At 36.8% G+C, this 137,887-nt stretch overlaps 1 protein-coding gene across 3 annotated transcripts; it reads left to right on the top strand.

The window, feature by feature from the left end:
• The first annotated feature begins 16,402 nt into the window (after window positions 1-16,402).
• On the top strand, window positions 16,403-105,185 carry CD163L1 (CD163 molecule like 1). Of its 3 annotated transcripts, none has more exons than XM_023232478.2 (21): window positions 16,404-16,524; window positions 19,389-19,481; window positions 24,555-24,616; window positions 24,695-24,875; window positions 25,537-25,857; window positions 44,902-45,222; window positions 47,815-48,135; window positions 53,340-53,660; window positions 55,556-55,876; window positions 80,529-80,849; window positions 83,806-84,120; window positions 84,224-84,538; window positions 84,897-84,989; window positions 85,064-85,378; window positions 86,169-86,489; window positions 90,149-90,457; window positions 90,849-90,881; window positions 91,625-91,735; window positions 92,494-92,589; window positions 102,638-102,744; window positions 105,015-105,185. In XM_023232478.2, exons 1-20 carry the CDS (start codon window positions 16,494-16,496, stop codon window positions 102,718-102,720), a joined length of 4,284 nt encoding a protein of 1,427 aa, XP_023088246.1. In that variant the 5' UTR covers window positions 16,404-16,493; the 3' UTR covers window positions 102,721-102,744; window positions 105,015-105,185. The 3 variants fall into 3 exon arrangements, with proteins under 3 accessions (XP_023088245.1, XP_023088246.1, XP_023088247.1); XM_023232479.1 differs by having other exon boundaries at window positions 16,406-16,524; window positions 24,748-24,875; XM_023232477.1 differs by having other exon boundaries at window positions 16,403-16,524; window positions 24,555-24,875.
• The last annotated feature ends 32,702 nt before the right edge of the window (window positions 105,186-137,887 follow it).

Here is a 137,887-nt window from a genome sequence, read left to right as displayed (position 1 = left end):
AAAAAAAAAAAAGATGGTGTTGGGATAACTGGCTAATCATATGCAGAAGATTGAAACTAGATTCCTTCCTTACACCATTTACAAAAATTAACACAAGGTGGATTAAAGACTTAAATGCAAAACCCAAAACTATAAAAACCCTGGAAGACAACCTAGGCAATACAATTCAGGACAAGGGCAGGGCAAAGATTTCATGATGAAGATGCCAGAAGCAATTACAACAAAAAAAATAGACAAATTGAATCTAATTGAAGAGCTTCTGCACGGCAAAATAAACTATCAAGAGAGTAAACAGACAACTCACAGAATGGGAGAAAAATTTTGCAAACTATGCATCCAACAAAGGTCTAATATCCAGCATCTATAAGGAACTTAAATTTACAAGAAGAAAACAACCCCATGCAAAAGCGGACAAAGGACATAAACAGAGACTTCTTAATAGAAGACATACATGCAGCCAAAAGGCATATGAAAAAAACTTGATATCACTGATCATTAGAGAAATGCAAATTAAAACCACAATGAGATACCATCTCACACCAGTCAGAACAGCTATTATTAAAAAGTCAAAAAATAATGGATGCTGACAATGTTGTGGAGAGAAAAGAATGCTGTTAGTGGGAGTGTAAATTAGGTTAGCCATTATGCAAGACAATGTGGCGATTCCTCAAAGACCTTAAAGACAGAAATACCATTTGACTCAGCAATGCCATTACTGCGTATATACCCAAGGAATACAAGTCATTCTGTTATAAAGAGACATTCACGTGTATGTTCGTTGCAACACTATTCACAATGGCAAAGACACAGAATCAACCTAAATGCTCATCAATGGAAGACTGGATAAAGAAAATGTGATACATATACACCAAGGAATTCTATGCAGTGAGACGGTCCTTTGCAGGGACATTATCCTTAGCAAACTACGTCAAGAAGAGAAAACCAAATGACACGTGTTCTCACTTATAAGTAGGAGCTAAATGATGAGAACACATGAACACTTATAGGGGAACAACACACACTGGGTTTTTTGGAAGGTGGAAGGTGGGAGGAGGGAGAGGATCAGGAAAAATAACTAACAGGTACTAGGCTTAATACCTGGGTGATGAAATAATCTGTACAACAAGCCCCCATGACACAGGTTTATCTATGTAACAAACCTGCACATGAACCCCTGAACTTAAACAAAAAAAGAGAATTCAAATGGGATTGTTACCTAAGCCTGTGGTCATGGCAGCCTCTGAGCACTAGAGGGCACCCTAAGCCTCAGGATGCTACAATTTTTGCAGACTCAGATACACAGCCTTGGTGGACTTGGGAAAGATAAAAGAGAATTCCCTCGGTTCCCAGATGGATTCTGGGCTGCCTGGAGTTGTGGAAGGTATGATTGAGGCACTCTCATGGCCACCACAGTGGCACCACACTGAGTCACACCTGAGGCCAATGGCCTCCCAGACCAACACAGTACTTGGGCTCACCCAAAGTCTGAGGACACTACTACCTGGCTACCACTGATGTTTATTTAAGATCCACCGCTACCTGTAGTCAGCAGGTGAGGAATTCTGCTAGGGTTGGGTCTGTCCCACCAGAACAGTGGATTCCCTTTTGTCCTGGGGTGGGCCTAGAAATGCTATTCAGGAGGAAAGCCTTGGAACTGAGGTCTTCAAGAATCTGCCTGGTGTTTTATTTTACTGTGGCTCAACAGGTACCCGAGTTGCCAAAGTCCTCCATATTCCTCCATCTTCTTCCCCGAAGTGGAAGGAGTCTCTCCACATACTGCACTGTCTGGAGTTGAGGGAGAGGTGATGCAGGCACTCCCATGACCACCACAGCTGGTGTCACACTGGGTCATATTCCAAGCCCACTGCCTCCAAGACCAGTACAGCACCAAGGTTTACCCAAAGACTGCAGTCACTGTGGCCTGACTGCCACTTGAATTTATTAGGGTTCCCAGGCCATTGTAGTCAGCCAGTGGTGAAGCTGGCTGGGACTCAGTTTTCTTCCATTGGGATTGAGGATTCCCCTCTGGCCCAGTGCTGGTGTAAGTGGGCACTGGTAGAATGCTGCCTGGTGTTGAGTTCCACTGTGAGAGGGTGGCACTGAGCTCCAATGCAAAGTCTGACACTCACTTCACTCTTCTTCCCCTAAGCACACAGACCAGACCCTCTCTCCATGCTGTGTTGCCTGCGGCTTGGGGTGGGTAGTGTAGACAATGCAAGACTGTCCTTCCTACCTTCTTCAGTGTCTCTTTCCTTATTATTATGTTAAAACCAGGTACCATGATCTCTCACCTGTTTGTTCTGTTTTGTTTGTGCTTATGGTTGTGCTTTCTTGCTTGGATATTTGTTCAATTTAGTGTTAGTCTCTTGTGGTCCTTAGTATTTATGGGACATCAGTTGTAATGTCTCCTTTTTCATACCTGATTTTATTTATTTGAGCGCTCTCTCTTTTCTTCTTAGTCTAGGTCAATGTTTGTCAAATTTGTTTATCTTTTTAAAAACTAACTCTTAGTTTTTTCAATCTTCTGTTTGCTTTTCTAGTCTGTTTGGTTTACTTCTGCTCCGTCATTTATTCTTTCCTTTTTGTACTTAGCTTTAGGGTTAGTTTGTTTTTCTTTTTCTAGTTCCTTGAGTTATAGCATTAGGTTGCTTATTGGAGATTTTTTTTATGTAGATGTTTAATGCTGTAAACTTCCCTTGTAGAACTACATTTGTTGCATCCTATAAGCTTTGATATGCTATTTCCATTTTCATTTGTCTCTAAATACTTTTTGATTTACCTTTTAATTTCTTCTTTGACCCATTTGTTGTTCAGAAGCATTCGATTAATTTCCATATATTTGTGAATTTTTTCAATGTTTTTGTTACTGATTTCTATTTAATAGTATTAAGTTTGGAAAAGAGACTTGATGTAATTCTAGTCTTCCTAAATTTGTTTAGACTTGTTTTGTGACCTAACATGATCAATACTGGAGAATGTTCCATGTGTGCTTAATAAAAATATTTATTCTGCTGCTGATAGAATGCTTTGTATATGTCTATTAAGTGTAGTTTAATCTGATGTTCCCTTATTGATTTTCTGTTTGAATAATTTGATAATTGCTGAAAGTTGAGTATGTAAGTCCCTTACTGTTTACTGCATTAAATTCTATCTCTCCCTTTGGATCTATTAATATTTACCTTATATGTTTAGGTTCTCCTATGTTGGATGTGTGTAGATTTACAACTGTTATATCCTCTTGATTAATTGACCCCTTTAGCATTATATAATGACCTTTTTTTTTTTCCTTTTAAAGTTTCTTTTTTCTTTTTCTTTTCTTTTCTTTTCTTTTTTTTTTTTTTTTTTTTTGAGACAGAGTCTGGCTCTGTCGCCCAGGCTGGAGTGCAGTGGCAGGATCTCCACTCACTGCAACTTCCACCTGCTGGGTTCAAGCTATTCTCCTGCCTCAGCCTCCCGAGTAGCTGGGATTACAAATGCCCACCTCTGTACCCAGCTAATTTTTGTATTTTTAGTAGAGATGGACTTTCGCCATGTTGGCCAGGCTGGTCTCAAACTCCTGACCTCAGGTGATCCACCCGCCTCGGCCTCCCAAAGTGCTAGGATTACGGGGGTAATCCACCGTGCCTGGACCTTTTACAGTTTTTAATTTAAAGTTTATTTTGTCTGATATAAGTATAGCTACCTTTGCTCTGTGTTAGTTTCCATTTGCATGGATTAACTTTTCCCAGCATTTCATTCCCATTCTGTGTATGCCCTTAATATTAAAGTGAGTCGCTTGTGGTCAGTGTATTGCTGAGTCCTGTTTTTTAATCTATTCAGCCTGTCTGTCTTTTGATTAGAGAATTTAATCCATTTACATTCAAAGTAATTATTTATAAGTAAGGTCTTACTACTGCCATTTTGTTAATGATTTGCTGGTTATTTTGTAGATGTTTTGTTACTTTCTTGCTTGCTGTCTTCATTTGTCATTAGATGATTGTCTCTAGCAGTATGCTTTGATTTCTTACTCTTTTTAAAAATAGCGATGGGGGTCTCTGTTGCCCAGGCTGGAGTGCAGTAGCATTCACAGGTGTGATTATAGTACACTATAGCCTCAAGCTCCTAGACTCAAGAGACCCTCCTGCCTTGGCTCCCAAGTAACTGGAACTACAGTCATGTACCACTGCATTGGTTCTGATTTGTTACTTTTTATTTTTGGGGTATCTACTATGGGGTTTTGCTTTGTAATTACCTTGAGGCTTATATAAAATACCTAATAGTTATAATAGGCTATTTTTAAGCTGACAACAATGTAACTTTGATTGCATAAAAAATAAGACTTTCACTTTGCTGCTCAATACATTTTATGTTTTTGATGTCATAGTTTACATCTTTTTATATTGTGTACCTCTTAACAAATTATTGGAGCTATTATTACTTTATTCATTTTGTCTTTCAACTATCATACTAAAGATATAAAAAATTTACATGCTAAAGACATAAAAGATATAAAAATTTCATCATTGTTACAATATTAGAGTATTCTGAATTTAACTACCTACTTCCTTTTATTAGTAAGTCTTACACTTTCATGTCTTGATGTTGCTAATCAGCTACCTTTTTTTTTCAGCTTGAAGAACTTCTGTTAGTATTTTTTTTAAGACAAGCATAGTGTTGATGAACTCCCTTAGCTTTTCATTTTCTGAAAAAGTCTACCTCTTTTTCATTTTTAAAAGACAGATTTTCTGGGTAAAATATTCTTGTTTGTTTTTTTCCTTTGGCACTTTGAATATATCATCTCACACAGTTCTGGCTTGTACATTTTCTTCTGAGAAGTCCACTGCTCTTCTTTTTGGATCTCCCTTGCATTTGATATGCATCTTTTCTCTTGCTGCCTTTAGGATTCTCTCTTTGTCTTTGACTTTTGACAGTGTGATTATAATTATATATCTTGGAGTCTTGTTTGCATTAAATCTGATGGGAGACCTTTGTCTTCCCTATACCTCGATATTTATTTTCTAAAATATGTTTTCTGGCCTTTTGTCTCTTTCTTCTCCTTTTTAAAATCATATAATTTGGATATTTACTCATTTGATGCTGTTTCATAAATTTTTGTCATTTCTTTTTATTTCTTTTTCTCCTCTGACTGGTTTTGAGTTCACATATATTATACTTTCTTCTGCTTGATCAGTTCTGTGGTAGAGGCTCTCTATTGCATTTTTATTTCTTCATTGTATTTATTAGGTCCAGAATTTTTATTAAATTTTTTTCTTTTTTAGAATTATAACCTTTCTGTTAATTTTTAAATGTATTTTGGTAATTGTTTTCTGAATTATATTGAATTGCTTCTCTGTATCATCTTGTTCACCAATCTCCTTTAAAACAATTATTTAGAATTCATTGTTAGACAGTTCATATATTCATTTCTTTAGAGTTGGTGTCTCAGTCTGTTTTGTGTTGCTATAGAGACATACCTGAGACTGAGTAATTTATAATGAAAAACATTTGTCTGGCTCACAATTCTCATGTCTGGAGAATCCAAGACTGAGCATCTTATAAGAGCCTCAGGTTGCTTTTACTCATGGCAGAAAGAGAAGGGGTGCCAATGTGTGCCAAGAAAACTTAGCAAGAGGGAAAGCAAGAGATAGGGTCGAGGCATCAGTTTCTTTTTAACAACTAGCTCTCACAGGAACTCATAGAGTAAGAACTTACTTAACCTTTACCCCAGGTAGCGCATGCATCTGTTCAAGAGGGATCTGCTGCCGTGACCCAAACACTTCCTATTAGGTGGCACCCCTAACACTGGGGATCAAATGCCAACATGAGACTTGGTGGAGACAAACAACCATATCCAAACTGTATCAATTTTTTACTGGCGCTTTATGTTGTTTCTTGGCGATGCCCTGTTTGCCTGATCCTCGTGGCTGTGTTCTTGATCCTCGTGGCTATGTTGGTGTCTGTGCATTTAAAGAGGCAGGGACTTATTACAGTCTTTGGAGACTTGCTTTGTATGGGAAAGCCCTCTATCACTCAGCCCATCCAGAAGTTATGGACAGGTCATTTGGCATGGTTCGCAGAAAAGCATGCTACTGAAGTCCTCATGCAGGTAGGCCTGGGGCCTTGGCCAGAAGGTGGGTGAGCCTGGTGTCAAGATCCATGGGGTTGGGCCTGGAGCTTGGATCTACTTGAGTTTACCTTCTGATTGGGTCTGTGGGAGTAAGCATAGATCCTGGAGCCACAGGCATTGGCTTGATGCTAGATGGGCCTCAATCCTGTAACTGTAGGTGTCAGTCTGGAGACTTGGTTCATGGATGCTAGCTTGATGTCTAGGGCTGCAGGAAAAGGCTGGGAGTCTGAGTCTTTGGGGAACGGCCTGGCCCTGAGGTGTATCTGAAGCCCAGGACTGCTGGGGCCAGCCTGGTACTAAGGCAGTCTGCAGCCTGAGGCTACTGGAGTAGGTCTGGTGGTATGGCAGGACCCAAGACTGAGTCCAACAAGCATGGTTGGAGCCTAGGGCTGTAGGATCTGGCCTGATACCAGCGTGGGCCTGGAACCCAGTCTATGGCTGCGACCCTGGAGTCTGGGGCCTTGGACCCGCCCAGTGTTGGGTTTTGCTAGGGCAGGCTTAGTGTTGAAGTTCTAGGCAAAGTCTGATGCTTACTTCCCTTTCCAGGGAGGGTATCTGTCTCCACATCATGCTTTCTGGGTTTGGGGCAGAGGTGATGTTGACCATGTAAAACTGTCCTTCCTCCCCAGTGCATCTTTTCTTATTGCTGTGCTACACATATGTTCTATAGTCTGTCACCTGGTTTTCTTAGCTTTTGTGAGGGTATTTTTGTGCATGAATAGTGTTCAAATGTTTCTGTAGGGAGCGAGTGTTGGAAAACTCTGTTGTGCCATCTTGCCGAGATCCAGGTGAAAGGTGAAAATTGATTTTTAATCCTTTCTTAGTATCCAGGTGTTACAAACACCCCTTTCTGATATTTAAGTCTCCAAAGCAACCCTCTTGTGGAAACATGCCATTTGGCACACTTTCTGTATTTTTGCACTTCTTGTCAATTTCAAATATATATTTGACATAAATTAACTAAATTATTTAGTCATTTATTCAACAAAACTTTTTGAGCACCTACTATGTGTCAGGTATTATGTATTAAATACCCAATTATATTCCATATACTATGTATCCAATCATATACCAGGTACTATATATATGTGTGTGTGTAAATATGAACACATGTATATATCTTTTTAGGGTATATATACTGAGGAACTCTGTGTATATGCTAATTAACATAAATCTTTATGTACATGTTTCAAAGTAATATTTAATATAGAGTCTTTACCTATATTTTAGATTTATTTTTATCAATATTATGTATCAGACATTAATTGTTAAAATATTTCCTGTTAATACATTCCTGGATGGTTAAAAAACATTGTTGTGGTGCTTTCAGACTTTCCATCATTGTTTGACAGAATATTAGTAGTAATGTTCTCTCCCCTTCTTTTATTGCTCAGTATTTCCTCTTCATGGTGAAATCTCCACTCCATATAATAAGAGTTAACATTTACATGGTGCTCACTATGTGCTAGGGACTGTCTCAATGCTTTATATGAATTAAAAACTTAATACTCGCAATAACTTTAAGAGGTACATACTTTTTTATACCCATTTTAGATTTGGGAAAGCTAAAATACAGAGAGGGTAAATGACTTGTTTAAAAGCATGCAGCTAGTAATGACAGAGCTGAAATTTGAACCCAGGTGCTCTGGATCAAGTGGCCACATTCCTCACCATCATGTTATATTGCTTTTCAAAACAAGATACAGTTTATATGGAGTCAAAACATTTCCAGTTTTCATTGTCTTATACCCACTTAAGCGTAAATTTGTGAAACTGTTACTCTTTGTAGGTAACCTGTTTACTTTGATGAAACAAAGGCAAACCTAGAATAACGGCCACCTCCATACAGATAAGAAACAAATTTATATTAGCAAAATTGTCCTCTCAAGGTTTGCTTTTGTCTCTGTCTAGTCTCAATTTTTTCTTATCTTTAATGTCTATATCACTTGGCCACTTCAATCACCTAGTTAAACAAATCATGTTCTTTGGAAAATGATGTACTTTAGAAATAAAAATGTTTATCTTTGCCACCTTAATAATTATTAGATTACTTTTTTTAATGACTCCTTTACAGAATTATCTCCTTCTGTTGTCCACCCAATACAATTCATTCATTATTAATAATCTCTCTCTCTCTCTATTGTATGTTATAATATAACAGTCCTAACACTTCTTGTTTAATTGGCTCCTAAGTAAGTTTGTGCATTTGTTGTCATTATAAATGTGTCTTTTTTCTTCCAATTTTTGACTGGATTATTGCTAATATAATACAGATTTCTGTTTCTCTTGAAAATCAGGAGGTCTGAAAACATTGGGCCATCATTTCAACATGACAACCGTGACTTGGAGGTGAGTAACCTCTTCTTCCTTCCAACAGGACATGCACCTGCCATTGTACCACATTCTGATCTCAACTCACCTCATGCATTTACATTAGTTGCCTTGTCACTATGGGCAAATGCATTTATTTAGGATTGGGTGAGTCATAGATACAGATGTTGGCATTACTTTGATGAAACAGTATCATGTCTTCTGCTTGGTGCTGCTGTTGACTCTGTGATCTCACCAGCTCAATCTGTAAACATAAGCCCTCCTTCTTGGCCTGTGGGGATTTCTGGGTTCTTATAGAACTGCAGTCTATTTTCTGTAACCTGCCACTGTCCTTTCAGACCACAAACAAATGCTATGTCCTCCTACCTAGTCATATCCTCCAATGTCTTGCCCTACCTGCCTAGCATGAGCTCATGGTTATCTGACAAATAGGTAGCCCTAGAATGGTTGTAAATAATTTTTTTGTCATCTAAAATCTTGTTTGCATATGTGTTCTAGTTTTCTCTAAAGGTTTTCTAGTTAGAAAGAAAATTTTAAAGCCAAAATTAAAAAAAATATTTCTGGCCCTAGAATTCCTCACTTCTTCCTTACCATATTGTTGCTTACCCCAAATTTCTGCTATAGAATCTATAAGGAGACCACATAATCTGTAGGGAAGGAAAAAGGAATTTGTCGCTCACCACTGCAATTTATTATTTTTGGAATCACAGTGGACTATAAAAACTCCTAATAAATATATCCAAAGAAAGACTACATTATAATTTAAGAAACTTATATTATATACATATATATAAATCTATAGCTGTGATTTATATAACATCATAAATTATACAAATAGGTTATGTTTGCGTTTGAAAATGTAGGGTAGCTTGCTCATTTTCCTTCTTTCAGCATATTTCCTCAAATGTTTTATAAACATACTTTTAAAAGATACACTTCTCACTTCCCTTTTAAATAAACTGTTTATATCAGAATAATTTAGATGTACAGAAAAGTTGCAAAGATAATAAAGAGAGTTTCCATTTACTGCTCATCCATTTTCAATTTCCCCTAATCTAATAATTATCATCTAATATCATCATGGAACATTTGTCAAAACTTTGAAACCAGCATTGGTACATTATTGTGGTGGACTGAATTGTGTCCCCACAGAAGATATGTTCAGGTCCTAATCCCTTGTGTCTATGAATGTGGCCTCAATTGGAAATAGGGTCTTTGCAAATGTAATCAGTTAAAATGAGGCTATACTGGATTAGAGTAAGCCCTAATCCAATGATGTGTCCTTACAAGAGGAGGAAAATGTGGACTTAGAAACCCATGGGAAGTATGCTGTGTGGTGGTGGAGGCAGAGGCTGGAGTGATGAATCTTCAAACCAAGGAATGCTTATGATTGCCAGAAACAAGCAAAAGCCAGGAAGAGGCAAGGAAGGCTCCTTCCTTAGAGCTTTTGTAGGGACATGGCCTGCTGACACCCTGATTTCATTCCTGTCATTTCCAGAACTGTAAAAAATATATATTACTATTGTTTTAAGCCATCCAGTTAGTGGTACTGTGCTATGGTAGCCCTGGAAAACAAATCCAATTACTATTAAATAAACTCCAGATTTTTTTAAATGTCAGCAGGTTTTTAAAAAATTAATGCCTCTTCTCTGTTTCAGGATCCAATTCAAGATATTACATTGTATTTAGCTGTCCTGTCTTTGTAGTGTCCTCTGGTCTATGCCATGTTCTCAGTCTTTTCTTATTTCTTATGACCTTGACAGTTTTGAAGAGTACTGGTCAGGTGTTTTTTAGCATGTCCCTCACTTGGGGTTTGTCTCATGTTTTACTTGTGAATAAATTGGAGTAATGGGGTTTGGGAAAGAACACCACAGAGGTGAAGTGCCCTACTCATCACAAAATATCAGGGCATACATGATATATACATGTTATCACTGGGGATGTGATCACTGATCATTTGTTTGAAGTGGTATTTGCTAGATTTCTCCACTGTAAATTTATTTACCATCTTCTATACTCCATGCTTTGGAAGTAAATCACTAAGCCTAATATAGGTCTGCTGGTAATGACGTCTCTCAAGCTTTGTTTAAGCGTTTTAAAATTTCTCCTTTGGTTTTTAAATATACGTTCACTATGCAGAGTATTCTTAATTGACAGGTTCTTTTCTTTGTTTTAGCACTTAGTAGATATCATCTTCATTGTCCTCATTCATGCACAATTTTGACAAGAGGTCATCTGTAATTTTTTTTCTCTCTATATATACATAATGTGCTTTTCTTCCTCTGGCTGCATCTCTCTCTTTCTGTATCTCTCTCTCTCTCTCTCATGCCTGTGCAGATTTAAATATGTTATACCTAGGTAGAGTGTGTGTGTTATTCTTTTTTTACTTGGTGTCCTTTCAGTACATTGTACTGTGGTTTGCTGTCTGTCATTATTCTTAACCATTATTTCTTTGAGTCTTTCTTCTGCCCCATTCTGTCATCATTTTTCTCCCAGCATTCCAATTATAAGTCTGCTGCATATTGTCCTATAGCTTTTGGTTTCTCTGGTCTATTTTTTGTTCACTTTTTGTTGTAGATTTCTTCCAAAATTGTTCCAAATTATAGCTGCCTTCACATATTCGTGTTCAGTGTAATCTGCTCCCCTTGTGTGTGGGCCGGATCTAGTAACTTGCTTCTAATGAATAGAATATGGCAAAAGTGCTGAGATATCAATTTCAAGATTAGGTTAGAAAGCACTGTGACTCCATATTTCTCTCTCTTTCTCTCTCTCTCTCTCTGCAAGATTTTACACTCTTTCTGTTCTATGGGGATGTCCTCCTGGTAAGAAACTCAGGGCAGCCTCAGTCCAATTTGGCAAGAAACTGAGCCCCTCAGTACCACATTCTGCCAGCAACCATATTAGGGACTGTATTAGTCTCCTCTGGCTGTCATAACAAAATACTACAGACTGGGTGACTTAAGCTACAGAAATTTATTCTCTCACAGTTCTGGAGGCTAGAAGTCCATGTTCAAGGTGCCAGCAAATTTGGTTTCTGGTGAGGGCTCTCTTCCTGGCTTGCAGACAGCCACCTTCTCTCTGTGTCCTCACATGGCCTTTCCTCTTGGCATGTGTGAAGAGAGCTCTCTGATGTGTCTTGTTTTGTTCTTATAAGGATAGTAATCCTGGATTAGGACTTTACTCTTATAACTTTATGTAACATTAATTACTTCCCTAAAGGCCCTGTCTTCAAATATAGTCACATTAGGGCTTCAACCTGTGGATTTTGTGGGGGACAAAATTCATTCCATAACATTCCACCCTCCACTCCCAAATTCATGTTATTCTCACATGATAAATATGTTCATCCCATTCCAACAACACATAAAGTCTTAACCCTTTCCAGCATCAGTTCTAAAGTCTAAAGTGCAAAGTCTCATTTAAATCAGGTATGGGTGAGACTCAAGTTATGATTCATCCTGAGACAAAATTCCTTTCCAGTTATGAACCTGTGAAGCCAGACAAGTTATGTGCATCCAAAAAACAGTAGTGGGACAGGCATAAAACAGACATTCTCATTCCAAAAAAGGAGAAGTGGCAAATTCCATTAGCTCTTAAGGTTCAATAATTATTATCTTTGGCTGAGTCCTCTGCCCTTCAGGCCCACTGGGGTGGCATTGTCACCACTACAGCTGTAAGTAGCAGCCTGTTAAAACTTTTTGTGGATGCTCCACTCCTCAGGTACTGGATGGAGGCAGCTGGTCTATTGAAACTGAGGAGATGGTCTCATCCTCTGAAACTGAAGACAAAACAGCCTTTCCCCTGGGCCTTCAGTGGGAGTGACAGCACTGATGACCTCTGAATCACCTTCAAGGTCATTTATCCCTTTCCTCGAAGGATAAAGCATATTCACAGATGAATAGCTGTGTTATTTCATCCTACAGAATCTCAGAAGTCAGAAAGCCTTCTGTGATTTATTTCAATCCATCTCTATTCTCTTTGGTCCAAACTGGCAGGGTCTCTGCTGCTATAATCCCATCTCTATTCATGGCTCCTGCTAAGGTGATGAAAAAAGTCATGGTTAATTTCTCTATGGAGTGATTGAGGAGCCACACCATTGATGTTCTCTCCAGAACACACGTTATCATTTTTTTACTATATAAATAGGCCGAGAATTTTCCAAATCTTCAATTTCTGGGTTGCTTTGGTTTTTGTTTTTTTTGCCTAACGATGCTGTCAATTTATCTTTCCCCTCTAGCCTTTTACCAAGAGCAATTAGGAAAACGAGGCTGTGCTTTCAACACTTTGCTCACAAATCTTCCCTTTTAAAAATCCAGAGTTGTAATTCACAAGTTCTATACTTTACAAAACACTAAGCCACAATTCAGACAAGTTATTTGCCACTTTAAAACAAAAATCATCTTTTCTGCAGTTTCCGATAACATGTTCCTCACTTCGATGGAAGACTTCATCAGAATTGCTTTTAGCATTCATATTTTTATTGACAGCCCCTTCAAGGCAATTTAGGCTTTTTCAGGCATGCACCTGAAAACTTTCTAGCCTCTATTCACTGCCCAGTTCCAAAGGCACTTCCACATTTTTAGGTTATCTGTTATAGAAGCATCCCACTTCTCAATACCAAAATCTGCATTTGTCTGCTTGGATCAACATAACAGAGTACTGTAGACTGAGTCACTTAAAAATGACAGAAATTAATTTTTTCACAGTTCTGGAGGCTAGAAGTTTATTATCAAGGTACTGGGAAATTTTGTTTCTTGTGAGGGCTCTCTTACTGGCTTTTAGACATCCACTTTTTGTCTGTGTCCTCATATGGCCTTTCTTCTGCACATATGTGGAAAGAAAGAGAACAAGCTCTGGTGTCCCTTCTTATAAGGACATCAATCCTATTGGATTAGGGCCTCACCCTTATAATCTCATGTAACTTTAATTACCTCATTAAAGGCCCTATCTTGAAAGATAGTCACACTGGGGGGTTAGGGCTTTAATCTATAAATTTTGGGGCAACACAATTCAATACATGGAATAACAGTGGCCATGGGAGCAGATCCTTCCTCAGTCAAGCTTCCAGGTGAGACCACAGCCCCAATTTACAATGTGATTATAGCCTTGCGTGAGATCTTTAAGCAGAATATCCAGCTATTTCCCCAAAGAGATAGTTATTACATCCCTTATGCCTTTTTATCATAAAGGCAAGAAAGGGACTCATTTAGATTAAAATCTGCTACCAAATATTTGGAGTGAGAGAACTTGTGAGTCTAGAAATGGGAGAAGCTCAAAACAGTAGCAAAGATATTGTGGAGGCATATGTTCTATCAAAGAATAGCAATAATCAGGTTTTCATTGTTTTCTGTTTTCAGTTCCCACTTCTGTGAGATCATTTTACCAGCAGTTAGTTTGCTGTGGATTCTGTTAGCATGAAAGAGTTTCCGGTCATACTGTATTTTAAAAATTTCAGGCAATTTTTCTCAGCATGGTTGAGAAATAATATAGTAGAACAAGTTTCAGCATCCTCTTTTTGTGTCTTCCATTCTTCCATCATGTGACCTATCCTAGTTAGTAAATTACATTTTCCCAAAGACATTTCATCTCAAGCTTTCCCAGAAAATATTCTCCCTGTTTTCTTTCTGATTTCTTCTGACTTTGGGCATCTACCTCAGTTCTGAGAAGTAAGAAAGTAACTACATTTTGAGAAAGGCACTTTATCATTTCAGAGGCACATCTCGCTAATATCAAGCAAGCTCTGATGTTTAATTGACTTCAAAATACACGGCATTAATTGTGGCAGAATTTTATTTAGCCTCTGTTATATAAAGGTTTGTCCATATCCTTTGCCCACTTTTTGATGGGGTTGTTTTTTTCTTATAAATTTGATTGAGTTCTTTGTAGGTTCTGGACATTAGCCCTTTGTCAGATAAGTAGATTGCAAAAATTTTCTCCCATTCTGTAGGTTGCCTATTCACTCTGGAGGTAGTTTCTTTTGCTGTGCAGAGGCTCTTTAGTTTAATTAGATCCCATTTGTCAATTTTGGCTTTTGTTGCCATTGCTTTTGGTGTTTTAGACATGAAGTCCTTGCCTATGCCTATGTCCTGAATGATATTACCTAAGTTTTTTTCTAGGGTTTTTATGGTTTTAGGTCTAACATTTAAGCCTCTAATCCATCTTGAATTAATTTTCATATAAGGAGTAAGGAAAGGATCCAGTTTCAGCTTTCTACTTATGGCTAGCCAATTTTCCCAGCACCATTTATTAAGTAGGGAATCCTTTCCCCATTTTTTGTTTTTGCCAGGTTTGTCAAATATCAGATTTTTGTAGATGTGTGGTATTATTTCTGAGGCCTCTGTTCTGTTCCATTGGTCTATATCTCTGTTTTGGTACCAGTACCATGCTGTTTTGGTTACTGTAGGCTTGTAGAATAGTTTGAAGTCAGGTAGTGTGATGCCTCCAGCTTTGTTCTTTTGGCTTAGGATTGTCTTGGCAATGTGGGGTCTTTTTTGGTTCCATATGAACTTTAAAGCAGTGTTTTCCAATTCTGTGAAGAAAGTCATTGGTAGCTTAATGGGGATGGCATTGAATCTATAAATTACCGTGGGCAGTATGGCCATTTTCACAATATTGATTCTTCCAATCCATGAGCATGGTATGTTCTTCCTTTTGTTTGTGTCCTCTTTTATTTCACTGAGCAGTGGTTTGTAGTTCTCCTTGAAGAGGTCCTTTACATCCCTTGCAGAAAACCAAATACCGCATGTTCTCACTCATAGGTGGGAATTGAGCAGTGAGATCACTTGGACACAGGAAGGGGAACATCACACACCGGGTCCTATTGTGTGGGGGGGGAGGGATAGCATTAGGAGATATACCTAATGTAAATGACGAGTTAATGGGTGCAACACACCAACATGGCACATGTATACATATGTAACAAACCCGCACGTTGTGCACATGTACCCTAGAACTTAAAGTATATAAAAAAAAGAAGGTTTGTCATGTATCTAAGTTGAAAAGGGACAAGAATAAACAAAGTTCTTGAATTCATCGATGGAGATTTATAAGGACTTATTTATCTAAAGTATTTAGATATTGTATATCTCATTTTAATTTCTGTATATATTAGCTTCTTTTTCACTAATAGGCCTACTCGACATCGAAGTGTGGTACAAAAAATCCTGGCAAACCCTCTGATGGGCTCACTTGGATCATTGACTTTTCCTTGAACTTGTCACTGTAATCGGGGAGACATGGACCTGTGAAAAGATGTAATCTACCACTCTTAGATATAATCTACCATTCTTAACATATCAAGGAATGGAAAAAGCAATTTTCCCAAAGAAGCAGGGCAGGACGTACAGGCCCATCCAAACACAGAACAATTGCTATGAGCTCAGAAGCCACTCATGGTTTTCTGCCTAATGGTTGAAATCATTTAAACGAATATTTACCAAACTCATTTGATGACCTAGCTTTATTTTCTTTTACATAATCATTAACAATAAAAAACCACTTTTAAAGGACTCCATTTTTGTTAAACATTTTTATAGACATGAACTTTTTCAAATATGTTTATCTGTGCTCATGTTTCATCAGCAAAACTTTCATAGACTAGCCAGATTTCTGCAATGTAACCTCTTCTGATCCTTTCAGCATAACTGGTTGAAATATGTATGCTAAAGCAAACAAATTTGATGATATATTTTATCTTTTAAATATCTATAAAACTATGCTTACAAGATTACATTTTTAGAGCAAAAATTTTTAAATGTGAAACATGAGTCTTTTTAAAATGTAGAGTGGAAATTTACAGTTCTCTTTATTCTGTGAGACTTTCCAGGCATATTATTTAACTTCCTTTGTTTTCCATATCCTAACGTGCTAAGGAAGTGGCAAAGAAAAAACAACCTCAGCTTTAAAATGACTTCCCCTTTGGAGAACTATGAACTCAATTTTACAGTATTGTCACTTCCAAATAGCAGATCTGTTTTCACCTCATGAGTACACTTCTGAGATTATATATAACAGGACCCAGGAGTTAAATCAGGACTCAGGAAGAGATAGTCCCATAATGATGCTGCCTCAAAACTCTTGGCATATTGGTAAGGGTTTACTTATATTTTGCTCTGCCATTTGGGAGATGGTGGGTATAGTAAGAATACGTGTAACAACAGACAGATATAAATATTATGTAGTAAGGTAAAAAGAAAACAGGACATGAGAAATGTAAAAAAATTGGAAGTTTTGTGGAACTTAGAGTAGCAGCAATATTGGAGGCAAAATTGAAATCCAAGAAAGGAGGAAATCATTAATAAAGTAAACAGAAAATGTATTCTAAAGACTGGAGATTAGAAGTCACACAAGGATATAAAGTTGTGGAAATGGAAAGAAGGGATAAATTAGAAACATTGTTCTCAAGTACCAGGTACTACAGTAAATGCTTTAGATCATTTCAATTTAATTCCCGCATGTAACCTATTTTACAGATATTATTGTCTCCATTGGTAGATGGAACATGAAGATTTATAAGGACTAACTGATTTATGTAAGGTCATATAGTAGAATCTAAAGTATAATTTAAATTCAGGACCAGCTAAGTCTGAGCCCTTGATCTTTCTGCTATAAATTTTAATAAAACAAACAAATAAAAAGACATTATGATAAAAAACAAAGAATAAGTCTTTGATGGACCCTAAAGAGTAAGGACTAAGAAAGGAATATATGGCTAAGAAGTATTTCAGAGCACATCTGAAATTAGTAGTATCCTTTCAACTTGCACTTCAAAGACATTTAGTGGAAATAAAGAATCACTAAGGGAGGTTTTTGCTGTATTCAGGACTTATAACTCCTAAATAGGATTGAGGCTTTTGAAAATGCGGTGCTCCTTCTGTTGGCACTGTGTCTCTGTGCCATTCCTCAGTGCAATTACTACAAACAACTTAATATTTTGTAACTATTTTGCTTATGACTAAAGACCAGCATATTTCTGGAAAACCAGCAGAAATTCTGATATTTTTCAAAGCCTTCTTTTTGAAAAAGGCTTTCTACAGTTTGAGAAGCTTGGCTGCCTTATCTGGCAAGACTCATCTTAATGAATTACAGTTTTTCATAATTCATGTGTGTTACTTAGAAGATAATATTATTTAACTTTCAACATGCTGTCTGCCATGTATTTACTTAGAAAAGGAATGGGAAAGATGAAGGTCTTGAATTGGTGAGATGGTATTAGATATATAGAGGGTCACAAGTTCTGGCAATTATACTTTAATAGTTCCCCTTCTCAAGACTTTCCTACTGCACTGTTTGTTCACATTCATCAGATCTTGATTGTGTTGGTGTCACAGCTTACTATCCTTTTCTTCTTTATAGTTCATCTTTAGCTCTAACCATTCTTACAAATGGGCACTCAGAGTTTCTTGGAAGGATTTAGGCAGATGAAATGACCTCCTAGGATAATCATACACATGAGGTTTGATGGAACTAAATATTCTTATCATTAGGAACAAAAGAAATAAGAGAAAAAAGAAGACCAACTTATTAAGTGTTTTGGACAAGATGGAAAAGAAGGAAATTGGGACACTAATTGCCCAATCCACACTTATTTCTCCCTGTTTGGTTCTATAGGGAGGATTTTCTCTTGATTTGGGTACATTTTCCAAGAATGATGGATGTGACTGATGATAGTTGTAATAATAATGTCTCCTCTATGGTTATTGCTGACTGTTGCCAAACTCACTTGGGATTGCTTCTTCTTAGAGAAGTGCCCAGGATCCATTTTAGTTTCAAAGCATCACTTGAAAAACTAAAGATGTCCACCAAAGCAGCTCGCACCTTCTGTCTTTGCTTTTGCATGGCCCAAGCAGCATGGACCTTTCCATGTTGGGTACTGTTCCTTCTGTCCTCTTAGGGTTGTTGTTTTTTGTTGTCTGGGATTATACATGCTCAGTTTAACTCTGACTTCATCTTTTCCATAAGATACTAATGAAAATACTATTTAAGATAGTTCTGTAGCAGTTACAGCTGTTACATACTCCTCAAGTAAACAGGATGATAAATATTATTTTTAAGTATTTCTTATATATTTATTTATCCCTATGAATTAATCGTCCCATCTTCCTTTAAAATAATCTTTCTATAATGTAAATTTTATTTATTACACCCTGATTAAATTCTTTAAAGTCTCCAAATAACTCTCAGAATAAATTCTCAACTCCTTTGCTTGTGTATTGCTCCTGCCTATCTCAATTCATTCTTTCTGCACATGTGTAGCATAAACTTTATTAGATGCAGAACTGAGCATGACTGAAAAGACAGGGAGAAGTGAGGAAGTGGCAAGATTCTGTAGGAATAATAACATAGTGACCCTGAAGAAAAGTAGATAGCTTTGGTAAATAATCATGAGCTCAATCAGCAGTTATTATAGTGACCTCCAAATGTTGATTTGCTTGTACATTCCAGTCACAAGCCACTGAGCGGAATGCAGACAAGAACTCTTATTCATTCCTCTGTTCCCATAATGAAGCACAAGATCTGGTACATATGTCATACTCAAAAAAGGAGCAAATGAATGAACAAAGTAGGGTGATAACATTAGGAGGAAAAACACATTAGTAAAACTGAGGAGAGGGTCAAAGGGTTGAGAAGTAAAAATAACTCAGTAACCCAAAATGCTAATCAATTACCCCAAACAGCCACAAAATATATTTGGACATAGAATGCAATTTTTCAATGAATCATGTGCTAAAATATCTGCCCTGTTACAAACCATTTGGTGCCTTTCCATCACAAACAGGAGCTAATCCTGTGGCTTTTCCTGGGAAAAGGACTTTCTTTTGTGGTATCCTTGACAGGTGGAAGAATAATTCATCTTACTCCTTCTATTTTATTTTGGATTTAAGTCATTGAGGTCATCTGACATTTCTTAGAAATACATGAAATTCTACCCTGCTATATTTTGTTTCTCCAGATTTTGGAAGATGCTGCTGTCATCAGAACCTTTTCTCTGCTATGGTAACTTGCATCCTGCTCCTGAATTCCTGCTTTCTCATCAGCAGTTTTAGTGAGTTCTGATGGATGATGACTTTTGGGCTTACAATCCTCTATCCTACCTTTCCCCTACTCACTACCCTAAATGCATATTTTGAGGGAAATAGAACATGTAAAAATAATGTTGGACCTTCAATAGCTATATCCTGTAAATAAAGGTGTCTAAATTATTTTTACGCATTTCATATTAAATTTTTTGTTGACATTTTTCTCCTTCAGATAAAGATAATTTCCAAGTTCGGCTGGGCACAGTGGCTCAGGCCTGTAATCTCAGCACTTTGGGAGGCCAAGGCGGGGAGATCACCTGAGGTCAGGAGTTCGAGACCAGCCTGGCCAACATAGTGAAACCACGTCTCTATTAAAAATACAAAAATTAGCTGGTTGTGGTAGTTGCGCCTATAACCCCAGCTAACTGGGGGGCTGAGGCGGGAGAATTGCTTGAACCCAGGAGGCGGAGGTTACAGTGAGCCTAGATCATGCCACTACACTCTAGCCTGGGCGACAGAGCAAGACTCCATCTCAAAAAAAAAAAAAAAGATAAAGATAGTTTCCAAATGTAAAATATCTCATTGAAAAAATATGGATATTGTATTTTTGCAAATAGAAAAATAGGTTAATAAAAACTTACAAGATATAGAAATCAAGGAATTAAACAAAATTTAAAACATATGTGTTATACACCATGGAATACTATGCAGCCATAAAAAAGGATGAACTCATGTCCTTTGTAGGGACTTGGATGAAGCTGGAAACCATCATTCTGAGCAAACTATCTCAAGGACAGAACACCAAGCACTGCATGTTCTCACTCATAAGGTGGGAACTAAACAGTGAGAACACTTGGACACAGGGTGGAGAACATCACACACAATGGGGCTTGTCACAGGGTGGGAGGATGGGGGAGGGACAGCATTAGGAGAAATACCTAATGTAAATGACGAGTTAACGGGTGCAGCACACCAACACGGCACATGTATACATATGTAACAAACCTGCACATTGTGCACATGTACCCTAGAACTTAAAGTATAATAAAAATATATATATATGTGTGTTAATATATTAACAGCCAGAGAAAAGCACTGTTGTTAAAAATACCAATTTGTGGCATTTTTTATAGTTTTATATAAAATGTTTTAAGAAAATTTTGCATTATATTTTATCTATTGGTTATTACCTGTATAGTTCTTTAACATTTTTATTTTATCACATATCACTTATGATACCTTGTTTTATTGGCTGTGTAGTTTTCCATCATTTGGATATACCCAAATAGATTTTAATAAGACTTTATGAGTGATTATTGAAGTTATTTAATTGCTTGGTATTTCAACAATTTTTCAAATATATTACATTTCATAGATCTGACACAGAAATTGTTATTTTAAGGTTTTTCATTATTTTCTATATTTTTCATTAGTGCCAAATTTGTAGTTTAAATAAAATTTTATTGTTGTTAAAGTAGATTCTTTTTTTTAAAGAGACAGAGCTTCACTCTGTCACCCAGGCTGGAGTGCAGCTATAGATGTGTGCCACTATACTCAGCTAATTAAAAAATTTTTTTGTATAAATAGAGTCTCACTATGTTGTCCAGGCTGATCTGGAACTCCTGGCCTCAAGCAATCCTCCCACCTCTGCCTTTCTAAGTGCTGAAATTACAGACATGAGTCATGGCATCTGGGCTAAATTAACATTTTAAATGCTGTTGAGATTTAATCATGGTATTCAAATGATTATTTTAATTGAATGCTTACTTTATTTGTGCAATTTTCTTCTTTCTGTTTAATCTTAGATAATATTACTATACTTTGTATACTCCAAAATAGTATTGGTTCTTGCCCAGTTACAAATATTTTTGATTAATGTATTTGTTTTTGTTTTTGTTTTTTGAGATGGAGTCTCGCTCAGTCACCCAGGCTGGAGTGCAGTGGCGCGATCTCGGCCCACTGCAAGCTCCACCTCCCGGGTTCACGCCATTCTACTGCCTCAGCCTCCTGAGTAGCTGGGACTACAGGCGCCCGCCACCACGCCCGGCTAATTTTTTGCATTTTTAGTGGAGACGGGGTTTCACTGTGTTAACCAGGATGGTCTCAATCTCCTGACCTCGTGATCCGCCCGCCTTGGCCTCCCGAAGTGCTGGGATTACAGGCGTGAGCCACTGCGCCTGGCCAATGTATTTGCTTTTAAAATGCTTTACATTTCTTGCTGTTTAATATTATATTTTATTAGACAAAAATGGCCATTTTACAACACATACACAAATTATTAAGCTAATGTAATGTCACACATAAATCCATTCCTCAAACAGGTAACTGGATTTTTATCAACCACTTTTTTCTAAGTATGTTTTCTTCTTCTCTCCCACCTACCTTCCAACCCCACCGGAGATAATGTCTATCATGAATTGTGCATTTCTCACTACCTTACTTTTTAATAATAAAATACTTTCTAATAATATGATAGATACAGATGCAGAAATAATGTATTGTTTAGTTTTGCTTATTTTAAGTTTTATAATATATCAAACTGCATTTAGTGTTCTGGGACTTGCTTTTGTCTTTCAATATTTCTAAGCTTCATCTCTGCTGTTACAATGGCTATAATTAATTCAGTTTTCATTAAGCAAAATATATTATCTTGTATAAATAAATATTCCCAATGAATTCATCTATTATCCTGTCAATAGTTATTTGGATTTTTCATTACTATGGTCAAATATACTGCTATAAATATGTCTCTGGTGCAGATCTGTGGGAGTTTACTAGGGTCTATAGGTAGAAGTAGAATTACCAGGTTCTGGGATGTGCATGTTTTCAACTTTACCAAATAGGATGAATTCTGCCAACAATGTATATGTATTTTCAGTGACCCATATCCTCACTAATATTTTAAATATTCAGAGTTCTAAAGTTTTGCCAATCAAGAGAGTATAAAGCTGTATCTTTTCATCTTATCTTTCAATTTCCTTAAGACTAACAAGTTTAGGCATTTCTCCATGTATTTAATGGTCATGCCTTTTGTTTTCTTCTGTGAAATATCTGTTCAAGTCATTTGCCCATTTTGCTTATTTTTCTAAATATATACATTTAAAAAATATAATCTGGAGACTTTTCCATAGTCATAATATGTGTTGCTAATATATTCTTCACATTTGTGACTTTTCACTTTTTATATGGTGTATTTTGAAGAATAGAAGTTCTTAATTTATCAAGTTTTCTTCAATAATTTTTATCACACCTTGGTAGAAATTTGGTATGTCTAAAAAATTAGTAGAAATCCTAATGTACACATTGAAAAAATACCTTAATCAATATATTGAAAAAATAGAAATGGCAAATATCAATCATATTAGAATATATATCTCTGTGTATGTGTGTGTGCGTGTGTACCAACTACTTTTTTTTTTTTTTTTTTTTTTTGAGACGGAGTCTCGCTCTGTCTCCCAGGCTGGAGTGCAGTGGCCAGATCTCAGCTCACTGCAAGCTCTGCCTCCCCGGTTTATGCCATTCACCTGCCTCAGCCTCCCGAGTAGCTGGGACTACAGGCGCCCGCCACCTCGCCCGTCTAGTTTTTTGTATTTTTTAGTAGAGACGGGGTTTCACCGTGTTAGCCAGGATGGTCTTGATCTCCTGACCTTGTGATCCGCCCGTCTTGGCCTCCCAAAGTGCTGGGATTACAGGCTTGAGCCACCTCGCCCAGCCACGAACTACATTTTTAAGAGCTTTCATTAGACTTATGAGTTATATGATATGGGCACAGGCATTAGAATGCCCCTCACACACATTTCAACTAAAAAGAAAAATGTACATATAGAAAGAAATAGGAAACAGTAGCAGCACTAGGAACTCAGAAAGAGAAATATAAGGAAACCAAAATTTCTGGTTATTCTCATGAGTATAGTATAGGCAAAACCACACTGAATGAAGACTTATGGTTAACTCACAATCCACTTTCAGAAAGAATATTGTTATCTCTTGTGAAAAATATATTCTCACTGAGCCATTGTGGACTGACACTCAGAAATGGGAAGCCTTTTCTATTGTATTCTCTCGCCCTGTTTCTCTCTCTCTCTCTCTCTGTCTCTTCCTCTCTCCTTCTCTTTCGTTCTCTTTTTCCCTCTTTTTCTTCCTCCTTATTACTTCTCTCTGTCCCTTTGGCTCACTTGCTCTTCTTACTAACATACCCTCTCATCGTCATCATATGCACAGAATTCACCATAAAGTTTCACGTTGAAAAGTCATGGTTGCTTTAAAGTTTTCTCCCTTCACATTGGCTTCTCAATTAAATTTTTATTGTCTGTTCCTCAAAATTTTGGCTTACAAGTAGATTTGGGTTAATATTAATTTCACTTGTTTTAAGTGGATTTTTTTCATCTAGGATTTTTAAAAATCCATTTTACTTATTTCAAATTTTTAAGACGGGATTACGAGTAGTCAGTGGTCATCTGAAGGCCTGACCTTTTCTGAAGTGGTTGTCTACCTGTGATCCACAGAGCTGATGATTAGGGAAGGTGGAGTAACATACTACAATCATGGATGACTAGGTCTCCTCCAGCAAAGCCTATTACCGAATGTATTTAAAACATTTGAGGATATAAATACTCAAAAGTATTTAATGCTGTAGATTTTATTGAGTAGAAAATTGTTATGTCAACCTTACAGGATGTTTTCAATTGTGAAGTATATAAAACATCTCCTTCAAAAATGTGAGGTGGAATCCTCAGATACAGATTATTTTGAAACTGACTAGCCAAGGGACTTTCTTTCATTCTGCCTGCAAAACAGCCAACCTTACCTTTTCTGTGGTTTATATTGGTGGGAATTGCACAGAAAGGAAAAATTTCTTTCCCTTCTTTTTATTTTCACATTACAATGCAAAGCAAAACTATGCTGCAATGTGGTCTCTAGTTCCCTTTCATGAAAAATGAAAGCTTCTCACCTCAAATTTTCTCATTTTTCTTTTCTCTCTACTATAAGTTCTAATAACAACATTTAAGCTAAATGATCATCATCCATCTCACCTACTTATATTATTTCTGCCTTCTAATCTTTGCCATCTCTAGTGTATGTTTCTGTCTTTCTTGTAGATGGAACAGATTTGGAGTTGAGGCTGGTCGATGGAGATGGTCCCTGCTCTGGCAGAGTGGAGGTGAAATTCCAGGGACAGTGGGGAACTGTGTGTGATGATGGGTGGAACCCTGCTGCCTCAATTGTCGTGTGCAAACAGCTTGGATGTCCATTTTCTTTCGCCATGTTTCATTTTGGACAACCCGTGACTAGATATGGAAAAATTTGGCTTGATGATGTTTCCTGTTATGGAAATGAGTCAGCTCTCTGGGAATGTCAACACCGGGAATGGGGAAGTCATGATTGTAATCATGGAGAAGATGTTGGTGTGAACTGTTATGGTAAGAGTCTAACTAGAGTAGGAAGGCAAGGTAAGACCTACCCTCAGGAATCATCCGCTGGAAGGTAGGGGTTTCTATTTTGACTTTAATAGTATCCCTCTGGGAGGTGTAGAAAATATTTTATATATTCTCCCCTTCCCTTACTTCCAAAGTAATGTTTAATTGCTTTTCTTTTTATAACTATAACTGAGTTTGGAAAGAAATGGAGAGAGAGAGACAGACAGACAGACAGAGAGAGAGAGAGAGACTATATTATAGTTACCAATGTAATATCTTTATCATAACTGTAATTGAGTTTAGAAAGTAATTAAGAAGGTTGGGAGCAGGGATAGTTTTGATTTCAGTGCCCTTTTTCATGTACCAGATACACTAACAGAACAAATATTTTCTGAAAAATGAGGTATAAAATTGAAGCAAAATGATAAAGAATATCATGCTAATGATTGATTTTTTCACCTAGGATTTTTTTTTGTTTGTTTGTGTATTTGTGTTTAGAAAACAGTCTCACCTACCCCTCCTATAAGTATTTTCAGTTAGGTTTTTTTTTTTTTATTTTTGGTAACTTCATTCATAACAGGGCTATCTTCTAAGAATCCTTTTGATTTTATTTCAGATTCAAAGTTGAATCAATTTTTCATATGTCTGCTTGTCTTTCTCATAGGTGAAGCCAATCTGGGTTTGAGGCTAGTGGATGGAAACAGCTCCTGTTCAGGGAGAGTGGAAGTGAAATTCCGAGAAAGGTGGGGGACTATATGTGATGATGGGTGGAACTTGAATACTGCTGCCGTGGTATGCAGGCAACTAGGATGTCCATCTTCTTTTATTTCTTCTGGAGTTGTTGATAGCCCTGCTGTATTGCGCCCCATTTGGCTGGATGACATTATATGCCAGGGGAATGAGTTGGCAATCTGGAATTGCAGACATCGTGGATGGGGAAATCATGACTGCAGTCACTATGAGGATGTCACATTAACTTGTTATGGTAAGAGCCCAAGACATGTAGAAGAAAGGAACAATTTGTTTAGAAATAGTATGTATGGAAAGAAAAAGGTCAATCATTCTCTGGAGAAGAGTTTTCTCTGGTTATAACAAATTTTTGTTACCCCTGAAATTGCTCCATTCTGGAGTTTTCCTAAACACTCTTCCTAAAACTGCTCTTCCTAACAAATGTAAAGCACATTTTGAGTTTTAATATTTCTGATTACTCAGCAGTATTCCATAGGCTGATCAAATCTTTTTTCTAAAAACCTTTTTCAAATAGCTTCCTGACATAATATCATATTTTCCCCTTCTTTCTCTGAGGTCATTCATTCTTAGTCTAGTTTCCCCACTTTACTAATTCTTTCCAGCTACCAAAACTTAGATTTCATCAGGACTAAGTCCCTAATCTCGCACTACACTCTTTCCCTTGGCAATTTACTTTCTTAGCTTAACAAAAATTCCACACCAGACACTTCCTAAGAGCTCTAGATACATATATCCGTGTGCCTACGAAGGGTCCAAAATGTACTTGAACCTTAACATTTCCAAAAGTAAGCTTATTATCCTTGTTTACTCATCATCAAATCTTCCTAAGCTCAGTAAATAGTATTACTTCCCACTTGATTGTTCAAGTCAGAAATCTAAGGGATCTTAGATCTTTTTTTTTTTTTTATACTTTAAGTTCTAGGGTACATGTGTTTGTTACATAGGTATACATGTGCCATATTGGTTTGCTGCACCCATCAACTCGTTATATGCATTAGGTATTTCTCCTAATGCTATCCTTCCCCCAGCCCCTCACTCCCCACACAGGCCCCGGTGTGTGATGTTCCCCGCCCTGTGTCTATGTGTTCTTGTTGTTCAACTAGGGGATCACTTTTAAGTCCTTCATTTCTCTGTTAGCACACTATATTCATTACATGACCAGATGGAAATGATTATACTATTTAAATATTTTAAAATGTGGCTTCTTTTTGGGGGGGGACAGAGTCTCATTCTGTTGCCCAGGCTGTTGCCCAGGCTAGAGTGCAGTGGCACGATCTCTGCTCACTGCAACCTCTGCCTCCTGGGTTCCAGCTATTCTCCTGTCTCAGCCTCCTGAGTATCTGGGACTACAGGCACCTGCCACCATGCCCAGCTAAAGTATTTTTAGCAGAGGTGGTGTTTCACCATGTTGGCCAGGCTGGTCTTGATCTCCTGACCTTGTGATCTGCCCGCCTCAGCCTCCCAAAGTGCTAGGATTACAACCATGAGCCACCACACCCAGCTGAAGAATGTGGCTTCTTTTCACCATTTTCATTGCTATCAATATAAACCAAGCAACAATCACTCACCACCTCTAAGAAGTCACTATGGAAAGCAACGACCTCTCCCCAGTGGCCTCTCTGCAGTCATTACAAACACCTTCAAATCCATTCTCCACACTGCAGCGGAAGTGATGTTTTTTGAAGCACATTTATTTGACCTTAAAGTAATATAGGAAATTTCTTATTATCTGCAAGATGTTGCTACTCTCTCCTCTTTTCTGCTTGATCTCTGCTGCATTCTTTCATGTACATGATATTTTCCGTCCCACCTCAGAACATTGAGACATTCTTTTCCTCTAGGTAGAAAAAAACTCTTCCTCCTTCATTTCTCTTAGCTAAATTTGGTTATCCATTAACGTCATCTTAAAGAACATTTCCTCAGGGAAGACTTTCTCAAATATAAACATATCCTATTCATATGCTGTGATGGCACTCTGTCCTGATTCTTCTTGTGTTGATAACATTTTAGTTATTTAATTTCTTGCCTTCTCTCAAATATGCTAATACCAGAGGGATGGGAATTATTTTAAACTTATTTATTCCTAACAATTAGCATAGTTTTCAGCAATTTTTTGTGATCTATACATGTTTATGTTTTAACTGGTTAATTTATTAGAAACTCGGGAAGGTGGAAGAGGCATAGAAAATATGATGCCTTTGTTCCTATTCTTAAAATCCAGCTCCTCCCTATCTTTTGTTTATGTTTGGAATTTTAGGAAGATACAATATTCTTTAATTTCTAAGTGATCTATCTCCTACTGGCTGACAGAGTTCTTACAAAAAGTGAATAATAATCTGAAAGAACTTAAAGTCTTGGAGTAGTTCAAAGTCAGGAAGAGTACTTAGAACCTTCTGTAAAATCTTCTAATTTCTTCTATTTTTTCTTCTATGAACATCTACAGGTTTGTAAACTCCAATAAATGTTTTGAAATAAAGATACAAATTAGTATCAGATTATTTAATAGGATGACTTACTTAATGTAAGTCTTTAGAATTGGGTTACTGAAATCTGAGGTCTTAAAAGCAGTTTTTCAGCAAACAGTATTTCAAAGGGACAAACCCAATTCTCCTGAAGTAAGAAAGGACTTGGTGGCCTCCATGGGTAGAGAAAACACTGGAGTAGCTGTAACTTAATGAGGAAGGTTGCGTGATAGTTGATGAAGCTGAGGGCTTGTACTCAGAGACTGGGGAGCTATGGCAAGAGTTTTAGACTTTATTTTAATAGCCAAGGGTATTCTTTGAAGGGTTTTATGCAAATAATTACCATGATAAAATTTGATTATTATAATATCATGTGGACTAACTGAATGAACAATAGCTTTTGAGAGCCAAGCTGGGATGCAGAGACACGAGTTAAGAAGACCCTGAAGGAGGTCAGGTAAGACATGATAGTGGTTTGACTACGGCTAAAATAGTTAAGATAGAGATAAGTGGATGGATTAGAGTTATAATTACATAGCAGCTTTGATAGTACCAAGAGAAGTGAAAAAAGAGGTGAGAAAGAAAGAAGGGTAAGAATTTTTCCCAAATTTCTTATGTGTACAGACTTGTAGCTAGTAGTACCATTTAAAAGCAAGATGCTAAGAGTGTTAGAACATTTTTGAGGTACTTGGAAAATATGTATGTGGATATTCCCACTGGAAATTCTCAGAAGAAATGTCTGAATTAGAGATATAAATTTAATATCAGCATATCAGCAGTACTTGAGGACTTTGCAATTGATAAAATCTTGGGAGATTTTAGAGGAATTAAGACAGATATGATTTTGTGGTTTACAAATTTACTATAAAGATAAATCCAAGGAAATTCTTAAAACATTTTTGATAATTTGCAGTAATGCCTACTGAAGTGGACATTTTATTTTGATTTATAAATGTCATAATAGCCCCTAAGAATTCTATTATTTAACCTAAAATGTGTTTTAATTGTTACATGGTTTGAAAACATTTCTCCTCATGACAAAATGGGGAAGATAAAAGTATCCAGTTACAATTTCAAATTTGAGATAATACTCTTTATTTTACATAGTTTTTTCTTGTTTATTAAACTTTGCTACACATATCTTCTGATTATGTTTAACAATTTTGGCACGTAACACAATATTGTATATATAATTATATTTTTAAGTCGGTTTTTGTAGAAGAAACTCGGATTAAATAATTTGTTATTTATATTTTTACTTTGGTATTGACACCTATAGACTAGTTTGATTGGATTACTTGAGTCTGCAAACATAATTTATCTACTTCTTCCAGCTACCTGAATGTGAAAGGAACATCAGCAGCAGAATTAGCAAAAGTTAGTTTTATATTTTCACTGCGTTTAAGTGACCACAAATGTCCCCCAAAGTGCAAAATAGAGTATCAAATTCTCGCCAAAATTACAGCTATTGAAAGCAAGTAGTAATGATGAGGGTGGTATATAGGCATAGAAACAAAAGAGAACAAAGGGAAATCAAGTCTAGGTTTGATACAGTACAACTGAATGGGAGAATGAAGAAGTGAGGAAGGGGGCTTTAGTCCAGAAGCTGGTAAATCATATGAAAATACTGGCTTACAATGCGAGAATACTACTCTGAGTGGAGAAAGGAACTACAGAGATAAGTGATAAGTGACAAAGAGATGATTTTTCTAGGGCTTTTTCTTGTTGTGTACTAGACACAATGACTGATTCTGTGAAAAATAAGAAAAAGGTATGTGTTACATATTTTTTCCTCAAGGAACTAATAATCTTCTGGGCAAACAATATGAATACATGCCATCTAAAGAACATTGAAAGTGAACGTATATTTCACACTAAATAGATTCCATTGACTTAAAAAAATTTTTTTTATCAGTACAATTGTCTATGTTATGTAGCTAAATACAATTCTCTAATTTTACTCCTTATTTTAGTTTCTGGATGATAATAGTTTAAACCATAAAGGGGATATCTTGGCAATCAAAATAGTCTTGGATTTTACAGTTTTATTTAAAGGTGTTTGGCTTCAGTTACAGATTTTTCAGTTACAGAAACCCAGTTTTGCCAAGGGCAACCAGACATTATCTGATTCAGCAGAATTTATCTGTTACTAAATTTATAATACAATGACATATAAACAAAGCTTCAAATTATTGTTTTGCAATTAGCAATATAACTATCAAGTAGGCCAGAATGTTTTTGAAAATTGGTTAGAATATACACTCTTCATAGGAAATTTATTATATAATTGTATAATAAGTTTGATGAGACTTAACTAAGAACAAAAGAAGCAAGGGAAGTAAGTTATAATTAATCATTGACCAGCACCATTAAATACAGAGTCTGAAACCTCTATAACTTGGAAGGATGCCTGCATGAGGGGAATGGATTGTCATGTTCACTGAACAAGAATCACATTCGCAAGTATGACATTGTCAAATTCTTGCTATCTGGCCTGCCTTTATCGTTTTATTAAAGCCCTTAATGAGTTTGTTTGACATGTGAAAAGCTGTACGTATTTAATATACACAACTTGATGAGTTTAAGAAAAACTGTAAGCCCATGAAACCATCACCACCATCAAGGCCATAAGAATATGCATCACTTCCCAAAGTTTCTTCCCACCCCTTTTATTATTAATTTTTGGATGGTAAGAACATTTAACATAATATCTACCTTCATAGCTGCTTTTAAGCATGCAGTACAGTATCTGTAGGTCTTTTGAGGTAGAATGAACATTTTAACAATATTAATTCTTTTAATCCGTAAACATGGGATATCTTTCCATGATTTTTATCAATGACTTCTGGTTTTCGGAATACAGATATTTCACCTCCTTAGTTAAATTTACTCCCAGGTATTGTATTCTTTGTGATGCCCTTATAAATGGAATTATTTTCTCAATTTTTTTTCCAGGCAGTTCATTGTCAGTATATAGAAATGCAACTTTTTAGGCCCGGCACTATTGCTCACGCGTGTAATCCCAATACTTTGGGAGGCCGAGGTGGGCAGATCACTTGAGATCAGGAGTTCCAGAGCAGCCTGACCAACATGGTGAAACCCCATCTCTACTGAAAATACAAAAATTAGCCAGGCCTGGTGGCACGTGCCTGTAATTCCAGCTACTTGGGAGGCTGAGGCAGGAGAATTGCTTGAACCTGGGAGGCAGTGAGCCAAGATCATGCCATTGCACTCCAGCCTGGGCGACAGAACAAGACTCTGTCTCAAAAAAAAGAAAGAAAGAAAAAGAAATGCAGCTGCTTTAAAAAATATTTTCTGTATCCTACAAATTTACTGAATTTATTTTTTAGTTCAAGCATTTTTTTTTAAAGTCTCTACAGTTTACTGTATATAAGGTCAAGTCATCTGAAAACATAGACAACCTTCTTTCTTCTTTTGCAATTTGAATGCCTTTTATTTATTTCTCTTGCCTGATTGGTCTGGTGAGGACTTTCAGTACTATATTGAATGGAAGTAGTGACAGTGAGTATCCTTGTCTTGTTACTAATCTTAGAGGAAAACTTTTTAGCTTTCACCACTGAATATAATGTTAGCAGTGGGTTTGCTCTATCTGGTATCTATTACTTTGAAGTACGTTTCTTTTGTACCTAATTTGTTGAGAGAGTTTAGTTTGTTTGTTTGCTTGTTGGAGACGGAGTCTCACTCTGTTGCCCAGGGAGAATTTTTATCATGAAAGAGTGTTGAATTTGTTTTCAACATTCTTTGAAAATGTTTTCAATTTCTTTTTTCCACATCAATTGAGATGATAATATGATTTTTATCTTTCATTCTATTAATATGATGTATTCTATTTATTATTTTCTATATGTTGAACTGTTGTTGCATCTCAGGGATAAATCCCACTTAAGTATGGCTAGTGATCCTATTAATATGTGGTTGAATTTCGTTTGCCAGTTGCTAGTATTTTTTGAAGATTTTTGCAGCCGTTTTTATAAAAGATATTTGTAGTTTCCTTTTCTTATAGTGTCCTTGTCTGACTTTGGTCTCAGGGTAATGATGGCCTCTTCAAATGAGTTTGTAAGTCTTTCCTCCTCTTTGATTTTTTGGAAGACTTTAAGAACTATTGGCATTGATTCTTCTTTAAATGTTCGATTGAATTCACTTGTAACATTATCAGGTCCTGGGCTTTTTCTTATGTGGAGATTGTTGATTACTGATTCAATCTCCTTGTTTATTATTGATCTTCTCAGATTTTCTGTTTATTTTTGAATCAGTCTTTGTAGATTGTATGTTTCTAGGAATGTAACTATTTCTTCTAGATTATACAATTCATTTTTAATAATTGTTTTAGTAATATTTTATGATTGTGTTTCTGTGGTGTCAGTTGTAATGTTTTCTCTTTCATTTATTATTTCATTTATTTGACTTTCCTCTTTTTTTCACAGTCTAGCTAAGTCTGTCAATTTTGTTTTTTTTTTTAAAAAAGCTCTTAGTTTTGTTAACATTTTTGTTTTTATAGCCTCATAGATTTATTCTCTAACATACATTATTTCTTTTCTTCTGTTGACTTCAAGCATAACTTGTTCTTCTTTTTCTTGTTCCTTGAGTTGTAAAGTTTGGTTGTTTGAGATCATTCTTTTTTTCTTAACATAGGTGTTTATCACTGAACTTCCCTCTTAGAATTGCTTTTGCTTCATTTCATAAGTTCTGGCATGTTTTGTTTCTATTTTTGTTTGTCTTAAGATGCTTTTTGATTTCTCTTTTAATTACTTCTTTGACCTATTGATTGTACAAGAGTATGATATTTAATTTCCACATATCTGTGAATTTCTCAACTCTCCTCTGTTACTATTTCCAGTTTCAAACCATTGTAGCCATACGTGATACTTGACATTATTGTTAAATTTGTTTAGACTTGTTTTGTGGCCTAAAATATGATCTGTCCTGGAGCATGATATGTGCACCCTTTAAAAGAAGCTATATTCTGCTACTTTAGATGGAATGTTACTTATGTGTCTGTTAGGTTCCTTTAGTCTATAGTGTTGTTCAAGTCCACTATTTCCTTATTGATTTTCTGTTTGAATTATCTGTCCATTTTTGAAAATGGAGTATTAAAATCCCTACTATTATGTATTACTGTCTATTTCTCCCTTTCGGTCTCTTAATATTTGCTTTATATGTTTAGGTGCTTTGACAGGGGCTCATATATATTTTTTCTTGTTATATCCTCTTGATGAATTAACCCCTTTATCATTATATAATGGACTCCTTTGTCTCTTTTTACAATTTTGGACTTAAATCTATTTTGTCAGATATAAGCATAGATGCTCTGGCTTACCTTTGGTTGCAATTTACATGAAATATGTTTTTTCATCTCTATTTTCAGCCTATGTGTGTCCTAAAACTAAAGAAGTGAGTCCTTTGTAAGCAGCATATATTTGGACCATGATTTTTCTTAATCCATTCAACCACTCTGTCTTTTTATTTATTTATTTTTTGTTTACTTTAAGTTCTGGTACACATGTACAGAACATGCAGGTTTGTTACATGGGTATACATGTGCCATGGCAGTTTGCTGCACCTATCAACCTGATTTTGGGGGAACAGGTGGTGTTTGGTTACATGAATAAGTTCTTTAGTAGTGATTTCTCAGATTTTGATGCACCCATCACCTAAGCAGTATACACTGTATCCACTGTGTAGTTTTATCCTTTACCCACCTCCCACCCTTTCCCCTAAGTCCCCAAAGTCCTATTTATTTATTTATTTATTTTTACTTTAAGTTCTGGGATATGTGTGGGGAACATGCAGGTTTGTTACATAGATATACATGTGCCATGGTGGTTGGCTGACCTATCAACCTGTCATCTAGGTTTTAAGCCCCATATGCTTTCGGTATTTGTCCTAATGCTCTCCCTCCCCTTGCCCCCCATTCCCAGACATGCCCAAGTATCTGATGTTCCCCTCCATGTGTTTATCTGTTCTCATTGTTCAACTCCCACTTACGAGTGAGAACATGTGGTGTTTGGTTTTCTGTTCTTGTGTTAATTTGGTGAGAATGATGGTTTCCAGCTTCATCCATGTCCCTGCAAAGAACATGAACTCATTCTTTTTTATGGCTGCATAGTAATCCATGGTGTATATGTGCCACATTTCCTTTATCCAGTGTATTATTGATGGGCATTTGGGTTGGTTCCAAGTCTTTGCTTTTGTAAATAGTACTGCAATAAACATGTGTGAGCATATGTTTTTATAGTAGAATGATTTATAATCTTTGGGTATTTACCAAGTAATGGGGTTGCTGGGTCAAATGGTATTTCTAGTTCTAGACCCTTGAGGAATTGCCACAGTCTTCCACAATTGTTGAACTAATGTACATCTCCACATCCTCGCCAGCATCTGTTGTTTCCAGAGTTTTTAATGATCGCCATTCTAACTGGTGTGAGATGTATCTCACTGTGGTTTTGGTTTGCATTTCTCTGATGACCAGTGATGATGAGCTTTTTTTCATATGCTTGTTGGTTGCATAAACGTCTTCTTTTGAGAAGTGTCTGTTCGTATCCTTCGCCCACTTTTTGATGAGGTTGTTTGTTTTTTTCTTGTAAACTTGTTTAAGTTCCTTGTAGATTCTGGATATTAGCCCTTTGTCAGATGGACAGATTGCAAAAATTTTCTCCTATTCTGTAGGTTGCCTGTTCACTCTGATGATAGTTTCTTTTGCAGAGCAGAACCTCTGTAGTTTAATTAGATCCTATTTGTCAATTTTGGCTTTTGTTGCCATTGCTTTTGCGTTTGAGTCATAAAGCCTTTGCACATGCCTATATCCTGAATGGTATTGCCTAGGTTTTCTTCTAGGATTGTTTGTGATTTTAGGTCTTACATTTAAGTCTTTAATCCATCTTGAGTTAATTTTTGTATAAAGTGTAAGGAAGGGTTCCAGTTTCAGTTTTTCCGCATATGGCTAGCCAGTTTTCCCAGCATCATTTATTAAACAGGGAATCCTTTACCCATTGCTTGTTTTTGTCATGTTTGTCAAGGATTAGATGGTTATAAATGTGTGGTGTTATTTCTGAGGCCTCTGTTCTGTTCCATTGGTCTATATTTCTGTTTTGGTACCAGTACCATGCTGGTTTGGTTATTGCCTTGTAGTGTAGTTTTGAAGTTAGGTAGCATGATGCCCTCAGCTTTGTTCTTTTTCCTTAGAATTGTCTTGGCTATACAGGCTCTTTTTTGGTTCCATATGCAATTTAAAGTAGTTTTTTTCTACTTCTGTAAAGAAAGTCAATGGTAGCTTGATGGGAATAGCATTGAATCTATAAATTACTTTGGGCAGTATGGCCATTTTCACAGTATTGAATCTTTTTATCCATGAGCATTGAATGTTTTTCCATTTGTTTGTATCCTCTCTGCTTTCTTTGAGCAGCAGTTTGTAGTTCTCCTTGAAGAGGTCCTTCATGTCACTTGTAAGTTGTATTCCTAGGTATTTTATTATTTTTGTAGCAATTGTGAATGGGAGTTCACTCATGATTTGGCTCTCCGCTTGTCTATTATTGTTGTATAGGTATACTTGTGATTTTTACACATCGATTTTGTATCCTGAGACTTTGCTGACATTGCTTATCAGTTTAAGGAGATTTTGGGCTGAGACATGGGGTTTTCTAAATATACATCATGTCATCTGCAAACAAAGACCATTTGACTTCCTCTCTTCCTATTTGAATACGCTTTATTTCTTTCTCTTGCCTGATTGCCCTGGCCAGAACTTTCAGTACTATGTTGAATAGGAGTGGTGAGAGAGGGCATCCTTGTCTTGTGCTGGTTTCCAAAGGGGATGCTTTCAGCTTTTGCCCATTCAGTATATTGGCTATAGGTTTATCATAAATAGCTCTTATTATTTTGAGCTGTCTTCCATCAATACCTAGTTTATTGAGAGTTTTTTTTTTTGTTGTTGTTGTTTTTTGTTTACCATGAAGGGGTGTTGAATTGTATCAAAGACCTTTTCTGCATCTTTTGAGGTACTCATGTGGTTTCTGTCATTGGTTCTGTTTATGTAATGGATTACATTTATTGATTTGTGTATGTTGAACCAGCCTGGAATCCCAGGGATGAAGCCAATTTGATCGTGGTGAATACACTTTTTTGTGTGCTGCTGGATTCAGTTTGCCAGTATTTTATTGAGGATTTTTGCGTTGATGTTCATCAGGGATATTGACCTGAAATTTACTTTTTTTTGTTGTGTCTCTCCCAGGTTTTGGAATCAGGATAATGCTGGCCTCATAAAATTGAGTTAGGGAGGAGAATCTCTTTTTCTATTGTTTGGAATTGTTTCAGAAGGAATGGTACCAAATCCTCTTTGTACCTCTTGCAGAGTTCGGCTGTGAATCCTCTGGTCCTGGGCTTTTTTGGGTTGGTAAGCTATTAATTAGGGTCTCTTTTTCAGAATTTGTTATCGGTCTATTCAGGGATTCAACTTCTTTCTGGTTTAGTCTTGGGAGGATGTATGTGTTCAGGAGTTTATCCATTTCTTCTAGATTTTCTAGCTTATTTGTGTAGAGGTGGATATAGTGTTCTCTGATGGTAGTTTGTACTTCTGTGGGATCAGTGGCGATATCCCCTTTATCATTTTTATTGTGTCTATTTGATTCTTCTCTCTTTTCTTATTAGTCTGGCTAGCAGTTTATCTATTTTGTTAATCTTTTCAAAAAACCAGCTCCTGGGTTGATTGTTTTTTGAAGGTTTTTTTTTGTGTCTCTATCTCTTTCAGTTTTGCTCTTATCTTAGTTATTTCTTCTCTTTTGCTAGCTTCTAAATGTGTTTGCTCTCCTTCTCTAGTTCTTTTAATTGTGATGTTGGAGTGTCAATTTTAGATCATTCCTGCTTTCTGATGGCGTTTAATGCTATAAAGTTCCCTCTTAACACTGTGTTAGCTGTGTCCCAGAGATTCTGCTACATTGTCTCTTTGTTCTCATTGGTTTCAATGATCTGTATTATTTCTGCCTTAATGTTGTTATTTACTTAGTAGTCATTCAGAAGCAGGTTGTTCAGCTTCCATGTAGTTGTGTGGTTTTGAGTGTGTTTCCTAATTCTGAGTTCTAATTTGATTGCACTGTGGCCTGAGAGACTGTTTGTTATTATTTCCATTCTTTTGCATTTGCTGAGGAATGTTTTACTTCCAATTATGAGATTGATTTTAGAATAAGTGCTATGTGGTGCTGAGAAAAATGTATATTCTGTTGATTTGCTGTGGAGAGTTTTGTAGATATCTATTAGGTTTCCTTGGCCCAGACCTGAGTTGAACTCTTGAATGTCCTTGTTAATTTTCTGTCTCGTTGATCTTTCTAATGTTGAAAGTGGGGTGTTAAAGTCTCCCACTATTATTGCGTTGAAGTCTAAGTCTCTTTGTAGGTCTCTAAGAACTGGTTTTATGAATCTGGTGCTCCTGTATTGGGTGCACCTGTATATATATACACACACACACATATATATGTATATATAAATATATATACATGTATATATGTACACATGAATATATATGTATATACATAGACATACATGCACATGCATATATATGTATATATACATATATGTATTATACACATGTATATGTATACACATATACATATATACACATATACATATCCATACATGTATGTATATATACACATATATATACATACATGCGTATATATGCATATATGTTTACATATATGTATTACACACGTATATATGCATACACATATACGTATATCTATGTATGCATGTATTATACATGTACACGTGTATTATACATGTGTATAATACATATATATGCATGTCCATAACATATATGTATACACATATGGATATACATACATGTATATGGATATACATGTCTATACATATGTATATAGATATACATATATGTATGAATATATGTATATGCATGTATGTATATAGCATATTTTGTTTCTAATTCAGCTTATTTGGATCTTATATATACATGTGTATGTGTATATATACATGTGTATATATTTATATTTTTTATATATTCATATATATATGATAGCTCTACTTATTGCATTATTCCCTTTACCATTATGTAATGCCTTTCTTTGTCTGTTTTGATCTTTGTTGGTTTAAAGTCTTTCTATCAGAGACTAGGATTGCAACCCCTGCTTTTTTTTTTTGCTTTCCATTTGCTTGGTAAATATTTCTCCATCCCTTTATTTTGAGCTGATGTATGTCTTTGCACATGAGATTTGTCTCTTGAATATAGCACACCAATGGGTCTTGACTCTTTATCCAATTTGCCAGCCTGTGTCTGTTAATTGGGGCATTTAGCCTATTTACATTTAAGGTTAATATTGTTATGTGTGAATTTGATCCTGTCATCATGATGCTAGCTGGTTATTTTGCACATTAGTTGATGCAGTTTCTTTGTAGTGTCATTGGTCTTTATATTTTTGCGTGTTTTTGCAGTGGCTGGTACTGGGTTTTCCTTTCCATATTTAGTGCTTCCTTCAGGAGCTCTTGTAAGGCAGGTCTGGTGCTTGTCTGTAAAGGATTTTGTTTCTCTTTCATCTATGAAACTTAGTTTTGCTGAATATGAAATTCTGCAATGAAAATTCTTTTCTTTAAGAATGTTGAATATTGGCACCCAATCTCTTTGGGCTTGTAGGGTTTCTGCAGAGAGATCTGCTGTTAGTCTGATGGGCTTCCCTTTTTGGGTAACCCGACCTTTCTCTCTGGCTGCCCTTAACAGTTTTTCATTAGTTTCAACCTTTGGAATCTGACGATTATGTGTCTTGGGGTTGCTTTTCTTAAGGTGTATCTTTGTGGTGTTCTCTGTATTTTCTGAATTTGAATTTCAGCCTGTCTTGCTAGGTTGGGGACATTCTCCTGGATAATATCCCAAAGAGTGTTTTCCAACTTGGTTCCTTTCTCCTCATCACTTTCAGGTACACTAATCAATCATAGGTTTGGTCTTTTCACATAGTCCCACATTTCTTTGAGGCTTTGTTCGTTCCTTTTCAATATTTTTTCTCTAATCTTGTCTTCACGCTTTATTTCATTAAGCTGATCTTCAATCTCTGATATCCTCTCTTCTGCTTGATCGAGTTGGCTATTGATACTTGTGTTTGCTTCACGAAGTTCTTGTGCTGTATTTTTCAGCTCCATCAGGTCATTTATGTTCTTCTCTAAACTGATTATTCTAGTTAATAGTTCTTTAACCTTTTTTCAAGGTTCTTAGCTTCCTTGAATTAGGTTAGAACACGCTCCTTTAGCTCAGAGGAGTTTATTACCCACCTTCTGAAGCCTCCTTCTGTCAGTTCATCAAACTTATTCTATGTATGTATATACATACATATATATGTATATAGTTTATATACATGTGTGTATAATACATATATACAAACTCATTTATGCCCTTGCTGGAGAGGAGTTGCAATCATTTGGAGAAGAGGTATTCTGGTTTTGGGAATTTTCAGCATTTATGCACTGTTTTTTCCTCATCTTCATGGGTTAATCTACCTTAGATCTTTGTGGCTGAAGACTTTTGGATGGGGTTTCTGTGTGGACGTTCTTTAGTTGATGTTGATGTTATTGCTTTTTGTTTGTTAGTTTTTTCTTCTATCAGTCATGCCCCTTTTCTCCAGGTCTGCTGCAGTTTGCTTGGGCTCTACTCCAGACCCTATTTGCCTGGTTATCACCAACAGAGGGTGCAGGACAGCAAATATTGCTGCCTGCTCTTTCCTGTAGAAGCTTTGTCCCAGAGGGCACCGGCCTGATGCCAGCCTGAGCTCTCTTGTATGAGGGGTCTGTCAACCCCTGTTGGGAGTTCTCTCCCAGTCAGAAGTCATGGAGTTCAGGGACCCCCTAGAGGAGGCAGTTTTTCCCTTAGCAGAGCTCAAGCGCTGTGGTGGTTGAATCCTCCTTGTCAGGATCTGCTGCTCTATTCTCCATTATATCATTCCTATACCTTTGCATCTTCATAGCTTAGTTCCCACTTATGAGTGAGAACATACAATGTTTGGTTTTCCATTCCTGAGTTACTTCACTTAGAATAATGGTCTGCAATTCCATCCAGGTTGCTGTGAATGCCATTATTTCATTCCATTTTTATGGCTGAGTAGTATTCCATGGTGTATACATAGATATAGATATAGATATAAATTGTGATATATATATCACAATTTCTTTACCCACTCATTGATTGATGGGCATTTGGGTTGTTGCCATGTTTGTACAATTGCAAATTGTGCTGCTATAAACATGCATGTGCAAATACCTTTTTCAGATAATGACTTCTTTTCCTCTGGGTAGAAACCCATCAGTGACAGACTGGATTAAGAAAATGTGGCACATATACACCATGGAATACTATGCAGCCATAAAAAAGGATGAGTTCGTGTCCTTTATAGGGACATGGATGCAGCTGCAAACCATCATTCTCAGCAAACTATCGCAAGAACAGAAAACCAAACACCGTGTGTTCTCACTCATAGGTGGGAATTGAACAATGAGATCACTTGGACACAGGAAGGGGAACATCACATACCAGGGCCTATTGTGGGGAGGGCGGAGCGGGGAGGGATAGCATTAGGAGATATACCTAATGTAAATGATGAGTTAATGGGTGCAGCACACCAACATGGCACATGTATACATATGTAACAAACCTGCACATTGTGCACATGTACCCTAGAACTTAAAGTATAATAATAATAATTTAAAAATATCTATTTATGCTCTTTCAGACTTTCTGATGTAGGCATTTAAGGCTATGAACTTTCCTCTTAGCACCACCTTTGTTTTATTCCAGAGGTTTTGATAGGTTGTGTGACTATTACCATTCAGTTCAAAGAATTTTTAAATTTCCATCTTGATTTCATTGTTGACCCAGTGCTCATTCAGGAGCAGATTATGTAATTTCCATGTATTCGCATTGTTTTGAGGATTTCTTTTGGGGCTGATTTCCAATTTTCTTCCACTGTGGTATGAGAGTGTACTTGATATAATTTTGATTTTCTTAAATGTGTGGAGACTTGTTTTGTGGCCTATCATATGATCTATTTTACAGAATATTCCATGTGCTGATGAATAGAATGCATATTCTGCAGCTGTTGGGTAAAATTTTCTGTAGAAATATGTTAAGTCCATTTGTTCTGCCGCTTGTTTGCCATTTTTTAACCTCTCCACTCTGTTTTTTCATTAGAGAATTTAATCAATTTACATTTAAAGCAATTATTGATAGGTAAGAACCTGTTGATGCCATTTTGTTAATTATTTTACACTGTTTTGAGATACAATAACAACAACAAAAAACTGCAGGCCAATATCCCTGATGAATATTGATGTGAAAATCCTCAATAAAATACTGGCAAACCGAATCCAGCAGCACATCAAAAAGCTTATCCACCATGATCAAGTCGTCTTCATCTCTGGGATGCAAGGTTGATTCAATATATGCAAATCAGTAAATGTAATCCTTCACATAAACAGAACCAATGACAAAAACCACATGATTATCTCAATAGATGCAGAAAAGGCCTTCAATAAAATTCAACACCCCATCATGGTAAAAACTCTCAATAAGCTAGGTATTGATGGAATGTATCTCAAAATAATAAGAGATATTTATGACAAACCCATAGCCAATATCATACTGAATGGGCAAAAGCTGGAAGCATCCCCTTTGAAAACCAGCACAAGGCAAAGATGCCCTCTCTCACCACTCCTATTCAACGTAGTATTAGAAGTTCTGGCCAGGGCAATCAGGCAAGAGAAAGAAATAAAGGGTATTGAAATAGAAGGAGAGGAAGTCAAATAGTCTCTGTTTGCAGATGACATGATTGTATATTTAGAAAACCCCATCGTCTCAGCTCAAAATCTCCTTAAGCTCATGAGCAAATTCGGCAGAGTCTCAGGATATGAAATCAATGTGCAAAAATCACAAGCATTCCTATACACCAATAATAGACAGAGAGCCAAATCATGAGTGAACTCCCATTCACAATTGCTACTAAGAGAATAAAATACCTAGAAATACAACTTACAAGGGATGTGAAGGACCTCTTCAAGGAAAACTACAAACCACTGCTCAAGGAAATAAGAGAGGACACAAACATAGAAAAACATTCCATGCTCATAAATAGGATCAATATCATGAAAATTACTTTGGGCCATACTGCCTAAAGTAATTTATAGATTCAATGCTATCCCCATCAAGCTATCATTGATTTTCTTCACAGTACTAGAAAAAAATATGTTAAATTGCATATGGAACCAAAAAAGAGCCTGTTTGGCCAAGACAATCCTAAACAAAAACAACAAAGCTGGAGACATCATGCTATCTGACTTCAAACTGTACCTCAAGGCTACAGTAACCAAAGCAGCATGTTACTGATACCAAAACAGATACATAGACCAATGGAACAGAACAGAGGCCTCAGAAATAATGCCACACACCTACAACCATCTGATCCTTGACAAACCTGACAAAAACAAGCAATGGGGAAAGGATTCCTTATTTAATAAATGGTATCAGGAAACTGGATAGCCATATGCAGAAAACTGAAACTGGAACCCTTCCTTACACCTTATACAAAAATTAACTCAAGATAGATTAAACACTTAAATGTAAGACCTAAAACCATAAAAACCCTAGAAGAAAACCTATTCTAGGTTTTCTAGGTATTTCTAGGCAATACCATTCAGGACAAAGGCATGGGCAAAGACTTCATAACTAAAACACCAAAAGCAATGGCAACAAAAGCCAAAATTGACAAATGGGATCTAATTAAACTAAGGAGCTTCTGCACAGCAAAAGAAACTATTGTCAGAGTGAACAGTCAACCTACAAAATGAGAGAAAATGTTTGCAATCTGTCCATCTGACAAAGGGCTAATATCCAGAATCTACAAGGAACTTTAAGCAAATCTACAGGAAAAAACAAACCAGCCCATCAAAATAACAAAAGCAGAGGCACTGTTTTGACTCAAAGAGCTGGCATGCCCAATTGTGAATCACTTTGAGTATGCCTAGATCCAAGGTTCCACATTATTTCTGGGAATTTATTTCCTTAATCAATAATTAGATTAAGAAAAAAACATCTAAATAGTTAGAAGAGAAGATTTGGAGTGTTCTCACCACGAATAAAAGACAAAATTTTGAGGTGACAGATATCCAAATTACTCTAATTTGAATATTTCATACTTTATATAGGTATCAGAATATCACATGTATCCCCAAAATACATACAACTGATATATATCAACAAAAACTAAAAAATAGAAATAGTTTAAAAATATTGCTAATATAACGTTCTGTTTCTTGAACCTAGCAATATATTAAAATAATAATACACTGTGACTAACTGTCTTTCAATGAATGAATGGGGTAACAAAGTTCTATATTCTCACTGTGGTAATAGTTACACAAATTAATGCCTATATTACAACTCAGAGAACTCTACGCACACAAGTGTACACAAGACCAATTTTACTGTATGTTAATTTATTAAATAAAGATAAATAATCTGTAAAAAAGACTCATTCATTTAACTGACAGATATGGGGACAAAACAAGCAATTGGAGAGAGAGGGAGACAGACAGACAGACAATGTATTCTTGGATTCTTGGAAGACCTAGGCAAATATAATATATAATATAAAATATTATATATAATATTTTATATATATAGTGGTCAGTTTTGCTAAGTGTAAAAATATATATGTACACACACAGTTGGCCTTTAGAATCTGTGGGTTTCACATCCATGGAGTCAATCAACCGCTGATGGAAACTTTGCATTTAGTTGGATCTGTGGGTGTGAAACCAGCAGACACGGAAGGCCAACTAAGGAACTTGAATATCTGCAGATTTTAGTATCCATAGGAGTCCTGGAACCACACCCCCTGTGGATATGGTGAGACGATTGTGTGTATGTGTGTGTGTGTGTGTGTGTGTGTGTGTATATATGTCCAAATTCTCAGTCTTTCCTTATTTCCTTATATCACCTAGCAAAATTGATCACTATATATATACATACATATATAAAATATCCAAATTCTCAGTCTTTCCTTATTTCCTTTTTTCTTTATATCACTTAGTAAAATTGACCACTACGCATGATATATATATGTGTAGCGGTCAATTTTGCTAAGTGATATAAAGAAATAAGGTAATAAGGAAAGGCTGATAATTTGAATTAAATCAACAGAGTATTTTAATAATATGACAAGTCCATAATTTATGGCTGGCCACACTTGCTTTCACCTTTGGAAGTTTTATTTTTCATTTGTTTCATTTGTTCCATTTCATTCAAGAGTAAATTCCAGTAAGATGAATAATTGGAAGTTATATTGCAAGAAGGTGGAGTTAAATGTTCATTCAAAGGAAGAAAAATTTTTGAAGTAGGAATAAGAGGATGATGACAGTGATGACAATGATATCTTATTGCCACTGCTTATACACAGTTATAAGTTCTAAAATGGTTGCTGGCTAGACTCAGAGCCAGCAAAGGCTCATGTTTTGACAACAAATTTACATGCATTCTTGACCTTTGATAGATTTATTCTTAACTCACAATCAGAAAGGGCATTTCTACTCTCTGTTGTGCTTTATTCCCCAAATGCCAGAGATTCTGGTGGATTGTCAACATCATAGCATGATCCTTTCCTGGGATAGATTCTATTACATTAATCTTGTACGTGTACAAGAATTTTAAAAAGCAAGAGTTAGGCATTCATTGAATCTCAATTTGGATAGCAGGATCTGGAATCTGAAGTTTCTGATCAAAACTTCACCTGGGCTTTGTGTTTATATCTCTGTTTCAGATAGTAGTGATCTTGAACTAAGGCTTGTAGGTGGAACTAACCGCTGTGTGGGGAGAGTAGAGCTGAAAATCCAAGGAAGGTGGGGGACCATATGCCACCATAAGTGGAACAATGCTGCAGCCGATGTCGTATGCAAGCAGTTGGGATGTGGAACTGCACTTCACTTTGCTGGCTTGCCTCATTTGCAGTCAGGGTCTGATGTTATATGGCTTGATGGTGTCTCCTGCTCCGGTAATGAGTCTTTTCTTTGGGACTGCAGACATTCTGGAACCGTAAATTTTGACTGTATTCATCAGAACGATGTGTCTGTGATCTGCTCAGGTAAGACTTACATCCACATGATTACATCAGATAAAATTCCTATTTTGGAGAACTAGGACCAAACCCTGAAGAAGTTACAACCAATTGTGATGTGTAAGAATTGACACTTTCAATTCTTCCTCAGGGAACATGCCTGTATTTTATGCAGCATATTACATTGTAAGCCTCATGGGAATAAGGTTTTTACCCAGCCCCAACACACCATTTTACTTAATTCTAATTGGTGCAACAAAATATCCAATCTAGTCAAAATTGCTATTAATCTATACAAGTGTATGGCTTATATTAATATTCAGTATAATTTTTAAATGTGTAATCACTTTGCATATTCATAGATACAACTATATTTTTCTATGTTATCATTGAGTTTGTTTTAGCACTTCCTCTCATTAAAATAAACTATTTCCAAAGAGTACCTATCTAAAAATTTATGACTTTGCTAATTACTTTGTACCTTATACTAGTAAAATTTTTGTCTGCAGCCATTTGTTTTCTAGTTTGCAACTCTCAACTACAAGCAAGTTACCCCTCACTGTTTATTTATAGTTTTGTATATCAGGGGTTAAAATATCATTCATATTTCTCTCACAGTAGTATTTTATGTTTAAAGATGTAATTAAACGTGTTCACTGTCTTAATAAGATTAAATCCACACCTTCTAATATTCTTATGAAAGGAGAATCCCTAGATGTAGAGCCAAGTATTTTCCTCTGAGAGTCAGTTTGTCTTGATAGAAGAGGCTTCTTTAGTAAATTATTACTGACCTTATTCGACCAGCCTTACACAGGATGCCTTAATCTTATTTCCTACAGAATTTGAGATCAGGTCGCCTTTTTTAAGAAGAGTTTTGCTTAAGTCTAGAGTATGCAGCAGGGAACGATATACATAGAAAAACATATGTAGACAAAGAGGTTTATGGGTTTAGCTGTACCTTAGCCACAGGATTTATGCCACCCTCATAGGACTTTTGGGAAGGATAATATATTCAGAATATCTTTTAATCCTTTTCTTTCTGTTTATACTAGTTTGCTTGCAAGTTTTATCTGGGGAACGACCACTTTCACCATTCAAAAGAGTTTCCCACAGTATATGTGGTCAATCCATCATTTACAAGAAAAATTTTCCTCCACATAAAAGGGAGGTAGAGAAAAGAGGGAGACATGAGAAGATGAGAGAGATGAGAGGAGAGGGGGAGGAAACAGGAAGAGAGAGAATCTTAATCATTTTGATACATTTTCTTACAATGAAGTGAATTCATAACAGTGTGCTTCTGACTTGATATAACATCCCTAACTGTAAGACCAGTTGCTATTCAAACTCTGAAACTTCCGGAACGATGTGCCTCTGGAAGAGTAAGGAAGGGCCAGGAAGAATGATGCAGATGTGAAAACAAGGTGGGAAAACAATCCCAACACTGAAAACAGATGTGCATGTGGCCAACCCACAGGAAAATGGGTAGTTAGATACATTGGCCTTCTCTGCAGCCCTGTAGTCAAAGGAGTTTTTTTTCACCAAACAAAAACAGTTCACAGTTTCACAGTTTAAAATCTGTCACTTGATAATTATGTGACCCTATATAAGTCAATCTCCAAGTTGCAGATTTCTTATATCATGACTAGGATAACAGCATTAAATAAAATAGTGCAGGGAAAATACCTAAAATGTGCCAGGCAACCAAGAAGTTCTCCACAGGTTTAGGCATGATTATTATCATCATTATACCCGCACTATCTATAGGAAAATAAACCTCCAAATCTCCCGAGACTAACCTATTCAATGGGAACCAGATTTCTCACTAGATAGCAAATTACACTTTTGTAATGATGTATGAAAAGCTTGAATAATGGGAGGAGATGAGGTATAGAAATATCTTCTTTCCTCAATTATTTCAAGAAAAATTCTTCACATTTTTACTTTCTTGGGGTTATTTAACATATTTATTTGTATGCATGAAAAAGCAGAGTCACAGGGACACAAAGAAGTCACGTGATGCACATGCTGACAGAGCGAAAACACACAGTTCCTTCAAAAATTACCACTGAACAAATTTCATTTCCTACTGCAAATATGTTTAATAAGCAAAGGCTTGCTTCTTCATAGAAAACAGTATGAGAAAGAACATGTTTCTATTTAAATCCAAGAGAGATTTTTTCCTAATTGCACATTGTTTTTGTCCCTTTTCTTTCTGAAGTTACTGAAAGGCAAGTATTTCCCAACACTTTATTTTATTTTATGGTGTTAAAAATAATCACTCTAATATTTTGAAAATTAATGTAATTAATGGCATATAGGATTCTAAGGCTTTTTATTGTAATGTTTAGTTTCTTAAATTTTAGCAAGGCTAAAGCAAGGTTCTTAGGATTATAATTTCAATGTTCATATTTAAAAGAAGATTGTTGTCATAAAGACCGACAAGTACTTTAGTATTGAAGTCTTCTTGTTGAAATTTTGAAACAAAATGCATTTCCAGTCTTTACTTTTCTCAGTATGTGAAGGATACATCTAATCTTCACATGGGGAGGTTGGAGGAGAAGGATGCTGATGATATTGTCCCAAATCCAATTCAGACGTTTCTCTGTGACTTCATCCTAGATGGAGCAGATTTGGAACTGCGACTAGCAGATGGAAGTGACAATTGTTCAGGGAGAGTAGAGGTGAGAATCCATGAACAGTGGTGGACAATATGTGACCAAAACTGGAAGAATGAACAAGCCCTTGTGGTTTGTAAGCAGCTAGGATGTCCGTTTAGTGTCTTTGGCAGTCGTCGTGCTAAACCTAGTAATGAAACTAGAGACATTTGGATAAACAGCATATCTTGCTCTGGGAATGAGTCATCTCTCTGGGACTGCGTATATGATGGAAAAGCAAAGCGAACATGCTTCCGAAGATCAGATGCTGGAGTAATTTGTTCTGGTAAGGTTAAAAGATCATGAGAGAGTACACATTTGAATTTTTAGAAATAATTTGTTGGGAGGTTAGAAGCACTTAGTAGCTTGAAAAAAAGGTTTTTTGGTCCTTAAAAAAAACCCAAAATACTCTTAAGTGGCACAAAGAACTTTTCAAATGCACATTGTAAAAAGAGAGTTTCTCCTCACTAGCAGTCTCTCCTGAAATCAGATACAGCTGGTACCACCGCATGAGTATAATCTGTGTCTCTAAAATAACTGGGAAAACTCTCTTCATATTAAACTAATGAGTTGTACTACTTTACAGTTTTCTTAACAGTTTTTCTGCTTTTTAAGTTTTTTATTTAATAATATACATTGTTTATTTCTGATTATAAATTAAGGCTTATTATAGAGAATTAGGAATATATACAAATCCAAATAGCTGATATAGATATATTTATATACATATGTTGATATGATGTATAATTCTGTAAGAATCTAGAATATCATTAGTAGAATTGAAAACAAAGAAAATCTGTGTGTATAATACTTATGAATTATTTTACGTATAAAACATTTCCAAGACCTTTTAAACAGAAAAAACAGGTTAGATATTTAAAAAACAAAGCTAGGTGCAGCGGCTCATACCTGTAACCTCAACACTTTGGGAGACTAACACAGGAAGAACACTTGAGGCCAAGATTCACAATCAACTTGGGTAATATAGCAAGACTCCCTCTGCAAAAAATTTAAAAATTATCTGGGTGTGGGGGCACATGCCTGTGGTCCTAGCTACTCAGTAGGCTAAGGCAGGAGGATTGCTTGATCCCAGAAATTCAAGGCTGCAGTGAGCCATGATTCGGTCACTGCACTCCAGCTAGGGCAACAGAGTGAGGCCTCATCTTGTAAATAAATAAATAAATAAATAAATAAATAAATAAATAAATAAATAAAATCCAGTTATCATTATTCTCTGTGGCACTTTATGAAGGGGAAAAAAAAAGGAATATCTAGAGAGTCCTAAGTGGGAGGGGGCACAGGTGTCAGGGGAGTATTGTGAGCCTACATAACCATTTCCAATGATGCTATTTACATGAGAGTATACCTAGATAGTCCTGTTATTTATTGATATCCTAAAAGCCTGATAGATGATAGATATAGGATAAATGAAGAATGATGTTCTTGTAAATGAAATGCACACACATACCTTATATGTGGATGGAAGGATAGAAATGTAGATAATGCAACTCCTTATTTTGTATCTTGTCTCTCACTTGCTATAACATTTGCATTTTCCCACACCCTTAAACTAATTTCTTAAAAACTAAAATTAAAAAACTTTATGTTATTCTATCATATGAGTACAGTAAATTTAACCTGAGCTCTTTCCTTGGTGTTTAGGCTGTTGATAATTTTTCACTATTAATATTATACTAACCTGACATTCTTGAATGTACACCTTACATACACCTTATATTCAAGAATGTCAGATTAGTATAATATATAATGGTATCCAGAAATTGCAGAGTGGAGTTTGGTTTATGAATCTATTTATCTATCTATTCTGTTCACATTTAATGTGATCAATTTGGTAGGCAAAGTTAACTATCAATTCTTTTGTACACATCAATTTTATTTTGGTTTTATAGATTGATATAAAACATTATAAAAATTGCTTTTGCTTTTTGGAAACTACTTTTTCAAATTATAAACGCAGTGAAAAGGTCAAAATACAAAAAAATTAAAAGAATTTTTTAAATCCACATGCAATGCTGCCATTCATTCTTTTGGGGTTTTTTTTGTTGTTTATATTTCTGGATCGTGTGTGTGTGTGTGTGTGCCCTTTGTGCTGAACAATATACCACAGACATATTCCACGTGGCCACTACTAATCTATCTTAATGTTAAAAGCTGCTTACTATATTGCATAATGTACTATAATTTATTTAACTATCTCATCATGTTAAGTTTTAAAAGGTTTTCAAATTTTTACTGTTAAAAATACGATTTTATTTGATATACTGAGAAATACATTTTTCACACTTGATTATGTAATTTGCCAAATACTTAAAAATGAAATTGTCATGTAAAAACCATATGCATCTTTTTTTAAAGTCTTGGATATATATTAACAAATTATTGTCTATAAATTGTGTTTTTTTCTTCTATTCGATTTCAGTTCCCTATTATTTCACTATATCATATTAACACTGAATGTTTTCATATTTTAGAATAACTGTTAATCTGATTTTAAAAATATAATAATATTAATGAACATTTATTGAATATTTATGGTGTTCCAGGCAGTGTTCTATTAGTTTACATATATGGGTTCATGGAATCCTCATGGAATCCCAGGAAGGGGGTTACTATTCTAATTTCTATTTTACAGTGAGGAAATAGAGGTACTGAGAGAAAGTAACTCACCCAGGTCACTCAGCTATCAGGGCAGTAGTGAAGCTGGAGTTCAAATATGGACTGTTTTAGCTCCAAAGTCAGTGCTCAAAAATCTTACTTCCTTGATAACAAATGAGAGCTTTTCCCCAATTCTTTATTAGCAACTTATTTGTATTTGTTTATGTGTTAGCATTTCTGGTTCTTTGGCCATTTTTCGGTTGTGTGACTTCTTTGTCTTCATAATGTGTGAGAACTCTGTGTATTTTACAGAGTCCCTTTATAAAATACATAGTCCTCCTCTTCTATTTCTAGAACCATCACATTTAACTTTAACTACTTTAACTAACTTTAACACATTTAACTATTGTAGCTTTCTATAGGCTAATATGTACTGAGATATATATTCCCTAAGTATTCTTATTTTTCATAAAATCCTTGCTACTTTTTTCTCCTTATTCTTCTAAATATGGATTAAAATTAGAATTGTTTTTAAGGTAATATTAAACCTATGAATTGTTTGGGCATGGTGGCACATGCCTGTTGTCCCAGCAACTCAGGAGGCTGAGGCAGGAATATCACTTGAGCCCAGGAGATAGAGACTGTAAGGTGCTATGATTGCACCTGTACATAGCCACTCCACTCCATCCTGGGCAATGTAGCAAAGCCCAGTCTCTTAAAATACCATATAAATATAAATTGGTTTGATTTGTGCAGAAATTATATCATTATACTATCCAGTTACCCTATACTAGAATAGGATACACTACTTCATTTGTATATTTATTTGCATCAGGAATTTAAATTTTTCCTTTGCTTTATTTCTATGAATTTTTATTTAGTATATCTGGAAATGATATATATTATATATACATACATCATATATCTGTTCGTACACCCATACATTTAACCTACACTGAATACATTGGTTTCCATTATATCACGGAAGTACTTGGTAACATACTCAAAACTTTAAGTGTAAGGATGTCCATGGCAGCATAATTTGTGAAAATGAAAAATTAACCATAACATAAGTAATCAAGAATTGTGTCTTGGTTAAATAACTTACAGAATCTCTATATCTCCATATGATGGTATCCTATGCAATTATTAAATATTATGTTTTAAAATACACACACATACTAGGTTGAATAGAATGTAAGATTATTATAGACACATGGAAGAGTTGTTGTACTGGATAGCAAGTAAAGAAATTGGAAGGCTTTTAGAATTTTTAAAGTGACCCATTATAAAATATTTCCTATATCACAGTAGTACCTACATAGCAAAATATTTCTTGGCTGGGCACGGTGGCTCATGCCTGTAACCCTGGCACTTTGGGAGGCCGAAAGGAGGTCAGGAGTTCTAGACCAGCCTGGGCAATATGGTGAAACCCTGTCTCTACTAAAACACAAAAAATAGCTGGCCGTGGTGGTGTGCGCCTGTAATCCCAGCTACTTGGGAGGCTGAGGTGGGAAGATTAAACCCTGAAGGCAGAGGTTGTAGTGAACCAAGATTGTGCCACAGCACTCTAGCCTGGGTGACAGAGCAAGTCCCTGGAAAGAAAGAAAGAGAGAGAGAAAGAGGAAGAAAGGAAGAAAGGAAGAAAAAAAGAAAGAAGAAAAAGAGGAAAGAAAGAAAGAAAGAAAGAGAAAAAGAGAGAGGAGGAGGAGGGAGGGGGAAGGGAGCAAGGAAGGAAAGAAAAGAGAAACAAAGAAAGAAGTCAGAAAGAAAGAAAGAGAGAGAAAGGAGAGAGAATGAAAGAAGAGAAGAAAGAACAGAGAGAGAGAAAGAGAGGAGAAAGAGGAGAGAGAAAGAGAAAAAGAAAGAAAGAAGGAAAGAAGAAAGGAAGAGAGAAGAAAGAACTGAAGAGAGACAAAGAATAAAAGAAGACAGAAAAAGGAAGAAAGAAGAAAGGGGAAGAAAGAGGAAGAAAGGAAGAAAAGAACAAAAGAAAGAGAGAAAGAAAGAAAAAGAAAGAAAGAAAGAAAGAAAAAGAAAGGGGAGGAGGAGGGAGGGGGAGGGGAGCCAGGAAGGAAAGAAAAGAGAAACAAAGAAGTCAGAAAGAAAGAGAAAGAGAGAGAAAGGAGAGAGAATGAAAGAAGAGAGAGAAGAAAGAAAAGAGAGAGAAAGAGGAGAGAGAAAGAAAAAGAAAAGAGGAAAGAAGAAAGGAAGAAAGAACTGAAGAGAGAGAAAGAATGAAAGAAGACAGAAAAAGGAAGAAAGAAGAAAAAGGAAGAAAGAAGAAAAGGAAAGAAAGAAAGAAGAAAAGGAGGGAGGGAGGAAGGAAAGAAGCAAGGATTTTCTCAAAATTTATCAAGTGCTTTGAACACTGGAAAAATTAAGAATTAAAAAGGAATTTATTTTATGAAAGGGCAGTTTCATGTACATATGCCTCCCTTTATCTTATAAAACATGGTGGACAAACTAAAATGAAGACTATGAGGGAATGAGCTTTGGTGCTGATGCTGGACTCCACTGCAGAAACCTGCCAGAGTTATCTCCTGAATTTTATCCATACCTCAAAGAACTTCTCTGCATGCTTCCACGTTGCTCATCTTATCCAAACCCATCATTCTTGGAGGCTTTATAACATTCCCCAGGCTTTACTTCAGTAAATTTGCTTTTGTTGTTTCATGCTTTAGAGACACATTCTCTCCAAAAATTGAATAAAAAATTGTCAAAAGAAAGAAAACCAAACTTTTCATCCAAAAGTATGCCTAATGTATCACCTATTAGGCAAAGCCTCATAGTGGTGAATTTAGAGAGTCTTTTCAGTCTTCGGAAAAGACCCTCTCATTTGATCTCAAATATGTGATTTTGTCTTGCTTGCAGATAAGGCAGATCTGGACCTAAGACTTGCCGGGGCGGATAGCCCCTGTTACGGGAGATTGGAGGTGAAATACCAAGGAGAGTGGGGTACCGTGTGTCATGACAGATGGAGCACAAAGAATGCAGCTGTTGTGTGTAAACGACTGGGATGTGGAAAGCCTATCCGTATGTTTGGTATAACCTATTTTAAAGAAGCATCAGGACCTATTTGGCTGGATGATGTTTCTTGCATTGGAAATGAGTCAGATATCTGGGACTGTAAACATAATGGATGGGGAAAGCATAATTGTGTACACAGAGAGGATGTGATTGTAACTTGCTCAGGTAAGACTTGTTCTTATTTATTATTTCCTGACAAGATAAGTAGTATTCCCCATAGGAGGGGCTTCTGGGTCTATAAACTGGCTCACATCTGGGAATTGATTGAGGGGTCATGACTCTTGTCTTTAAGTTAGACTTCAGTTCACTTTACCTGGAACTCTTCTGCTTATACAGGTAAAATAAGAAATTAGTAGACAACCCTGACCATGACCCTTTGGATCCCTTCCCCTACCAAATACAGAAGCAGTCTGGCCTTTCAACTTCATTAAGCGTAGGCCACCTTTGGGTACATGTTTCACCCAACCAGTCCAACAAACTATTAGTGCCTTTCTAACCCTTAGCTGCATCATTAAATCTAGAATCTCTGCTTAGGGCTCATATCAGTAAATTCACCCTGATCCAACTTTATGTTCCTTCCAGCATTATCTCAGATCCTTAGTATTCATTCTCACATATATTCTGATACCTGTCTGTGTAAATTGGAAAAATCATGGTTGTTTGTGTGCACTTCCACATTAGACACTTTGTACCTCATGTTTTGGAGCTTGCTGGGACTTGAGTCTAGATGTAAAGAGGGCTGATGGAATGGGTGCTGAGGAGAATCAGGAGTGCCTTTCAAGGCAATTTTCTCAGGAGAGATTCAATTTCTTCAAGCAAAGTAGGATTAATATTCTCATACAGAGGTGGATGGTTGTCTCTACTGTTAAAGGAGAAACAGTAGAATTTAGGGTTTCAATGTTCCCAACCTTATCAGGTCTCCCCATATTACCCCATCCCAATGTTCAGAATTCCGTTCCATCCCAATTAAATCCCTCACTTAGACAGTAGACATCTTGTGAGGTTGAGAATTCAGTACCTTACCAGGTGAAGGTTTTCAGTAATCTCAGTTCTGTGGCTATAAGAGACGTGAGTTTCTTTCCAGGAAGACATAAAAACTTGCAGGTTCAGGTGGGAATTTGAATCTCTAAATTCATTCTTTTCTTTCCCCACTTTGTCCAGTGCAATGGGGAGTAGCCAGCCAATCTCATTATGCTTGTAAGTTTGACAGAAATGTCCTAGGTTAACAAATATATGTTCATTCAGAACTTTACCTCCTATGAGTATTTGATTAGGAATATCTAATGATGAGATTATGTATATATCTATTGCCACATCATGCCATGGATTTCAGTGCCCTCTTTACTACTGGATATAGAATCATTAGTGTCATTAAATTTTTATCAGGTTAGAGAACCAATTCTAGAATCAATTTTTGAATTATAGCATCAATTCATAAAACTCATCCTTAAGATTTTGTTCCTCTAGAACCACTATTAGTACCCAAATCTGCATTATTCAGGGTTCTCCAGGAAAACAAAACCAATGGAATGTGAGCCTTTCTTCTCTGTGTGTGTGTGTGCGTGTATGTGTGTGTACGTGTGTGTGTGTGTGCGTGTGTGTGCGCGCGCATATGTATGTATGTAGAGAGAGAGAAGGAGAGAGAAAGACAGAGATTTATTTTAAGGAATTGGTTCATCAATTTTATAAGCCATTGTGGGGACTTGTAAGTCCAAAATCTGAAGAGGATGCCAGCAGACTGCAGAGAAGAGCTGATGTTGCAGTCTTGAATCTCAAGAAAGTGCGGAAGTAGAATTCCTTCTTTCTTGGGGGACTTCAGTCTTTTCTCTTAAGGTCTTCAACTGATTGGATGAGGCCCACCCACATTATGGAGGATAATTGGCTATACTCAAAGTCTGCTGATTTAAAGGTTAATCACATCTGAAAAAATACCTTCACAGCACTGTCTGTTTGACTGGTGTTTGTTTGACCAAATAACTGGGTATCATAGCCCAGCCAAGTTGACATATAAAATAAACCATCACACCCATTAACTACTTGCTTCATTGGTCTTGGTGCAGGTAATGCAACATGGGGCCTGAGGCTGGCGGGCGGCAGCAGCCGCTGCTCGGGAAGACTGGAGGTGTACTTTCAAGAACAGTGGGGCACAGTGTGTGATGATGGCTGGAACAGTATTGCTGCGGCTGTGGTGTGTAGCCAGCTGGACTGCCCAACTTCTATCATTGGCATGGGTCTGGGAAACACTTCTACAGGATATGGAAAAATTTGGCTCGATGACATTTCCTGTGATGGAGATGAGTCAGATCTCTGGTCATGCAGGAACAGTGGGTGGGGAAATAATGACTGCAGTCACGGTGAAGATGTTGGAGTGATCTGTTCTGGTAAGATACCCAAACCAGGGCTTCCTTAAAAGAAACTGCCTGGATTCTCTAACATACCTTCTATATACCTTCTTTTTTCTTAATCAGTACATTTATGACCGAGTACTCATTTCTCACTTTTTTTAGAGCTAACCATACCTCATATTCTCATTCATTTTTAGTATCTTTCTATGGGATCAAACCTGTTTTCTCAAGAAATGAAACCTAATTTTCTAATATCTATCCAAATTTTCCCAAAGTTAATTTCATTAAACCACTAGTCAATACAATTCTACAAAAAGATGTTATCCATAAGTCAAATCAGTTTAGGAAAAAATAATGAGAATTCAGTTATTTATTTAAATAAATAAACCCTTATGTTGAATCACCCAATTTCTCAAAAATTGGTACCCAAGATTACTCAAATACTCATTGTTACCTAATCCCAACAGCGTTAGAACAAAAAAACTTCATCCAGAGGTCTGGGCTTATGGATTATATAATTTTTTTTATTATTATACTTTTTAAGTTCTAGGGTACACGTGCACAACGTGCAGGTTTGTTACATAGGTATACATGTGCCATGTTGGTTTGCTGCACCCATCCACCCATCATTTACATTAGGTATTTCTCCTAATGCTATCCCTTCCCCAGTCCCCAACTGACCGACAAGTCCCAGTGGGTGATGTTCCCCACCCTGTGTCCAAGTGTTCTTATTGTTCAATTCCCACCTATGAGTGAGAACATGCGGTGTTTGGTTTTCTGTCCTTGTGACAGTTTGCTCAGAATGATGGTTTCCAGCTGCATCCATGTCCCTACAAAGGACATGAACTCATCCTTTTTTATGAGTGCATAGTATTCCATGGTATATATGTGCCACATTTTCTTTATCCAGTCTATCATTGATGGGCATTTGGGTTGGTTCCAAGCTTTTGCTATTCTGAACAGTGCTGCAATAAACCTACATGTGTATGTGTCTATAGTAGAATGATTTATAATCCTTTGGGTATATGCCCAGTAAAGGGATTGCTGGGTCAAATGGCATTTCTGGTTTTAGGCCACACTGTCTTCCACAATGGTTGAACTAATTTACACTCCCACCAACAGCGTAAAAGCGTTCCTATTTCTCCACATCCTCTCCAGCATCTGTTTCCTGACTTTTTAATGACTGCCATTCTAACTGGCATGTGATGGTATCTCATTCTGGTTTTGATTTGCATTTATTGGATGACCAGTTATGATGAGCATTTTTTCATGTGTCTGTTGGCTGCATAGATGTCTTCTTTTGAGAAGCGTCTGTTCATATCCTTTGCCCACTTTTCGATGGGGCTGTTTTTTTCTTGTAAATTTGTTTAAGTTCTTTGTAGATTCTGGATATTAGCCCTTTGTCAGATGGTTAGATTGCAAAAATTTTTTCCCATTCTGTAGGTTGCCTGTTCACTCTGATGATTGTTTTTTTTTGCTGTGCAGAAGCTATTTAGTTTAATTAGATCCCATTTGTCGATTTTGGCTTTTGTTGCCATTGCTTTTGGTGTTTTAGTCATGAAGTCCTTGCCCATGCCTATGTCCTGAATGGTATTGCCTAGGTTTTCTTCTAGGGTTTTTATGGTTTTAGGTCTAACATTTAAGTCTTTAAGTCATCTTGAATTAATTTTTGTATAAGGTGTAAGGAAGGGATCCAGTTTCAGCTTTCTACATATGGCTAGCCAGTTTTCCTAGTATCATTTATTAAATAGGGAATCCTTTCTCCATTTCTTGTTTTTGTCAGGTTTGTCAAAGATCAGATGGTTGTAGATGTGTGGTGTTATTTCTGAGGCCTCTGTTCTGTTCCATTGGTCTATATATCTGTTTTGGCACCAGTACCATGCTGTTTTGGTTAATGTAGCCTTGTAGTATAGTTTGAAGTCAGGTAGCATGATGCCTCCAGCTTTGTTCTTTTTGCTTAGGATTGTCTTGGCTATGCGGGGTTTTTTTTTTTTTTTTTTTTGTTGTTGTTGTTGTTGTTGTTCCATATGAACTTTAAAGTAGTTTTTTCCAATTCTGTGAAGAAAGTCATTGGTAGCTTGATGGGGAAGGCATTGAATCTATAAATTACCCTGGGCAGTATGGCCAGTTTCACAATATTGATTCTTCCAATCCATGAGCATGGAATGTTCTTCCATTTGTTTGTGTCCTCTTTTATTTCATTGAGCAGTGGTTTGTAGTTCTCCTTGAAGAGGTCCTTCACATCCCTTGTAAGTTGGATTCGTAGATATTATATTCTCTTTGTAGCAATTGTCAATGGGAGTTCCCTCATGATTTGGCTCTCTGTTTTTCTGTTATTTGTGTATAGGAATGCTTGCGGTTTTTGAATGTTGATTTTGTATCCTGAGACTTTGCTGAAGTTGCTTATCAGTTTAAGGAGATTTTGGGCTGAGATGATGGGGTTTTCTAAATATACAATCATGTTATCTGCAAACAGGGACAATTTGACTTCCTCTTTTCCTAATTGAATACCCTTTATTTCTTTCTCTTGCCTGATTGCCCTGGCCAGAACTTCCAATACTATGTTGAATAGGAGTGGTGAGAGAGAGCATCCTTGTCTTGTGCTGGTTTTCAAAAGGAATGCTTCCAGCTTTTGCCCATTCAGTATGATATTGGCTATGGGTTTGTCATAAATAGCTCTTATTATTTTGAGATGTGTTCCATCATTACCTAGTTTATTGAGAGTTTTTAGCATGAAGTAGTGTTGAATTTTGTTAAAGGCCTTTTCTGCATCTCTTGAGATAATCATGTGGTTTTTGTCATTGGTTCTGTTTATGTGGATTATGTTTATTGATTTGAGTATGTTGAACCAGCCTTGCATCCCAGGGATGAAGCCAACTTGATCGTGGTGGACAGACTTTTTGTTGTACTACTGGATTCAGTTTACTGATATTTTATTGAAGATTTTCGCGTCGATGTTCGTCAGGGATATTAGTTTAAAATTCTCTTTTTTTTGTTGTGTCTCTGCCAGCCTGTGGTATCAGGATGATGTTGGCTGCATAAAATGAGTTAGGGAGGATTCCTCCTTTTTCTATTGATTGGATTAGTTTCAGAAGGAATGGTACCAGCCCCTCTTTTTACCTCTGGTAGAATTCGGCTGTGAATCTGTCTCTTGGATTTTTTTTGGTTGGTAGGCTATTAATTATTGCCTCAATTTCAGAGCCAGTTATTGGTTTATTCAGAGATTCAACTTCTTCCTGGTTTAAGTCTTGGGAGGGTGTATGTGTCCAGAAATTTATCCATTTCTTCTGGATTTTCTATTTTATTTGCATAGAGGTGTTTATAGTTTTCTCTGATGGTAGTTTGTATTTCTGTGGGATTGGTGGTGATACCCCTTTGTCATTTTCTATCGCATCTATTTGATTCTTCTCTCTTCTTTATTAGTTTTGCTAACGGTCTATCAACTTTGTTGATCTTTTTGAAAAACCAACTTCTGGATTCATTGATTTTTTTAAGGGTTTTTTGTGTGTCTATCTCCTTCAATTCTGCTCTAATCTTGGTTGTTTCTTCTGCTAGCTTTTGAATTTGTTTGCTCTTGCTTCTCTAGTTCTTTTAACTGTGATAATTGGGTGTTGATTTTAGATCTTTCCTGCTTTCTCTTGTGGGTGTTTAGTGCTATAAATTTCCCTCTGCACACTGCTTTAAATGTGTCCCAGAGATTCTGGTGTATTGTGTCTTTGTTCTCATTTGTTCAAAAGAACATCTTTATTTTTGCCTTCATTTCGTTATTTACCCAGTAATCATTCAGGAGAATGTTGTTCAGTTTCCATGTAGTTGTGTGGTTTTGTGTGAGTTTCTTAATCCTCAGTTCTAATTTGATTGAGCTGTGGTCTGAGAGACTGTTGGTTGTGATTTCTGTTCTTTTACATTTGCTGAGGAGTGCTTTACTTCCAATTATTTGGTCAATTTTAGAATAAGTGTGATCTGATGCTGAGAAGAATGTATACTCTGTTGATTTGCTGTGGAAAGTTCTGTAGATGTCTACTAGGTCTTCTTGGTGCAGAGCTGAGTTCAAGTCCTGGATATCCTTGTTAACTTTCTGTCTTGTTGATCTGTCTAATATTGACAGGGGGGTGTTAAAGTCTCCCATTAATATTGTGTGGGAGTCTAAATCTCTTGATAGGTCTCTAAGGACTTGTTTTATGAATCCTGGTGCTCCTGTATTGGGTGCATATATATTTAGAATAGTTAGCTCTTCTTGTTGAATTGATCCCTTTACCATTATGTAATGGCCTTCTTTGTGTCTTTTGATCTTTGTTGGTTTAAAGTCTGTTTTATCAGAGACTAGGATTGCAACCCCTGTTTTTTTTTTTGTTTTTTTGTTTTTTTGTTTTTGCATTCCATTTGCTTGTTAGATCTTCCTCCACCCCTTTATTTTAAGTCTATGTGTGTCTCTGAAGGTGATGGGTCTCCTTAATTCAGCACACTGATGGGTCTTGAGTCTTTGTCCAAGTCTTCAATCACTGATATCCTTTCTTCCACTTGATTGAATTGGCTATTGAAGCTTGTGCATGCATCACAAAGTTCTTGTGCCGTGGTTTTCAGCTCCATCAGGTCATTTAAGGTCTTCTCTACACTGTTTATTCTAGTTAGCCATTCATCTAACCTTTTTTCAAGGTTTTTAAGCTTCCTTGCCATGGGTTAGAATATGCCCCTTTAGCTCAGAGAAGTTTGTTATTACAGACCTTCTGAAGCCTACTTCTGTCAGCTCATCAAATCCATTCTCTGTCCAGCTTTATTCTGTTGCTGGTGGGGAGCTGTGATCCTTTGGCGGAGGGGCAGTCTGCTTTTTAGAATTCTCTACTTTGCTGCTCTGGTTCCTCCCCATCTTTGCAGTTTTATCTACCTTTGGTCTTTGATGTTGGTGACCTACAGATGAGGTTTTGGTATGATTATCCTGTTTGTTGATGTTGATAGTATTCCTTTCTGTTTGTTAGTTTTCCTTCTAACAGTCAGGTCCCTCAGCTGCAGGCCTGCTGGAGTTTGCTGGAGGTCCACTTAAGACTCTGTTTGCCTGGGTATCAACAGCGGAGGCTCAGTTGGAAATGCAGAAATCACCTGTCTTCTGTGTTGATCACACTGGGAGCTGCAGACTGGAGCTGTTCCTATTCGGCCGTCCTTTACATAATTTTAAAGATATCAAGAATTGCCTTGTAGATTCCTTCTCTAAGAGGAAAGTTTTTATTAGACAACTGTAAAATGGTACAAAGAAAAATTTGATATACAACTACCCATGTAGTAAAATTTTTAAAAGAGTTGGATTCCCTGACTCAGATACATCATTGGTCTTTGGGCTTCCTTGTTTTCAACATATTTATTCCTTAGACTATACATTATTTCTAAGATGAGTGGATAAGATATTAAATTATATTTTAAAGAATCATTAAGCTCTGATATAAATTTGAAATTTTCCTTTTAAACTTTCATAATTCTATTCTCCCTTTTAATGTAGGTAGACATAGAGTTATGATTTATAAATAGTCACAATCTTTCTTCAGAGAAGATCTTCCAATTTGAATTTTACCTGTTGTTTTCTGGAAGCTTGTTCTTCCAATGCACTATTCTCTTTTTATTATTTTTACTGATCTATAATGTGTGTACATATTTATGGAGTACATGTGACATTTTAACTCAAGCATGGAATGCTGCATGAGTGTAAATGATCAAGTCAGGGTATTTAGGATATCCTTCTCTTCAAATATTTATCATTTCTTTGTATTGATAACATTTCAAATCTTCTCTTCTAGCTATTTACAAATATACAATATATTGTTTATAACTATAGTCACCCTACTGTGCTGTTGAACATGAGAACTTACTTATTCCTTCTGTTTAACTGTATGTTTGGACCTATTAACCTCTCCTCATCTTGCCCACCCACCACACACACACCCTTCCCAGCCTCTGGTAACTATCATTTACTCTCTGTCTCCATGAGATGACTTTTTTAGCTCACATATATGAGTGAGAACATGTGATATTTGTCTTTCTGTGCCTGGCTTATTCTGCATAACGTAATGTCATCCAGGCCATCCATGTTGCTGCAAATAGTAAGATTTCATTTTTGGGGGGACTGAATAGTATTCCATTGTGTGTGTGTGTGTGTGTGTGTGTGTGTGTGTATAATGTTTAATTATTCATTCATCCTTTGATGGACACTTAGGTTGATTTCATATCTCGGCTATTGTGAATAGTGCTGCAAGAAACATAGGGGTACAGTTATTCCTTTGTTTTTTAATTTAAAAAAAATTTTTAAAAATGTCTGTGGGTACATGCTAGGTATATATATTTATGGAGTACATGAGACGTTCTGATACAGGTGTGCAATGAGAAATAAGCACACTGAGGAGAATGGGGTTTCCATTCCCTCAAGCATTTATCCTTTGTGTTACAAGCAATCCAGTTACATTCTTTAACTTATTTAAAAATATGCAATTAGGTTATTATTGACTATAGTCACCCTATTGTGCTATCAATAGGAGGTCTTATTCATTTTTTCTGTTTTTTTTTTGTACCCATTCACCATCTCCACCTTCTCCCCAGCCCCCCATTACCCTTCCCAGCCTCTGATAAACATCCTTCTACTCTCTATGTCCATGAGTTCAACTGTTTTGATTTTTAGATCCCAGAAATAAGTGAGAGTATGCGATGTTTGCCTTCTTGTACCTGGCTTATTTCACTTAACATAATAGGCATATGAAAAAGTGCTCAACATCATTGATCATCAGAGAAGTGCAAATCAAAAATACAATGAGATATCATATTACCCCAGTTAAATGGTTTATATCCAAAAGACAGGCAATAGCAAATGCTGGTGAGGATGTGGAGAAAAGGGAACACTTGAACACTGTTTATAAGAATGTAAATTAGTACAACCACTATGGGGAACAGTTTGGAGGTTCCTTGCAAAACTAAAAATTGGGCTACCATGTGATTCAGCAATCCCATTGCTGGGTATATACCCCCCAAAAGGAAATCAATATATCAAAGAGATATCTGCACTCCTATGTCTATTGCAGCACTGTTTACAATTGCTAAGATTTGGAAGCAATCTAAGCGTCCATCAACAGATGAATGGATAAGGAAAATGTGGTGCATATACACAAAGGAGTACTATTCAGACAAAAAAGAATGAGATTCAATGATTTGCAACAATATGGAGGTATTCTTTTGGTATACTGATTTCCTTTCCCTTGGATAAATAGGATTTCTGGATCATATGATTAAGTTCTATTTTTAGTTTTTGAGAAATCTCCATATTGTTATCTTATTTTGAGAAATGTCTATTCGTAACCTTTATAACCTTTGCTTCCACCCCTGCCTTTTTTTTTTTTTTTTTTTTTAAACTGGATCTCACTGTGTTGTCTAGGCTGGGGTGGAGTGGCACAGTCTCAGCTCACTGCAGCCTCGACCTCCAGGGCTCAAGCAATCCTCTCACCTCAGTCCCCCAAGTAGCTGGGACCACAGGCATGCACCATCACACCCAGCCAATTTTTGTAGTTTTTTGTAGAGATGGGATTTCACTGTGTTGCCCAGGCTGGTCTCAAGCTCCCGGGCTCAAGTGATCTGCCCTCCTTGGCCTCCCAAAATGCTGGAATTATAGGCATGAGCCACCATGCCCAGCCCACTCACTTTGTAATGGGGTTGTTTGTTTTGTTTTCCTGTCGAGGTATTCAAGTTTTAAAATATTCTGGATATTAGCACTCTGTTAGATGAAGAGTTTGTTTGCAAATATTTTCTCCTATTCATCAGGTTATCTTTTTGCTCTGTTAATTGTTTCCTTTCCTGTGTAGAAGCTTTTTAGTTTGTCTAAAAGTTTGTCTCCTTTTGCTTTTGATGCCTGTGCTTTTGAAATCTTAGCAATAAAATATCTGCCCATCAATGTCTTGGAGTATTTTCCCAGTGTTTTCTTCTAGTAGTTTTATAGGTTGAGGTGTTATATTTAAGTATTTAATCCATTTTCCTTTGATTTATATGTGTGGTGAGAGAGGGGTATGGTTTCATTCTTCATGTGGATATCCAGTCTTGCCAGCATCATTTGTTGAAGAGGGATCCTTCTCTCGATGTATGTTCTTGATGCCTTTTGTCAAAAATCAGTCAGTCAACTACAAATACATTGACTTATTTCTAGGTTCTCTATTCTGTTTAATTGGTCCATGTGTCTGTTTCATACCAATAGCAGACTGTTTTGGTTACTGTAGCTTTGTAGTGTATTTTGAAGGTAGATAGTATGATGTGCCTCAAACTTTATTCTTCTTGCTCAGGGTTGCTATGGTTATTCAGGTTCTAGGTAGTGTCTTAGTACATTTGCACTGCTATAAAGGAATACTTGAGGCTGGGTAATTTATAAAGAAAAGAGATTTATTTGGCTCACAGTCTTACTACTGAACAAGCATGGCATCAGCATCTGCCTCTGGTGAGGTCCTCAGGTAGCGTGGCAAAAGGGGAAGGGAAGCCAACATCACATGATGAAGGAAGAGAAGGTACCAGGCTCTTTTTAACAGCCAGATATCAAGAGAACTAATAGAGTGACAACTCACTCATTACCAAAAGGATGGCCCCAAGGCAACCATGAGCAATCCACCACCAGGAGGCAAACACCACCCATTAGACCTCACCTCTGACATTGAGAATCAAATTTCAACATGAGATTTGGAAGGGTAAACATCCAAACTATATCATGTAGTATGATCATTTTAATATTAATTCTTCCAATCAAAAAGCATGAGGTGTCTCTTCATTTCATTTGTTTGTGTCTTCCTTAATTGCATTCATCAATGTTTTGTAGTTTTCATCGTAGAAGTCTTTCACCTCCTTGGTTAAATGTATTCCTAGATATTTTATTTTATTCTTTTTTGTGGCTATTGCAAATAAGATTGCCTTCTTGGTGTCCTTCTCAGTAGTTTGTTATTGGTGTATAGAAATGCTACTCACTTTTGTATGTTGATTTTGTATGCTGTAACTTTGCTGAATTTGTTTATTAATTCTAAGAGATTTTTTGATGGAGTCTTAAGGTTTTTCTAAATATTCAATCATGTCATCTGCAAAGATGGACGATTTGATTTTCCCTTTTCTGATTTGGATGCCTTTTATTTCTTTCTCTTGTCTGATTGCTCTGGCTAGGACTTCTAGTACTATGTTAAATAACAGTGGTGAAAGTGGGCATCCTTGTCTTTTTCCAGTTCTTTTTTTTTTTTTTTTTTTTTATTATACTTTAAGTTCTAGGGTACATGTGCATAACGTGCAGGTTTGTTACATATGTATACTTGTGCCATGTTGGTGTGCTGCACCCATCAACTCGTCAGCACCCATCAATTCATCATTTATATCAGGTATAACTCCCAATGCAATCCCTCCCCCCTCCCTCCTCCCCATGATAGGCCCCGATGGGTAATGTTCCCCTTCCCGAGTCCAAGTGATGTCACTGTTCTGTTCCCACCTATGAGTGAGAACATGCGGTGTTTGGTTTTCTCTTCTTGTCATAGTTTGCTAAGAATGATGGTTTCCAGCTGCATCCATGTCCCTACAAAGGACGCAAACTCATCCTTTTTTGTGGCTGCATAATATTCCATGGTGTATATGTGCCACATTTTCTTAATCCAGTCTGTCACAGATGGACATTTGGGTTGATTCCAAGTCTTTGCTATTGTGAATAGTGCCGCAATAAACATACGTGTGCATGTGTCTTTATAGCAGCATGATTTATAATCCTTTGGGTATATACCCAGGAGTGGGATGGCTGGGTCATATGGTACGTCTAGTTCTAGATCCTTGAGGAATTGCCATACTGTTTCCCATAATGGTTGAACTAGTTTACAATCCCACCAACAGTGTAAAAGTGTTCCTATTTCTCCACATCCTCTCCAGCACCTGTTTCCTGACTTTTTAATGATTGCCATTCTAACTGGTGTGAGATGGTATCTCATTGTGGTTTTGATTTGCATTTCTCTGATGGCCAGTGATGATGAGCATTTTTTCATGTGTCTGTTGGCTGTATGAATGTCTTCTTTTGAGAAATGTCTGTTCATATCCTTTGCCCACTTTTTGATGGGGTTGTTTGTTTTTTTCTTGTAAATTTGTTTGAGTTCTTTTTAGGTTCTGGATATTAGCCCTTTGTCAGATGAGTAGATTGCAAAAATTTTCTCCCATTCTGTAGGTTGCCTGTTCACTCTGATGGTAGTTTCTTTTGCTGTGCAGAAGCTCTTTAGTTTAATGAGATCCCATTTGTCAATTTTTGCTTTTGTTGCCATTGCTTTTGGTGTTTTAGACATGAAGTCCTTGCCCATGCCTATGTCCTGAATGGTACTACCTAGGTTTTTTTCTAGGGTTTTTATGGTATTAGGTCTAACATTTAAGTCTCTATTCCATCTTGAATTAATTTTCGTATAAGGAGTAAGGAAAGGATCCAGTTTCAGCTTTCTACTTATGGCTAGCCAATTTTCCCAGCACCATTTATTAAATAGGGAATCCTTTCCCCATTTCTTGTTTTTGTCAGGTTTGTCAAGGATCAGATGGCTGTAGATGTGTGGTATTATTTCTGAGGACTCTGTTCTGTTCCATTGGTCTATATCTCTGTTTTGGTACCAGTACCATGCTGTTTTGGTTACTGTACCCTTGTAGTATAGTTTGAAGTCAGGTAGCGTGATGCCTCCAGCTTTGTTCTTTTGACTTAGGATTGTCTTGGAAATGCAGACTCTTTTTTGGTTCCATATGAACTTTAAAGCAGTTTTTTCCAATTCTGTGAAGAAACTCATTGGTAGCTTGATGGGGATGGCATTGAATCTATAAATAACCTTGGGCAGTATGGCCATTTTCACAATATTGATTCTTCCTATCCATGAGCATGGTATGTTCTTCCATTTGTTTGTGTCCTCTTTGATTTCACTGAGCAGTGGTTTGTAGTTCTCCTTGAAGAGGTCCTTTACATCCCTTGTAAGTTGGATTCCTAGGTATTTTATTCTCTTTGAAGCAATTGTGAATGGAAGTTCATGCATGATTTGGCTCTCTGTTTGTCTGTTACTGGGGTATAAGAATGCTTGTGATTTTTGCACATTAATTTTGTATCCTGAGACTTTCCTGAAGTTGCTTATCAGCTTAAGGAGATTTTGGGCTGAGACAATGGGGTTTTCTAAATATACAATCATTTCATCTGCAAACAGGGACAATTTGACTTCTTCTTTTCCTAACTGGATACCCTTGATTTCTTTCTCTTGCCTGATTGCCCTAGCCAGAACTTCCAACACTATGTTGAATAGGAGTGGTGAGAGAGGGCATCCCTGTCTTGTGCCAGTTTTCAAAGGGAATTTTTCCAGTTTTTGCCCATTCAGTATGATATTGGCTGTGGGTTTGTCATAAATAGCTCTTATTATTTTGAGATACGTTCCATCAATACCGAATTTATTGAGCGTTTTTAGCATGAAGGGCTGTTGAATTTTGTCAAAAGCATTTTCTGCATCTATTCAGATAATCATGTGGTTCTTGTCTTTGGTTCTGTTTATATGCTGGATTACATTTATTGATTTGTGAATGTTGAACCAGCCTTGCATCCCAGGGATGAAGCCCACTTGATCATGGTGGATAAGCTTTTTGATGTGCTGCTGAATCCGGTTTGCCAGTATTTTATTGAGGATTTTTGCATCGATGTTCATCAGGGAGATTGGTCTAAAATTTTCTTTTTTTGTTGTGTCTCTGCCAGGCTTTGGTATCAGGATGATGTTGGCCTCATAAAATGAGTTAGGGAGGATTCCCTCTTTTTCTATTGATTGGAATAGTTTCAGAAGGAATGGTACCAGCTCCTCCTTGTACCTCTGGTAGAATTCAGCTGTGAATCCATCTGGTCCTGGACTTTTTTTGGTTGGTAGGCTATTAATTATTGCCTCAATTTCAGAGTCTATTCAGGGATTCAACTTCTTCCTGGTTTAGTCTTGGAAGAGTGTACGTGTCCAGGAAATTATCCATTTCTTCTAGATTTTCTAGTTTATATGCGTAGAGGTGTTTATAGTATTCTCTGATGGTAGTTTGTATTTCTGTGGGGTCGGTGGTGATATCCCCTTTATCATTTTTTATTGCATCTATTTGATTCTTCTCTCTTTTCTTCTTTATTAGTCTTGCTAGCGGTCTGTCAATTTTGTTGATTTTTTAAAAAACCAACTCCTGGATTCATTGATTTTTTGGAGGGTTTTTTGTGTCTCTATCTCCTTCAGTTCTGCTCTGATCTTAGTTATTTCTTGCCTTCTGCTAGCTTTTGAACGTGTTTGCTCTTGCTTCTCCAGTTCTTTTTTTTTTTTTTTTTTTTTTTGAGGCGGAGTCTCGCTCTGTCGCCCGGACTGGAGTGCAGTGGCCGGATCTCAGCTCACTGCAAGCTCTGCCTCCCGGGTTCACGCCATTCTCCTGCCTCAGCCTCCGGAGTAGCTGGGACTACAGGCGCCCGCCACCTCGCCCGGCTAGTTTTTTTGTATTTTTAGTAGAGACGGGGTTTCACCGTGTTAGCCAGGATGGTCTCGATCTCCTGACCTCGTGATCCGCCCGTCTCGGCCTCCCAAAGTGCTGGGATTACAGGCTTGAGCCACCGCGCCCGGCCTCAGTTCTTTTAATTGTAATGTTAGAGTGTCAATTTTAGATCTTTCCAGCTTTCTCTTGTGGGCATTTAGTGCTACAAATTTCCCTCTACACACTGCTTTAAATGTGTCCCAGAGATTCTGGTATGTTGTATCTTTGTTCTTATTGGTTTCAAAGAACATCTTTATTTCTGCCTTCATTTCGTTATGTACCCAGTAGTCATTCAGGAGCAGGTTGTTCAGTTTCCAGGTAGTTGAGCAGTTTTGATTGAGTTTCTTAATCCTGAGTTCTAGTTTGATTGTACTGTGGTCTGGAGACAGTTTGTTATAATTTCTGTTCTTTTACATTTGCTAAGGAGTGCTTTACTTCCAATTATGTGATCAATTTTGGAATAAGTGCGATGTGGTGCTGAGAAGAATGTATATTCTGTTGATTTGGGGTGGGGAGTTCTATAGATGTCTATTAGGTCTGCTTGGTGCAGAGATGAGTTCAATTCCTGGATATCCTTGTTAACTTTCTATCTCGTTGATCTGTCTAATGTTGACAGTGGGGTGTTGAAGTCTCCCATTATTATTGTATGGGAGTCTAAGTCTCTTTGTAAGTCTCTAAGGACTTGTTTTATGAATCTGGGTGCTCCTGTATTGGGTGCGTATATATTTAGGATAGTTAGCTCTTCCTGTTGAATTGATCCCTTTATCATTATGTAATAGCCTTCTTTGTCTCTTTTGATCTTTGATGGTTTAAAGTCTATTTTATCAGAGACTAGGATTGCAACCCCTGCTTTTTTTTGTTCTCCATTTGCTTGGTAGATCTTCCTCCATCCCTTTATTTTGAGCCTATGTATGTCTCTGCATGTGAGATGGGTCTCCTGAATACAGCAGACTGGTGGGTCTTGACTCTTTATCCAGTTTGCCAGTCTGTGTCTTTTTATTGGAGCATTTAGTCCATTTACATTTAAGGTTAATATTGTTATGTGTGAACTTTATCCTGCCATTATGATATTAACTGGTTATTTTGCTCGTTAGTTGATGCAGTTTCTTCCTAGCCTCGATGGTCTTTACATTTTGGCATGTTTTTGCAATGGCTGGTACCTGTTGTTCCTTTCCATGTTTAGGGCTTCCTTCAGGGTCTCTTGTAAGGCAGGCCTGGTGGTGACAAAATCTCTAAGCATTTGCTTATCTGTAAAGGATTTTATTTCTCCTTCACTTATGAAACTTAGTTTGGCTGGATATGAAATTCTGGGTATAAAATTCTTTAAGAATGTTGAACATTGGCCCCCACTCTCTTCTGGCTTGTAGAGTTTCTGCCGAGAGGTCTGCTGTTATTCTGATGGGCTTCCCTTTGTGGGTAACCCGACCTTTCTCTCTGGCTGCCCTTAAGATTTTTTCCTTCATTCAACTTTGGTGAATCTGGCAATTATGTGTCTTGGAGTTGCTCTTCTTGAGGAGTATCTTTGTGGCGTTCTCTGTATTTCCTGAATTTGAATGTTGGCCTGCCCTACTAGGTTGGGGAAGTTCTCCTGGATGATATCCTGAAGAGTGTTTTCCAACTTGGTTCCATTTTCCCCCTCACTTTCAGGCACCCCAATCAGATGTAGATTTGGTCTTTTTACATAATCCCATACTTCTTGCAGGCTTTGTTCATTTCTTTTTCTTCTTTTTTCTTTTGGTTTCTCTTCTCGCTTCATTTCATTCATTTGATCCTCCATCGCTGATACTCTTTCTTCCAGTTGATCGAGTCGATTACTGAAGCTTGTGGATTTGTCACATATTTCTTGTGTCATGGTTTTCATCTCTGTCATATCGTTTATGACCTTCTCTGCATTAATTATTCTAGCTATCAATTCTTCCACTCTTTTTTCAAGATTTTTAGTTTCTTTGCACTGGGTACGTAATTCCTCCTTTAGCTCTGAGAAGTTTGATGGACTGAAGCCTTCATCTCTCATCTCATCAAAGTCATTCTCTGACCAGCTTTGATCCGTTGCTGGTGATGAGCTGTGCTCCCTTGCAAGGGGAGATGCGCTCTTATTTTTTGAATTTTCAGCTTTTCTGCCCTGCTTCTTCCCCATCTTTGTGGTTTTATCTGCTTCTGGTCTTTGATGATGGTGACGTACTGATGGGGTTTTGATATAGGTGTTCTTCCTGTTTGATAGTTTTCCTTCTAATAGTCAGGACCCTCAGCTGTAGGTCTGTTGGAGACTGCTTGAGGTCCACTGCAGACCCTGTTTGCCTGGGTATCAGCAGCAGAGGTTGCAGAATATAGAATATTGCTGAACAGCGAGTGTACCTGTCTGATTCTTACTTTGGAAGCTTCCTCTCAGGGGTGTACTCCACCCTGTGAGGTGTGGGGTGTCAGACTGCCCCTGGTGGGGGATGTCTCCCAGTTAGGCTACTCGGGGGTCAGGGACCCACTTGAGCAGGCAGTCTGTCCATTCTCAGATCTCAACCTCCGTGTTGGGAAATCCACTGCTCTCTGCAAAGCTGTCAGACAGAGTCGTTTGCATCTGCACGGGTTTCTGCTGCTTTTTTTGTTGTTGTTATTTAGCTGTGCCCTGTCCCCAGAGGTGGAGTCTACAGAGACAGGCAGGTTTCCTTGAGCTGCTGTGAGCTCCACCCAGTTGGAGCTTCCCAGCGGCTTTGTTTACCTACTAAAGCCTCAGCAATGGCGGGCACCCCTCCCCCAGCCTCGCTGCTGCCTTGCGGTTAGATGGCAGACTGCTGTGCTAGCGATGAGGGAGGCTCCGTGGCCATGGGACCCTCCCAGCCAGGTGTGGGTATAATCTCCTGGTGTGCCCGTTTGCTTAAAGCGCAGTATTGGGGTGGGAATTACCCGATTTTCCAGGTGTTGTGTGTTTCAGTTCCCCTGGCTAGGAAAAGGGATTCCCTTCCCCCTTGCTCTTCCCAGGTGAGGCAATGCCTCGCCCTGCTTCAGCTCTCACTGGTCGGGCTGCAGCAGCTGACCAGCACCGATTGTCTGGCACTCCCTAGTGAGATGACCCCAGTACCTCAGTTGAAAATGCAGAAATCACCGGTCTTCTGTGTCGCTCGTGCTGGGAGTTGGAGACTGGAGCTGTTCCTATTCCACCATCTTGCTCCGCCCCCTCCAGTTCTTATAGGTAAGACTTTCAGCTTTTCCCCATTCATTATAATGTTAGTTGTGGGCTTGTCCTATATGGCCTTTCTCATGTTGAGGTATGTTCCTTCTATGCCTAGTTAGTTGAGAGTTTTTATTATGAAGGGGTGTTGAATTTTTTCAAATGCTTTTTCTACATTTATTGAGATGATCATATGGTTTTTGTCATTCATTCTGTTGATATAATGTATCACTTTTATTGATTTGCGTATGTTCAATCATCCTTGCATGCCTGGACTAAATCCCACTTGACCATAGTGTATTTTTTTTTTTTTTTTTTTTTTTTTGAAGTGTTGGCAGATTTGGCTTGCTGGTATTTTGTTGAGGGTTTTTATATCTATGTTCATCAAGGATATTGGCCAGTATGTTTCTCTTTTTGTTGCTTCCTTTTCTGGTTTTGGTATCAGGGTAATACTGGCCTCATAGGATGAGTTTGGAAGAATGCCCTCCTCTTTGATTTTTTGGAATAGTTTGAAAAGAATCGATGTTAGATTTTCTTTATTAGTTTGATAGAAGTCTGCAGTAAAGCCATCTAGTCCTGGGGTTTCCATTGTCTGGAGACTTTTTATTACTGATTTAATCTCGTTACTCATGACTGATCTGTTCAGAATTCCTATTTCTTCCTTGATTAATCTTGGGCAGATTGTATATGTACAGGAATTTATCCTTTCTTCTAGATTTACCAGTTTGTGAGTGTATTGTTGCTCATACTTGTCTCTGATAATCTTTTGTGTTTCTGTGGTATCAGTTGTAATGTTTCTCTTTTAGTTTGTGATTTTTATTTGAATCTTTGCTCTTCTTTAAGCAAAAGTTTGATCTTATCTTTTCAAAAAGTCAACTTTTTGTTTCATTGATTGTATTGGTTTTTAGGCTCTATTTTGTTTAATTCTGCACTGATCTGTATTATTTCTTTCCTCCTACACATTTTGGGTTTGATTTGGTCTTGCTTTCCTAGCATGTTATGATGCATCATTAGATTGTTTATTTGAAATTTTCCTACCTTTTTGCTTTGTTTATTGCTATAAATTCGTTCTTAATTGTGCTATTGCTGTATCCTATAGGCTTTGGTATGTTGTGTTTCTATTTTCATTTGTTTCAAGAAATATTGTCATTTCCTTTTTAATTTCTTAATTAACTCAGTGATCATTCAGGAACATGTTGTTTAATTTCCATGTATTTTTAGTTTCCAGAATTTATCTTGTTATTGGTTTCCCATTTTGTTCCGTTGTGGTCTGATAAGATACTTTATATAATTTTGATTTTTAAAAATTTGTTGAGACTTGTTTTGTGGCCTTGAATATGGTCTATTCTGGAAAATGTTTTATGTGCTGATGTAAAGAATGTATATTCTACAGCTGTTGAATGAAATAGTCTGTAAATGTCCATTAGGTACATTTGGTCTAAAGTCTAGTTTCATCTGATGTTTCTTTACTGGTTTTCTATCTAGACGATATCTTCAATATTGAGATAAATAGTTGAAGTGTCAATTATTATTGTATTTGAGTCACTCTCTCCCTCCAGGTCTAATAATATTTGTTTTATATGTCTGAGTGCTTCATTGTTGGGTATATATGTATTTAGAATTTTTATAGCCTCTTAATAAATTGATCAATTTATCTGTATATGATGATTATTTTTGTTGTTTTTTTTTTTACAGTTTTTAACTTAAAGTTCACTTTATCTGGTGTAAGTATAGCTATTTCTACTTTTCTACTTGCTTTTGGTTTTCATTTCCATGGAATATCTTTGTCCATTTCTTCACTTTCTGTCTATGTCTATTTTCACAGTTGGAGTCACTTTCTTCTAGGCCACATATATTTGGGTCATTTTTTTTTTATCCGTTCAGCCAATCTATATCTTTTAAGTGGACAGTTTAATTAATTTATATTCAAGGTTATTGTTGATAGGTGTAAGGACTTATTTCTGTCATTTTATTCATTGTTTTTTGTTGTTTTATATATCCTTTATTTTCTTCTCTCTTATTTATTATTGCTGTTTTGTGGTTTTCTATGGAGGTAACATTTGGACCCTTTTTCTCTCATTTGTCTGCTTAGTGAGTTTTATACTCTCATATGCTTTCATGATGATATACACTTCCAGATATAGATTTCCATAAGTGTTTCTTGTAGGACCAATCTAGTGGTGATGAATTTCCTCGTGTTTTGCTTATCTGGGAAAGACCTTATATCTCCTTCCCTTTGGAAGGGTAGCTTTGCTGGGTATTGTATTTTAGGCTGGCATTTTTTTCTTTTAGCACTTTGAATATACCATACCTTTCTTTCCTGGCCTGTAAGATTTCTGCTGGGAAATCCCCTAGTCATCTGATCTGGGTTTCCTTGCACATGAGTGGCCGTTCTTTTCCTGTTGTGTTTAACACTTTTTTATCTTGGGCTTGTCACAGTTTGACTATAATGTGCTTTGGAGAATACATTTTGTGGGAGGAGGTGTAGCTATTTGGAGATCTTTCAGCTTCTTATATCTGGATATCTAAGTATCTTTTAAACTTTGAAAGTTTCAGCTATTATTTTATTAAATAAGTTTTCTATGCCATTATCCATCTCTTCTCCTTCTGGAATACCCAAAATCCAAATATTTGGTCATCTTATGGTGTCCCAAGTGTTGCAAAGGTTTTTTAATTAAAAACATTCTTTTTTTTTTTTTTTTTTTTTACTAGGTTATTTCAAAGATTTATCTTCAAGTTCTGCAATTCTTTCTTCTGCTTTATTTGATTATATTTTTTATGTTTTTCATTGAATTATTTAGTTCCATGGTTTCTGTTTGTTTCTTTTTTACAATTTCTATCTCTTTGTTGAATTTCTCATTAATATCTTAAATTATTTTTCTAAATTATTTATATTATTCATCTGTGTTTTTTTGTGTGTGTTTCACTGAAATTCTTTAATATCATTTTTTAAAATTATTTTCAGGCAGTTTATCAATTTTCTTTTTGCTACAATGTGTTGCTGGAGAAATTATTGTGTTCCTTTGAAGGTGTCATGTTTCCTTGCCTTTTTATGTTTCTTGTGTCCTGACATTGATATCTATGCATCTGGTATAACAATCATTGCTTTCGAATTTTGGGGTTGGCTTTCATAGAGGAAAACTTTTTTGTTATAGATATATCTATAGTGTTGGTTGAGTAGGGCAGTTTATCTTTGATCCTGGGTACATGCTGTAGTGTAATCTCCATGATTTCTTCAGTGGTAATCAGTGTCAAGAGTGTCTGGGATTTCCTCTTTGGCTTAGACTGTGTTTATTAGTTAAGGCTGTTGTGAAGCTTTGCTAAGAATAAGGACATCAGACAAGCCAGTCCTTGGGTCTCAGTGGTGGTGGTAGCAGGCTGAGCATGCTTGTCCATGGGACCCTAGGTGGCACATGCAAGCACCAATGTGAGCTGATCTAGGTGAGTCAATTCTTGGGCTTCCAGGCGGCTTGCTTGTATACCAGCAGTGGCAGCATTGGGTTAGGCAGGTGGGAAAGTTCTCAGGCCCCTAGGTAACATGCATGGTGTCCCCAACGGCAGTAGTGGTGGCAGGCCAACTCTCAGGTTCCCAGCTAGTATACACTGGTGCTAGCAGTGCTGGGCAGGCAATTCTCCAGGCCCCCAGGTGGCACATATAGGTGGGTGCTGGAGGTGGTGGTGGCACCCAGCAGTGCAGGTCTGTTCTCAAGGCTACTGATGTTGCACACAGGGTCAGGTTATGATGAGTGGAATGGGGCAATTTACAGGCCGTTGAGTGGCATGCTTAGGTGGTAGCAGGTGGGGCAAGCCTCCATGTAGGTCCTTGTATGGCATCCTGGCAAGCCATTTTCAGGCTCACTGAAGGCTCATGCAAGTGCACAGTGTCCCTGCTGCTGTGAGGAAGTGAGGTTGCTATCAGTGATAGTGACCCCAGGCAGGTGGCTCTCAGGCTCTGGGGAGACATGCTTCAGCTCTCTTCATCATGGGGGAACTCCTCTGTGAACTACCCATTTCCCAGTGTGTGAGACACTGTGTGGGATAGATGGCTGGGACCTAGATACACTGCCAGTCCAGCCAGCATGGCACCACTGCAGCCCTCCGGATGGATGAAGGAGGATATCAGTGGGGCTCTAGACTTGCAGAGATGTAGGGTTTACTGAGGCCCAGGACAGGATGCAATCTTGTGGGAGCTGGACTCTCAAAATGGTGCCATGTGCAGTTACTTGGTTCTTGGGATTGGGGATTGGGATGTAGGACTCAGCATAAACTTCCCCTCTGGAACAATGCTATTGTGCCAACTCTAGGCAGCTCCCTATATTAGTCTCAGAACCCACAGAAGCTGAGGGGCTCTCCCATGGCTAGGATTGCAAGGGTCCAGAGTGGGAATGTGGACTGCTAGGAATCTCTTGTTTATTCTTTTTCTGCAGTGGGGATCCTTACCAGGCTTCCAGTCAATCCTAACCAGATAATTGCTTCACTTCTTTCTCTCTCTGTGCCTCAGAAGGATCTGTTCCCTATCACTTCCCTGCTGAATTCCAGTGTTCTATCTTAGACACTATTCGTTGTGAAATTATCTACTTGCTGTTTTGATCGTTTTTGGTGGTGAGTGTTGGGTGCCTCTAGTAGCCATCTTGAAGCCTCCCGCTTGAGCTATTCTCTTTTAAGGGAAAGTTCTTCTCTCCATAGTCATGAGTATCAGTGTGTCTTTCAATAAGACAGTTGAGGGTTCCTGAACACAGGACCCAACTCCAGTCCATAGAAACTACCCACACCTTTCTTCTCTGTGCTTGTATCTGTTACTGTGAACTACAGACTTTCTTATTGGTAATAATCGTTTTATATATTGAGAATTATATATATCTCTGTGTATATATATATATTTAAAACAATTATATATAACAATTATATATAAACAATTCTAGACAGAACCATTATATATAAAATATATAATTGTGTATATAAAATATATAATTATGTATATAAAACAATTATATATAAATACATATTTTTTTAAATTCAGAAAAACCTAAAAGTCAATGTGATGTCACCTTTTTATGATGAATCACCTGCAACACCTGTTTTTACACCTAAGACTCTCTCTCAGAGTGGACATATGTTGCTACAAAGCAGTGAAATATGTTTTTCCCTAAATTTAGCGTAGTTCATTTAGGGAAGAAAGTTCATCTGTTTCTAGACACCCTTTCATGGAATCTCAACTTCGATAGAGATTCCTACAAGATATGCATGTTTATTCTTCCTACCCTCCCTGCCATCACACACAAAATTAGAGTTCTCTAAACATCAGTACCTACAATAAGTCCCATTTTAAAAAATTTCTTTTTACTTTTATGGTAAAGTTGCTAAGACTGATCTGCCACCCTCACATGATTATTGTTTTGAAACTCCTGCCAATTACAAACAGAAACTCATGTTTCACAAACCCTGTCACTGAGCTCCAAAGACACAGAGTAACAAATAGGCTTAAAATGGAAAGACATTGCAACTCTATTTTTCTGCTGAATGAGAGTTTTATTTAGAGAATCATCTCATGTCTACACAAGATTATATCAAAAGAACCAATGTAGTAAAATTTCATTCAGCTGTTTTATAAGGCAGGAAGTGGGGCTGAAGTGGCAGGAAAGGACAGACATTCCAGGTCCTCTAGACCATGTTCATGATATTTTTCTTCTTCTCAAGGCCAATAGGAAGTAACTTGGTCAGGTTTGAGCTGGTCAGACAAAGTCAGAGCTGATTTTCTGACATGTCAGATCTGTCAACATTAGGAAGTCAATAAATCTATTAATATAATGTAGTATATAAAGTAGAAAAATAGTTTGATATCACATAGACATTTAATAATGTGAATTTTTATTTTTAACTAAAACAATAGAAAACAAGCTGATACCATTTATAGTTTTTAATTAAAGAAGTATTACACTCTTATATAATTAGATATATTCTCAAATTAGCAGGCAATATTATTTTTGTTTCACAGACTATGCCACAGCACGCTCAAAGCTACCAAACTGTCCTAAAAAGGTAAAGTAACCTTTCTAGAATTAGATTCATTTCATTTTACATCAATACTGCTAAAAATTTCCTTCAAGAGCTGACTCTTTCAATTTGGCTCAGAATTACTTTCTGATTTAATTCTTGTTTTTCCTCCTTTTTAAAAAGTTTTTTATTTCCATAGGTTTTTGGGGGAAGAGATGGTAATTGGTTACATGAGTAAGTTCTTTAGTTTTGATTTGTGAGATTTTGATGCACCCATCACCCAAGCAGTATATGCTGAACCCAATTTGTAGTTTTTTATTCCTCAACCCCCTCCTACCCTTTCCCCTGAGTCCTCAAAGTCCATTGTATTATTATTATGTCTTTGCATCCTCGTAACTTAGCCCCCACTTATGAGTGAGAACATACAATGTTTGGTTTTCCATTCCTGAGTTACTTCGCTTAGAATAATAGTCTTCAATTCCATCCATGTTGCTGTGAATGCCACTAATTCATTCTTCTTTATGGCTAAGTAGTATTCCATCATATATATATGTGTGTATATATGTGTGTGTATATATATGTGTATATATGTATATATGTGTATATATGTATATACATATACTATTAGAATATCCCATTTGCAGGGGCTCAGAGGATGAGATTAGCAGTACAGACTTAAATTCATAGATCTGGATTACATATCTATTTCCTATGTCTTGGTGACCCACCAATCCTAGATTTAGAGCTCCTCAGAAGGAAATGAATTGCACAATTTGTTTACGTTAAAAAATACTAAGTAACTTCAGCATTAAACAACATACATGAAGATTTGTAGTCATCTTAAGAAGATGGTGTAATGTAAGAATAGAAAGACTTCTACCTACTGGTTAGATCCCAGTAATCCATCTAAATGAGTAATTTATAAACAACAAAAAAATACTGCCCATTATTCTGACTCTATTCTTTGCAGCAAAACTACTTATATTAGTAATGTAAATTATCTGTCTCCAACCCAGCCATTTTTCCAAACTCCTGACTCATTTATCCAATTTCTACTTAGCATTTCCGCTTGGAATTCTTATAGACATCTCAATGTGAATTCTTTGGAGTCCTTTCAAACTTCTATCCAAGGTTGCAGACTTCCATATTTCTATTGATAGAACTCCACCATTCCAGACATTCAAATAGTTTGAAATAATTCTTGACTTCTGTTGCATAATTTATCTCGCCTTTCAGAAAGTTTTGTTTTCTGTAATTTCAAAGTATGTCCACAATCCCAAAACTTCTCACCCCTTCAACCCTAGTGCCTGGATTGAGCCATCATTACTTGCATATTATATACCATCATTACTTGCATATTATATACACCATATTACTTGTATATACATATGTGTGTGTATATATATATGTGTGTGTATACACACACACACACACACACACATACACCAGTTTCTTTATCCACTTGTTGATTGATGGGCATTTGGGCTGGTTCAATATTTTGGCAATTGTGATTTGTGCTGCTATAAACATGCGTGTGCAAGTATCTTTTTCAGATAATGACTTATTTTCCTCCGGGTAGATACCTAGTAGTGGGATTGCTGGGTCAAACGGTAGCTCTGCTTTTAGTTCTTTAAGGAATCTCCACACTGTTTTCCATAGTGGCTGCACTAGTTTACATTCCCACCAGCAGTGCAGAAGTGTTCCCTTTCCACTGCATCCACGCCAACAGCTATGATTTTTTGATTTTTTGATTATGGCCATTCTTACAGGAGTAAGGTGGTGTTGCATTGTAGTTTTGATTTGCATTTTCCTGATCATTAGTGATGTTGAGCATTTTTCATTAAAAAAAAAAAAAAAAAACCCACCTACTCCTCTTCTCACATACAGTGAATTTCATGTTTTCTTTTCCTGAGCTCCAATTTCTTTTTAGAGTTACTTCATTTGGCATTACTAATAGGCAAGTTTCTCCATTTTTCTGGATTTGGTAATATCACAACCCTATGCAGTTTTTCCTTGACTTTTTCTTTTTATTATTATACTTTAAGTTCTAGGGTACATGTGCACAACATGCAGGTTTGTTACATATGTATACGTGTGCCATGTTGGTGTGCTGCACCCATTAACTCGTCGTTTACATTAGGTATTTCTCCTAATGCTATCCCTACCGCCGTTCCCCACCTCACGACAGGCCCTGGTGTGTGATGTTCCCCACCCTGTGCCCAAGTGTTCTCATTGTTCAGTTCGCACCTATGAGTGAGAATATGCGGTGTTTGGTTTTCTGTCCTTGTGATAGTTTGCTCAGAATAATGGTTTCCAGCTTCATCCATGTACCTGCAAAGGACGTGAACTCATCCTTTTTTATGGCTGCATAGCATTCCATGGTGTATATGTGTCACATTTTCTTTATCCAGTCTATCACTGAGGGACATTTGGGTTGGTTCCAAGTCTTTGCTATTGTGAATAGTGCCATGATAAACATACGTGTGCATGTGTCTTTATAGCAGCATGATTTATAATCCTTTGGGTATATACCCAGTAATGGGATGGCTGGGTAAAATGGTATTTCTAGTTTTAGATCCTTGAGGAATCGCCTTTTCATTAAATTATTTCACCTCTTCCTAACATTCTCTTCTGTATCTAACATGTAATATGTAATTCTTCAAATATTCAGGCAAGAATTAGGGCCATTAAGTAACATTATTTTTTATCCTAAGTCTCTGATAAGATGTTGTAGCGAAATTATATCCTTGCTTTATAAGCTAGAAATGTTCATGGATTTGAAATATACCTTGGTGTACTTTTGTTATTTTATTTTTTATCCAATAAAAAGGAAAGTTAAGTTTGAAGGAAAGTACAAAATAAAATTAAACACTGGTGAAGCCAGGACCTGAACAATCTCTCAACTTTTGACCACTGGTCTATGTTAGTGTATGTGAATGGATAAGAATCTTTAATGTCTCACACAGAGTGGTTCTCTAAAATCATTGTGGTATTTGATTTCAGATGCATCAGATATGGAGCTGAGGCTTGTGGGTGGAAGCAGCAGATGTGCTGGAAGAGTTGAGGTGAAAGTCCAGGGTGCCTTGGGAATTCTGTGTGCTGACAGCTGGGGAATAAACATTGCTGAAGTTGTTTGCAGGCAACTTGAATGTGGGTCTGCAATCTTGGTCTCCAGAGAGCCTCATTTCACAGAAAGAACATTACACATCTTTATATCTAATTCTGGCTGCACTGGAAGGGAAGCGTCTCTCTGGGATTGTATACGATGGGAGTGGAAACAGACTGCATGTCGTTTCAATATGGAAGCAAGTTTGATCTGCTCAGGTAATTTCTGGACAAAGATAAACACACTTATTCAATTATTTATTTTTTGCACTTATTTAATACATGTTTATGAAGTGGCTACTCAACAGTATTAGGTCAAAAGTAAACGAACTAGATAAAAGTAATCCTACCCTCTTATCTGGAAGACAGGTGTATAATAAAACTTTATAATAAAATAATTGTTTATTTAAAATTGTGTGAAGTAGAAGCACAAGATGAAATGAGAAGGCATAATTAGAAGACATTACCTATTTGCAGAGTTGGAGAATACTTCTGTGAAGTGATAGTTAAGGAAAGATGTGAAGGACAGGTATGATTTAATCATATGAAGAAGTGTTGGGAAGATTAATTTAAACAGCAGTATTTTATTCGAGTACTACACTTGGGAATAAGCTTATGTTATTCCGGGAACTAAAAGATAGTTGAAAGAAGAGGTATTAGATCCAAGTGAACAAGGGTGAAAAGTTATAATAAAGTCTTGATATGTAGGGAAGGGAAAGGTTATTTATGGAATAGGAATTCTGGACTTTATTCTAAAGTGAATGATAAACCATTGAAGGTTGTAAGCATGATACAACTTGCATTTCAAAGACAGCACTCTGGCTGCAGTGTGGTGTGTGTGTGTGTCTGTGTGTGTATTGGAGAGAGGAGGCTATTGGATGCTGGGAGTCGTGTTGTTGAATAATTCTAGGGAAGATGTGGAATTTTGATTAGGATGCTCACTGTGGATCTGCTGAAAAGCTTCCAAATTTCAGAAATATTTAGTAGCTGAAACCAGCAGAACTTAATACACTGAATGTGGGAATAAAGATAAAGGTTTCTAGACTAAGCAGATGGGTGCACTGCAGTTTCATTGTCTGGAAAGATAATCTTGGAAGAGGAGCAGGTTAGAGAGAGTGGGATGATGAGTCCAATTTTGTATGTGTGAAATATGAGGCAATAGTAAAGCAGTCATCAAATGAAGAGGGTTGGAGGAAATATGATATAAAATTTAGGTGATCAGAAGACTTCTATTGAATGGAGATGTAACTATTAGAGTCCTAGATATGTGGATGGAAACCAAATCTAGGAATAAAATGTAAATTGAGAATTTTTAAAGCCTAGATCAAAGAAAGAGGAGCTCTTAGCCCTGAGGAACAATAATATTTAATAGTTTATTGACATAAAAGAAGTTGGAAAAGCATACTGAGGAATAGTGGTTACAGAATGTCACATCGCTAAAGCCAAGGGAAGAAGATGTTTCAAAAAGATGGGGACATGGATTAAAAAAAAAACCCTAAGAAGCCAATATAGATGAAACTGAACAATTTCCACTAAACTTAGCAACAGAGAAGTCATGAATAAATTTAATAAAAGTAGTTTTGTCACATTAGAAAAAGGAGATCATTTCAAGTTGAGAAGGAAATGGGAGGTAAAAATGTTGGAATAATGGGCATAGACTATTTCCAAAAAGTTGAAATTTTAAGGGGAAGAAATAGATAAGGTGATGACTAAAAAGGAATATAATCTCCAGGGGAGTTACTCAATTTTTTTTATTGATAGGAGATTCTAGAGTAGTGCTGTTCAAAAGAGCATCACTTTCTGTGATGAAGTAAAATATATGCTGTTAGCTGATGTTAGAAGCTATGGGAAAATTAGAACTAGAAAATAGAATCCAGAGTGTTTATGGGACAGAATGAAATTCCAAATAAAATGATTGGGGTAGGCCTTACTTAAAAGGTGAAACATAGACAAAGACTTGAAGATCATGAGAGAGTCAGTTATATGCATATATGCAGAAGGAAAATACAAATAGAGATACAGCCAGTTGAAAAGGCTTGGGGTAGGATTATGCCTGATATGTTTGAAGAAGAGAAAGGAATCCAGTGCAGCTGAAGAGCAATAAGTAAAGCATCAGAACATGGCACCAAAAGAAGTAAATGAGCAGGGGAAGGTCACTAAGGGACAAGTAGATCTTTGTAGGAGTTTAAGTTTTTACTCTGAGTAAAATATGGAGTCATGGGAGGATTTGGGGCAGAATACTTATTTAACCTGATACATCATTTTAAATGACCTCTCTGGGTTTTTATTTTTTTAAAAGATGAACTATAGAGGAATAATTATAGAAACAGGGAATCTGTAGGAATCTATTACAGTAACTCAGGCAAGTAATGATGGTGGCTCAATCCAGGCACTAGGGTTGAAGGGGTGAGAAGTTTTGGGATTGTGGACATACTTTGAAATTACAGAAAACAAAACTTTCTGAAAGGCGAGATAAATTATGCAACAGAAGTCAAGAATTATTTCAAACTATTTGAATGTCTGGAATGGTGGAGTTCTATCAATAGAAATATGGAAGTCTGCAACCTTGGATAGAAGTTTTAAAGGACTCCAAAGAATTCACATTGAGATGTCTATAAGAATTCCAAGCGGAAATGCTAAGTAGAAATTGGATAAATGAGTCAGGAGTTTGGAAAAATGGCTGGGTTGGAGACAGATAATTTACATTACTAATATAAGTAGTTTTGCTGCAAAGAATAGAGTCAGAATAATGGGCAGTATTTTTTTGTTGTTTATAAATTACTCATTTAGATGGATTACTGGGATCTAACCAGTAGGTAGAAGTCTTTCTATTCTTACGTTACACCATCTTCTTAAGATGACTACAAATCTTCATGTATGTTGTTTAATGCTGAAGTTACTTAGTATTTTTTAACGTAAACAAATTGTGCAATTCATTTCCTTCTGAGGAGCTCTAAATCTAGGATTGGTGGGTCACCAAGACATAGGAAATAGATATGTAATCCAGATCTATGAATTTAAGTCTGTACTGCTAATCTCATCCTCTGAGCCCCTGCAAATGGGATATTCTAATGATGAATGGAAAAAAATTGCTCTGGGGTTAGAGGTGGAGATTGGTGACAGGGATAGATAATGGAAAACCCTAAAAACTAACTTTTGAAATACTATTTTGTAGCCCACAGGCAGCCCAGGCTGGTTGGAGCTGATATGCCCTGCTCTGGACGTGTTGAAGTGAAACATGCAGACACATGGGGCTCTGTCTGTGATTCTGATTTCTCTCTTCATGCTGCCAATGTGCTGTGCAGAGAATTAAATTGTGGAGATGCCGTATCTCTTTCTGTGGGAGATCACTTTGGAAAAGGGAGTGGTCTAACTTGGGCCGAAAAGTTCCAGTGTGAAGGGAGTGAAACTCACCTTGCATTATGCCCCACGGTTCAACATCCGGAAGACACTTGTATCCACAGCAGAGAAGTTGGAGTTGTCTGTTCCCGTGAGATTTTTAAACAATCTTAATTGGTGGGGCTAGAGATGGGGAGTATGAGGCTGGAGCGGATAAGTCCTGATGTCTCTTCTATGGCCTTGTCTCCTCCCAGGATATACAGATGTCCGACTTGTGAATGGCAAATCCCAGTGTGACGGGCAAGTGGAGATCAAGGTGCTTGGACTCTGGGGCTTACTGTGTGACACCCACTGGTACCCAGAAGATGCCCATGTTCTATGTAGACAGCTCAGCTGTGGGGCTGCTGTCTCCACCACAGGAGGAAAATATATTGGAGAAAGAACTGGTCATGTGTGGGGACACAGGTTTCATTGCTTAGGGAATGAGTCACTTCTGGATAACTGTCAAATGACAGTTCTTGGAGCACCTCCCTGTATCCATGGAAACACCGTCTCTGTGACCTGCACAGGTAAGAGAACAATGCTGATGGTTAACTACTGTCAATATAACCCAGAGATGGTAGAGGGAGTGTGGGATTAAAGGAAAGAGGGGTAAGAAAATGGGGGCACAGGTGGAGAGAGGATAGGCATGACAGTCAAAGAGTAACATGTAAGAAATAATGATAACTAGGGCCATTCCTAGGGTGAAGTTAACACCTCTGTGTTTGGGATTTACAAGTAGACATCATTAATAAAAATGAGTTCAATAGACGACAGGGTTTGAGAAGTCCTCACCACAATTGCTGATTCCATGTTATCACAGAACTCTTCAACCTTTTCCGTGTATTTTGGTCTTACTTTTGCCCCATTTCCTACACCCTCCACCAGGAAGCCTGACCCCGCCACTGTTTCCATGCCTTGCAAATTTATCTGACCCGTATTTGTCTGCAGTTCCAGAGGGCCATGCTTTCATCTGCTTAGGTAAGCAGAATCAGTTTTAGGTAACACTGCGACCCTAAAGAATGTGACCTATTAACTGGACTTTCTCCTCTAAGAGGACAAACGGCTCCGCCTGGTGGACGGGGACGGCCGCTGTGCCGGGAGAGTAGAGATCTATCACAACGGCTTGTGGGGCACCATCTGTGATGACGGCTGGGACCTGAGCGATGCCCACGTGGTGTGTCGAAAGCTGGACTGTGGAGTGGCCCTCAATGCCACAGTCTCTGCTCACTTTGGGGCGGGGTCAGGGCCCATCTGGCTGGATGACCTGAACTGCACAGGAATGGAGTCCCACTTGTGGCAGTGCCCGTCCCGGGACTGGGGGCAGCACGACTGCAGGCACAAGGAGGACGCAGGGGTCATCTGCTCAGGTCTGTGCTACTAGCTTTGCACCCTCCTCTACACATACGTGCACACACTTGCACACACACAATTGTAAAGTATAGTGAAAAGTGTATGGCCTAGGAATAAAAAAAAAGTCACTTGATTTTAATCCTATTCTTATACTGATTTCTTAATACCCTTGTCATATTACACTTGTCTGGGTATCATTCATAACTGAGAAAAATAAGATTGGTCTGACTGTCAGAGAAGGTTAGACCCCAAGAAAGGGACCTTACGTTACATCCACCTTGGCTCTGAGAACACACTGTTAACCGTGTCCAATCTGCCTTATTTTGTTGTTCTGTTTTGTTTTGTTTTAGGCTTTTAGTAGTCTGAAGCCATGGTTGTTAGTTTCTGTCTCTAGTGGTAAGCGAAAAAGAGGGATGAGGAAGGCACTTGACCAGCCTGACGAGAAACAGAAACGAAGAACCCATAACTGTATTCTCTCCCTTGGACATCCCTGCAAATGGGATTAACCTCCTGATTATTTCCTGAATTGAATTTATGTTCGAGAGTAGAATGTAGAAGGTTGCATTTTAACTTAAGTTGATATAAAGTTAAAGCTCAAATACTATATCTGGGAAACCCATGCTAATCGTGAAATCACACAAGACCCTTAGTTTCCATCAGATTTATGCTGTTAATATGTCAGAGTGATTTATGAAATTGTATCGTGAGCCCTAATATATTATTTCCAAGGGAAAAATGGATTCCTTGAGGAGGAATTTTCCAACTCCAAAGGAAATATTTAACACTAAGTTTTGTATTTCTCTGTAGAATTCACAGCCTTGAGGCTCTACAGTGAAACTGAAATGGAGAGCTGTGCTGGGAGATTGGAAGTCTTCTATAATGGGACCTGGGGCAGCGTTGGCAGGAGGAACATCACCACAGCCATAGCAGGGATTGTGTGCAGGCAGCTGGGCTGTGGGGAGAATGGAGTTGTCAGCCTCGCCCCTTTGTCTAAGATCGGCTCTGGTTTCATGTGGGTGGATGACATTCAGTGTTCTAAAACGCATATCTCCATATGGCAGTGCCTGTCTGCCCCATGGGAGCGAAGAATCTCCAGCCCAGCAGAAGAGACCTGGATCACATGTGAAGGTGGGTATCTTTCTAAACACTGGCTGTCACTGAAGCCCTGTGAAACATAACTTAGCACAAGTAGCAAATCTTTCCATTCAGGAACACACGGCAGACTCACTGAAAAGTGCGTGACAATAAATCCTGATTTATCACATCTATTCTATATTGAAATTTTATTATTTTGGTTTAGTATTTTACAGGGTATTTAAAAATGTATATTGTCTCTTTTGATTCCTTTAGGCTTCTTGTGAGAAGGTGGATGAAAGCACATAAAGGGATAACAACTCATAAAAAATTATAGTGTTTTAAAAAATGAAAATATTATATATATACTTTGTCTCAGAAATTCTAGAAAGCCCAGAACTTTTGAGGAAATGTGAATTAATTAGGGAGATTAAACAGCTCTATTTTTTCCTGCAGAACATTTTACTATGGGAAGTTAGTTGATTATTTATAAGACACTTGTAAATTGTCTTATTTGATTAAAATTTAATATGTTTATTGTAGAGATTTTAGAAATTGTACAATTATAAACAATAAAATGCATTCCACGTTTAATCTGATTATCAAAAATAACCATTACTAATATTCAGAAACATTAACTATTAGACTTCCTTTTGTATAAAAACTTGAAGTTATGATTGTGTGTATGAAATATAGATATGTGTATATGAAATATAGACACTATATATGTGTATATGTATATATAGTATGATATCTATGCATGTAATGTATAGCATTACACTATATTTAGGATTTCTGTATCCTACTTTTATATGTAAAAGTGTACTGTAAATATATTTTAATTTCAATGAATAGCTTTCAAATGGCATGTAATATTTTATCACGTGAACATAAATAACCATGTGATTATTGGTATTAAGGCTATTTCTCAATGTCAAACTAGTATAAATAATGCCATTATAAGCATCCTTGTTCATTTTCAGTGAATCTCTGATTATATCTGAAGGTTATATTTCTAGTCCCATAATGAGTGGGTAAAATGAGTGAACATTTTTATGATTCTTTATATGTACTAGCTAATTACTCCAGCAGAAAACCTATGCATTCGTTTTCATTCTTATCACCAGTATATGAGAGCATTGATTTTATTTCACCCTTCCCATGAATGTTACACACAGAGAGAAACATATACACAGACATACACATACCTTCCCAAATTAAAATTTCACCTAAATCAACATAATTTGCATGGGCTTGGTTAGTAGTGGATATGGACATTATTTATGAGTATTGTCCATTTGTGGTTCATACTTTTAAGCATTTTGCTTCCTTTTATATTGTAATTTTGTCACAAAATATCATTCCCCCAAAAATTGAAAAAAAACCAGAAATCTTGAAAAAAACTACAAATATCACCTATAGTACCATGATCAGTTGATGATATATAGCTGATGTTACACTCTTGAGTATCATATATGTGTATATATTTTATATATATTCATCTATTTTATTGCAAAATGTTATACTATGCATTTTTGTGCTGCCTGCTCTTTTGATGTAGCAATATTTTCTCAAGTTAAAGTATATATTTTTTTACCATATGATACACTGTAATCTGATGCACCAAATCCCTGTCATTGGACATGTAAAAAATTCGTTATTTTTCCATTTTAAGTAACATCACATTAAATATCTTTAAATACAGAGAAAATTATTTTAAGCATATTTCTCAATATTTTCTTCCCAAAATCTATTTTCCTATTTGATCAATTATATTACCTGAAATTTTGGATTTCAACTATCTTGTTTTAATTTATCAATATTGTATGTTAAAATTTTGCATCTATATGTATATGAATGATACTATGCAATAGATCTTCAGTGCTCTTTTTATATTTGTTGATATTAGCATTGAGATTTGTTGAAATATAAAATTGACTAGGATGAATTCTGCCAGCTTTTATGATCTTTAATAGTATATGGAATAAAATCATTGTGTTTCAATATTTGAAAGAGAATAACTACAGCTATTTTGGATAGTAATTTGTTAATACTTAAAAAGAATGTCCAGGACTATTGGCTTAGTCTCATTTTCTTGAGTCAATTTTGTGAAAGGATGAAAGAATGCATTAGTCAGTTCTCATGCTGCTAATAAAGAAATATCAGAAACCAGGTAATTTATAAAGGAAAGAGGCTTAATGGACTCACAGTTCCACATGGCTGGGGAGGCCTCACAATCATGGCTGAAGGCAAAGGAGGAGCAAAGTCATGTTTTACATGGTGGCAGGCAAAAGAGCATGTGCAGGGGAACTCCCCGTATAAAACCATCAGATCTTGTGAGACTTATTCACTATCACAAGAACAGCACAGGAAAGACCCATCCCTATGATTCAATTACCTCCTACCAGGTCCCCCCAACAGCACATGGGAATTATGGGAGCTACAGTTCAATATTTGGATGGGGATACAGCCAAACCATAGCAAAGAAGTAGGATTAAAAACCATACTCTGAATGTATTATTATATAGGCCATTCAGTGATTTATTATTGTATAGGCTATTCAATGGTAGGAGGTAGAAGCTAGTCTAAAACTATTTATTAATGAGCAGGAGATTTACAAAAATGAAGAGAAAAAATAAACTCTTTCAAGATGTTTGGCTATGCGAGAGAGAAAAGAGTTAACCTGGTAACTGGAGAGGGACTCTTATGACAATGAGAAAGGAAAATTTTTAAAGGGTACATGTGAAAGTTACCAGGTTTGGGGACTTGGGGATGACTTATCAGACCTGGGGATGAGATGTTTAGATCAAAAACACCCTTTTGAATAGAAGCCAAATTACCTAAAAGTTAATTATCTACTGAAACTATATTATATTATTGCGAGAACTAAGATCCAATAGAGAAATCCTGAGATTCTCTTTTGGTCTTCATGTGGTTGGTGGGCAGAGGTAAGGCAGAGGCTTAGAATATGAAAGAACGTGTAACAAAATAATAAAGAATGAGAAATAAAAATGATAAGATCATTCTAAAATATCGAGGATTCTGCCAACTTTTTTGGCAGCAAGTTTAAAATGACCCCAGTTATAATTATCTGCAGTGAAACTCAGTATTTCAGGAACCAGCTTAAAGGAGGTGGAGAGTTAGGCTTATCCTGCATTTGTACACAGCCATGTGATGAGAAGTCACTAGTGCCAAGGCATTATTCATTTGGGAAAGAGAGTGTTTGTAGTTATGATCTTAGTATACATACTTACAGGGAGCGAAGTGAAGGCAAGAAAGGACTGATAATTGGAAGACATAGAAGAAGCAATGGTCTATGGATCAGACTTGAGCCAAACGAACATTAGTTATATTTGGAGAAATTGTGAAAATGAGAGGGACAAGACAGGAGGTTTGTGTCAAATAGGACATTGAAATTTGGAAAATGAAATCAATATGTTTTGTTTTCAGACACCTAGAGTAGAAAATGAATATCTGTTTTGGTCTCTCTGGAGATGCTTCACCCCTTGACTGTGACTAGTACAAACCACAGTCATGTGTAGGGGCTTATTCACTTTACAGGTCCTTGTCTAATCTATGTCACATGGAAATTCTGCCTTCCTTACCACACCCGTATTCATCAAGCACATTTATTACCTTCAAGTTTTTCTACCTTAGCATTCTCCCACAACCTCCTTCAGGAGTAAAGACAGCCATGTTTTGTGCCTTTGTAGATAGAATAAGAGTGCGTGGAGGAGACACGGAGTGCTCTGGGAGAGTGGAGATCTGGCACGCAGGCTCCTGGGGCACAGTGTGTGATGACTCCTGGGACCTGGCTGAGGCAGAAGTGGTATGTCAGCAGCTGGGCTGTGGCTCTGCTCTGGCTGCCCTGAGGGAGGCTTCGTTTGGCCAGGGAACTGGAACCATCTGGTTGGATGAGATGCAGTGCAAAGGAAATGAGTCATTTCTATGGGACTGTCATGCCAAACCCTGGGGACAAAGTGACTGTGGACACAAGGAAGATGCTGGCGTGAGGTGCTCTGGTAAGTGTGAAAAGGCCATGCTTAAACTGAGCCTCCCAGTAATGGTAGAGAATATTGGGAAACAGCCTCACTCAGAGAGTTGAGCTGAAGATACTAGGATTTCTTGCTGAAGAATGAAAGGCTATGTTAAACTAACGTTTTTCCACAACTAAATAAGATAATGTTCCACAGTTATCTAAAATAGCCCCCATAATTTTGAGGGAAGAAAGCTGGATTTAGCCTTAGACTAAATCCTCTTAGCAAGAGGATTCTGAGGAGTGATATTTTAAATGACAGCCAATATTCACAGACGTAAAAAGGATATTTAAATGACATCCAATATTCACAGGAGATGTAAAAAGAAATACCCAGTTCCTTTTCGTTCATTTATGTCTTTCTCTCTCTCTCTCAGGACAGTCGCTGAAATCACCGAATGCCTCCTCAGGTACAGTCTTCTGCCTGTCAGTGCTGACACCAATACCTAAGGCTATAAGGAAGGTTGAGGGAGGGCAGAAACTGCTATGATAATCAAAGAAGACTCTGGACTGCAGAAATATGAGTCTGTGAGTCGCAGCCAATGGTATCAATAGTTCTATGATTGCTTTGCTATGCAGCCCTTCTCTCTAGAAAAATCCATTTTACACGCAGAGAAGGATAAGATTCTCTTGGTACCCTCATAGATAGAGTTATCTTTCTAGATTCTCAAGTATTCTTTGTGAGACTGGCAGAAACAGTTCAAGCCTCAGGAGAATCACTTAAACCCAGGAGGCAGAGGTTGCAGTAAGCAGAGGTTGCAGCTGCACTCAGCCTGGGTGATGGAGTGAGACTCCATCTCAAAAAAAAAAAGAAAAAAGGAAACAGCTCACAGCTCAAGCTCTAGTATTTTCTGATTTCTGACGTTTTAGTAGTGAATGCAATGCAAGAGGAAAGGTTTAATTATCAAATCTTTCACATAAAATTGGAAGTAATTTAGGGCAATAGAATTATGGAAAGATTTGGATTCAGTTGTTCCTAGATAGTTTTCACCTAAAATAGCTCTCAAAGATTATGTATTGTTCATGAATATGCTGAAATGTATAGCCATTATTATTCTCAGCAACTAGGGAACCAGTTTTTTTTTTTACAATATATAAACCCACAACGGATATCTACTAGTTTAATACTTACCAATGCTTAATTTCTATACAGGTCATTCAGCACTTATTTTATCTGCTATCTTTGGTCTCCTTCTCCTGGTTCTGTTTATTCTATTTCTCACATGGTGCCAAGTTCAGAAACAAAAACATCTGCCCCTCAGAGGTGAGAACCCCACTAGGATTGTATCAAATGTGAGTTACCTGCCACCAAGGGCACACAGGATGGGGGATTCTTGCAGAGGGGAAGAAATGCACTTGCCACTTTGCGTAGGATGGATTGGAAAGTGCCAGGCCAAATGCAGAAGCATGTGGAAGGATCAAGAATCAGCCCATCCACAATTTCCATTTACACAAATGTAATCTTTTAAAAGCTGTAGCTTGCAATACAGATGATGAGTCAGAGAGGCAAATATCTTAGCTGATAGAAGGAAGGGAATTGTATGTTTGGGTTCAGAATCTAGATTGCAGAAATAGCCAATAGAAAATGTAGAAGCATGGTGAAGGATTAAGAACAAGAGTGTCCTGGGTTTGAACACCACTTACACAATTTACTAGCTGTGTGGCCTTTGGCTAGAAACTACCTTTCCAAAATCCAATTTCCTAATTTGTAAAGATAATAGTAGTACTACCTCATTACGTTAAGATAGTTAAATAAATTAATCATCTGTACGAAAAATGGCCAGCACATCGTAAGTACTATGTAAAGAACTTGGTAATAAAAGTGGAAGAATATCAAGGGTTCAAGAAAAAGGAAGATAAATATTAAAATTTTTAAAAATTCACTAGCAGGGTAGGTGCTGAAAGAGTCATTGGATTTTAGCTCAGAGGGATTAATATGTGTCAAACCTTAGCATTAAGTGTCCTAGTATAAGGGATAGGCCATTTGAATTTGAATCCTAACCATGAAGCATCCATTCTCAGTTTCAACCAGAAGGAGGGGTTCTCTCGAGGAGAATTTATTCCAGGAGATGGAGACCTGTCTCAAGAGAGAGGACCCACATGGGACAAGAACCTCAGGTCTGTGCAACTCCAGGGGCCTCACTCCATGGAGAGGGTGGGAATATAAATACCACTGATATTCAGGAATTCCCACCCGATGGAGATGTGTCTCAGCCTCTTATACAAAATACACGAAAGGGAAACAAATGGGGAATAGATAAAATAAAATATGACTCAAAATTAAGAAAACTGGAATATACATTCTCACTTATTTCATCCTCAGTGTCATACTTAGTTCATGGCAGAGGCACCAAGCAGAGAAGACTAAAATAAAAAGTATTGTTTCTTCTAATAATAAGTCAAATACCTTCTCCACAGTTTCGTTACAAACCCAATAAACAATAATTGTTTTCCAATTTCGTTACATTCTATTTTAATATGGTGGCTAAGTTCCTTGAATCTTATCTATATTTGTACATTTATAATTATTTTAAAAATAATTTTACTATGATATGCAGTGTGGACAAAACAGTGCATAAAAGTAAATCTTCTTTGGAAATAACTTATAATGGAATTACTGTGACAATACAATGAACACCATCTGGCAAAGCGACTTTCCAATAGCTATAACAAATTTTACTCCTCTGAGTTATAAATGAGAATGTATTTTACTGAATAATCACTGACACTAAATAGTGTCATCTTTTATAATGTTGCTAATTTAGTATTTGATAAGTGGCATCTCATTGTTATTTTAATTAACATTGTTTTAAATTTTATTTTTGTATTGATGTACATAGTTTCTAGGTACACATGATAATTTAGTACATTCATATAATTTGTAAAGATCAAATTAATGTAATTGGGTTATCTGTCACTTCAAATATTTGTCTTTTTATTATACCAGAAACATCTGAATTATCTTCTAGCTATTTTGAAATAGCAATAGATTATTGTAAATTATAGTCACCTTATTGATTTATCAAACACTAGATTTTATTTCTTATGATTATATATTTGTACTCAATCAACCTCTCTTTATCCTCCTTTTCCCCTACCCTTTCCAGCCTCTGATAACCACCAATCTACTCTCTATCTTCATGGGACATTTTTAACTCCCACATATTAATGAGAACATGGATATTTGTCTTTCTGTGCTTGGCTTATTTCATTTAACATAATGACTTCAGTTCCATCATGTTACTACAAATAACATGATTTCATTTTTTATGGCTAAAAATGTGTGTGTATATATACCACGTATTCTTTATCCATTCATTCATTGATGGACACTTAGGCTGATTCCATATTTTGGCTATAATAAATAGTACTGCAATAAACATGGTGCAGCTATCACTTTGTTATATAATTTTTGTTCTTTTGGATACATACCCAGAAGTGGAATTGCTGAATCATATAGTAATACTATCTTTAGTTTTTTGAGGAAAATCCATACAGTTTTCCATAATGACTATACTAATTTATACTCCCATCAATAGTGTATGAGGGTTCTCCTTTCTTCATATCCTTGCCAGCGTCCATTATTTCCTGTCTTTTTGATAAAAGCCATTCTGCCTGAGGTATGATATTTCATTGTCTTTTTGAGTTACATTTCTCTGATTATTAGTGTTGTTGAGCATTTATTTACAAATTGGCCATTTGTATATCTTTTGAGAAATGTCTATTCAGTTCTTTCACCCATTTTTAAAATCAGATTAGTTGGTTTTTTGCTATTGAGTTGTCTGAGCTCTCTCTATATTTAGATTATTAACCCGTTATTAGATGGATAGTTTAAAAATATTTTCTCCCACTCTGTGGGTTGTCTCTTCACTTTGTTGATTGTTTCCTTTGCTGTGCAGAAGCTTTTTTGATTGATGTAATCCCATGTGTCTATATTTTTGCTTTGACGGCCTGAGTTTTTGAGGTCTTACCCAAGAATCTTTGCCCAAACCAATATCCTGGAGTGTTTCCCAGTGTTTTCTTCTAGTAGTTTCACAGTTTCAGGTCTTACATTTAGTTATTCAATCCGTTTTTATTTGATGTTTTATATGGTGTGAGACAGAATCTAGTTTCATTCTTGTGCGTGTGGTTATCCAGTTTTCCCAGTGCCATTTATTGAAGAGACGGTCTTTTCCCAGTGTATGTCCTTGCTGTATTTGTCAACAGTGGCTTGGCTATAAATGCATGGATTTATATCTGGGTTGTCTATTCTGTTCCACTGGTTTATGTATCTGTTTTAGTACCATGCTAGATTTGCTTACTATAATTTTGTAGTATATTTTGAAGTCAGGTAATGTGATACCTCCAATTATGTTCTTTTGCTTGGAATAGCTTTGGCTATTGGAGGTCTTCTGTTGTTCCATCTAAAATTTATGATTGTTATTTCTATTTCTGTGAAAAACGTCATTAGTGTTTTCATAGGGATTGCACTGAATCTGTAAATTGCTTTGAGTAATTGCTTTTGTTATTTAACAATATTAATTCTTTCAATCTATGAGCATGAAATATAGTTCCATTTTTTTGTCCTCTTCTATTTCTTTCATCAGTGTTTTATAGTTTTGTTTGTATACATCTTTCACTTCTTGGTTAAATTGATTCCTAAGTATTTTATATTATTTATAGCTATTGCAGATTGGATTGCTTTTTGATTTCTTTTTCACGTTATTTGCTTTTAGGATATAGAAATGCTACTGATTTTTATATGTTGATTTTGTATTCTGTAACTTTACTGAATGTATTTATTAGTTCTCACAGTTTTTTGGTGGAGTCTATAGATTTTTCTAACTATAAAACCACATTGTCTGCAAAGAAGGCTAATTTGACTTCTTTCTTTCCAACTAGGATGACTCATATGTCTTTCTCTTGCGTAACTGCTCTGGTTGGGACTTCCAGTATTACGCTGAATAAATGTGGTGAAAATGGACATCTTTGCCTTGTTCCACATTTTAGAGGAAATGTTTTCTATTTTTCCCCATTTAGTATCATATTAGCTGTGGATTTATCATACATGGCCTTTATTATGTTGAAATATGTTCCTTCTATACCCAGTATATTGAGGCTTTTCATTATAACAGGATGTTGAATTTTACTAATGATTTTTAGCATCTATTGATGTGATCATACGGGTTTTGTTCTTGATTCTGACACTTCTTTATTGATTTGCTCATGTTGAACAATCTTTGCATCCCTGGAATGAATTTCACTTGATTTTGGTGAAAAATCTTTTAATCTGTTGTTGAATTTAGTCTGCTAGTATTTTGGTGAGGATTTTTACATTTTTGTTCATCAGCGACATTGGCCTGCAGTCTTCTTTCTTTCTTGTTTCATTGTCTGGTTTCGGTATCAGGGTAATGCTGGCTCTATAAAATGAGTTTAGAAGTGTTCTCTCCTCTTCAATTTCGTTAAGGGTTTGAATAGAATTAGGATTAGTTCTTCTTTAAATGGTTGGTAGAATTCAGCAGTGAAGCATCAGGTCCTGGGGTTTTCTTTAGTGACAGGTGTTTTAAATTATTATTATTATGGCTTTGATCTCATGACTTGTTATTGATTTGTTGAACTTTTCTATTTTTTCATGGCGCAGTGTTGGTAAGTTTGTGTACGATTAGAAATATTTCCAATTCTTCTAAGTTTTCCAAATTGTCTATAGTTGTTCATAATATTTTTAAATGATTCTTTGTATTTCTGTGGTCTCAATTGTTATGTCTCTCTTTTCATTTCTGATTTTATTTATTTCAGTTTTCTCTCTTCTTACTTAGTCCAGCTAAAGATTTATCAATTTGTTTTATCTTTTCAAAAAATCAACTTATTAATCTTGCTGCTCCTTTGTAGATTTTAAGTCTTAATTTAATTTATTTCTTCTCTGATTTTTATTATTATTTCTTTTTATCTGCTAATTTGGGGTTTGGTTTGTTCTTTCCTTTTTTGTTCTTTGAAGTGCACCATTAGCCTGTTTATTTGCAGTCTTTCTACCTTTTTTTCCCCCTTTTTAATATGGAGTCTCACTCTGTCGCCCAAGCTGGAGTGCAGGGGTACAATCTCGGCTAACTGCAACCTCTACCTCCCAGATTCAAGCAATTCTCCTGCCTCAGCCTCTGGAGCAGCTAGGATTACAGGCACATGACACCATGCCTGGCTAATTATTTTTGTATTTTTAGTAGACATGGGATTTCACCATGTTGGCCAGACTGGTCTCGATCTACTTTTTTGATCTGGGTGTTTACTGCTATAAACTTCCCTCTTAGTACTGTTATTTAGTGTTTTTTTGTTTGTTTTTTTGCTGTATCCCATATATTTCAGTATGTTGTGTTTTCATTTCCGTTTTTAAAAAAACTCTTAATTTTCTTAATTTATTTCCTTTTCATGGCTGAGTAGTATTCTATGGTGTGTGTATATATATATATATATACACCACATTTTCTTTATCCACTTGTTGATTGGGCTGGGTCCATATTTTTGCAATTGCAAATTGTGTTGCTATAAAAATGCATGTGCAAGTGTCTTTTTCATAAAATGACTTCTTTTCCTCTGGGTGGACACCCAGTAGTAGGATTGCTGGATCAAATGGTAGATCTCCTTTTACCATTATGTTATATTATATTATTATATATTAGTGTTATGTTAATAATATAATTATATTATAAATCATATATTATATTATATATTATATTTATACTACATTACATACAAATATAATATAAATTTATATTATATTAATATAACATATAAATTACATTATATATAAATTACAGTATAATATGTAATTTATTATATTTATATGTAATATATGTTACAATATAATATGTAAATTACATCATATTATATTAAATTAATATACAATATATTAATTTATAATTATGTTATGATTGTTAATTTAATATATTAATTGATATATACTATATTATAGAATAAATTATTAGAATAATTTAATTATTAGAATAATTATCTATAATAATTATTATATATTATATATCATATAATATTTAATATATTTATATTATAGTATATTATATATAATTTAATATAATTATATAGCATAATTACTATATAGTCTATAATATATAAGTTATAATTATAATATATAATCTATAATAGGTAAGTTATATATTATAATATATAATATAAAAATAATATATGTGATATATAATATACAAGTAATATATAGTATATATAATTTATATAAGTAATATATACTATATAAAAATAATATATAGTATATATAATATACAAATGTACCTTATATATATAAATACTCCATTTTACATGTATGTGTATATACACAATGGAATATAGGTGAACTTTAGGGAAATTATACTAAGTGAAATAATTACGCTAAGTAAAATTAGCCAGAAACAGACAAATACTACATGATTCCCTTTATAAGAGGTACATAGAGCAATCAAATTCATAAAAACAGAAAGTAGAATGGTAGTTTCCGGGGACTGGAGGAGGGAAAATGGAGAGTTATTCTTTAATTAGTATAGAGTTTCATTTTGCAAGATAAAAAGAATTCTGGAGATAGATGGTGGTAATGGTTGCACAAACAACTGAATGTACTTAATTTCATCAAATCATACACTTAAAAAAAATCTTGGGACTCTGAAAAGTAAATAACACATTGAAAAGAGATGTCAAACTGAGGAAAGACTATTGTGATCATGATGGTAAATTGTCTGTTTGTTTTTTTTTCTTCCTGGACTCCTAAAAAAGCCCATCTTTCTGGCCAGAGGACAGGGGAAGGAAAATCCAGGGAATATGGGGGAATCTTCCTATTTTTCAGTTTGCTTTCTTGGCCCTAGCCCTACTCCAGTTTCAAAGGCATATCTGCCCTGCTACAGCCAATGTGGTACAGGCAACCAAGTTTGAGAGAAGATTTATTTCTCTGGATAGCAGAACATGAACGAATGACCCCTGTTATGCAAATCGTTTGTGGAAAATCCTCATTCTCTTTTCTCTTACTACTTCCTAGTCGTGTGAAACTTTACTGCAGTATGAGAAAATAAAACTGTGAGATAACCCATTTATTTTCTTGCCAGAGAAAATAGAAAAAGAAGCCACTGCAAACTAGAGACAACAGAGGAAATTCCATAGAGGGAAGATCAGGAGAAGAGGTCTTGAAGCAATACAAGTACCAGGTTTACCTTTTAGCTGCAGATATGCAGAACATCCACAATAAAGCATAGCAAAGTATTTGAGAACTGAACAAAAATATATATACTACTCAAATCCCAGAACAACTCATACTGGTACATACAAAAAGCATACCCAAACAGAATAGCAAAGTCTTTGAGAACTGAATTGGCACTAAATAAACTACCACAGATTGCAATCTGAACCTAACTGGGTTGATCGCTTGCTAAAACAAAACTAAACAAAAATAAAAACAAAAATCCACTTTCTCCAAAGTGTTTTAACAAAACTTTTGTAAGACTTGGAAGTCTTACAACATAATATTCAAAATATCCAACATACAAACCAAAATTATTCAACATACAACCAGGAATATCTGATCAATTCTCATGGAACAGACAACCAGCAACTGCCAATCTACATTAAACAGAGGTTGGAATTACCATACAAAGACTGTAACAGCATGAAAGCTATTATAGCCATATTCTATGAGGCAATGGCAAGCTTTCTAGAAATGCATAGAGAAACTTTTTCAGGAGAGAAGCAGAATCCCATGGAAATTTAAAAATTAAAAATGTCAGTATATGAAAATTTTTTGGCCGGGCGCAGTGGCTCAAGCCTGTAATCCCAGCACTCTGGGAGGCCAAGACGGGTGGATCACGAGCTCAGGAGATCGAGACCATCCTGGCTAACAAGGTGAAACCCTGTCTCTACTAAAAAATACAAAAAACTAGCGGGGCGAGGTGGCGGGCGCCTGTAGTCCCAGCTACTCAGGAGGCTGAGGCAGGAGAATGGCGTGAACCCGGGAGGCAGAGCTTGCAGTGAGCTGAGATCCGGCCACTGCACTCCAGCCTGGGAGACAGAGCCAGACTCCGTCTCAAAAAAAAAAAAAAAAAAAAAAAAAAAAAAGAAAATTTTTCAAAAAATCACTGGATTGCCTCAACAACAGAATGAAGATAACAGAAAAAAAAATCAGTGAACTTCAAGACAGACCAATAGAAATTATTCAGTAAAATAGGAAAAAAGATGCCTTAAAAATGGGGAGAGAGGAACCTATGAGAATATATCAAAAGATATACATACTGGTGGTGTGTGGTGGCTCATGGCTGTAATCCCAGCACTTTGGGAAGCCGAGGTGAGTGGATCACATGAGGTCAGGTGTTTGAGACCAGCCTGGCTACATGGTGAAACCTCATATCTACTAAAAATACAAAAATTAGCTGGGTGTGGTAGTAGGGGACCTGTAATCCCAGCTACTTGGGAGGCTGAAGCAGGATAATTGCTTGAACCTGGAAGGCAGAGGTTGCAGTGAGTGGAGATCGCACCATTGCACTCCAGCATGGGTGACAAGAACAAAACTCCATCTGAAAAAAAAAAAAAAGGCATACATATCATTGGAGTATTAGAAAAAGAGAGAACTTAGACATGGTGCAGGATTTGTTTTTAAAGAAATATTGGCTGAAAACTTCATAAATGTATTGAAAGACATGAATTCATAGATTTAAGAAGCTTAGCAAACACCAAACTAAATGTATGCATTCCCAGACACATCATGCTCAAATTACTGAAAATCAAACACAAAGGAAAAAATATCAAAAGCAAGAAGACAAAAATGACACATTATGTTTAGAGGAACAACAATTAAAATGAATACCCCTTCTAAAGGGGTCAGGAAACACTTAAACAAAATCTTTAAAGTGCTAAATGAAAAGAACTATCAATCCAGAATTCTATATCCAGAAAAAATAACTTTCAGGAATGAAGATGAGCAAATTTATCTGTTAGATCAAATAAGAGTAAAAAATTTTTAAGGATTTTATTTTACCTGTATTTATTTCTTCTCTAATGCTTTTTTTTTTTTTTTTTTTTTAGATCAGAGCTTCCGACCTATATCATTTTCTTTCTTTCTGAACAATTTCTTTTATAATTTTTTGCAAAGTGACTGTAATGGCAACAAATAACCTCAATTTTTATTTGTCTGAGAAAACCTTTTATTTCTCGTTCACTTTTGAAGGATACTTTCCCTGAACACAGAATTCTAAGTTGTTGGGTTTTTTTTTTCACCCTAAATATTATACTCACTCTTCTTGCTAGTATAGTTTTTGAAGAGAAGTTCAATTTAATTCTTATTCTTGCTCCTCTGTAGACAATTTTTTTTCTCTGGCTTCTTTTAATATTTTTTCTTTGTCTTTGATTTTTTGCAGTTTGAATATGAATGCCTAAATTCCAGGTTTTTTGTTTGTTTTGTTTTGTTTTGTTTTGTTTTGTTTTGGCATTTATTCTGCTTGGTGTTCTTTGTGCAGCCTGGATAAGTGCTTTGGTTTCTGTCATTAGTTGTCAGAAATCCTGTCATTATTGCTTCATATATTTTTCTGCTTCTTTCTCACCTTTGTCTCCTTCTGGCATTCCTATTGTATGTATGTTACATCTTTTGTAGTTCTTTCACAATTTTTGGATATTCTGTTCTGTCTTTTTTATTCTTTTCTCTTTGCATTTGAGTTTTTGAAGTTTCCATTAATGTTTCTTCAAACTCACTCATTTTTTTCCCTCAGCTGTGTCCAGTCCATTGACGGGCCCTTAAAAGACATGCTTCATTTCTATTACAGTGTTGTTAATGTCTAGCATTTTTAATTCTTTCTTTGAATTTCCAACTCTGTGCCTACATTGCTCATATGTTCCTGCAGGTTGTCCTCTTTTTCCTTTAGATCCCGTAACATTAATTATAGTTGTTTTAAAGTTCTGGTGTTATCATTTCAACATCTCTCTCATATCTGAGTCTGGTCTGATGTTTGCTGTCTCTTCAGACTCTGTTTTTTGTCTTTCAGTGTGCCTTGTAATTATTTTGTAGAAAGTCAGACATGACATATAGTGGACACAAAGAATTGATGTAAAGAGAGTAGTTGGTGTAAGGTTTTATATTTATCTGTATTTCCTCTGGTGCCCTTGTTTTTGTCTCCCCTGTTGTCTTTGAGGCTCCCTAGTGAGTTCTTAAATAAGATCTCTGATGTGCAATTTTATCCATTGTATTCCCCGGTATTTTATAGGAACCCTATTGAAGTGTTCTTCGTTAAGAAGAACACAATATTTATATGTACTTCAAAATGACTGCTTTCCCCTCCTCCTGATAGAAAGCACAAGATGATTTTGCTCCAGTCTTCACTGTGATAACTTGGTAGGGCTTCTAAAGGTAAAACAAAAATGTAGGTCTCCTGGAGTTTTTAACATTGAAACTTTTCCACTCTGAGCCTACAGTAATTTGTCAATTACAGTTTAGATTTCCCTACCCCATTACTGATTTCCACAGGGATTTCTGCCTATGAGGTCCTGCTCTATTAAGTTGCAATTCTCTGTCTGCCTGTCTGTCTCTCCCAATTTTGGTGGTAGTGGTTTGCCCTGTGACCTCAGTTCTTTGACGGACCTAAGAAGAGTTGTTGATTTTCACCTTTTTTCTTGTTATGTGATTGGCAGTAATGACTCCCAAGCTTCTTACAGGCTGCATGGGCAACTAGAAGTTCAAATAATTACTCTTAAAAGATGCAGTCATATTCAACCTTCTTGATATTTAGTTATCTAAATTTATTTATCCACGGACAACAATTCTTTATTTCTCTCAATTCTGCCAAAAATGGAATAACTCCCTAAATACAATTTTTAGTACCCTCCTATCTTTAGACAATGATGCTTACCATTGAGTTTTACTTGTCCCATTTTAAAACTCAAAATATAAATATCACAATTCTAGGCTTTTAAGATACTGGGAGCAAATCTAATAATCTGATAAAAACCTGTATTATTTGTTTTGGTAACACTTAATGGTTTATCCTTTTAAATATGGTAATTGTTTTACTTCAAAACAGTAACTAAGCATGCTCTTAGTTTATGTAATAGTCACTTCTTGCTCTATTATACTTTCCCAGCTGATCAAACACTGCACCTAACAGCTCTTCCCTCTGCAGAAAGATTTTCTACTACTCAATAATACAGATTTTGCCTCTTTCAGATGACACCCCCAACCATGGTTGTGAAGATGCTAGAGACACATCGCTGTTGGGGGTTCTTCCTGCCTCTGAAGCCACAAAATGACTTTGGACTTCCAGGGCTCACCAGGTAAGTTGAGAAGTATCATTCTTACTAAAACTAGTAATTTAATCTCCCACTGTCGCATAATTAAACACATTTTTTCCAGTATTTATATTACCATATATTATGTCACTGGTTCTTATCCCCAGTATATCAAATATTCTATGTTAACCTCTGGAAAAGAGAAAGGTTGGTGAGAAAGTTGTTCCTATAGAAAATTTACAGAGTTTATCAGAATTGGTTTTGAGCATTGGCTGGGGCTGCAGATAGTCTGTCACTAAGGAAGAGGTTGATTCGATCTCAGCTTCACATACTGCTCATTGATAACCTCAATTCCTAGGATTTCTGTTCATTTTTTGTTACACAGAGTAGGATGTTCACATTTATTCTCTTAAGTACAGCCTAGATTCCATGCATTAATATCACTCCTTATTGCTTTAATCGCCAGTGCCTGACAGATGATACATGCTTAATATTTAATCAATGTAGGTGGCTTTGTCTGATGAGAAAACATTAACATAATAGTAATGAAATCATTCTCTAAAGGTTTAGAGAAACAAGCATTCATTATATAATAATGTTGCATTGAGGCAATTCTAAAACACTCACTGGTGCCAGGACAAATAATTAAAATCAAAGTCAACTAGAAAATCCAGCACAAAAAGAACAGTGCTTTCTCTCAAGTACAGTGGATGGTCCAAATACGATGGAGAGAAAAATTTAACTCAATGAAGTCAAAGGACTAGAAAGCACTGTGCTTTCTAAATAGTGTTGAGAACACCTTTTAATTCCTAGCATGAATGAGCTAGCAATTCTGGAAAGAGCATTTCTGTGTAGCCCAAAGATAATTCTAAATTTTTTATGGTAATAAATGCCAGGGAGCAAAGATAAGTCATATCTCCTGATTTTTATTACAGAATAACTAGGCATCACCAACACAAAACTATTTCGAATTTGACCCAAAGATTCAAGTGAATGGGCTTGAGTTTCTCCATTTTTTTCTCAAAAATATATTATTACCATAATAACAATAAAAGAAATACCAGAATAAATACCATTTTGTGCAAAATGCACAAAAAACATTTAGATAATAACTAGCTCCAACATAATTTAATGGTAACTCTTCTAATACCAAGACTTATATTTATGATTGAAGCCTTTTTCCTCTTTATATGCTATTGATAATTTCTCTATTTGGAAAGGTTCATTGAAAAACTTAAAATATATCCTAAAGTGTATCTTGTGGTGTTTTCATCTGCATGATATAAGGAACAAATGATTTAGTCTATATTATTCTAAACCAATTTTAAATACTAATTTATATTAGCACAATTTTTCTTTGCCAGTGGATACTATATGTTGTTTTTAAAGTACTTGAAATTAGGGTTCTATATTAGAAAACATTTTCCCTCAGCAGTTCTGCTTAGTTTATTATTGTGCTTAGTTTATTATTGTGTATTAGTTTTCTAGGGCTGCCAAAAGAAAATGCCACAGACTGGGCAGCTTAAACAACAGAGATTTGTTTTCTCACAATTCTGGATGCCAGAAGTCCATGATCAAGATGGTGGGAGGTTTGGTTTCTTCTGAGGCCTCCTTCCTTCCCTTGCAGATGGCCATCTTCTTGTTATGCCCTCAGATGGTCATCCCTTGGTCTGTGTCACCTGTGATCTAATTTCTTCTTGTAAGGACACCAGTCATACTGGATTAGGGCTCACCCATGTGACCTCATTTTACCGTAATTATCTCTTTGAAGGTCCAGTCTTCAAATACAATCACATCCTGAGGAACTAGGGGTTAAAACTTGAACATATGAATTTGGGGGGGACCCAATTCAGTTCATAACACTGAGCAAGTCTATTACTCTATGATAGAAAAAAACCTACTTTTGCCCTGTCTAAACCCCATTAATCATCAGTTCTGACTCAGAATCCATCCTAAAAACTTTTGAAAGATTAATTTCCAGAGGCATTCCAAAAAGCAAAACCATATGTAATTGTACCTTCCTTTTTAATTTTGGTGCTATTTAACTCTTTTTCTTTGATAAGTAAATTATTACATTCTGGGACTCAGAATTCTAGATTATGGGAACAGAAAGAAAATTGCATAATATTTGCATATGCACAAAAAAGAAATATCAGTACATAGCACCTACTAAATCTGTCCTAATCGATCAATTATGTGTGGGGTGTGTGTGTTTGTGTGTGCATGCACACACGTGTCTTAACTTTAACCTCATGTAGGCTAGCATTCTTATTTAGAAGAATAGTAACTTGTTGCCTCTTGTTTTATAATTTCAGATCAACCTCTAAATGTCTTTGAAGGAGATAGCAACTTTTAAATGAATAAAGATGAAGTCAAGTTGCCCTATGGAAAACTGGTCCAAATAACATTTCTTGAACAGTAGGAGAACAACTAAATTGATAAAGACTGGTGATAATAAAAGTTGAATTATGTGTATCACTGTTAAATGGACTGAATGTTTGTGTTTTCCTTTACCCCCAACAAAAAAAAATCCGTATGTTGAAATCCTAACTGCCAATGTATTGGTATTAGGAAGTGGAGCTTTGGGGAGGTGATCATGTCATAAGGGTGAAGCCCTCATGAATGGGATTAGTGCCCTTAATAATGGAACCTCAGAGGCTCTGTCACTGTCCTTCCCTTCTGTGAGTGTACAATGGGAAGTCAGCAGTCTACAACTTGGTAGGGAGCCCTCATCAGATCTGAATCATGCTGGTACCCTGATCTCAGGCTTATAACTTCCCAAACTGTGAGGGAAAAAAATTCTGTTGTTTATATGCCACCCAGTTTATAGTATGCTCTTATAGCAGCCCAAACTGAGACAATCACTAACTAAAAAACCACCCCATACCATATCCTAGTCATACTCCTGCTGAACAGTGAAAAACATTATTTGAGGCTGATTTATGGCTGTTCTTATAGTTCAAATTAGTGTAATTCCATAGATATTTGAATGTAGGAATCATTTTCAAAATTTAATGTCAGAATGCTCATCTTTATTTTTATCCCTGATAGATTTATTAACGACAGCTTTGCTCAATTGCCCTTGCTTCTAACTTGGCTTCCTTAGATTTTGAACATATTGTTGTTTCTATAGGAATTATAACACATATATTAGAGTAACAAGTACCTACCATAATAGAAAAATAATTTTTAAAAAATCAGTAGGCTTCATGGAGCTGTTACAAGAGATGTAAAACAAACAAAAAAAAGAAGCCTAGGTTATTAGAAAAGACATTTAAAAATCTTTAAGACCCTAAATAAGCTTTATTCATTTAGGATCTCTGCCCTCAAAGAGTTGGAAATCCTAAAAATCAGGAGACTTTTGTTCACAAATCTGATAAGAAAGGATAGTTATTCCAATGCCAAGAAAAGCTTGTTTGAAGGCTTCAAGAGATTAGCAAGATTTTAGATTGTACTTCAAATACTGGGGCCTCTCTGTGCAATATGTTTGCAGTATATATTATGAGGAAATGTAGTAGACAGTTTAAAGACTTCAATTTAATCCTAGACAATTAATATATATTTCATTAATATTGTTGTACTGCACTAAAATTATTATAGATTCCTACACTAAAATAAAGAGCTATCCCTATTTCTATGTTTGGAAAGTTTAAGTTTTTATTATAACATAAATACATGTTTAAAAAATATTGAAAGAATAATAAATATGAAAAAGTCTATCATTCTGAATTAAGCACTGTTAACATTTTAGAATGTTTCTGTCACTCTTTTGTCTGTCCGCTCTCATGTATAAATGAATGAAATTATTCACCTACATAAAATAAAGATTATTCATTCTTATTACATTATTTTTTGAACTTCCATTAAATGGAACATTAATCATATTGTTGTTTTCTTGCACATGATGAATCATTTTTCTCTTACTGTTTCCAAGATTTTCTCCTTGTCCCTGTCTTTCAACAGTTTGATGATATCTAGATAAGGATTTCTTTGTGTTTCTTCCTTAAGTTTCACTGGATTATTTGGATTTTCAAATTAATATACAAATCTGAGACATTTTCAACTGTTATTTTTTTTTCAAATATTTTTCTACCTCTTTCTCTCTCTCTTCTTCTATGACTCCCTTTACATGTGTGCTGATATACAAGCTCTGTTAATTTTTCTGCAGTATTTTTTTCCATGTTCTAAAGATTGATCATTTCTATTAAACTACAAATTTACTGCACTTCTTTCTCTTCTGGAATTTTATATTTACTATTTAGCCTTTTTATAAACTTATTTCATTTATTTCATGTTCCAACTCAAGAATTCCTACTGATTTTTTTTTACAGGTTTTATTTCTTATTTGTTGAGACATTGTCATTATATTTTTCTTTAATTCTTTAAATATGATTTTCTTTAGTTTTTCAAACTTATTTATACAGCTGCTTTGAAGTCTTTCTCTACTTAGTCCAGCACCTGGGCCTCCTCAGACGTAGTTTTCATTGATTGCTTTTGTTTTTCTTGGTATGTATAGATCACTTCCCTGTTTCTTTCATATCTCTTTTTTGTTTGTTTAGATATGTACATTTTAGATAATATACTGCAGTAATTGGCAGTTGTTGTTGCTGTTTGTTTTTTGATCTACTTGTCTGTTAACTTGCCTGGACTTCATCTATGGACTCTAAGTTGTCCATACTATGCAGCCTCTGATCTCTCTGCCGAGTTTTTTATTCTTGTTTTTATTTTCAAACCTGGATTTCAAATAGGTCATCCCTCTATCTGTCTAGCTTAGTGTTCAGCCAATAATTGGTTAAATATTGCACCCAAACACACTGAACCAGTAAAGCTTCATCCTCTGCCAATAGATCTCTGTATGTTAGGAAACATATTCTAAGTTCAGGTACTTTTGAAGTCTGCCCTTGCTTCAAATTTCTCTATAGAGTCTCTTTTGTCTCTTCTTCTGCATGTATGTAGTCTTCAGTCAGTCAGGAATGTGTGGAATCCTATCTGGCTCATCTATTGCCGTCTCCCTGTTTACCAGATCTCCCTCTTAAATATCCTCCTAGTCCACTGGTTGTTTCTATTTTTAGAGATGTGGGGAGAAGAGAGCAACCCCAGCAATAAAGCCAAAGATTTCCACTGTTCTTACTCTTAAGTTGAGTCATTTTTCATGAATGAATAGTTCTCAAACTATTTTTTGCCTTTGGTCAGTTTCCAGAGTTCTAAAATGGTCAGTTTTGACTGTTTTGTTTACTTTTATAATTCCTTTTGGGAGATAGGATTTGTCAATCTGTTCATTCTATCATCTCTCACTTACCAGAGTTAACATTAATATACTATCAATTGTTAATATGATGATTGCCAAAAGTTATTTTTAAATCTATTCATGATTTTACTTTATTGTTGAAATTCTACTGTCAGTAAGAGCTTTTTCTTCTTCCCTATTTACTTTATTTCCTTTATTTATTCAATATAAATTCACAAGTTCTTATTTCATTGAATGATTATATCCTATTGCTAACATTATTTATATTGATGCATAAGCCATCTCACATTTGGCCAGCAGGAGCCCGTCATATTGGTTCCTATGTCCTTTAGACCCATTTACATCATTCTTTGACTTCCTTAACTTATGAGACAATTACAGTTTTCAGGCTTATCTTGTACTTTCTCTTCCCCAGCCCTAGAATCAGGCACCTTTCCAAGGAGCCCTGGTTTATTTTAGAGAGAAATAAAATTTAGAAAGCAATATCTGAGTTCTAAGTGATCTAATTGTTCCTGAAGTGTCATTTGTAGTCTGATATATATTCAGTTGGTCCCTCCAAAATTCGTATGTTGAATCCCTAACCTCTGCTGTGACTATATTTGGAGACAGGGCCTTAAGCAGGTCATGCAGGTTAAATGGGATCATAGGGTGTGAGTCCCATCTGACAGGGCTGCTGCCTAATAAGAAGAGGAAGAGACATCAGAGTGCTCTGTCTTCACCATGTGAGACCACAGTGAGAAGATGGCTGTCTGCAAGCCAGAAAGAAAGCCCTTACCAGAAACCAAATCAGCTGGCACGTTGATCTTGAATTTTCCAACCTCTAGAACTGTGAGAAATAAATTCCTGTGGTTTAAGCTACCAGTCTATGGTATCTTGTTATGGATGCTCAAGCTGACTAAGGCATGCATACTCATCTCAGCAGAAAGATGGAAACATAGATATACATACACATGCATGCACACACACATATTATACACATATACATATTTATATGTATTATCTATCTATATATCTATATGTATTGATGTATATCTATCCATCCATATATCTATACATTTATCTATAATATTCTGAATTCATTAGATCAAAGAAGACTTTATAAAGAGACATGACAATTAAGTTCAATGCATGATCCTTGACTGAATCCTGGATGAGAAGAAAAAGTCATTACAAATAATATTATTGAAACAATTGGCAATATTCAAATATGAACTTTGCATAATATAATAATATATTTTTGTTTGATAATTGTACTTGGTTTCATAAAATGATCTTTTTGTTCTTATACATATTGATGAATTTACATTTCAGGTAAAGGGTGTGATATCTGCAGCTTAGGAGAAAGGGGTAAAGGGAATGAAGTAAATGCCAAATGGATAAAGAGGAAAAGTAGCTCTTTTGATATTTTGGCAATTTCTGGTACCTTTGAAATTATATCAAATTAAAATGAATAAACATCATTTCTAACATCTGTGTAATTAGCAAAACATCTAGAGCTGATTGAAAATAAAAACAGCTGAAAAGCTTATAATAGTAACTTTGCAACATCTGATTGTTATCTTCCAGGAAGTAGTTTTCACATCTAAGTATGTGTTATTAATAGAGTAACTCTACTATGATATAAATTTAAATTGACATTTATAAGTTGAGGAAAGAGGACAGAAAGAGACAGGAACAGAAAAGCAGAGACACGAAGATGTGGTAAATGGATGGATAGATGAATATCACAAGTAAATTAAAGGAAATAACCAACCACATAACTGTAAGAAATGACAACCCCAGAATTCCTTAGCTATTTGCACATTGCATTTGGGACTAGGAATGAAAAGTCACACACTAAAGACACTCTCTAAAGTTACATTGTTTCCTGGGATTCACAGAGCTCCAGTTCATGAAAAGTAGCTTTAGATATGAGGGGTGATTTAAGATTCACATCTTAGATCTAGGAAGTCTCTGTGACTCCAACTTGGCACCTGGAACTGCTAATACTCTCTGACTACAACCCAGCTTCTGGAACTGCTTCTGTAACAAAGGAGCATATTTTAGCAAATGAAGATAGCTAAATTTAGGACTATACATTTATTTGCTCAAGAAATGAGTCTGCACACCTCTCTAGTGACTTTCTCCATAGCTCCTCATATTTCTGCATAAACTCTGCTTCTGGGAGCTCAGAGAAGAGAAGGGAAATATTTAGTTTATTCCCGGGTACTGCATTTTTTACATCAGGAGAGAATGTTAGCAATAAAGACAAAGGGAAGAGGGAGTATGTCAGTTTCATGTATAAGATATTTTGAAGAGTATAAATATACTATTACTCCTCAATGAGCTCAATGAGATACTTTCTATGAGAAAGTCTAGGACATCCTAACTACTTTGGAAACATCCTGTGTTCCCCCAGCCTAGTGTATTGTTCCCATTACTCCAGAAAAACATTTCTGAAAAATAATTTAGTCAACATTTGTAGAGTAATCAAAATGCCCAAAGCATAGTACAGGTGGCTGAGGATACACTTACAAATAAACATATCTGCCCATTCCACATGAGTCAGATTATTTGGTGTTGCCACAACACCTGTAGGGTATGACCCTTATACATCTTTTCATTCTCCCACCTTTCCCTGTGGTTTGTTATTCCAGTCACTTTTGTTACTTGCAATTCCTGAAAGAAATAATTTTTTGCTTAATCATAGATCCTTACTAGAATAATTTAACTTCATCTTTCAAAAACAATCTTTTTATTGAGAAATTACTAACTACTATGCATTAAGTCATCCAAATCTCCCAGCAAGCATCCAAGAAGATTTCCATTAGTTATTTATACTTCCTAGTTGAGGAAAGTATAACTCAATTTGAGAATTTGAAATACGAGTAATTTCAAAAGAGTCAGTGTCAATCACATCTGAACTACTTCTGCAATATTTAACACAGAACCCAGGATATAACTTAGAAATCAATATATAATTAAGGGTTTAGCAAATGTTATTTGATTAAAGATAAGAAAGTAATTTCTCATGTGCTCTAACTTCCATTTCTGGATTTCCACAAGCTTATCAGTCTCTAAACATACTTCCATGGAGACATTCATACTTGAATTCTCCACGATTTCTCGACTCAGAATCAAGTCCAGCTCAGTTTAGCTAACCAGTGTGGTTTGGACAGAAATCCAGATTCAGCGTCTACCTCATTGTCATTTTTCCCCTTAAGTCTCAGAAGAGGGAGCTCACAACCTTGACCCTGACCTCCCAAAGTGTTGAGATTATAGGGGCAAGCCATCGCACTTGGCCATACCATTTTTCAACTCTTTTGTAAATCTAAAAGTATTCCAAAGTACTCATTTTTTAAAAAGCATTTATTTTGAAAACAAAAAAAATAACAAGGACTTATTATTGCTTTGTGAGGGCCTTCCAGCTTTCCTCTAACCTAAGTAATGAATATGTATTAACTATGTACTATATGTAAAGCCTTGTTTTAAATGCTTAATGTATTTTACTTCACATGAAAGTCCAATAACTCTGTGAAGTAAGTACTATTAAAATTCTCATTTTTTCAGTTCATAAAATAAAAACTGAGGCTCAGAAAGGTAACTTGCTGAAGGTAACAAAGCTTATAAATGAAGAGCCTGGATTCAAACCCAGGTAGTTTGACTCAATAGCAATATACTAAATGGCATGCTATGTTCTAACCATAGGATTATCCATTAATGGATGGGCTGGAATAGACGCATGGACTAAGAAATCTACTGTCACCCATTCTCTTCTTCCTTATTAATAGGGTCATAAGTGGTAAACCATATTCCATTCTCTTCTTACAAGCAATAAAATTTTCAGCTAGATCTGTGCATTAGCTGTGTTTCTTCAACATTCATTACAACTCGTTATGGTCATGTGACTGGGTCTCACCAATGAAGAGTTGTGATGTGGCCACTTCCCTGCACAGTCCGTGCCCTTTCCCCTTGCACAGAGTGGTGGCAGATGATTGACACGCCCTAATGAATGGCAGAGCCTCCTTATGTGGAACTCTGCTCAATATTTTTATTAATTTTAGTATAGCCTATTTACATCTTATATTATAGACAAATATAAGAAAAAACACATTTCTTTTTATTTATTTATTTATGTTTTTATTATACTTTAAGTTCTAGGGTACATGTGCATAACGTGCAGGTTTGTTACATATGTATACTTGTGCCATGTTGGTGTGCTGCACCCATCAACTCGTCAGCACCCATCAATTCATCATTTATATCATGTATAACTCCCCAATGCAATCCCTCCCCCCTCCCCCCTCCCCATGATAGGCCCCGATGGGTGATGTTCCCCTTCCCGAGTCCAAGTGATCTCATTCTTCAGTTCCCACCTATGAGTGAGAACATGTGGTGTTTGGTTTTCTCTTCTTGTGATAGTTTGCTAAGAATGATGGTTTCCAGCTGCATCCATGTCCCTACAAAGGATGCAAACTCATCCTTTTTTATGGCTGCATAGCATTCCATGGTGTATATGTGCCACATTTTCTTAATCCAGTCTGTCACAGATGGACATTTGGGTTGATTCCAAGTCTTTGCTATTGTGAATAGTGCCGCAATAAACATACGTGTGCATGTGTCTTTGTAGTAGAATAATTTATAATCCTTTGGGTATATACCCAGTAGTGGGATGGCTGGGTCATATGGTACATCTAGTTCTAGATCCTTGAGGAATCGCCATACTGTTTTCCATAATGGTTGAACTAGTTTACAATCCCACCAACAGTGTAAAAGTGTTCCTATTTCTCCACATCCTCTCCAACACCTGTTGTTTCCTGATTTTTTTTTAATGATTGCCGTTCTAACTGGTGTGAGATAGTATCTCATTGTGGTTTTGATTTGCATTTCTCTGATGGCGAGTGATGATGAGCATTTTTTCATGTGTCTGTTGGCTGTATGAATGTCTTCTTTTGAGAAATGTCTGTTCATATCCTTTCCCCACTTTTTGATGGGGTTGTTTGTTTTTTTCTTGTATATTTGTTTGAGTTCTTTGTAGATTCTGGATATTAGCCCTTTGTCAGATGAGTGGATTGCAAAAATTTTCTCCCATTCTGTAGGTTGCCTGTTCACTCTGATGGTAGTTTCTTTTGCTGTGCAGAAGCTCTTTAGTTTAATGAGATCCCATTTGTCAGTTTTGGCTTTTGCTGCCATTGCTTTTGGTGTTTTAGACATGAAGTACTTGCCCATGCCTATGTCCTGAATGGTACTACCTAGATTTTCTTCTAGGGTTTTTATGGTATTAGGTCTAACATTTAAGTCTCTAATCCATCTTGAATTAATCTTCGTATAAGGAGTAAGGAAAGGATCCAGTTTCAGCTTTCTACTTATGGCTAGCCAATTTTCCCAGCACCATTTATTAAATAGGGAATCCTTTCCCCATTTCTTGTTTCTCTCAGGTTTGTCAAAGATCAGATGGCTGTAGATGTGTGGTATTATTTCTGAGGACTCTGTTCTGTTCCGTTGGTCTATATCTCTGGAAAAAACACATTTCTAATAGTCATGAGTTGAAGGGGATACTTTAAAAACTACAAATATTTGCCTTTTCTTTAACAATGATGTTTGAAAATGTGTTAATTTAATGATACAAAGTAGTAAATATTTAAAGAAGAAAAATGTGGGTTTGTGGACATTTGAATGACATGTGAAGCTTATGTGGAAACACAATAATAGTTCAATGCAACCAGTGTTTAATTTTATATTTGTTATTATTTTATCAAGGAAATGGCAATTGAGAAGTTTCTGGTTGTTTTATCCCATGGCATCCTTAGCATAAGAGACTATTCCTTTTTACCTTCGAAATTAACCAAGATAAACTGGTTATACAGATATAAGGAAAGTAACCACCCATTGCAATGAAGAAAACTATTAGGCTAACTTTTTAGAAAACTATTAGGTTAACTTTTAACCCAGAGGTTGGGTTACAAAGAATATTTTTAAATAAATACATCAGGTATTCATTAGCCCAAGAGGATCTTTGAAGAGCAATGACTTCCTGGTAAGGAAATTAAAATGTTGGTGCCCATACACAAAGATATGTAAACTTAAGTAAACACAATTTTAGAGAAGTGAACTGAAAGCTATTGCAATTGTAGTGTGCTTTTTTTTTTGAGACGGAGTCTTGCTCTGTCGCCCAGGCTGGAGTGCAGTGGCCAGATCTCAGCTCACTGCAAGCTCCGCCTCCCGGGTTCACGCCATTCTCCTGCCTCAGCCTCCGGAGTAGCTGGGACTACAGGCGCCCGCCACCTCGCCCCGCTAGTTTTTTGTATTTTTTAGTAGAGACGGGGTTTCACCATGTTAGCCAGGATGGTCTTGATCTCCTGACCTCATGATTTTCGCCCGTCTCGGCCTCCCAAAGTGCTGGGATTACAGGCTTGAGCCACCGCGCCCGGCCTGTAGTGTGCTTTTAGAAAGACACAGAGAGAAAAAATTTCTACACTTGGAATTAATATCTTTAAAAATAGAATCTTGATATGTGGCCAATGTTAAGCTCTCCCAACCCAGCAAATTGAAAACTCACCATGAAGAGCAGCAGTCAAAGGAACTAGGGAAATCCTACAGTGTGATCAGTTTTTCTGCTGCAGGTAAACCAAGAGCATCCCTTTGCACTGAGTAGACTACTGAGCTGCATTACTGCTTATTAATTCCTCATCATTCTTGCCTCCCTTTATGTTCTCCCTGAATGACTAAGTTTGTGGGGCTAAGAACTTTATTTCCCACAATCCCTAGCAGGAAGAATCTGGGCTCGCTTCTACCAGAGAGACTTATTCATGGAAGACATGGTTTCCCAAGGGTCTTTGCACTTGTCCTGAAAACTGCTAGCCTTGGTATTACAGCACAGTGACCTTTAGCAGTGGTTTCCTGGGTGTTTTAAAACTTCCTGATGAGGGTTTTGCAAGCACAATTATTTCCTGTAGTAAACCACTTCCTGCTTAAAATACCTAGGTGACTTTTTGTTTGTTGTCTGATTTTAGAGCTCTTGGTCTCCTTGAATTTGTTTAACCCTGGAAAGAATTACATTTTGGGGAATGGAACAATAGAGCCTTAAGAGTTGCATTCTCTAATTCCAAATAGTGAAACATGAAGAATGAAACAACGTTGGCAAGAAATGTATTGGGCAGACATAGAAAAAAAGAGTAAAAGAAATTATACTCAGTAAGAAGTAATCCAAGACTTAAGAAACAAGCAGTAATAAGAAAGACACACACAAGCTAAAAGATAAAGAAAGCAGGAAAAAGGATTTTAAAATGTTTTAGAGAATCAGAGTAATAAAAAGAATCAATGCAAATTAATAGAAAATATAGAAAAGGGGAGAAATAAAAAATAAAATGGAATAAAAAAAAATGTAGCCCCCAGGAATTTTGGGGGCATCTACAAAAACAAGATATCTACAATCACACAAAGTAATACACACGCCAAGGAAACCCATGCAGACACAAGAGACTAACATCCCATGGCTATATAGAACATATTCTTAATATACATACAGTTTTACAAACATCAGAGTAAATTGGTCATGTGGTTTGGATATTTGTTCCACTGAAATCTTATGTAAAAATGTAGGCCCCAAAGTTGGAGATTGGGCCTAGTGGGAGGTATTTGGGTCGTGGGCACAGATCCTTCATGTCTTGGTGCTGTCCTTGTAATAGTGAATGCATTCTCCCAAATATATGGTTCTTTAAAAGTGTAGCATGTCCCTGCTCTCAGTTTTGCCCCTGCCCTTGCCATGTGATAAGCCACTCTACCTCCTTTGCCTTCCACCATGGTTGTAAGCTTCCTGAGGCCTCATCAGAAGGCATCCAAACAGATGCCAGCACCATGCTGCCTGTACAGTCTGCAGAACTGTGAGTCAATTAAACCTCTTTTCTTTATAAATTACCCAGCCTCTGTATTTTGTTGTAGCAACACAAGGACAGCCTAACACAGAAAATTGGTGCTGTGGAGTGGGGCATTGCTGTAAAGGTGCTTGAAATTATGGAAGCAACTTTAGAACTTGGTAATAGGCAGAGACTGGAAGAGTTTGGAGGACTCAGAAGAAGACAGGAAGATGTGGGAAAGTTTACCACTTCTTAAAGACTGGTTAAATGGTTGTGACCAAAATGCTGATAATGATATGAACAGAAAAGTCCAGGCTGGGGAAGTCTCAAATGAAATTGAGGAACTTAATGGAAACTGGAGTAAAGGTTATTCACATTATGCCTTAGCAAAGAGCTTGGCTGCTTTCTGTTCATGCCCTAGGGATCTATGGAAGTTTCAACTTAAGTGACCACTTGCGGCATCTAGTGGAAGAAATTTCTAAGCAGTGAAGCATTCGAGAGGTGGCCTGGCTGCTTCTACTAGCCTATATTCAGCTACAGGAGCAAAGAAATGACTTAATGTTGTAATTTATATTTAAAAGAGAAGCAAAGCATAAAAATTCAGATAATTTGTAGCCTAGCCATGTGGTAGAGCAAAAAAAAAAAAAAAAAAAAGGAAGCATTATCAGTAGAGAAATTCAAATGGACTGTGGAGCAACCACTTTCTAGAGATACTTGCATAACAAGAAAGGAGTCAAATGCTAATAGCCAAGACAATGAAAAAGAGGCCCTGAAGGCATTTCAGAGATCTAAGAAGCAGCCCCTCCCATCACAAGCCCAGAAGCCTAAGAGGAAAGAATGGTTTCAGGGGCCAGGCCCAGGGCCTACTGTCCTGTGCAGCCTGGGGACACTGCTCCTCACATGTGCTCCAGCTGCAGCCTCAGTTCAAAGAGACCCAGGTACAGTTGTAGCACCAGCTTCAGAGAGCACAAGCCATTTGTCTTCATGCCTTCCATGTGGTTTTAAGCATGTGAGTACACAGAATCCAAGAGTGAAGAAGGATTGGCAGCCTCAGCCTAGTTTTAGAGTATTTATGAGAAAGGCTGGGTGCCCAGGCAGAAACCTGCTGCAAGGGTGGAAACCTCACAGAGAACTCTAGGGCAATAGCAAGGGGAAATGTGGGATTGGAGGTCCCACACAGACTCCCCGTTGGGGCACTGCCAAGTGCAGCTGGGGGAAGGGGGTTATCACCTTCCAGACCCAAGAATGGTAGATCCAACAACAGTTTTCAATATCAGCATGAAAAAGCCAAAGGGGCAGAGCTGCCCAAGGCCTTAGAAGCCTACTCCTTGTACCAGTGTGCCTAGGATGTGGTACTTGAAGTTAAAGCAGTTTATTTTGAACATTTAAGGTTTAATGGCTGAGCCAGGTATGGTGGCTCATGGCTGTAATTCCAGCACTTTGGGAGGCTGAAGCAGGCAGACTGCATGTAGTTGAGAGAGGTGAACAAAGAGGAGGAGTTAGAGACCAGCCTGGGCAACATAGTGAAACCCCATCTGTACAAAAAAATGCAAAAATTAGCCAGGTAAGGTGACACATGTCTGTAGTCCCAGCTCCTAGGGAGGCTGAGGTAAGAGGATCACTTGACTCCAGGAGGTCAAGGCTGCAGTGAGCCATGATAACTCACTGCACTACAGCCCAAGTGACAGAACAAGACCCTGTCTCAAAAAAAAAAAAAATTAAAATTAAAATTAAAAAAGGTTTAATGATTGCCCTCCTGGGGTTTCAGACTTTCTAGGGGCCTGTTGCTCCTTTCTTTTGGCCCATTTCTCCCTTTTGGAATGGGAATGTTTACCCAGTGTGTACTCCATTGCATCTTAAAAGTAAGTAAAGTGGGTTTGATTTCATAGGTTCATAGGTAGAAGTAACTCATCTTCAGATGAGACTTTGAACTTGGACTTGGGACTTTTGAGTTAATACTGGAATGAGTTAAGACTCTAGAGGGCTATTGGGAGGGCATGAGCAAATTTGGCAATGTGAGGACATAAGATTTGGGGGGCAAGAGGTGAAATGATATGGTTTGGATATTTGGCCCACCCAAGTAGCATGTTGGAATGTAATCCCCAATATTGAAGGTGGGGCCTGGTGGGAGGTGTTTGTGTCATGGCAGTGTATCCCTCATGGCTTGGTGCTATCCTCAGGATAGTGAGTTCTCACAAGACCTGGTTGTTTAAAAGTTTGTGGCACCTTCCTGCTGTCTCTTTTGCTTCTGTTCTCTCTGTGTGATATGCTGGCTCTCCCTTTGCCTTCCACCATGATTATAAGCTTCCTAAGGCCTCATCAGAAGCCAATAAGATGCCCAGCACCATGCTTCCTGTACATCCTGCAGAACCATGAGGTAATTAAATCTCTTTTCTTTATAAATTACACAACCTCAGATATTTCTTTATAGCAAAGTAAGAATGGCATTGAGATTGAGATTTCAACCATTCTTTGTCACAAATTGTTATGAATATGAGACAGTGAAGGGACTTTTGCAAACCCTTCTAACTTCGCATTCCATGCTGAAATTCCTCACTTAACTGTTCTGACAGGTAGTACCAGACTTTAACATTTCTACTGACAAGAGTTCCTTTCATCTCAAAACAACTTATTCCATGTCTCCAGTTCATATATCTCTCCCTTCCTCTTTCCTTCTGTCTCCTTCTCTCTCTCTCTCTCCTCTTCCCTCTCTCTCTTCCCCCATCCTTAATATCCTCTAATATTTCTAACTAGAGGTTTCCACTTGGCTGTCTTATTGACCCATCATGACAAAAGATATTGCATGTAGTTGAGAGAGGTGAACAAAGAGGAAGAGCAGGTAAACAGGTATAAGTTGGTGAAGACAAGAGAGATTATGGGTTGAGATTTACGTGAAAAGAAAACCTGATGTGGGAGAGGAAAGAGAAAAAGTACTTTCATTTGACACTAAATAAATAATATTTTGGAGTCCATGAAGCTCTGGGTAGAAAATAAAAACTGTAGCAATTTCTTCCCCATGCAGCTTTCTCTACTTGCCAGTAGTCCTAGCTACTTGAAAGGCAGAGTCAGGGAGATCTCTTGAGGTGGGGAGGTCCAGGCTGCAGTGAGCCATGATCATGCCACTGCACCATCATTTCCTTGGGTAAGTGTTGTGCTCCTCTCCAAAGTTGGAGGAAAATGCAACCTGGACAGAACATTTTTGCTGAGACCAGCTCTGTCAGGGAGACCCTAAACCAGTGGCACTAGAGGAATTAAAGACACACACACAGAAATATAGAGGTGTGGAGTGGGAAATCAGGAATCTCACAGCCTTCAGAGCTGAGCACCTTGAACAGAGATTTACCCACGTATTTATTAACAGCAAGCCAGTCAGTGATAAGCATTGTTTCTGTAAATATTAGATTAACTAAAAGTATCCCTTATGGGAAATGAAGGGATGGGCCAAAATAAAGGGATGAGTCTGGCTAGTTATCTGCAGCAGGAGCACGTTCTTAAGGCACAGATCGCTCATGCTGTTGTTTGTGGTTTAAGAATGCCTTTAAGCAGTTTTCCACCCTGGGTGTTCCAGGTGTTCCTTGCCCTCATTCCGGTAAACCCACAACCTTCCAGAGTGTGCATGATGGCCATCATGAACATGTTACAGTGCTGCAGAGATTTTGCTTATGGCCAGTTTTGGGGCCAGTTTATGGCCAGATTTTGGGGAGCCTGTTCCCAACACATTTTAGAATGTCTGGATGATACTTCTGTGTGACCATCTTGAGGGGAGAGAGAGGAAGGACTCAGCTGTGGCCTGGGATTCAGTTTGCTGAGTCATATAGTAACCATGAGCTTTTCTTCCCTAAAGCTCCACATGTGGCTTTAGGAGCAGAAGACAGCATGAGTCATTTACCTAGGATTTCACCTGAAAGTGGGAAATCTGTGTGAGATTTGAATTGACTAAAATCAATTGTGTGGAAGAAGTTAGAAGTTCAACAAATTTCTTGGTAACACAGAACTTTTCTGAGAGTCTCAAAATATTTATTACCATTTTTTCAATATAAACATTGATAATAAGGGTCTCAAAAATTCTCGTCTCTCTAGAATATAATGTCACAGGTAATTCTTTACAGGCTAAGTGACTCTCATACTGAAGGCCCAGGGGTAGAGATTTCAGCCTCAGAATCCCTGGGCTGTCTTGTCACTTTCACAAGTAGTAAGGGGTCTCTTCCTACCCCATCTTTCTTCCCTCCCAGAACTCCTCTCCTTGGAGACTCCAGAGGACAACCTGAAACAACAAGAAAATTGTTTGGTTATATCTGTGACATAGCAGAATGACCGCACACATTTTAGCAGAAACAATGCAAGAGATACAGATCGTAAAAGTTTCTGTACATCATAAAATGCTTGGAGTTATCATGTTAGGGCAGGACTATGTAACTCTTGACCCATGGTCTGGAAAATATTTGTTACAAGAGGTTATTATTTCTCAAGCTGAATACACAAAAAAATGGAAAAGAGGAAACCACAGTTCCAGAACATTTGTTCTTCAATGACAAGTCAACTCTTTCTTTGCAACTATGTCCTGATTCCCACATCTATGCAGATAATCTCAACCTGTATAGATTGTCCATAAATGAATGTTACCTAAACTCTGAAAGTCACCAAACGTCCCACAACTTTCATCTTACATAAGAAACAGAAAATAAATTGATGTTTTCTACATCAGCTCTACTGCTTCTAGATCTAATGTTCTGTGACTTTATTTTTTAAATCTGGAATAATGTTCTTCTCATCCAATCCAAGAAACTAAGTAAAGAAAATTAATCTATTATTTTAGGAGCAATGGTCACCATAAGGTGGGAAAATGTCAAAAATATGTCCATATTTTAACAACTTCCCACACTTTGGACACATACAGAATTAGCAAAAAAATCATTTGATGGTCCAAAGAACTAACATTTGAATTTGGAAAATGTGATCATAATGGCATAACTTGTAAGCATCAGTGAATGGGAATAGGGTTGCAGGAAGCATATTCAGATTCTAAGTAGGCTTCTGTCTCACACACCAACTTGCAGAAAAGTGGAAGTTGATGTGTAAGAAAGATAGGAGCCCGTTCAGATTTTGAACTCTCTGAAAGGCTCTTGGTCATTTACAAGAAGCCCTGGATAATAAGCCTGGGTATCTCTACCCTTCCATGGAGGAGATACTCCTCTCACTCATTGCTGGAATGGAAAGCTTCAGAAAAAGCCACCCATTTGACCCCTTTGAAAGCATCTATTGGAGTATTGCTCTTCTGCCTATGGGTTCTAAGGGCAAACAACAGTCTCAAGAACAAAAGCAGGTGAGGAAGTGGTACATGAATTGAAGTGAGGAACTAAAGACATTTGTACAAACAACTGGGAGTTACAGTGACTTCATGTGAACTTTGTGGTAATACACATTTCCAACTACAAGTGTTAAGTTATATATTCTCACTATAAATTATATATTCTAATTTATGTAATTGCAGCGTTTGGAGAGACATTCTGATGGTCTACAGTTGAAATCATCATATACTTTTATTACGGTGGGGATGCAACAACCCAAAAATGTGGTACCATTCTTCCCTTGAGTTAATAAGCAAAAATGTTCCCAAATCCAAATATGTACTCAGACAGAAATGTATTTTTACCCTGTTTTTCTTATCTCAAAGCAACACAAGAACCTTTTACAGACTAGGCATTTTAATTTTGTATGAGGGAAACCTGTTCAGAGTGTCTATAGGACATATTCATAAAATGGTTGTACAGCAGTGGGCACAAAGAACCCTAGAATTTAGTGTGTTCCCTCTCTGTGATGTGATGAGGGAGCCTAAAAACAGCAAAAAAGCAAATTAGAGCTGACCTTGACTGGAGAGGCAAGTTCCACAATATACACAACCTGCAGGAACTATGATTAACACATGGTCATAATGTCACCCCAAAAAGTGGACTTTCAGTCTCCTCAGGCCATTTGTATGATGATCTCATACCTACAAAATCCTTCTGCCCTTATCCTATCACAAAAGCAAATGTATAACCACTTCCTGGAGACCAGCCACCTTTCTTTTCATTGTCTAGCATGAAAAAATGATATCTAAGTCACTGAGTCACATAAGAGGGAACCTCTCTAGTAGGGAGAGAAATATCACAAGTATAGATGGCAAAAGAAACTTTTCAACCAACAAGAGTTAACAGGGCTCAGAATCAAACCTCTGCCTGAAAAATATTCTCTCTAGAGAGAAATCTCAGTGGTTTTAGGCTAAGCTTAGAGGAAGAGAGGTCATGTGCACACTTTGAAGAGTCTGTTTCACTGAGATCAGAATTGAGCATGGGGTTAGCTATCTGGCACATAGACTACGGAACTGACTGGAGTTGCCAGGTTATGGCCAAAAGAACCCAGAGGCGAAGGGCAAAGAATACTTACCTGTCCTTTCTAGATGATCCATCTTTATCTCACTGTTTTTTTTTTGTCTTTATGCACAGTGTTATGCAGAGAATACCTGCATCTGATCAAAACTAAGACAAAGCATACTGCATCAGAGACTATCATCTGAAAACTCTCTCAAATATCCCCATATTCCAAACAGTGTCCCATATTTTTATACTGGGTATTACTATTGGCTCAGTCAGGGCCCAAGATACTTTCTTATGCTCCATAAGAGTACCAGGAATGGACTTCTTAGTCTAGTTTTGTTCTGTGTCCTCCAAGTATTTATATATAAGATTATAATTTCTAAGAACTCTAAGTCCTGGGTCATGGAGCCTTGTAGACCAGAGAAGAGCAAGCATTATTTTCTTGTTTCTCACGTTGTAATAAATAGCTTGCCCCCTCTTCATACATTTATTATCTCACTATGTTTCCCTGTGCCCTCAGGCCCACCATGACACTTACATTTCTTTATGTGCTGGTCTATCTTAAGTAAAAAGGGAGAAAACATGGCAAAAAGAAAAAATACAAAAAGCATAGCAAACACAACATGGAGCCAAGGAATACCATTTGGGAGTAAAGTGGCTCCTGGTTCAACCACCGCCATTGGAATGTGAGAGAGGACATGGAATTCTCTGCCCAGCTCTGTTGTCTCCTTGGTGATCAAAGTGATGACGTCACAACTTCGGACACAATGGGAGTGATGAATGTCTGGGTGAAAATTGGCTAAGCCTCATCCCATATGTGCCATATAGGAATGGTAAGTCTCAGGCAGTTTCCCTTCCACCAGAGGTCTATTGAGCCTAAAACACTAGATCAGCAGGGTAGACCAGGAGGAAGGTAGGTTACTACACAGATATTCAGAGTAAGCATCTCACTGCAAAAGAACCACATCTGTGTATACAGGGAAGGGCCTGTTTCCCTAGACTTCTCAGCCCTCGAGCCAATCTTACTCAGCAACGTGTCATCTAAGTTGAAGCACCAAGGAAAGCATACTTTCCTGAAGAAAGACTTGAAGTTTTTCCCTAGAATTCCTGGCATTCCCTGTCTTAACATGCTTGTTCATGTCAGGAATATCTCATATGTATCATAAACCTATCTCCCCAGAACATGTGTCAACATGAAGGGAACAGTTGAGACAGAAGGATTCCTTGAGCCCTGGAGTTTGAGTTCAGCCTAGACAACATAGTAAGATCTCATCTCTTAAAAAATAGTTTAAAAAGTAGTGTAGCAGTTAGAGGAAAAGTTACAGATATAATTATATTAAATCTTAGATTATAGCAAAATGAATCTAAAAATAGTAATAGAATGCATAAAGATACAGAAACAAGCTTAGAAAATGATACAATAGAAAATCAACCTGTAATAGAGTAGATCATTAAAGCTAAAAACTATGTGAAAATCTTAATGAAATTCTTAAAATCCTCCACCAAGATTGATAAAGGATATAAAAAGTATAATACAAATTGTTATTAGGAATGAATAAAGGATGTGCTACCATAAATTCTACAGATGCTAAAATGATAATACACCTTGTACCAACGTAGACAATTTCTTTTAAAACTGGCAAAGGAAGAATTAGGAAATCTCAGTAGTCTTCTAAGTATTACAAAAATTGAATGCATTATTGAAAACATTCCCAGAAAGTAAACTTCTGGATCACATAACTTCACCAATGATTCTCCCAAGTATTTAGATCAGAAATATCACTACTTTTCAACAGATGAAAGAAATTGAAAAGGACACACAAAAAAATGAAAAGACATTCCATGTTTATTGATTGGAAGAAATAATATTATTAAAATGATCATACTATACTAAATAATCTACAGATTTAGCGCACTCTCTATCAAATTATGTGTGCCATAAAAATACTTTTATGGTATAGAACATGTTTTTTAAGCCAGCATAATCTAATACCAAAGCTTGGGGGAAAAACTTTATGAGAAAGACATACAACAAATCCTTCTTATGAGCATGTTGCATAAGACTAAGCATAATATTAGCAAAATTAATCCAGAGTATATATGAAGAAAATATATTATGACCAACTAAAGCTTACGCCAGGAATGCAAGGGTGATTTAGCATTTAAAAATTCAATCAATGTCATATCTCTTTGATACTGAAAAAGGGCCAAAATTATACAATTATTTTGATACATATCAAACAAGCATTTGATAAAATTCAACATTCATTAATGTTAAAAATTCTTAGCAAAATAAGAATGGAAGGAAACTTCTTCAACCTGGTAAAGAACATTTACACAAAACCACAGCAAACATGATACATGTTGACATATTAAAAGCTATCTCTCTCCTTCACATTGCTAATGAAGTGAGTACTATCACTATCACCATAATTCATCATATATACAATCTACCAGGTGTAGTAGGTGATATATAATATGTATCCTAATGCATGTTTTATGTTTGTTCTATGAACCTGTGATTTTAGGTTTGTTCATTTCTCTTTTTTGTGTATGAATTTTCAATATTTTAAAGGTGTTGATGGATTTAGAATTAATTTTTGATGAGTTGACCTCTTTATCATTATAATATGTTAATTTTTGTCTTTAATGGTGCTTTTATTGAAGAGACTGTTCTTTCCCCAAAATATATCCTTTGTGTATTTGTCAAGAATTATTTGGCTGTAAATGCATGGCTTCATGTCTTGGCCCTCTGTTCTGTTCTATTGGCATATGTGTCTGTTTTTATGCCAGTACCATACTGATTTCTTTACTGTAGTTTTGTAGTATATTTTGACATCAGACAGTGTGATGCTGCCATCTTTTCTCTTTTTGCACAGGTTTTCTGTGGCTATTTGGGGTCTTTTATGGCTCCATAGAATTTTAGGATTTTTTTTTTCTATTTCTGTGGAGAATGGCACACATAATTTGATAGAGATTGCACTAAATCTGTAGAATATTTTGTATAGTATGTTCATTTTAATATTATTTCTTCCAATCAATAAACATGGGATGTATTTTCATTTTTTTTGTGTGTCATTTTCAATTTCCTTCATCAATGTTTTGTAGTTTTGATTGTAGAGATCTTTCACCTCCTTATACCTAGGAATAAATAGGTTAAATTTATTCCTAGGTATTTGATTTTTAGGTAATTATTGTAAAGAAATTACTTTCTTGATTTCTTTCTCTAGTTTATTATTGGTGTATAGAAACATTACTGATTTTCATATGTTAATTTTGTATCCTGCAACTTTACTAAATTTGTATGCCCATTTTAAAAGTTTTTGGTGGAGTCATAGATTTTTTTGTATGTAAGAGCATGTCCTCTGTAAACAGTAACAATTTCACTGCTTCTTTTTCAATTTAAGTGTTCTTTCTTTCTCTTGCTTAATTGCTCTGACCAGTACTTCCAGTACTATGTTGAATAAGAGTGGTGAAAATGGCTATCCTTGCCTTGTTCCAGTTCTTACATAAAAAACTTTCAACTTTTCCCTGTTTAGTGTAATGTTACCTGTTTTCGCATATACGATCTTCATTTTATTGTGGTATTTTCCTTCCGTATCTAATTCGTACAGAGTTTTTTCACAAAGGGATGGTGGGTTTTATCCAGTGCTTTTTTTGCATCTATTGCAAAGATGCAAAAGAGATGATCACATGGCTTTTGTCCTTCATTTTGTTGATGTGATGCATCATATTTACTGACTTGTGTGTGTTTAATCATCCTTGCACCCCTGGGATAAATCTTACTTGATCATGCTACAAAATATTTTGATGTGCTGTTGGATTTGGTTTTCTAGTATATTATTGAGGACTTCTGCATATATGTTCATCACGGATATAGACTTATAGTTCTTTGTTGTTGTGCCTTCATCTGGTTTTGGTATCAGATTAATTCTATCCTTATAGAATGAGTTTGGAATCCCCTTCAGTTTTTTGGAATAGTTTGAGAAGAACTGGTGTTAATACTTATTTAAATGTTTGATAGAAGTCAGCAGTGAAGTCATCCAGTCTTGGACTTTTCTTTACTGAGAGACTTTTTATTATGGCTTCAATCTAATTACTTGTTCTTAGTCTTGTTCAGATTTTCTATTTCTTTCTAGTTCAATCCCAGGAATGTATCCATTTCCTCTAGGTTTTCCAATTCATTGGTGTATAGTTTCTCTTAATAGTGACTTATGATCCTTTGTATTTCTGTGGTTATCAGTTGTAATGTCTCTTTTTGTTTGATTTATTTGGGTTCTTAGTCTTTTTTATTAATCTAGCTAATGATTTGTCAATATTGTTTATCTTCTCCAAAAAACAACTTCTCATTTTGTTGATTTTTACATTGTTTTTAATCTTGATTTCATCTGCTCTGATTTTTTTTTTTTTTTTTTTTTTTTTTTTTTTGAGACAGAGTCTCACTCTATCACTCAGACTTGAGTGCAGTGGCATGATCTTGGCTCACTGCAACCTCTGCCTCCCGGGTTCAAGCGATTCTCCTGCCTCAGCCTCCCAAGTAGCTGGGATTACAGGCCCATGCCATCACTTCTGGCTAATTTTTTGTATTTTTAGTAGAGATAGGGTTTCACTGTGTTAGCCAGGATGGTCTCGATCTCCTGATCTCATGATCCGCCCTCTTCGGCCTCCTAAAGTGTTGGGATTACAGGCGTGAGCCACCGCTCCCGGTCCTGCTCTGATCTTTATTCATTTTCTTCTACTAGCTTTGTTTTTGGTTTGTTCTCGCTTTTCAAAATTCCTTGAGATGCATTATTGGGTTGCTTATTTGAAATCTTTCTACCCTTTTGATGTAAGCATTTATTGTTATACAATTCCCTCTTAGCACTCCTTTAGCCATGAAGGCCCATTGGTTTTCATATGTCATGTTTCTGTTTCCATCTGTTTTAAGAATTTCTTTAATTTTCTTATTAATTTACGCATTAACTTTTTGTCATTCAGGAGCATGTTGTTTAATTTTCATGTATTTATATACTTTCTGACATTTATTCTTGTTGATTTCTAGTTTTATGCCACTAAGGTAAAAAAAAAAACTTGATATAATTCCTATTTTTTTAATTAGTTGAGATTTGTTTTGTTACCTAATACATGATCTATCTTGGAGAATATTTTGTGTGCTGATAAGAAGAATGTGTATTCTACAGCTGTTGGATGAAATGTCCTGTAAATATCTGTTAGGTTCATTTGATCTATAGTCCAGTTTAAATCTGATGTTTCTATGTTGATTTTCTGTCTAGATGATACATCAAATTTTGAGAGTGGGGTATTGAAGTACCCAGCTATTATTGTATTGGGGTCTCTCTCTTGAAATCTAATAATATTTTCCTTATATATATGAGAACTCTGGTGTTCAGTGGATATATGTTTATAATTGTTATGTCCTCTTGCTGACTTTATCCATTTATTATTATACAATGACCTTCTTTGGTTTTTTTGCAGTTTTTTTTTTTTTTTTACTTAACGTCTATTTTATCTGATGTAAGTATAGCTATTCCTGCTCATGGCATAGAATATCTTTTTTTTCATACTTTTGCTTTTAGTCTGTGTGTGTCTTTATAGGTGAAGTGAGTTTCTTATAAACAATATATAAAGTATTTTTTAATCCATTCAGCCAATCTATATTTTTTAATTGGGAAATTTAATTTGTTTACATTCAAGGTTATTACTGATATGTGAAGACTAACTCTTATCATTTTGTTAGTTGTTTTCTGGTTGTTTTGTTATTTTCTTTGTTCATTTCTTCCTCTTTTATTGTTTGTCTTTGTGGTTTGATGGTTTTCTGTAGTGATAAGGTTTAATTTATTTCTCTTTCTCATTTGTATATCTGCTCTATTAGTCAGTTTTTTTGCTTTCATATGTTTTATGATGGTAGTTATTTTCCTTTTGTTTCCAGATGTAGAACTCCCTTATACATTTCTTTGAAGGTAGTCTAGTGGTGATGAACTTCCTCAGTTTTTGATTGTCTGGGAAAGATTTTATTTCTCCTTAAGTTCTGAAGGTTAGCTTTGCTAGATACAGTATTCTTGACTGCTACATGTTTCCAAGAAGGAATCCTGTCTGTAGGAAAATAAAATCAAGTGGAAATAAAATTCTTTATTTAAAAAATTTCACACTCAATCAAACATTGCCAAACATGACAAAAATAATGGTATGAAATGAGGGAGGGAGATAAAATAGACAACAAAAACAGATTTGCAGATCATGAAAGAGTCTGACATAAACATACAAGGATTTTAAAATAATAATGATTGAGATTTCCACCTCTACTGAGGTGGAAGCTCAAAGAATGTGGAAGCTACAAAGAATATTTCTTTTGCCCAAAAAATGAGAAAATGTTAGATGCACTACAGAATCATACCTTTTCTTCAGCTCATTAGATAACTGAAGCCATAAGCCATCCAAGTAATTCAAATTCCAAGATAAACAGCCCCCTCAAAAAATAGGACATAAGGTAAAGTTCTAATGAATTGTTGTTAAGCGTGGGCTAGTTCATCAGTTTGGACTCATTGGGGTACCCAGAAACAGGGGAATTTTATACTTCTTCACAATCTCTTCTTCATGGGCCATTACTGGGACCTCACAAAAAGATTAAGAACAGCATAGGACACTGCAGAGAGACCCTTCAATGTTACAAGAATGTGAGAGGTAATCAACAACTGCTGGGGAGAAAAAGCCCTGTCTTCGTCAAAACGTTTGCTTACAAAAAGGAAAAGCCTTATATCACCAGAGAAGAGGCAGCAATCCCTTTTGCCTCAGGGTATAGGCATAAAGAATCCATTGCTTCTGAGGTAGCAGTAGAAGCAAAACCAGTCTGTCTCTTGCTTCCATGTTACAAATTAATAATAATATTAATAATAATAATAAAAGATTCATTGCTTCTGTTGAGTGTTGAAGCAAAAACTCTCTACTTCTGGAGTGGATGTAAGAAACTGTCTTTGACTCAGGAACCAACACTAATACCAAGCAGAGCTCTGCTAGCCAGTGGTAAAGAGGGAAAAAAACAACCACCAAATATCAACCATGATACATTTTAGAATTTGGCCATTATGGGGAGGAAGAAAATAGATGCTGAAAAGATCCACCCCTTAAGTCCAAATGCATAAAGTATTCTAAGACTGGGAGTGGACAAGGAAAAGATAGAACTCTCTCTTCTCTCACAGTGAACTTGGCACTAAGTAACAAGAGTGAGGCATGAATGAGGAGAAAAATTATCTCTGGGGCACAGATTTGCAGAAACACTGAATTGAGGGAGAATAAAGAACACTGAAAAAAAAGTGCTTTGGTACTGTAGTCCCAACTCTAAGCACAAGATGGCAGCAACCCACTTCTAGGGAAATATAAAGTTGGTGGTGTACTGAAGATAATGATAGCAAAAACATTTCAAAACAGCTGAATTTTTAGCTAGACAAACTCGGCCCCTATACTTATAAGCTTGTAAAAGAAGAGGCATTAAAATTTCTAGATGTAAATGCTATTTATCTCATTTTCTACTGTTCTATACATGATGTACAATGTTCAAACAAAAATTATGAAAGAAGAAATAAAATAGGCAGTTCTGCAATATAGTTGGAGGCTTTAGTATTCCACTCTCAGTAATGGATAGAACAACCAGACAGAAGTAAGGAAATAGAGGACTTAAACAACACAATAAACCAATTAGATCTAACAGACATTTACAGAACACTCTACCCAACAACAAAAGTATGCATATTCTTCTGAAGGGCACATGAGGCGTTTTCTAGAATAAACCATATGTTAGACCACAAATTAAGTCTCAATATATTTTGAAAGGTAGATGTGTACAAAGTATCTTCTCCAACCACAACAGGAGAAAGTTAGAAATTAATAACAGAGGAAAAACTGGAAACTTCACAAAGTTGTGGAAATTAAGCAACACACGCTTAACAAATGGATCAATGGAGAAATCAGGAAAAAAAATTACACAATTCTTAGAGACAAATGAAAATGAAAGCACAGCATACAAAAGCTATAAAAACATATGGAACACAGTGAAAGCAAAACTAAGGGAGACCTTCATATCTACGAATGCATACATTAAAAAATGAGAAAGATCTAAAATCAACATCCTAAATTTACAACTTAAAGAAGTAGAAATAGGGCTGAGTGCATGGCTCATGCCTGCAATCCCAAGACTTTGGAAGGCCAAGGCAGGAGGATTGCTTGAGCCCATGAGTTTAAGACCAGCTGGGCAATATAGCAAGACCTCATCTCTAAAAAACAAAAACAAAAACAAAAAGAAAATTAAACAGGACTGAAAGCGAAAGTATGAAAAAAGTTTCTATGCAAATAAAAATGAGCAGGAATAGCTAACTTACATCAAATAAAATACACTTTAAGTAAAAAAAAACCTGCAAAAAGAGACAAAGAAGGACGTTGTATAATAATAAATAGAAAAATTCAGCAAGAGGACATAACAATTGTAAATATATATCAGATGGTTGTAGATGTGTGGTGCTATTTCTGAGGCCTCTCTTCTGTTCCATTGGTCAATATATCTGTTTTGGTACCAGGATCACGCTGTTTTTTTTTCTGTAGTGGTGGAGTACAGTTTGAAGTCAGGTGGCATGATCAAGTCAGGTGGCACAATCCCTCCAGCTTTGTTCTTTTGCTTAGGATTGTCTTGGCTATGCGGGCTCTTTTTGGTTCCATATGAACTTTAAAGTAGTTTTTTCCAAATCTGTGAAGAAAGTCAATGGTAGCTTGATGGCAATGGCATTCAATCTATAAATTACCTTGGGCAGTATTGCCATTTTCACAATATAGATTCTTCTTATCTATGAGCATGGAATGTATTTCCATTTGTTTATGTCTCTTATTTCCTTGAACAGTGGTTTGTAGTTCTCCTTGAAGAGGTCCTTCACATCCTTTGTAAGTTATGTTCCTACATATTTTATTCTCTGTGTAGCAATGGTGAATGGGAGTTCACTCATGATTTGGCTCTCTGTTTGTCTGTTATTGGTGTATAGGAATGCTTGTGACTTTTGCACATTCATTTTGTATCTTGAGACTTTGCTGAAGTTGCTTATCAGCTTAAGGAGATTTTGGGCTGAGATGATGGGGTTTTCTAAATATACAATCATGTCATCTGCAAACAGGGACAGTTCAACTTCCTCTCTTCCTATTTGAATAGCCTTTATTTATTTATCTTGCCTGATTGCCCTGGCCAGAGCTTCCAATATTATGTTGAATAGGAATGGTAAGAGAGAGCATCCTTGTCTTGTGCTGGTTTTCAAAGGGAATGCTTCCAGTTTTTGCCCATTCAGTATGATGTTGGCTATGGGTTTGTCATAAATAGCTCTTATTATTTTGATGTATGTTCCATCGATTCCTAGTTTATTGAGAGCTTTCAGCAGGAAAGGCTGTTGAATTTTGTCGAAGGCCTTTTCTGCATCTATTGAGGTAATCATGTGCTTTTTGTTATTGGTTCTGTTTATGTGATGGATTACATTCATTGATTTGTGTATGTTGAAACAGCCTTGCATCCCAGGGATGAAGCTGACTCGATTGTGGTGGATAAGCTCTTTGATGTGCTGCTGGATTCGGTTTGCCAGTATTTTATTGAGGATTTTCGTATCAATGTTCATTAACGGTGTTGGCTTGAAATTTTCTTTTTTTGTTGTACCTCTGCCAGGTTTTGGTATCAGGATGATTCTGGCCTCATAAAATGAGTTAGGGAGGATTCCTTCTTTTTCTACCGCTTAGAATAGTTTCCGAAGGAATGGTAGCAGCTCCACTTTGTACCTCTGGTAGAATTCGGCTGTGAATCCATCTGGTCCTGGGCTTGTTTTGGTTGGTAGGCTATTAATTACTGCCTCAATTTCAGAACTTGTTATTGGTTTATTCAGGGATTTGACTTCTTCCTGGTTTAGACTTGGGAGGGTGTTTGTGCCTAGGAATTCATCCATGTCTTCTAGATTTTCTAGTTTATTTGCATAGAGGTGTTTACAGTATTCTCTGATGGTAGTTTGTATTACTATGGGATCAGTGGTGATATCCCTTATATCATTTTTTATTGCATCTATTTGATTCTTCTCTCTTTTCTTCCTTATTAGTCTGGCTAGTGGTCTATCTGCTGGGTTGATCTTTTCCAAAAACAGCTCCTGGATTCGTTGATTTTTTGAGGAGTTTTTTGTGTCTCTATCTCCTTCAGTTCTGCTCTGATCTTAGTTATTTCTTGTCTTCTGTTGAATTTTGAATTTGTTTGCTGTTGCTTCTCTGGTTCTTTTAATTTTGATGTTAGAGTGTCAATTTTAGATCATTTCTGCTTTCTCTTGTGGGCATTTAGTGCTATAAATTTCCCTCTACACACTGCTTTAAATGTGTCCCAGAAATTCTGGTACATTGTGTCTTTGTTCTCATTGGTTTCAAAGAACATCTTTATTTCTGCTTTAATTTCGTTATTTACCCAGTAGTCATTCAGGAGCAGGTTGTTCAGTTTCCATGTAGTTGTGCAGTTTTGAGTGAGTTTCTTAATCCAGAGTTCTAATTTGTTTGCACTGTGGTCTGAGAGACTGTTTGTTATGATTTCCATTCCTTTACTTCTAATTAAGTGGTCAATTTTAGAATATTTTTGATGAGGTGCTGAGAAGAATGTATATTCTCTTGATTTGGGGTGGAGAGTTCTGTAGATGTCTATTAGGTCCTCTTGGTCCAGAGCTGAGTTCAAGTCCTGAATATCCTTGTTAATTTTCTGTCTCATTAATCTGTCTAATATTGACAGTGAGGTTTTAAAGTCTTCCATTATTATTGTGTGGGAGTCTAAGTCTCTTTGTAGGTCTCTAAGAATTTGCTTTATGAATCTGGGTGCTCCTGTATTGGATGCATATATATTTAGGATAGTCAGCTCTTCTTGTTGCATTGATCCCTTTACCATTATGTAATGGCCTTCTTTGTCTCTTTTGATCTTTGTTTCTTTAAAATCTGTTTTATCAGAGATTAGGATTGCAACTGCTCATTTTTTTTCTTTCCTTTTGCTTGGTAAATATTCCTCCATCCCTTTATTTTGAGCCTATGTGTTTCTTTGCATGTGAGATGGATCTCCTGAATACAGCACACTGATGGGTCTTGACTCTTATCCAGTTTGCCAGTCTGTGTCTTTTAATTGGGGAATTTAGCCCATTTACATTCAAGGTTAATATTGTTAAGCGTGAATTTGATCCTATCATTACAATTCTGGCTGGTTGTTTTGCCCATTCGTTGATGCAGTTTCTTCATAGTGTTGATGTTCTTTATAATTTGGTATGTTTTTGCAGTGGCTGGTACCAGTTGTTCCTTTCCACATTTAGTGCTTCCTTCAGGAGCTCTTGTAAGGCAGGCCTGGTGGTGACAAAATGTCTCAGCATTTGCTTGTGTTTCTGCAGAGTGATCTGCTGTTAGTCTAATGGGCTTCCCTTTGTGGGTAATCTGACCTTTCTTTCTGGCTGCCCATAACATTTTTCCCTTCATTTCAACCTGGGTGAATCTGATGATTATGTGTCTTGGTTTTCCTCTTCTCGAGGAGTATCTTCATGGCATTCTCTGTATTTCCTGAATTTGAAGGTTGTCCTGTCTTGCTAAGTTGGGGAAGTTCTCTTAGATAATATCCTGAAAAGTGTTTTCCTACTTGGTTTCATTCTCCTTGTCACTTTCAGGTACACCAATCAATGTAGATTTGGTCTTTTCACATAGTCCCATATTTCTTGGAGGCTTTGTTTGCTCCTTTTTATTCTTTTTTTTTTTCTTCTAATCTTGTCTTCTTTCTTTATTTCATTCAGTTGATCTTCAATCACCGATATCCTTTCTTCTCCTTGATCAATTCGGCTATTGAAAGTTGTGTATGCTTCATGAAGTTCTCATGCTGTGTTTTTCAGCTCCATCAGGTCATTTATGTTCTTCTCTACACTGGTTATTCTAGTTAGCAATTTGTCTAACCTTTTTTCAAGGTTCTTAGCTTCCTTGCATTGGGTTAGGGCATGCTCGTTTAGCTTGGAGGAGTTTGTATTGCTCACCTTCTGAAGCCTACTTCTGTCAATTAGTCAAACTCATTCTCCGTCCGGTTTTGTTACCTTGCTGGTGAGGTGTTGTGGTTCTTTGGAGGAGAAGCGGTGTTCTGGTTTTTGGAATTTTCAGCCTTTTTCCACTGGTTTCTCTCCATCTTTGTGGATTTATCTACCTTTGGTGTTTGATGTTGGTGACCTTCAGATGGGGTCTTTGAGTGAACGTGCTATTCCTTTCTGTTTGTTAGTTTTTCCTTCTGACAGTCAGGCCCCTCTGCTGCCAGTCTGCTAGTGTTTGCTGGAGGTTCGCTCTCGACCCTGTTTGCCTGAGTCTCACCAGCAGAGCCTGCAGAACAGCAAAGATTGCTGCCTGATCTTTCCTATGGAAGCTCTGTCTCCGAGGGGCACCTTCCAGATGCCAGCCACAGCTCTTCTGTATGAGGCGTCTCTCAGCCCCTACGGGGAGGGGTTTCCCAGTCAGGATACACGGAGGTCAGAAACCACTTGAGGAGGCAGTCTTTCCCTTAGCAGAGCATGAATGCTGTGCTGGGAGGTCTGCTGCTCTCTTCAGAGCTGTCAGACAGGAAAGTTGATATCTGCTGAAGCGTCACCCACAGTCACCCCTTTCCCCAGGTGCTCTGTCCCAGGAAGATAGGGGCTTTATCTATAAGTCCCTGACTTGGACTGCTGCCTTTTTTTTCAGAGATGCCCTGCCCAGAGAGGAGGAATCTAGAGATGCAGTCTGGCCGTAGCGGCCTTGCTGAGCTGCAGTAGGCTTTGCCCAGTTCGACCTTCCCAGTGGCTTTGTTACACTGTAAGCATAAAAACCGCCTCCTCAAGCCTCAGCAATGGTGGATGCCCCTCCCTCCCTCCAAGCTCCAACGTCCTGGCTTGATTTCAGACTGTTGCTGTGCTGGCAGCGAGAATTTCAAGCCAATGGATCTTAGTTTGCTGGGCTCTGTGAGGGTGGGACCCGCCAAGCCAGACCACTTGGCTCCCCGGCTTCAGCACCCCTTTCCAGGGGAGTGAACAGTTCTATCTCGCTGGTGTTCCAGGTGCCACTGGGGTATGGAAAAAAAGAACTCCTCCAGCTAGCTCGGTGTCTGCCCAAATGGCCACCCAGTTTTGTGCTTGAAACCCAGGGACCTAGTGGGGTAGGCACCAGGCGGAATCTCCTGGTTTGCGGGTTGCAAAGACTATGGGACAAGCCCAGTATCTGTGCCGGAGTTCCTCAGGCTCAGACCCTCACAGCTTCCCATGGGTAGGGGAGAAAATTCCCCAACCCCTTGTACTTCCCGGGTGAAGTGATGCCCCATCCTGCTTCAGCTTGCCCTCCTGGGCTGCACCCACTGTCCAACCAGTCACAGTGAGATGAACAAGGTACCTCAGTTGGAAATGCAGAAATCACCCGCCTTCTGCGTCAATCTCGCTGGGAGCTGCAGACCAGAGCTGTTCCTGTTTGGCCATCTTGCCGGCAATCCTCTCATGTAATTTTTCGTTAGGCCTCATTTGTGCTGAAAGAGCGTCTATAGCCCAGTCATCCTAGACTATTTATTTACGTATGTATTTATGTGTTTATTTATTTATTTTTAGAGACAGAGTCTCACTTTGTCCCCCAGGTAGGAGTGCAGTGTTGCCATCAGGCTCACTGCAGCCTTGACCTCCCAGGCTCAAGTGATCTTCCCACCCCAGTCACCCCATTAGCTGGGACCACAAGCATGCACCAACCACCATGTCTCACTAACTTTTGAATTTTTTGTAGAGATGGGGCTTTGCCATGTTGCCCAGGCTGGTCTCAAACTCTTTTGCTGAAGCCATCCACCTGCCTTGGCCACCCAAAGTGCTAGGACTACAGGCATGAGCCACCACGCTTGGCGAGACTCTTAAATGTACAGTATACCTACCTTGAAATTTATACTTCTTAGTGTTTTATTTGAGACTAGTGTTCTGCACTGGTGGAGTATGCAGTCCACAGTTTGACTTGAGCTGTAAATGGAAGTATTTCTCTCTAACTTATCAAACTGAGATTTATTCTTTGGAGCATTGACTAAAGTGAAAGTAAGAAGCAGGCGAATGATCTAGAAGTGCTCAAAGAAGGAGAACTAAATCATAAAACAATTACATTGGGACATAAATTATTCAACCAATTTTCAAGGGAGTGGGAAGGAAGTACCCACAAAACACCAGAAAAAGTTTAGAAAGAAAGACTTGTATGTATAGAGTATAAAATTGGAGGAGAAAATTGGAGGGAAAGAGATTCATTCACTTTTGCCCTTAAGAACACAGGCTCACAAAATGCCAAGTTTGCCTTAGAGAAACATGTATGTCAAAACTGGGACCCAGACACTGGTGGGATGCAATGAATTAGAGGTGGCGGGGATCAGTTCTTCCCACTCAGCAGGGTTGAGTAGGTACAGGGGCCAGGCTAAATGTGAATCCTCCAGGGACAGACTCAAGTTCGCAGCGGTTCAAAGTTGGGTTCCAGCCTGGAAGATCAGGCTGTTCGGTGAGTTTCTTACACAGTGTGTGGGTGTGATGAAAGCTGCCAGTGAGGTTACAAAGCCAGTGAAAGATGGGATGTCATTCAATCAAATGTGAGGCAGAAACCAGTTGGCAGAGGTAAGGCATGTAGGTCTTATGCATTTTATGCTATTTTACTTTATACTATATATATTTTTAAATTCCCTTGTCCACAGAGGAGGTCTATGAAAAGGAAAAATGAAATAAAATTCCCTTTTCACCTCCTGAGTAAAAGGATTAAACAGCTTTCAGTAAGTCAGAAATATAAAAGAACCACTGAAATTAGAGAATGATAGAAAAATAATGAGGTTAAGTGATCAGATGGAGGTATGATACTTTTTGATACTCATACCAAAAAGACAAAACAGGCAAACAGGCTTCCATGAGTCTGAAACTAGCTGTTTTTAAGTACACGTTAACTGAACAGTGACTGTGAGCTAAACACTTGTCATGCCTGATCTCACTGGATATTTTCAATAACCAATAATGTATTATTATTATCTCCATTAATTTTTAAAAATCTAACAGGGAACCTAAAACTTGGCTTAGGTAACTTACTTAGAGTTCCACAGCCAGGTCATGGCAAAGCCAGGATTTGAACTTAGTTTGACTTTCAAACCTGGAGTCTTAATCATATGACACATACTCTGAAGGCATCAGATATTGGGAATCAAGTCAGGAGACCAAGTTTCAGTGTCAGGACATCTGTTCCCTGAAGATGCTGGGTAACAAGAGAATAAGGTAGCAAGTCTGAATAGGGAGTAAGGTCAGAACAGGAGGAGGGTCTAAGAGTGTCTCCTACCCAGATTCTGTACTGAACATACAAGTAGAACCATGATTAATTAGCCAGTGCCAGAGCTCTATACGAGTCAGACTATTCTGATTGCTGCTTTGCCTCTGGTGTCCATTATGGTAGCTATGCCCACCTTGCCTTTGATGGTTGAGTGCTGCCACTTGGCCCTTGCCACCTCAGGACCCAATTATTTCCATTGTATTTAAATTTCGTAGTTGAGTGACTGATTAGATTCCCACCATTAGATCTGACATACAGAGAAGGGAAATTACACGGCTCTTCAAAAATGCAGGTGCTGCCCTCACAAATCTATTTCACAAGTCATAGTTTATGGGTATATCTTCTGGACCCTCTCAGCTGGGATGAGTAGGTATAAAATAACTAATCCACTCCACCATCCCAAT

This window comes from Piliocolobus tephrosceles, chromosome 10 (genome assembly GCF_002776525.5).
Source record: "Piliocolobus tephrosceles isolate RC106 chromosome 10, ASM277652v3, whole genome shotgun sequence".
NCBI classification, from domain to species: domain Eukaryota; kingdom Metazoa; phylum Chordata; class Mammalia; order Primates; family Cercopithecidae; genus Piliocolobus; species Piliocolobus tephrosceles.
Note: the sequence above shows the minus strand (reverse complement) of the source record. Positions and strands in the feature narration are given on the sequence as shown.

What these genes read in the sequence shown, in the direction of transcription:
- CD163L1 (XM_023232477.1), top strand. Translation starts at nt 16,494, where the DNA reads ATGATGCTGCCTCAAAACTCTTGGCATATTG. An exon ending in CCATGCTTTCATCTGCTTAG is followed by an intron (nt 84,990 to 85,063) that starts GTAAGCAGAATC and finishes TTCTCCTCTAAG; the next exon opens with AGGACAAACGGCTCCGCCTG. An exon ending in ACATGGGACAAGAACCTCAG is followed by an intron (nt 92,590 to 102,637) that starts GTCTGTGCAACT and finishes TGCCTCTTTCAG; the next exon opens with ATGACACCCCCAACCATGGT.